The sequence below is a fragment of the Mercenaria mercenaria genome, chromosome 2, assembly GCF_021730395.1.
Source record: "Mercenaria mercenaria strain notata chromosome 2, MADL_Memer_1, whole genome shotgun sequence".
NCBI lineage: Eukaryota > Metazoa > Mollusca > Bivalvia > Venerida > Veneridae > Mercenaria > Mercenaria mercenaria.
Window position 1 is genome coordinate 71,707,501 of NC_069362.1, and position 105,073 is coordinate 71,812,573.

Here is a 105,073-nt window from a genome sequence, read left to right on the forward strand (position 1 = left end):
ATAGTGGCCATCACATTGAAATTTGTCTCTACTTGAGCTTGGGGAAATATCATAAATTATACAAAATTTACAAAAAACGGCACGGTAAAAATTGTCTAAAATTTGCAACACAGTGCGAAACATGGTCAACTTTAAGAATATACCAAGCAAATGCAATTTTTTAAACATTACTATTATGGGTCCAATACCTTAAGTACACAATGGCTGTTATTTTCTGGTTTATTTTTGGCAAACTGTACTCACCTTTTTCTCAAAATACCATCTCAACCCAATGTATTACTCAAATGGTTGATTGGTATAAAATTTAAAAGGCACATTAATATAGAACTGTACACATGATCTGTAGGTAGTTTTTGATCAAGTTTCCCCAAGATTAAATTGTGAAAGATGAATTGCTTGTATCAGTTTCAATGAGAGTCTCAGATGGTGATTAGAAACCACACAGCTATAAACACTTCAAGGAACTGTACAGCAACATGCAATATATCTTGTATATATACATTTTGTTCACTTAATCCCTGCTCTGTATTCATGATAGATAATGCTTTCTGCTTTTAGTATTTTATAATATATTGCTTTGTCTATGTTGAATCTCTTTGAATAATGGGTAGATTCAGGGTTTATTCAATTGACTACTACACTATGATATACAAACGTACCATGAAAGGAAAAGCAATATTGTTTTGGTGTTAATTCCATCTGCCGGAATTTCTTTAATCATTTAAAGAATTGAAAGAATTTTCAAAATCGACTTAAAAATGAAAAAGTTGAGCATTTAAATATTTGATCAAAATTTCGGCCATTTTGATTCCATGGCAACAAAAAACAAAATGGTGGATTTATTTAATTTTTAGACACATATTTGAATTGTATTTACTAATTTCTGATATATAATTTCTCTATTTTTTCCAGCTATAATGAAAGAAATTGTCATGTTTTACATCTTACACTCAAGAAATATGTAAAATTATCAAGAATGCAGCAGTGTGTAAATGACGTCATAAACACACAAAATGGCTGCCTCCATGATAAGCAATTATTTTAAATTTCAAACTGCCATATCTTTTTCAATAGTGGTCCAATTTTAAAATTTCTTTCAGCGGTATTTTTGTCATAATAGGTCACATACTAAAAAACATATAGTATATATTGGATGTCTCTTACTTATATATTTAGAGATATTTGTATATGAAATAGCTTCACTTAAATGTTCTTACCAAGACAGTGTTCTTTTAGTTTTGGGGAATGGTGGTAGAACCCATTGTGAGAGGAAAATCAGGCCATAACAGCTAAAACAGGAAAAAAGTTTGTCATTATGAAACAATATTTTTCATATTAAGTATGTTACACTCTAAAGGAAAAAAACTTTAATTCACATTGTTTTGTAATTTTGTATGGTTTACATAATTGAGCAGATATATTGAGAGTGTTGATTGGAATATGCAAACCAAGTTTTGTTTTGTTTATTTTTGGAGGGGAATATTTGTCATGACTGGATGGACACCTACTTGTTGGAGAGGGGAATGGGATCAAATTTAAGCCCCAGGAACGACACAAAAACGCAGTTACCAAACAGCTGCATTAAAAATGTCTCTAATTAAGTGTTAAAAGGATAATGGACGCTTTATTTTTGTCAAGTATACAAACATCTTAAGTAGAGAAATCCTAGATTTATATGCCCTTCCATTCTTGGTCATGAACATGCATATGGCATGTATTAATTTTTAAAGCTGAACTGTGAGATACAACACGGTCTGTAAATGAGTGTTTACCTTTTATCTGACCACCAAAGAACTTTGTAAATAACTACAGTGAAATTTTAATTTTGCAATGACAAGTCAGAGGAAGGAAACCAATATGAATGACAATTTAAAGGAGTGCTGTCTGTTAATGGATCTATTTTAGATCAATGCACAATTGCCCACATTTATATTTATGACCAAGCATCTACTGTATTATAGAAGTAAAAATAAACAGTTACTCCTTTTGCTATAGATGTTGTATGTGTAGTAATTAATTAAGAAAGAGTATATCAGGTGGCAGCTTGTTTGATGATTTCTCTTGTGTCCTTCAGTACCTGTCACACAAGCGCTAATATATTTCTCACCTTATAATCTGTCTCTCACGTTTCCATATTGTTCCAATACATGATATTGTGTTATCCTCCTCAACACTATTATATTTTTCATTTTATGGATAATTATGCAGTAACGTGTCTACATTATGTTCAAAACTCTGAAAATACAGAAACAGCATTGAGCAGAATTCCATCATTTGCTAAATTGGGTGCAAGTGTTTTGACAAGGTATACCTACCAATAATTTGTGGGAAGGGTTTTGTTCTGTAGTGACCAAGTCATTTTTAATGCTGAATGGGATATTTTCAGGGTCTTGGAAAACACTCCCACATGGGTCCTTTTTGGGAGCGCAGGGATATTTTCTAAGATTTCCTTAGAATTTTTGCTTTGAAATCTCGACAGGGTGGGTAAATTTTCTGTTACATACCAGACAAGGGATATTCTGGTGCTTTCTGCACAAAAATTCCTAAGTTGCATAAAACATTGAATTTATACTCTGACATTAGAAAGTTGTTTTGTTTCCTGGTTATGTTGAGTAGCTGTAAGTGGTGCGGCAATTACTTAATGTGAATCTCAAATTTTCTGTTCAATGTCTTTCAATTAATATTTAATGACTTTATGCATGAAACACTTGGCTAGCTCTCTATTATGTTGAGGAAAATAAAAGATTTCTCTGTATTTTAACTCATCTGTTTTGTTTTGTTTTTGTGAAGATGGTGTAACTATATTACCTAATGTACCTATGTGGTAGTGTATGTCAGTAAATGTTATGCTTGACTATTTGAAGAGCTGTTTGACTCGCCCATACATCAGCATCCCAATTTGGTTAAGTTTTTGTATGTAAGCTGGTATCTCAGTAACCACTTGTGGGGATAGATCTCTTATCCAGTATGATGAACATTCTTGCATTGCACAGGTTCCATAAACCTGTTAAGCATTTTTATAAAATTATGCCCCTTCTCCGACATAGCAGTATCTGGTTAAGTTTTTATATGTGAGCTGCTATCTCGGTACCTACTGATGGGGAATGGATTGAAACCTCACACACCCCTGTGATGAGCTGACATGCATAGTACAGTTTCCATAACTCATTCTTACATTTTTACTAAATTATGCCCCTTTTTCGACTTTTATTAGCTCACCTGTCACGAAGTGACAAGGTGAGCTATTGTGACCACTTGATGTCCGTCGTGCGTAGTGCGTCGTGCGTAATGCATCAACAATTTCTAAAAAAATCTTCTTCTTGAAAGCCACTGGGCAGGATTACACCAAACTTCACAGGAATGATCCTTGGGTGGCCCCCTTTCAAAATTGTTCAAAGAATTGAATTTCATGCAGAACTCTGGTTGCCATGGCAACCGAAAGGAAAAACTTTAAAAATCTTCTTGTACAAAACCACAGGGCCTAGGGCTTTGATATCTGGTGTGTAGCATCATCTAGTGGTCCTCTACCAAGATTGTTAAAATAACCCCCCTAGGGTCAAATGTGGCCCCGCCCCGGGAGTCCCAAGTTTTACATAGACTTATATAGGGAAAAAAGTTTAAAAATCTTCTTGTCTGAAACCACAACATTTAGACCTTTGATATTTGGTTTGTAGCATTGTCTTATGGTCCTCAACCAAAATTGTTCAAATTGTACAACTTGGGTGAAAAGAGGCCCTGCCCTGGGGGTCCCAAGTTTTATATAGACTTATATAGGAAAAAGCTTTAAAAATCATTTTGTCTGAAATCATACGACCTAGGCTTTTGATATTTGGTATGCTGCATTGTCTAGTAGTCCTTTACCAAAATTATTCAAATTATGCCCCTGGGGTTAAAAGAGGCCCGCCCTGGGGTCACTTAGTTATTATGTGAGTTATATAGGAAAAATACTTAAAAATCATCTGGTCCTATTTCCAAGACTGTTTAATTATAATTACCTGATGACCCCAAGTAATATGGTGTCACTTGACTGTGACCTTGACCTACTGACCTACTTTCTTGTTTTTAAGATACAGCCTTGAAATTTTGATGACATACACAGTTTTGCACACAAATCGTCAAACTGAATTTCATTGACCATGAATGTGACCTACTGACTTTCTTAATATTTTATCATCAGTTTGACATTTGAAACATATAGCTCATATTACTCAGGTGAGCGATATAGGGTCATCATGACCCTCTTGTATTCATTCAAATAACTTTCTTTAGTGATAAGGTTGTTTAATAGTCGAGCTTTGCTATCCTGCGACAGCTCTTGCCTTTTGTGTGTTACCTCAATTATTTGCCTTTTGATGCAACAGGTAGGCTAATGCAGGTGAAACTTTAACACATGAGTAATGTCATACTAATGTTGTTTAGTTTTTAGCTCACCTGAGCCAAAGGCTCATGGTGAGCTTTTGTGACCGCTCAATGTCCGTCGTGCGGCGTGTGGCCATCAACAATTTCTAAAAAAATCTTCTTCTTGAAAACCACTGGGCAGAATTACACCAAACTTCACAGAAATGATCCTTGGGTGGCCCCCTATCAAAATTTTTCAAAGAATTGAATTCCATGCAGAACTCTGGTTGCCATGGCAACCAAAAGGAAAAACTTAAAAAAAAGTCTTGTCCAAAACCACAAGGCGTAGAGCCTTGATATTTGGCAGGTGACATCATCTAATGGTCCTCTATGAAGATTGTTCAGATTATGCCCCTGGGGTGAAAAGAGGCCCCTCGCTGGGGTCACAAGTTTAACATAGACTTATATAGAAAAAAAACCTTTAAATATCTTCTTGTCTAAAACCACAAGACCTAGGCCTTTGATATTTGGTATGTAGCATTACCTTGTAGTCCTCTACCAAAATTGTTATGCCCCTGGGGTGAAAAGAGTCCCAGCCCCGGGGGGTCTCAAGTTTTACATAGACTTATATAGGAAAAATCTTTAAAAATCTTCATGCCTTAAACTGCAAGGCCTAGGCTTTTGATATTTGGTATGTTGCATTGCCTTGTGGTCCTCTACCAAAATTGTTCAAATTATGCCCCTGGGATGAAAAGAGGTCCTGCCCTGGGGGTCCCAAATTTAACATAGACATATAGGGGAAAAAATCTTCTTGTCCGAAAGTTCAAGGCCTAGGCCATTGATATTTGGTATGTAGGATTGCCTAGTGGATCTCTAACAAGATTGTTCAAATTATGCCCCTGGGGTGAAAAGAGGCCCTGCCCTGGTGGTCACTTGTTATATGAGTTATATAGGAATACATGCTTAAAAAATTATCAGATCATATTTCCTAGACTGTTTAATTATAATTACCTGATGACCCCAAGCCATTAGGGGTCACTTGACTGTGACCTTGACCTACTGACCTACTGACCTACTTTCTTGTTTTTAGCTCACCTGAGCACAAAGTGCTCAGGGTGAGGTATTGTGATCGCTCACCGTCCGGCGTCTGTCCGTCCGGCGTCCATCCGTCCACACTTTCCTTTAAACAACATCTACTCCTAAACCAACAGGCCAATTTTGATGAAACTTCACAGGGATGTTCCTTGGAAGGTCTTCTTTAAAAATTGTTCAAAGAATTGAATTCTATGCAGAACTCTGGTTGCCATGGAAAAACTTTAAAAATCTTCTTCTCAAAAACCAGGAGCCCCAGAGCTTAGATATTTGGTGTGAAGCATTGCCTAGTAGACCTCTACCAATTTTGTTCAAATCATGACCCCGGGGTCAAAATTGACCCCGCCCGAGGGGTCACTTGATTTTACATAAAAAAATCTTTAAAAATCTTCTTCTCGAAAATCCAGAAGTCCTAGACCTTAGATATTTGACATGTAGCATTGCCTAGCGGACCTCTACTAAATTTGTTCAAATCATGACCATGGGGTCAAAATTGACCCCGCCCCAGGGGTCACTTGATTTTATATAGGAAAATCTTAAAAAATCTTCTTCTCAAAAAGCAGAAGCCCTAGAGCTTAGATATTTGAAATGTAGCATTGCCTAGTGGATTTCTACTAAAATTGTTCAAATCATGACCCCGGGGTCAAAATTGACCCCGCCCTGGGGGTCACTTGATTTTACATATGAAAATCTTCAGAATTTTCTTAAAATAAACCAGAAGGCCTAGAGCTTAGATATTTCACTTGTAGCATTGCCTAGTGGACCTCTACAACATTTTTTCAAATCGTGACCCCCAGGGTCAAAATTGACCCCGCCCCAGGGGTTACTTGATTTTACATCGGAAAATTTTCTAAAAATCATTAGTTTGACATTTGAAACATGTAGCTCATATTACTCTGGTGAGCGATCCAGGGTCATCATGACCCTCTTGTTTAAGATACAGCCTTGAAATTTGGATGACATGTACAGTTTTGCACACCGATCTTAAAACTGACTTCCAGTGACCATGAATTTTACCTACTGACCTACTTTCCAATATTTTAGCATCAGTTTGCCATTTTAAACATGTGGCTCATATTACTCAGGTGAGCGATTCAGGGTCATCATGACCCTCTTGTTTTAGTGTTTTAAGGATTCTCTTTAGAAATGAAAGTATTTTGATGCTACACTTACATAAGGACATATACCAGATAAGTTTACCCTCAAGGTGACTTTGCTTTGTACTATTTTAATATTGTGGTATAGTTAAATGACACTATTCTGTTCCATTTAAGAGTTTATTTTAGTCAGCGGAATATTTTGGCAAGATGGAAAACTAGGAAGTTCCTCAATTCATTAATCTTGTAGGACAGTGTTTTTCTGTATGATAAACATTATGCAAGCTTTGACAATACCAGCTGTTAAATCTATGAATAAATTGCTGTTAGTAACAATGGTTGAAAGTATGTTGTTTGTCTAATATTTCTTGCATAGTCCCTTTAAAGAGACAAAGAACACTTGATATTATGATGAGAACTTTTTTCTTGGGCATAGAAAATCTGACATTATTCATTAGCGCCATGTAGCCATAACAACCAACATAATTGCACAGAAAATACAGATTTTTTTTCTACCTGTCAAACAATTCTTAATCATAGCTGTTATAATAAACACAAGTGAGCCGTGCCATGAGAAAACCAACATAGTGGGTGTGTGACCAGCATGGATCCAGACCAGCCTGCGCATCCGTGCAGTCTGGTCAGGATCCATGCTGTTCGCTAACAGTTTCTCCAATTCCAATAGGCTTTAAAAGCGAACAGCATGGAGCCTGACCAGACTGCGGGGATGCGCAGGCTGGTCTGGATCCATGCTGGTCGCACACCCACTATGTTGGTTCTGTCATGACACGGCTCAAGTCATGTTTTGGATACCTGGTATTGGTGAACATTAACAACACTTAATAACACTTTGTATATTTGTTTTAACCAAGTGAAATTCTTGATACCAATACATGTATTGGAAAAAACCTTGTTTATAATTCATTATTACCATTGATTGGTGATCAAATGAAAGTTACAGTGTCAATATACTACAGTTAGTTTTTGTTCCAACAATGATTTACTCTGTCAATAATTTATCACTCTGGTATTCATTGTAGTTATCACTTTCTTTATTTGGTCATGTACGTCTGCTTGATAAAAGCAGGCGATTGTGATAGGTTCTCGCGTTTGGTTTGCAGGCTTTGTCAGCAATTTCTGTAACATGTAAAATAAGTTTAGAAATCCAGTTGTCTAACAATGTCATGAATTCAGCAGTAAGGAAAATTTTACCTAGGGTTCTGGCTGCTTGTTTTATTTCATCAGTTTCCTGTATATTTGTTCTATTACACATTTCTTACTCAGATACTGTATAATTTCCATATGCTAAACTTTGATCAAACCATGACAGTTCTGTTTTTTTTCTCAGTTCTAAATTTGATTTTTAAGGGAAAAGGATTCTGTCATTTCTCTGATTGAACTATGATACAGGTCTTCATGTTTTACTATAAATTCATCATTATTGTAAGAGACTGTATAGGTAGATGGTATCTTTATTTGGATATTTGTGAATTGATGTTACTTGATGAGTCACACTTAATTGAATTGACTGCTTTTTAACCATTAGACATTGATGACTTATGCTGAAACGTCTTTTAGGTTCGAAAAAGTTTTTTTTTTTTAAATCAGTTACAATATTTTTTTTAATACATAGCCTTACAATAACTTTATTCAATGTATGATATAAGGCAGGCATGAGAAGTATAAAAGAGTATACATAGTTAATTTGAAGTCCCTCGGATGTGGTTACCAGTAGTGTACATTACATGTGTCCTCATTCATTATAATGTTATATAACAGGATGCAGTGTGCAGTTAAATAAAGATCCTTTTAATTGTTTGTGGTGAAGTGTTTATGGTTTTCCTAACAATCATAATGAACTGAAACTAAATTTTTCCCTTTTAGCTCTCCTTGAGCACAATGTGTCTTAAGATGAGCTGTTTTGATACCAGAGTCCTTCTGCTGTCCAACCATTTTACTGTGAACACTCGAGGAGTCACAATTTTTGCCAAGTCTTGAAACTTGTTCAGAATGTTTCCCTCAGAAAAATCACAGACAAATTTGAAACAGAGTTGTCTGGGATAAAAAGCAAGTTCACAAGGTCAGATCATAGAAAAACTTAACATGGTAACTTGTTTTAGGCCACATTTTTCTATTTGATCTTCATAAAACATTTTTCAGTATTTCATGTCTCTTTGAAATCTAGGTGAATTTTATAACTGGGTTAACTGAGGTCAGAAACTAGGTCATAAGGATAGGAAAACTTTGTAAACACTTCAGACTTGATCAGTCAGAATGACTGTTTCTATGAATCTAGGGTGTGTTAAAAACTGGGTTACATGTTGACAAAAACTAGATCACTCTGTATAATAATAGAAAACCTTTAAATACTATTTTCTTCTTAGTCATCGTATGTTTCTAATAGAGTGTTTCTCTCTGTAAAATGTAGGTCAAGATAAAAACTGGCTTACTTGAGGTCTAAAACAAGGTCACAAGGTTTATAATAGAAAAAAACATTGTTATTTATATTCTAGAGCCCATATTTTCTTCTTTGCTTCATAAAACTTATGTCAGAATGTTTACCAGAGTGTTTGACTTTATAAAATGAAGTTTAAAACTGAGTTGCATGAGATCTTAAATTAAAATCATTTTGTTAACACACTAAGCTACATTTTCTTTTAAACCAGGTTATATAAGTAAATAACTGTATCACTATTTCAGATAGTAGAAAACCTTGTTACAACTCACTGGGGGCCACACCTTGCGCATGCTCTTCATCAAACTTAGAATGTTTGTGTCTATGAAATCTAGGTCAGTTTTGAAACTGGATTATCTTAAGGGCAAAAACTTGGTTGCTAAGTCAAATAATAACAAACCTTGTTAACACTCGAGAGGCCACTTTTTCTTTTAATGAAATTTTGTCCGTTTGTCTGTTTAAAATAGAGCTTAATTTATGAAATTTGGTCCAACGCGAAGGTAAGAACTAGTGTAGGTGAGCCATATAAGGCCTTTAGACCCTCTTGTTTTACTAAGTTACGGTATATGCGTTGACATGGAAATTTTTTCTGGCTACTTCTAAATTTTAGACTCCAAAAAGTGCAAAAGATGCTATTAATAATCTTTTTGGTTAGCAAAAGATGTACTTTTAATTGTATTAAGTGTCAAATATATTGACCTACATTTTTGCAGAAATACAGAGATGCAGTGCAGATGTAAATGTTCTAGGAGTATTCACCTGACAACTGTATTGAATAGCTATTATGAATTCATTTTTTCCTTCTTATGTCAATTTTGAATGTTTTATCTGAAGCAATGTATGAGTTGCTAAGCAACATTTGTGCAATACTTGATTTATTTTGTGATGATTTTGTGTAACTGTATCTGTTAGGAATCAGAGTGACCTTTCTGATAAAGGGTGCACACCTGATAATAAAGTGATTATATCTACACAATTCATTGGTGTTCTAACAACCTACATTGTAACAATAGCCACTTCTCCCATTACATTGCAGACTGCACCCATTTTAAGCTTATCTGAACTTTATTCAGGTGACCTACTAGTAAACATGGATGGCCCACCATCAATTGCCCTGCATCTGTTTTTAGCCCAACTACATAGGCAATAGGTAGAGATTGCATTCAGCCATGTGTTGTCACCAGCATCTGCATTTTTTATGGAAGCAGGCATCTCAGTATCCATTGATAGGGATGGATTGAAACTTCTCAGACTTGTTCTCTTTGATGATCTGACATACAGAGCGTAGGTTCCATAACTCTATTTTGCATTTTTCAAAGTTATGGCCCATTTCTGACTTAGCTATTTTTATGTAAGCTGGTTATGAACTGCTTGATGGATCTTCACCAAACTTGGTCTATATCCTCTTTTAAGTTTATTTGCATATTTTAGGGGCCCTTAGAGCTAAAAACTGGAAAAAAATCTATACACATCAAACTTGGCAAGTAGTATGTTTGCGCACACTTTCCTCAGGTTTGTTCTAATGGTTTTGTTTGGTCCCTTTTACGGGCTCTCAGAGCTAAAAATAGAGAAAAAGAGCAATTTAACAGCTTCCTCCCATGAACCACTATATACCATGATCTGCAGCATCCTATTATGGACCTCTTTCTAGCTTTTTTTTTTCAAATGGTTGTGCTTGGTCCTTTTGAGGGAATAGAAAAAGCCTTTTTAACAACTCACAAGCCACATGATGGATTTTAACTTGACTGGGTCTGTTTAGATTACTGTCACCTTTAATCATATGGTTCTGCTTGAATCCTTTTAAGGGTTTAATAAAACAATCAGAACTTTAAACAATTTCTTACCATTAACTGCTTGATGGATCAATAACAAATATGGTCTGTATCATAAATGAATGACCCCTCCCTCTCTGAGAGTCTCTCAGGTTTATACAGATTGTTCTGTTATACCCCTTTTAAATGATTTCTTATGAACCAGTTGTTGGATTTTCACCAAACTTGGTATGTATCATTCTTGTATGAAATTCTCTTAATTTTATTTAAATGGTTCCCCGTTACACCAAAGGGGCTACCCAAGCTGAAAATAGACAGAAAGGATCTGCATCAACTTGGTCATTAGTGCAGACTTCTGTCAGTTTTGTTCATAATATTATTATGGTGTTGTTTGTCCCCTGAAATAGACTACCAGAGCTGAAAATATTGCTGCTGATCAACCGCTTTGAAAAACTTCTCTAAACTTTGTCTGTAGCATCTTTAGATGAGCCTTTCTCAATTTTATTCATGTAATTCTGCTTGACTGAAGGTTGTCTATATTTTGAAGTATAATTTCTATATGTATGTATAGGTATTAGATACTTAAAACTCAGAATAGCCACTTGTCTGTATGGAAAACCCATATTTTTGGTAGGCCATGACTAATACAGTGCTGTTAGAAAATTTCTTAACTTGAATGTATGGGACAATGATGTATGGGGCAATGGTGTATAGTATTGAATGTCCAATGAATTCTTCTTATAAATCAGTCTTTGGGTCATTAGGACAACTTTTGTTGGCACAGATGTTTCTTGGTACAATATTGGGTAAATTCTACAATAAATAATTCATATATGGATGACACTAAAGACTGTATTGATGCACTTAAATACTGTTGTAATGTAAACCTTTGTCATTGACAGCAAGGTTAAAAACACTTAAGTTTTGTCGATACGGCTTTAGATGGGAAAATTGCACTTTCGCTAGTGTTGTTTGATGGGAAAATTGCACTTATGCTACAGTGTTGTTTATTCTGTTTTATTTCTTATGTTGAATAAAAAACAATATGATATACATAAAGAAAATACTGCTTGTTAGCTCACCTGAGCACAAAGTGCTCAAGGTGAGCTTTTGTGATCGCCCAGTGTCCGTCGTCGTCCGTCCGTCGTCAACAATTTGACTGTTAACACTCTAGAGGTCACAATTTTGACCTAATGTTAATGAAATTTGGTCAGAATGTTACCTTCAATAAAATCTTGGACTAGTTCGATATTGGGTCATCTGGGGTCACAAACTAGGTCACCAGGTCAAATCAAAGGTAAAGCTTGTTAACACTCTAGAGGTCACAGAGTATTTGGCCAATCCAATAATAAACTTAGTCAGAATGTTACCTTCAATGAAATCTTGGACGATTTGATATTGGGTCATCTGGGGTCAAAAACTAGGTCACCAGGTCAAATCAAAGGTAAAGCTTGTTAACACTCTAGAGGTCACAATTTGGCCCAATCTTAATGAAACTTGGTCAGAATGTTACTCTCAATAAAATCTTGGACAAATTCGATATTGGGTCATCTGGGGTCAAAAACTAGGTCACCAGGTCGGATCAAAGGAAAAGCTTGTTAACACTCTAGAGGTCACAATTTTGGCCCAATCTTAATGAAACTTGGTCAGAATGTTACCCTCAATAAAGTCTTGGACGAGTTCGATATTGGGTCATCTGGGGTCAAAAACTAGGTCACCAGGTCAAATCAAAGGAAAAGCTTGTTAACACTGTAGAGGTCACATTTTTGACTGTATCTTCATGAAACTTGGTCAGAATGTTAATCTTGATGATCTCAAGGTCCAGTTTGAATCTGTGTGATGTAGGGTCAAAAACTAGGTTACTAAGTCAAATCAAAGGAAAAGCGTGTTAACACTCTAGAGGTCACATTTATGACCACATCTTAATGAAACTTGGTCAGAATGTTAATCTTGATGATCCATAGGTCAAGTTCAAATCAGGGTCAGGTGGGGTCAAAAACTAGGTCACCAGGTTAAATAAAAGGAAAAGCTTGTTAACACTCTAGAGGTCACATTTATGACTGTATCTTCATGAAACTTTATCTGAATGTAAATCTTGATGATCTTTAGGTCAATTTTGAATCTGGGTCATGTTGGGTCAAAAACTAGGTCACCGTGTCAAATCAAAGGAAAAGGTAGTTAACACTTTAGAGGCTACATTTATGACCATATCTTAATGAAACTTGGTCAGAATGTTGATTTTGATGGTCTTTAGGTCATAGGTCAGGTGAGCGATACAGGGACTTCATGGCCCTCTTGTTTTTTCTTAACATGTTTAGTAAATCAAGCATGAGATAGATAGAAAATTAAAAAGCTGAGGGTAGTGCTTCAGACTCCTTTTTAGCTCATCTGATTTTTTGAAAAAAAAAAGATGAGTTATTGTCATCAATTGATCGGCGTTGGCATTGCCTGCTTAAGTTTTATGTTTAGGTCAGGTTTTCTCCTAAAATATCAAAGCTGTTGCTTTGAAACTTGCAACACTTGTTCACCATCAATAGTTGACTTTGTACAGCAAGAAGCATGACTCCGTCCTGCTTTTTGCAAGAATTATGGCCCCTTTTGTACTTAGAAAATATCAGATTTCTTGGATAAGTTTTATGTTTAGGTCAACTTTTCTCCTAAACTATCAAAGAAAATTTTTTAAAAATTAGATTAGCGTCTGCACCCGCAAGGCGGTGCTCTTGTTCAAGTCTGTTTTTAAATGACTTTTGTGTCACTTTATCCAAATATTCTATAAGTTAGAAAAGTGGGTAATTTAAAAAAAAAATTGGAACAGACTTTATTATATATCTAAACATGTTTAAAGGAGACTTTGGATGTTTGTTAAGAAATGGAAAAGAACATTTCAGAAAAGACATTACTTATCACTATGGACATCTTATTCTGTATTAAGCAGTTACTGTAATCAGAATGTTGTTTGTAATAAACAATCTTGTCCAAGGAAATAATTTAAAGGTATTAGTTATATGATAGATGGAGCATTATGCAAGTCAATTGTTCCTTGAACAAGTAGAACTTCATGTTGTGTGTTAACGGTACCCTGCATTCTACGTAAGACCTGTTGCTGATGTATATTCTGTAACAGATAAAACCAAGTATTTCTTTTTATTCTATACCATTTTTTTTTTTCACAGTGATTTGCATTTTCACAATGCCACAATATATTTTCTTTTCAGATACAGTATATTCTGTTTTGGACAATACAACTTTTGTGAACTAAATGATAAAATGCTGTTGACTCATGAAATGAAAACATCAATAAACATTTGGCATTCTTTCAATATCAGTTGTTTCAATCACAATAAAGTTGGAATTGTGCTACCTGCTACCAGTTTTTGCTTTTCATTTTAACAGAAAAAATTTAGAATGAAAAAACAGAATTTAGCATTTTCCTCTATCATTATAGGATATATTTTGACTACCCATCCAAAAACAGTGGGTGCGACACTAACCTAATTTTACAGAACTTTTTTAAACTAAAAATACAGGCAGCTTCAATGTAAGTTTGAATATTAAGATTATTTGAAATGTTTAGTTTTATAAATGTAACAGCTTTGATAAACAAATGTTTGATTATGTACACACATGTGAAATTTGATTTGCTGTCTTTTAGAAGGTATTGATGTGGAATATTTTAATTTCTTTGGATGTTTAGTACTTGGCTAAATGTACATGATTTCATTGTTTTATCATCACTGGATCACTATTAAAAGGTTGATGTAATAAAATTTGAATACTTTGCAATTACTTTGTTTTAGTCAGTACATCCAGTTTGGTTCCAACTTGGTTGTGCTTCTCCCAACCCCACCCCCAAGGGGTGAGGGATGGCAGTTAGATTTGCCTTTGTCTTTGCTAATAATCATTATTATCATAACAGATTTCATGATAAACACATTCAAAGGTGCTTTTCATACAAAGGCAGGCACTCAGTGGTGCAAATTCATCCTCTTCTAGTACAGAACGAGAGATTTATAAAGCCCACCTCGCAGAATAGAGAGTAAAAAAGTGGGAATAGACCATCTGGTTTTTTAACATAACCAATGTTTAGCACCAATACACACAAAGCCATCTTTCCTGGGAAGAACCAGTACTGCCGCCTAGTTAGGTGGGAGACATTCAAGAGCATCTCAGAATTTCCAGTGTCTGGACCGGGATTCAAACAGTCTGGATTGCCAGTTAATGTTACAGCTAGACTACTGGGCCACCTATAATATGATTAATATGATATCCATCAGACATTTGTGTTGTGCATACCTCAAAAAGTAGTTGACCTAGTCATCAAACATTATGGCAGTTATTCAGCACGATTGTGAAGTTGTACACCTGGGGTTTAGTTTCACTCTAGAAGACTAGTTATGGTACTTTACTCAGAGAGAAATATACACAAAGGTGTAATAGTTTGTATCTTGCTTATCTCAAAAATTATGTTGACCTAGACTCCTGAAACCTTACAGGAATGTTGTTCAGCATGTGAAGACGCTGTCTTGTTTGACTCCCCTTACTAAAGGTCGCATTTTCAAGCTAGCCTGAGCTCGCTATACACCAGGTTTAGCGACAACAGATATTCCAAACCCAGAAAATGTTTTCCTATTTTTAGAAACAGTGGCCTTTACCTTCATTCAACTAGCCCCAAATGCAATCTCAACATTTCTGTCCTCATATGCTTACTGAACAAATAGTTTCATTCCAATATCTGATTCTTTACTCAAGTTAATGAAAGAAAATCATTTTTCTATTTACTCTGAATTGAACAAGGGGCTTTAACACTTATCCTGCTGGTGGCAAATGATTATGCCTTTGCGACCAGTGCAGACCAAGATCAGCCTGCACATCCGTGCAGTCTGATCATGGTCTGCACTGTTCGCTATTCAGTCAGTAAATTTTCAGTGTAAACCCCTTTGAATAATAAATGGTACTGTCCAAATTGAAAGATGGACCAGTCCATTATAGAAATATAGCAGGCTAAGGGTTATTAAGAAAGCAAAGTAAAATCTTACAAAACACTTACAGTTAAATAAGAAAACTAACTGCTCTACTGGGTGCAATTTGTCTGAATGCATTCTCAGAACATTGCAATTGTAATACAAGATTACAGTGTTTATAGAAACAATAAAACATTTAATTGATAAATGCTACCACTGACTGGGAACAATCTTCACAAGTTGTAAAATGCAGTCTAGTGCCCAATTGCTTACCAACAGAAGTTATTACTTTTGAAATGCTTTAACATTCCATGAAATTTCCAGGAAAATTATTACTTTGCGGTCAGGACAAAAAATACTGCACATTCCATAGTTAATGGCCTCCTCATTATAATGCCCAGACAAGCAGAAGTACCAATTAAGGGACAAAAGATCAAAATATATATTACACCAGATTTATATAGGGCCCTTTTTAAGATAAACATGTACATTTTGCCTGCTATCCATGGATACATGAAAAAAATACTTCATACTTAAGATATGGCAGAATCCACCATTTGTGACTGATAGAAGGACAAATGGATGGATGGATGAACAAACGGAACAAACAGAGAAAATAATGTGCATATTGATAAGTCTCCACACAATCTTTTATTGGTGTACCAAGTTTCATAAAAGAGTCTCTTGTACCTTTTAGCTCACCTGAGCACGAAGTGCTCAAGGTGAGGTATTGTGACCAGTCATTGTCCGGCGTCCATCAGCGTCCTACGTCCATCAACATTTGCCTTGTGAACACTCTAGAGGCCACAGTTGTGACCCAGTCTTTATGAAACTTGGTCAGAATGTTTGTCTTGATGATCTCAAGGTCATTTGAAACTGGGTCATGTGGGGTCAAAAACTAGGTCAGTAGGCAGGATCATAAGAAAAGCTTGTGAACACTCGAGAAGCTACAGTTGTGACTCAATCTTTATGAAACTTGGTCAGAATGTTTGTCTTGATGATCTCTAGATCAAGTTCGAATCTGGGTCATGCAGGGTCAAAAACTAGGTCACCCTTTCAAATCAAAGGAAAAGCTTGTTAACACTCTAGAGGCCACAGTTGTGACTCAATCTTATGAAACTTGATCAGAATGTTTGTCTTGATGATCTCTAGGTCAAGATCGAGTCTGGGTCATGCAGGGTCAAAAATAAGGTCACCAGGTCAAATCAAAGGAAAAGCTTGTGAACAATCTAGAGGCCACAATTGTAACTCATCTTTATGAAACTTGATCAGAATGTTTGCCTTGATGATCTTTAGGTCAAGTTCAAATCTGGGTCATGTGGGGTCAAAAACTAGGTCATCCAGTGAAACCAAAGGAAAAGCTTGATAACACTCCAGAGGCAAGGTTTATGCGCCTATCTTCATGAAACTTGGTCAAAATGATGATCTTGGTGATCTTAGCCCAAGTTCAAATCTGGATCAACTAGGTCGCCTGTTAAAATCAAAGAAAGACCTTGTGCATGCAATAGGGGCTGCATTTTTCATTTGATGTACATGAAACTTGGTCAGAATGTTTGTCTGCATGAAATCTGTGAAGAATTTTTATCTGGGTCATGTGGGGTCAAAAACTAGGTCACCAGGTCAAATCAAAGAATAAGCTTGTTTACACCCTTGGGGGCACATTTTTGATTCTATCTTCATAAAACTTGGTCAGAATGTTTGTTATCATGAAGTCTTGGATGATTTCAAACTGGGTCACATGGGGTCAGAAACTAGGTTACTAGGTCAAATCAAAAGAAAAGCTTTTATACACTCTAGAGGCCACTTTTTTGCTTCAATCTTCCCAAAACTTTGTCAGAATGTTTGTTTTCATGAAATTTTGGACAGTTCAAATCTTGGTCATGTGGGATAAAAAACTAGGTCACATCAAAGAAAATGCTTGTTTACACTCAAGAGGCCATGTTTTTTGGTCCAATCTTAATGAAAATTTGTCAGAATATTTGTCTCTGAAATCACTAGGTAAAACATGTTTACAGTTATGGTGTGTTACTCAGGTGAGCGACCTAGGGCCCTTGTTGAATTATCGCAGAATCCAATTTTTTGTATTTTGGATTATTTGTTGCCATAGCAACCACATTTCTCACCATAACAACAAAATAAAAGGATGTGTATATTTTCCATATTACCATCCATCTATGGGCCAAGTTTTATGAATAAATATCTTTTACTTTTAAAGTTATAGCAGGAACTCACTCCATCACCTTTTTTTGTCATTATTTTTTTAACTATTTATTGCCATAGCAGCCACTGTTTGGTAAAGCACTAAAGCAAAAAGATGTGTATATTCTCCATATTCCAATTAAGAAGTTTCAAGAAATATTTTGTAGTTTTAGAGTTATCATAGGATCCTACTTCGTGTGACTGACGAATGGACAGACATAGCGTGAAACACCAATTGGGGACTAATAAAAACTTCAAGAATCAAAGGAAAATAACTTTTCAGTCAGGTAATCAAACATTGTATCTAATATAGTTTCATTAGTCAGGAGTGTATAATAAAAACAGTATTGTGCTTTAGTTATAAGAAATGAGTTAACTAGGTCACAAAATAGTTTGCCAACTGCTTGCAAGACTTAGTCAGCCAGTACTTTGCTACTAATATTCTTACAAGGAGGGCTATGACAGCCCTCAAGTCACTTGCTTTATATAACAAGGTGAAGGTCATTAAGACGAAGTATATTACCACCTTCTAACATAACTTAGTCAAAATATCTTCCAAGGTCAGCGCCGTAGCCACACTGAGGCAAACCGAGGCAGTTGCCTCGGTTAAAATTTGAGGAGCAAAAAAAACGAGTAAAAAGTAGGCCTATCACACTGATGAAAAATTCAGTTATTAAAGTTCAAGAAAGTAGAATCTATATTAATAATTTAGAATATATCAGAATATCATTTGCCTCATGACATTAAATAAATGTGGCAAGGTGAGGCAGAAATCCTAGCAGTCTTAATCATAACCTTGCCAGGTCCGGATTCAGGGGCCGGGTCGAGGAGGCCCGTGCCCCCACTCCCCACAAGTTGACCGAGAAGTGACCAATTGCACCAAATTATTTATTATTATCATCATCAAATTTAAGCCCAAAAAAGCACCCGAGGCCACTATTTCATACCGATATTTCAATTTTTTTCAGGGGAAGGGCCCCGTGACCCCACTAAAATGAGGAGAAAACTCCCTCCTATACATCAAAATTTTGACCCAAAAAGAATGCACCAGAGGTCGCCATTTCATACCTGTTTTTCAATTTTCAAATTTTTCCAGGGCGAGAGCCCCCTGACCCACCTAAAATGAGAGGGTCCCCCCTAAACTATCTCAAAATTAAGACCAAACAGTGCACCATAGGCCACCATTTCGTATCTGTATTTCAAAATTTTCCAGGAAGAGAGCCCCTGACTCTACTAAAATGAGTGGAAAAACTACAGTACCTCAAAATTTAGACCAAACAGTACACCATAGCCCCCAACCCCCCATTTCGTATCTGTATTTCAATATTTTCCAGGGCGAGAGCCCCCTGACTCCCCTAAAATGAGAGGATTCCCCCTAAGGTACCTCAAAATTTAGACTAAACCGTGCACCATAGGCCACCATTTCGTACCTATATTTCAAAATTTTAGGAATAGATCCCCCTGACCCCATTAAAATGAGGGGGGAAACCCCTTCCATACTTTAAAATGTAGACCAAGAAATGGACCATTTCATACCTGTATTTCAAGATTTTCCAGGTCGAGAGCCCCTGATCGCACTAAAATGAGGGGTTCCCCCTAAAGTATCTCAAAATTTAGACCAAAAAAATGCACCCTAGGCCACCATTTCGTATCTATATTCTAAAATTGCCGACGAAGAGAGCCCACTGACTACACTAAAATGAGGGGAAACCTCCTTCCATACCTTAAAATTTAGACCAAAACTGCACCAGAGGCCACCATTTCATACCTGTTTTTCATTTTTTTTCAGGAAGATTCCCCCTTCAGTTCCTCAACATTTAGACCAAAAAATGCAATATATGCCATTATTTCGTACCTATATTTCAAAATTTCCTAGGAATAGTGTCCCCTGACCCCTTAAAATGAAGGGTTACGCCCCATTCAGTACCTCAAAATTAAAAAAAAATTTAAAAAAAAAAAAACATATACTTGTAATTCAAAAATTTCTAGGGGAGACCCCCTGACCCCACCCCACACACAACACGGACAGAGCCACTCACCCCACCCCCACCCCACCCCTCCATTACCTATCCCCTCTCGGGCTATAAACTACTAGTAAACTGATTAACAGCATGTTGTTGTATGTCTTACTGATGGCTTTCTGATTAAATTTTAATAAGCCTCAGTTATCCTTACAAGTTATCAATGTATTTTTTATCTTAAATATATAAGTAACTGAGATAACTTTGGTTAAAAGAACGATTTTTACTGTGATGTAACACAACAATTCTGGGGGGAGGGCATGTACCAGCACCCCCGTAAATTGCCTCGGTTAAAATTTGAGCCTGGCTACGGCACTGAAGGCGACGTTTAATCAAAAGTAGTCTACTGTAATTTTATTTCATGTCATAGTCTATTACATCTAACATTATTCTTGACCTTTGAGGTAGGGGTTGCATGCAACACGGCACTGTTGACCTCAAAAACAAACAAAAAGGGTCACCTACTTACTACAGACAACCTTCTTATGAAGATTAAAAGACCGAAGCATTCTCCAGTAATTGATCAGAAATTGTTTTCAATCACAAGGTTACTGTGATGTCCACCTTTGAGGCACTCAGAGCACAGGCAATCATTCTATGAAATGAAAGTTCTTACGTATTATTTGGAAAACATTTCACTTCTCCTGCCCCCCCCCCCCCACCCCACACACACACAAACGGGATCATCTGTCAGTCACAGGCAATCATTCTTTGAAGTTAAAAACGTTAGGCATATTAATGTTCTTCACTTGTTAAGCTGACATTGTTTTTCTTCTCGAGATCAATGTTATTTTGACCTACTGACCCCAAAACAATCGAGATCATCTACTGACTACAGGCAACTATCATATGAAGTTTAAGGGCTGCAGGCCAAAGCGTTAATTATTGAGCAGAAATAGCTTACTGTAACCTTGAAATCTGACCTACTGACCTCAAAACAACAGGGGTCATCTGAAGACCTCAAGCAATCATCCTGAGCAGTAGGCCAAAGCATTCTACAATTCTATATATTAACTGGAAACCATTTCCAGTCTAAAGTTCAATGACTCACAAAACAACAGGGCTCAACTACTGACCACAGGCAATTATCCTATGAAGTTTGATCATAAAGAAATCAAGCATTTCCAGTAACTGATCAGAAACCGAATGGTCTATTGACCAACCTACTGACAAACTGACAGACCAACAATGAGGAAAATAGTATATCTTTTATTCTTCAAAGGGTTACAAAATAAACGAAAATAATTTTTCTATGTTTCATGTTAACTTAGTAAAATATAACCCCTGGAGTGTAAAGAAACAATTCTATGAATTGACCTAGTGCCTTAGTGTGTGTTTTTTTATCTCAATTGACCAGCTTAAGAATTTGACATTAATTCATAATTACAAACAATGCCATCAAGTTTCCTGTTGATCAGGTAAAAATGTAGCCTCTTAAGAGTGTAAACAAGACTTTTCTATGATTCGACCTTGTGATCTAGTGTTTGACCTCAGGTGACCTACTTCCAACCTAGATTTCAGTAAGACCATAAAAACTGAGTTTTCATGCTGACCTTGTAAATATGTGGCATGGTTTCCTGTTGATCTGACCAAGTAGCCTAGTTACTGACCAAGTATAAAACTTTTCTTACAACTTACTGAGACAAACCTTCTGACCAAGTTTCACAAAAATCGGGTCTGAATTGTGACATCTTGTGTCTAATTATTCACAGATATTAACTGCTCACCAAGCCAGCAAGCAAACCCTTGCCTAACTTGTGGTTATAACATACTAAATAGCTGTTCTTCTTTATTCTATATAAAATTGACCCATTTCCAATGACCGCAGCACACATCAGGACCCATTTTAAATGTCTGTAACTTACATTTTCTTGAAGAATATTGTCAGTGCTAAATAAAAATCAAAAGAAAGGAAGGGGTCATGTCTGATGCAAGAAAAATATTTTCAGTCAAACACACAAACTGCAAAATTAGCTAAAAAATGAGACCCAGCATTATAGTGGTGGTGTATGATCTAAGTTTTCATGAAAAATTCTGTCATGTTGTTATTTCATTACGAAAATGCTACCTACATGTCAAGCATAGATCTGTCATGTGATTTTGGCAAAAAAATTGCAAAGAAAATAAGGAAAATAGCTCTACAGAGCAAAAAAACTATTTGTATCCACCATTATGCGACTACCATTTTTTTTGCGCCATTTTTCTATTTAGTGTCTGTACGCATTGTCCAGTAGTTTTCACAATTCCAAGAAAGGGGAATAATTAAAATCAACAAGTTATTGAATGCTTCATAAATGTCTATTGACAATATAACAATAATTATGATACATTCTGTTGAAATTTTAGCATTCAAACATTTACAAAAATTTATGAACAACAAATATACAAATTAACAGAAAATATAACTCAGTATCTGAAAATAAACAGGAAATATATCTAAACAATATTATATTCCTCTTAACAATTGGATTCCCCTAATTGTTTTTAGAACAACAATAGCCACTTGATTTTTTTATAAGTTTCAAGTTTCAATCTATTTTTGTACCAATGTTTCAGTACCACTTGAGAACCCCAAATCACCAGATTTTATCTTCCTTTACGAATATATAAGGCCAGGATCTTACCAACTAAAATATTATTAAAGTTTTATATTTAAAAAAAAAACAACAAAAAAACAAAACAAAAGAAACATGCAACTTTCTTCAACTGATGTTGAATTTATTGCTGTTAACAGAGACCAGGTGAGGCCCCAAAAAGACAGAACATGGTTCCAAGTGCCAGTTCACTTATTCTTAAAAATAATTCAATTTAGATTTAGATGAGTTATTAGAAGCAGATTAACAACAAGATAAACAATTTATTTACAAATACATTCAGAATGTAAAAATAAATATTTGACAAATGTTTTAAATAGCAAAATCCATGTAACATACTTTTCAGTTTTGGCATATTCACTGTCTTACCCTGACCCAATCTCCTATCTCCCTCACATAATATTATCTGACTTTCTAGAAAAATGTCTGACGATATGATACGTAAGTGTAACACTGTAACTGTGTATATTTTTTAAAGTGTAACATTTAACATCAATGTTTGCTGCCATACATGTACAGAACTATCCTCTAGTTTCTATTTCATCTTTAAACTGTATCCAACTACATTCTCTGTCCTTGTTGAATTCATTACCTTTATTGTTTATAATGTAACAAGGCAGTCTGAATGACAGCTATAGCCCCTGCCGCTGTTATGGATAGTGAAAGAGTTGATGGTATTGGGTGGAAGGAATGACGTTGTTAAGTATATTTTATAGTCCTCAAACCTTTGACCTCGAGTTGTGATCTTGACCTTGAGCCAACATGGTTGACTCATGAGTTCTGCATATCGTCCTGATGAGGTGATAATTTGACCAAAGTTTCATAAAAATCCTTCAAGGGGTTTAGGAGATACAGAGTTACGGACGGATGGGAGGACGGAGACCATTCCTATAACCCCCCACCACTCATGGCGGGGGATTAATAAACTGCAACTAAATACTGCAGCAAGTTTGGATGAAATAATAAACTTGTACACTTTTAAATAAGTAAATTCAAGATGGAATCAAAATTAAACACTACCCTTTAAATCCATATACCCTAATTCAAAACAGAAACTTGAAAGCTCCACTAAAAGATATGGAGGAATAAAGTTTAGGTCTAAGAAAAGACGGACTGATTAACAAGATATATTTGGAGTATAATTTATGTACATTGTAATGTATTTTTTTTAAATAAATATATCGTGAATTTGTATATATACAAGACAAGAACTGTTTTCATCTATCATTCAGTAGGTTTTTCTTTTTCACTGATGAACACGCCTGCAGGGTTCACTTTTGCCCCAAAACGGTCTAAAAACTGAAAGTCTCTAAATGGAGTAAATTCAAAGTTTTCTCTCACCAAGAAATACTGTTTTATCAAACTGCATGCCATAGTTTGCCATTTTTTTATTACTGAAATGAGTATCTGATATCAATGAAAACTCTTTTAACATTACAGATATGGGAAACCTTCAATATTTTTATCCATTTTTTTTCAACCAACCTGAAATTTTCAATATGAGTATAGCTGTCAACCACAACCAAAACAAGAGCTGTCTGATGACAGCGCACTCGACTATTCGAAGAATTGATTGAAGAATGGGGTCAAAATATTTCCACGGATATTCAGACAAAAGAAATAAATAGATTAGACAAACAATGTTCCTGTATTACTTTGCTTTCGGTAAGTCTTGCACTAAATGGCAATATATGAGGCAATTTCAAAGTCCAAAAAGGGCCATAATTCAGTCAAAATAGTTATGTACTCTTGCCTACAGATGGAAATCATAATGATAAACAAGTGTTCAAAGTTTAAAAGCCATATGTCAAATAGTTTTGACAAAACATTGGACTTGTATGAAAACAGAACCAAAGTCCAAAAAGGGCCATAATTCAGCCAAAATAGATGACAGAGTTATTTTCTCTTTCCTACAGATAGAGACTATTATACTAAACAAGCGATAAAAGTTTCAAAGCCATATGTCAAACACTTTACAAAAAATATGAACTGGTACGAAAAACTTAACCAAGATTTCTAAGTCAAAAGGGGTCATAATTCAGCCAAAATCCTTGATGGAGTTATGTACTCTTGCCTATAACTGGACATGGTGATGGTAAACAGGTGGTGAAAGTTTCAAAGCTTTATCTCAAAAGACTTTGTCAAAATATGAACTGGTACGAAATATTTACCAAGATTTCTAAGTCGAAAGGGGCCATAATTCAGCCAAAATCCTTGATGGAGTTATGTACTCTTGCCTATAACTGGCCATGGTGATGGTAAACAAGTGTTGAAAGTTTCAAAGCTTTATCTTAAAAGACTTTGTCAAAGTATGAACTGGCATGAAAAACTTAACCATGATTTCTAAGTCAAAAGGGGCCATAATTCAGCCAAAACCCCTTATGGAGTTATGTGCTCTTGCCTATAACTGGTCATGATGATGGTAAACAAGTGTTGAAAGTTTCAAAGTTTTATCTTAAAAGCCTTTGTCAAAATATGAACTGGTACGAAAAACTTAACCATGATTTCTAAGTCAAAAGGGGCCATAATTCAGCCAAAATCCTTGATGCAGTTATGTGCTCTTGCCTATAACTGGCCATGATGATGGTAAACAAGTGTTGAAAGTTTCAAAGCTTTATCTCAAAAGACTTTGTCAAAATGTGGACTGGTACGAAAAACTTAACCAAGGTGTGACGCCGACGCCGTGGTGAGTAGGATAGCTCTACTTATTCTTCGAATAGTCAAGCTAAAAATTACAATCAATTCTTTGAAAGATACTAGGTCTAATGTCAAAATATAACTCTACTTCTTGACTGTACTCACCACTAAAACAGTGTATGACACTGTGTATGTTAGAACAGTGTAGGACACTGTACATATTAGAAATACCCAAAAGTATAACACCCCTTAGTTGTACTGTATCAGTGATATAGTATTAATTTACCCTATTTTTGGCACTTAATTGAATGATCTGTTTCTGAGTATTTAAAAGTGAATACAAACGTAATATATCTAGTGTTAAATACATACAATATACAATGTTGTATATAAGATATACCATTGTACATGTATTCTGTCTAACTTAACCAAAATGTTCTTTTGGATAAAATGTAGCAACTACTCCAAAAACAATAATATCTGTTGCAATAAAGACGAGGAAATACTTATACACTTTACTAAATTTTAAGTGCTCAATTCTTCCTTCTGTGCTTTTGTTTTTAGAAAAGAAAGAAAACTTTTTTGAAAGATATGTGAAGTTTTAAACCACCATATTTTATCCTTGTTTGGCCACAGGAAGATTGTCTAAAACAATATACTGTCACCTAGAAAGAAAAACTTTAACTAACTGATAAAATCATGACAAATTGTTTCCTACTTAATTAATACAAATTCTTCTTCATCAATATTTATCTCTCAGTTGACATGCAATATTTTCATAGCAGCTATAACAGCTAAAATCAGTCTTCACTTTTTATTTGTCATATTAAAGTATGCTAGAAAGTTGTTACTATTTATCCTTTGCAACATTTGAACTTGTACACAACAATTAATGGCCATCATAAATGTATTTACAAATATCACATACTAGTTCTGAAGGCACCATGATGTTTATATAGTTTTTACAACTATTTCAATCCCAAAGTTCATTGTTTCAAATCCAGTTTCACAAAATCACTCCAGCAACTCCATGCTAACTGGTTACCTAAAAACATTTATATTTATTTATATAAATGTTTGCCCCTGCATCCCAGCCATTACAAAACACAAAATGTGACATTGATATGGCTAATGTTAAGGCTAATTAAAAATAAATGAGCCGTGCCATGGGAAAACCAACATAGTGGGTATGCGACCAGCATGGATCCAGACCAGCCTGCGCATCCGCGCAGTCTGGTCAGGATCCATGCTGTTCGCTAACAGTTTCTCCAATTCCAATAGGCTTTAAAAGCGAACAGCATGGAGCCTGACCAGACTGCGCGGATGCGCAGGCTGGTCTGGATCCATGCTGGTCGCAAACCCACTATGTTGGTTTTCTCATGGCACGGCTCAAATTGCTTCAATTTTCCTTCAGCCAGAATGAGAATCATAACCTTGTAATTTTCTACTGTATCTAACAGTCATCAGCACCAAACTGTGGCTATGGTCTGGTAATAGTCAGTGTTCAGACCTAATGTTTTGTTCACAGGAGATAACTCCTGAGGCTATTCAAATTTTGTGTAATTATGTCTCTTTTCTTCTCAAAACAATCGATCAGAATTCATAAGAGAAATGATTTTAAAAGAAATTCTTCTTCTTCTTCTTCGTACGCAATTTTAAAAGAAATGAAAAAGTTAATCTAGTCGGTAGCCAGTCTAGTCAAGTAATAGAACTGTACGTCAAGTCTGTGAAATGGAAGGTAAATCTAGGTCCTTGCCCTTGTTTAGGGATGTCCTCCACTATCAAATCTTGACAGCTCTGGCTACCTCTTGTTTACAAACCTCTCCTCCAGTGACGTTACCAAGTCAAATGACCATTAATAATCACAAATTAGTGGTGAAGAAGATAGTAAAATACTGTTGAAAATAACAAGGTAACAATTCTTGATTTCAGTAACAGAAACAAATATCTTATATTATGAATAACTTCTACATTAATTGACAGGCATATAATAGCATGTTCTTGGTCTCCATTCAAAGTGATAAACTTATAAAAATATTTTTTCATGAGAAGCAAATTCCTTATTAATTTCGAAATGATGAAAAAAAAGTTTCAGATGTCAATTTTCAGCACTTTAAAAGGCTTATTCACAAATCACAACACTGGCAAAGAAGAATAAATAACATACATATTAAGAACAAAATTACACTAATATAATACATGTACTGCATGTAAAAATTACATTTTCTGGTTCAATATTTTATAGATTATCTTATTTGACATTTACCACTGGATTCAAATTTTGTCATTTTTGAAAGACATACTAAATCAACTCCCACATATGATATAGAAACCTCAAGGTTGCCAAAAATGTAGGTTTATTATTTGGAATGGTGACCAAAAACATAATTTGGAAGAGAAATACTAATAGTGTGTGTACCACTTTGGTCAATGGTGCCCTCTTGTATTAGTTTAGCACTTTCTACATGTATTATCACAGATGATACATAATCTACTGATTGCACATAATATATTATACAATACTGCTTCTTATTTTGTATTATGCTCATTATCAACCAACCCTGCACATACAAATACATGACTGAGCCGTGCCATGGGAAAACCAACATAGTGGGTGTGCGACCAGCATGGATCCAGACCAGCCTGCGCATCCACGCAGTCTGGTCAGGCTCCATGCTGTTTGCTTTTAAAGCCTATTGGAATTGGAGAAACTGTTAGCGAACAGCATGGATCCTGACCAGACTGCGCGGATGCGCAGGCTGGTCTGGATCCATGCTGGTCGCACACCCACTATGTTGGTTTTCCCATGGCACGGCTCATGTAATGATGACTTTAATATTTAAGCGGATGACATCACTCACTGACAGTGAATGCAAAAATAAATATAAAATGCAAAACTGGTTAAACAAACACTAGTTACACAATGACAGAACCTCTGAAATGACTGGAAAACATTAATTAAATGCCAGGTACACATGTATAACTATTTTAACAATGTTTTCAATATTAATCCATTACTGCACCTACATCAAGGTTTAAATAAACTTTGGATGAAAAAACTAATACAACAATTTAGTCAGTATTTAATGTACTGATGTTGTGAATTTGACTGAAATGTTTTGACTTACTTTTGAAGTTTTTATCAATAGTTACCAGTAATCAACTATAGAAATAGTTCAACTATGCATTCAAGAACTACTGTTAAATTGATGTTTTGAATGGGAAGTCAAGACTGCCTTAATTTTAATATTTAAAACTGCCTGTAATTATATTTGGCAGTCAAATGTGATGCCTTTTTAAAACAAACAGTACCTTACAGCTGTGCAACTTTTTATGGTCCAGAATATAATGATATAAATGATTTGTTTGTATTTAACAATAACTGACCTATGACCTTCAGTAACCTACAACCTGTACATAACGGTCATCACCTGATAAACTTTTGTTGATAAATGCTCAAAAAAATATAACAATCCTCTGACTAACTCTCGGAAAGCACCTTTTAGAATTTGATAAACCTAACAGATGGTCCTATAAGGGTAGGACCGTCATCACTGTTATCTGGAGTTATTTGCTCTTGTTTTGTCAAGGCAACTCCCGACGTAGATTTGGAGGAAGTAGTCGTGACATCATACTGAGGGTAAGTTGCTCTCGTTGCTTTTTTCTGAACTGTGAGTTTCCACCTGAAAATAAAGTTAAAGAATTCAAATATAATTATTTAAAACAAGACAATTGCTAAGCAATAACTGTCTCCTACTGGAAGGAAGATAATTTTATAGGCTTGAACAACTTCAATGAAATATGTTTACTTTCAAATTTTCAAATGTAGCAAAAATTAAAAAAAATATTTCTATCTATCTATCAGGTTTGATGAAAAGATCTCTTGTACAAGCTATAACAGGAGGTATCTTTTATGACAGGGACAGACAGAGATAGATATAATACAGACAAAATAAAATTACATGCATATTCTCCATATTGTGTACCGGGGTATCCCCTTCTATCTACGTACAAAGTTTCATGAAAATATATCTTGTATTTTTAAAGTTATGGCAAGACCCACCTTTGTGACTGATGAATTGATAGACAGATGATTGGCAGAACAATAGACAGAAGAAAACACATGCTTCTCTACATTGTCTTCAATATATATATCATGTTTCATGAAAAAAACTCTTATAAACTTGTTAAGTTTCAGCAGAATCCCCTCTTCATCATACTTTTCACTAGATTCTACTTGCCAAACAAGCAACCAGATTTTTTGATGCAGCAACAAAATACAAGGAATCGGTAAAACCGAATGATGCTCCCCGATGCATGTGCTTGTCCCAATATGGGGAATAACATATCAGAAACAAACAAAAAATAGTGAAAATAGTAAAAAGAAGAAAATTGAATAAAGGGAGATAATTCAAAAATTAGTTTAGGTAGAGTTATGGTTCTTTGTTTGACACTGCACTTTCAATCAATGGCCTCTATCATTTTGTGAAGTTCCAATGAAATACCATTAATACTTTTCAAGTAATGCTCCGGACAAGCCTTATTTTGTATAATAAAGGGAGATAATTAAAAAAACTAGGTAAGGCAGAGTCATGGTTCTTTGACACTGCACTTCCTGTCTATGACCTCTTTCATTTTGTGAAGTTTAAATGAAATGCCATTAATACTTTTCAAGTAATGCTCCTAAATGAAATGCCATTAATACTTTTCAAGTAATGCTCCGGACAAGCCTTATTTTGTATAATAAAGGAAGATAATTAAAAAACAAGGTAAGGTAGAGTTATGATTCTTTAACAATACACTTTGTCTCAAAGGCCTCTATGATTATGTGAAATTTCAATCAAATGTCATAAATACTTTTCAAGTTATTCTCCAGACAAGCCTTATTTTGTATAATAAAGGGAGATAATTCAAAAACTAGGTAAGGTAGAGTTATGATTCTTTGACATTGCACTTTGTCTCAATGGCCTCTATCATTATGTCAAGTTTCAATCAAATGCCATTATTACTTTTCAAGTTATACTCCGGACAGAAGTGTGATGGACGGACGGACGGACAAAGTGGCAACTATATGCTCGCCCTTCGGGGAGCATAAAAATAACATATCATTTCATAATTATATTCATCACATTGCCCTTCTTCTTTTTACCAAGTTTCATGTAGCTTAAAAGTTACTGCTGCATCCAGGGGAGCCTCTTTTTGTGACTGACTAACAGACAAACTGCCTAACAGGCCTATCATTATACCCTTCTAATGATACTCTGGATGGGGTCTAAAATGGTGGCATCTGAAGACATTTCTTAATAAAATATTATCTTGCTGAGTACAATATACCAGAAACCTGGCACTATAAATCTATTACTGATCTGATATTAAATTTAGATCGACATAATATTGACGAAATCAAGCAACACATATACAAATTCAACAGTACTGGAAATAATTTACAAGAATAATGTATATTCTACATACACAACAACCAGGTTTTGTGCAAGTCCATCAGTGGTTTATGAAAAGAAATGCAATAGTAGCTTTAGAAAAAACAAGAGCTGTCCGTAAGACAGCGCGCTTGACTTTTCTCAGTGCTTGACTCTGAATAAGAGCTTTGCCAGTAAAAAAAAATCCAAGTTAAAAAGGGACATAACTCTGTCAAAATTCAATCAGAGTTATGGTATTTGTGTCTCCTGGTGTAGACTTTGATAGCAAATAACTACTTTGAGTTTCAAGTCAAAAGCTTTAATAGTAACAGAGATATTTGACTTTATAAAACATTTTAACAAAAATTCTAAGTTAAAAAGTGGAATAATTCTGTCAAAATTCAAATCAGAGTTATGGGAATTGTTTCTCCTGGTGTAGACTTTGGTGGTAAATAAGTATTTTAAGTTTCAAGTCAAAAGCTTTGATAGTAACAGAGATATTTGACTTTATCAAAAACTTTAAACAAAAATTCTAAGTTAAAAAGGGGCATAATTCTGTCAAAATTCAAATCAGAGTTATGGGAATTGTGTCTCCTAGTGTAGACTTTGATAGTAAATACCTATTTTGAGTTTCAAGTCAAAAGCTTTAACAGTAACAGAGATAATTGACTTTATCAAAAATGTTAACAAAAAATTCTAAGTTAAAAAGGGGCATAATTCTGTCAAAATTCAAATCAGAGTTATGGGGATTGTTTCTCCTGGTGTAGACTTCGATGATAAATAAGTATTTGAAGTTTCAAGTCAAAGGCTTTGATAGTTACAGAGAAAATTGACTTTATCAAAAACTTTAACCAAAAATTCTAAGTTAACAAGAGGGCCAAGATGGCCCTAGGTCGCTCACCTAAGAAACACCCCATAACAGTGTAAAACATGTTTGACCTTGTGATTTCATGGAAACAAATATTCTGACCAATTTTCATTAAGATTGAACCAAAAAATTGGTCTCTTGCGATAAAACAAGCATTTTCTTAGTTATGACCTAGTTTTTGATCCTAGATAACCCATGTTCAAACTCGACCTAGATTTCATCAAGGCAATCATTCTGACAAAAATTCATGAAGATCAATTGAAAAATACAGCCTCTATCACATACACAAGTTTTTTCTTTGATTTGACCAAGTGACCTGATTTTGACCTCAGATGACCCATATTCAAATTTGACCTAGAATTCATTAAGGCAATCATCCTGACCAAATTTCATAAAAATCAATTGAAAAAAAAACAGTCTCTATCGCATACACAAGATTTTTCTTTAATTTGACCTAGTGACCTAGTTTTTGACCTCAGATAACCCATATTCAAACTCGACCTAGATTTCATCAAGGCAATCACTCTGACCAAATTTCATGAAGATCAATTGAAAAATACATCCTCTATTGCATACACAATGTTTTTCTTCGATTTGACCTAGTGACCTAGTTTTTTAACCCAGATGACCCATTTTCGAACTCGGCCTAGATTTTATCAAGGTGATCATTCTGGCTAAATTTCATGAAGATCAGTTGAAAAATACAGCCTCTATTGCATACACAAGGTTTTTCTTTGATTTGACCTAGTGACCTAGTTTTTAACCCCATATGACCCATTTTCAAACTTGGTCTAAATTTCATCAAGCTAATCATTCTGACCAAAATTCATGAAGATCAATTGAAAAATACAGCCTCTATCGCATACACAAGGTTTTTCCTTGATTTGACCTAGTGACCTAGTTTTTGACCCCAGATGACCCATTTTTGAACTTGGCCTAGATTTCATCAAGGTTATCATTCTGACCAAAATTCATGAAGATCAATTGAAAAATACAGCCTCTATCGCATACACAAGGTTTTTCTTTGATTTGACCTAGTGACCTAGTTTATGACCCGAGATGACCCATTTTCGAACTCGGCCTAGACTTCATCAAGGCAATCATTCTGACCAATATTCATGAAGATCAATTGAAAAGTACAGCCTCTATCGCATACACAAGGTTTTTCTTTGATTTGACCTAGTGACCTAGTTTATGACCCGAGATGACCCATTTTCGAACTCGGCCTAGACTTCATCAAGGCAATCATTCTGACCAATATTCATGAAGATCAATTGAAAAGTACAGCCTCTATCGCATACACAAGGTTTTTCTTTGATTTGACCTAGTGACCTAGTTTTTGACACGAGATGACCCATTTTCGAACTCGGCCTAAATTTCATCTAGGCTATCATTCTGACCAATATTCATGAAGATTAATTGAAAAATACCGCCTCTATCGCATACACAAGGTTTTTCTTTGATTTGACCTAGTGACCTAGTTTTTGATCCGAGATGACCCATTTTCGAACTCGGCTTAGATTTCATCAAGGCAATCATTCTGACCAATATTCATGAAGATCAATTGAAAAATACAGCCTCTATCGCATACACAAGATTTGTCTTTGATTTGACCTAGTGACCTAGTTTTTGACCCGAGATGACCCATTTTCGAACTCGGCCTAGAATTCATCAAGGTCATCATTCTGACCAAGTTTCATGCAGATCAGTTGAAAAATACAGCCTCTATCGCATACACAAGCTAAATGTTGACAGACAGACAGACGACAGACTACAGACAGACGACGGACGCCGGACATCGAGCGATCAGAAAAACTCACCTGAGCATTGCTCAGGTGAGCTAAAAAGGGGCATAAATTCAAATCAGGGTTATGGTGATTGTTTCTGCTGGTGTAGACTTTGATAGTAAATAACTATTTTAAGTTTCAAGTCAATAGCTTGGATAGTAATAGAGATATTTGACTTTATCAAAAACTTAAACCTACAGCGACGCCGGGGCGAGTGCAATAGCTCTACTTTTTCTTCGAAAAGTCGAGCTAAAAAATGCTTATTACTTATTGTCACAATTATCTTTCAGTTGTTACTATTGAAAAGGAAAAAGTAATATGAATGTTTATGTTTACAAATGTTACGTTTTAAATGTTAAGATATTATTTTAGCACGTAGTTAAATTAATACTCTTCTACAATTACGCCATGCTGTTTTCTGAATTAAAGAAACAATAATACAGAAACACTTTTAGTCTGTTATTGTGCCAGATGTTTTATAAAACTATATATAGTAACTTCATGCCATCTTGGATGTTTATTCCCTGAAAAATGCTGTAACAGACAGTGGGGTATATAATAGGGTTATTATAACAGTAGCTCGATCTGGGACGCAGTATTCGGCTCGAGTGGATTTTGCTAGATCGGATCTCACGAGGCGCGCAAGCGCCGAGTGTGATCCGATCTTGCAAAATCCCCGAGAGCCGAATACAAAGTCCCAGATCGAGCTACTGTTATATTGACCCTTTTATTATATACCTTTACCATTTTGATTCTTGTTTTGTTCTTGAAGGAAATCTTCAATGTTTATCGATATTAAATGGCACTTAGTGAAGTTTTAATGTGCGCTATTTATAGAAATGTTTTGGGTCATGCATATTAATGAAAATAGTCCGGCAGCATACAATACGGAAGGTACAATACGGAATTTAAAAGGTACAATACGGAATTTTTGTCTGTCTGTTCATATTTTATTGTGAAATACAAGCCGATTTTCTTACAGAATTTATATAGGTATATAATAAAAACAGATACTTGTGGACAATTTTCAGGTATCAATACTAAAGCTCAGCAGTTCACTAAAATGGAGAAAAAACATGAAAATTTCTCATCTGAAAAGGTATTATGTTTAAAGTTTTCTCTACTCTCCTAAAACGTTGGTTTTAACCAACTGACACCAAAATGTACATGCAAGTATAAGAAAAAAATCCTTAGGGTATTTATTTTAGTCACCTGGATATAGTTGAACTTATAATATATATACCAGTAAGACATTATTCCAGTCAAACCAGATTACTTTGTTCTGCCAGTTCAAAGTAGAAAAATATCTATATTTTTTATGTTATTTATTTCTTCAAAATAAACTCTGGCAGGTACAACATACCTAGGACCTACTGCAGGCCCATGATGAAAATAACTATTTATTAATATCATTATTGTATTACACCGATATAAATATAACTGCAAGCACATTTTCTATCTGACTACTAACTTCTCAAAATGAAGATATTGTTTGAGTACTGAAGCGACCATGCATCTAGGCAACATGCTGTCATTTACGAATGTTTCTTGAGAAAAAGTTAGTGAGTAGGGTTACCAACACCTGAGTGTTTTGGCGTGCAGGGCATGTGTATCGTTGCCTTTTGCGAATTGGTTGATGATGCTTGTACCAGGAGCGAGACCGTACATCAACGTATCTGTAAACCATAGGACCTGAACTTGACCTTGAACTATGACAACGAGGCTGAAACTATGTCAACAACCTCAGATTTATGTACAATCTACTAGTAATTTGAAAAAAGGCCTTTGCTGACTTTACAACCTCAACAACTGGTTGAGAATTGCCTCAAATACTGTCATACTCCCTGTTAGTTTGGCAAAGATATGATTGGTCACCATACACAGACATCAGTTGTTTAATGTTAGACAAGATACATTAATTTTTCTTCCTGTGGGTTAAAGTATGACTGCCATACTGAGCTCACATACCTGGAGGAGGTTTTCTGCGGGTCACCTGAACACCTACAGCAAGATTAAAATCTTTGGGTGACAATTATCAAACTTGAAATATAACCTAACTTACAACCAATGTTTAAGTTTGACCTAATAAGGCTGATAATTCTGTATTGTATCTTTTTAAGTCATGTTTTGTTAAAATAATCCTTAAAGATGTTTGAGTTATGAATGGTCTTTTGACCCAGATATTGAAGTTTGACCTTGACCCAGAACTGTATCTATATGTTCAAGGTCACTACCATGCTAAGATGTTAAGAAATCCCTCAAAAGCTTCAAAAGTAAAAATACTGACAAAAGGAGCATTTTTTCCTTACATATCAACTTCAGTTTTAAAGTAAATCTAAATGTGAGCTTGACCTTTCAACATGATCCTCCATACTAAAGAGAATGATTTGTGAATATAACACCAATTAAAGGGTTACGTACAAAGAACGCACACAAATTGTGCAGCATAAGGACTGATGATAAAGATCACTCCTCATTCCGCTTTTCTACCTTCCTTACTGGATGGACAATAATGAATGGGAAAATGACTCCATATTTCGAAACTAAGTGCCGACAACATTTCTTGACTATATGAATAATAAACACAACAACAACAATGATCAAATAAATAAGCTGACATGTATGAACACCATGTGAGCACATAATGTCCAGAGAACACGCTGTGAATCTGCACTTATATAGAACACTTACATTTACTTCTTTGCTTTTATACAGCAATAAAGGAAGTGTAGGAATAAAAATATGTGCATAAATCATCTGCAAGTTGAGCAAATAAAGTTCATATTAGTGGTTTTATTTAGCTAAATGTCTGCATTTGTGTCAACTGCATTATTTCAACAGAATTATAAAAATTATGTATAATTTCACCACAAAACAAGAGCTGTTTATAAAACACATATGGCCCCCATGATGGCTTGTTCCATTTCAGTCCTGTGAACACAATGACTACTTCATAAGCCCAATCATGCTACCAGATTTGAAGGTTCTGGGTCAACTGGTTCTTCAGTTACAGTGTAGGAAACTGTTTACAAGGTTTCTGCCTGTGACCTTGACCTTAGACCTATTGACACAAAATACTAAAGGGGTCATTTACTTGATAAGCCCAATCATATTGCAAAGTTTAACGATTCTGGGTAAAGTGGTTCTTAAGTTATTGAGCAGAAACCATTTTCAGGGTTCAAGCCTCTGTGACCTTGACCTTTGACCAATTGACCCAAAAAACTATAGGGTCATCTACTTGATAAGCTCAAGCATTCTTTCAGGTTTGAAGGTTCTGGGTCAAGTGGTTCTCAAGTTATTGGACGCAAACTTGTTTTCAATGTTCAGGTCACTGTGACTTTGACCTTTGACCTACTAAGCCCAAAAGCTATATAGAGGTCTTCTACTTCATAAGCCCTATCATGCTACAAAGTTTGAAGGTTCTTGGTCAATTGATCCTCAAGTTCTTGGGCTCTACGTATAGACATAAGGACGGATAGACCGAGTGAGATATTGACGCAACGGACAGGTGCAAAGCAATGTACCCCCAATTCTTCAAAGGGAGGCATACTGAAAAAGCAGATAGACAAATATAATGACTGGGATGTACACACATATACATAAGGTCAGAGCTATAATTTCTTTTCTCCCTTATACAGGGAGCACAAAATTTACTTCACAAAGGTCCATGCCAATATGGTACAGATTAAGTAAGGTGAAAATTAATGTAGTTTATAGCCTCCTTATGCAGTCAAGCAGAACCATTTGAACAACAAACTTAGGAGGTTATTCTAAGACTGATTCTGACCAGGTTTGGAGAACATCTATCAAGTAGATCATGAGAATTGTTTTTTTTAAGAATTTTCTATTTTGTAGCTGCAGAGATCTATTCCAGAAAGCTACAGACCAAGTTTGGTGTAAATCAGAGCAGAAGGTACAGAGGAGACACTGTGTAAGCACAACTGTTAACAATGGGTGATGGGCACCGAACCATTCACTTATACTAACAACTCACTCTGAACCTTTGGTTCAGGTGTGAGCAAAAGAGTACTAGATTTTTTTTTGCAAGCTGTCTTGTCAAAGCACTTGATACAGACAGACAACAGCTCCTGGAAGTTGTAAAGCCTTCGACAATAATGTGTCATACTTACATTACACATAATGTGTATACTTACTGCAACAAAACCAGGAGATTTTTGAAGTGATGGGAAAATTGGAGACTAATAAGGATACAAAATATGGATGTATACGAGTAAGAATGTATTACAGTGCAAGCAGGAAGATTCAACATGGGAAAGGGGTCCTTGGTTGAATTTAATGAAATCACAGATTAAGCAGAATGTGTTAAAAAACTGCAAATTGTAATGACAATCTGCTAATTTTCACAAAAAAGGATTTATTATCCATAAGGAAATATTAAGTAACATTGGAGAAGCCATATGGTCAAAAGTAGGTTCAAAATTATGAATCAATATAGTTTAACAAATTCAGTTCTAGAAATCACTGCAGCAAGCATTAACCCTAGTCAGGCTAGTGGTCTATTTTTGCTAAATGAGTAAATTATCATGGTTGTTCTGTAACAAGAAAGTTTTATATCAAACACTTTTGACTAAGTTTGAATAAAATCTGAACACTATTAAACCTGAGTGAAATACCTCAGGCATTCCTGATCTTGTTCGGGTAAGCAGTCAATGAGATACACACTGTTGTAAACTTAAATATGTACAGCATTTCATATGAACTAGACTTTTTTCAAATTAACTTAGCAGCATTTATCGAAAGCAAGAAAGCTGTAACTGAAATTGTGTCATTTTACACAGTTTTAACAAATCTGGCTGATACAAGACTTCTTCTAAAACCTACCTTGATGATAACTATTACCATATACTACAAAGATTGTCATCATAAGAAGTTCAAGTTATGGAAGCTTTATCAAAATCAGTCTAAAATAAAATTTGCTAAACAGAAAAAGTTCGGCTGATGACCTGTTTATAGGAATCAAACTTGCCTTGTGTAATATCTGACAAAAAATATTTATGCTGACAAAAGAAACTATTTGAATAATTTACACAGTTAATGATGAAAAATGTGAGATTTAATAAATTCCAATTTGTATAGACATTTTACAGTGAAGGGTAACATCTGCTGAAAACCAACTCTACAAGAAAAGAAACACAGCGGCAGAAAGGTGTTAGAAGACCTACCTGGCTACTACTGGGAAAAGGGTCTATGTTTGTTATATGTGGTATGGTAGCAACATTGGACCTCTGGTTCGACTGTAACTTTGTCTTTGATTTCTGGGGAGCTGCTGTAAACAATGGATTAGTGGAAATAGTAATGTTAGCTTCTCTAGTATTATAGTTTTCTACAATGGTTTCCATAGATTTGAAACACAAACTATTTAATGGTGCTACTTAAGAATATTATCCATATGGAAGAAACTAATATTAGCTGCTGTGAAATCATCTAATTTTGTAGGCATAAAACTTTCTGGTGTTGACAAAATAAACCATTTCATAAAGACATGAATTCATTGATTTCAAGTAAAAACAAGGAGCTGCGTTCAATAAACGCTTGATGCACCCAGTGGCATCCTTGTCAATACAAAGCAACCTAAGTCCAAACGAGGTCAAGGTCAAGGTCAAACTGAGGTCAGGTGATGTTTGAAGATGAGGAATGGTCACAGGTTACATCTGCATTAGTATCAAGTCATTCTAATTAGGGGTATTGATGCTAGACGAAACAGTCCCATTTGGTTAACCTCCAACGGACAGACGGACAAACGGACGGATGGACAGGACAATCACTATTTGCCTCCCGCATCAGTAGATGCCGGGGGCATAAAAAATGAGTCGAAAATTTGCTAATTTGTCAACATTGATTTTTCTGATTGTTGCAACCATGAAATCCATGACAAGGAGTCTGCTGCCAATATTAATGACAATTCAATTCAATTAAACAATTTTATTTTTGTTATTAAAGGCCACTGGCCCAAAATGATTTCACAGTGTACATGATAGCAAGAAAAGTATATTACCATAGAATATAATAGTGCAGGAATCCCACTGAACTTTGATACACAGCTTTACAATATTTCAAATATAATTATTTTTGCCAGTATCATCATTTTTCATGACATAAGTATTACTTAGAATACTGGCTTGTCAGATGCTCCCAAGCAGGGTTTCAAAAACTGCTACTTTCTCATCTTTATACAAATTTCTAACTTTTCAGAATGGCTGACCCAAGCAAAAGTACAAAATTGGTCAGAAATTTCAATACACGAGCACCAGTCTGCAAGGAACTGTTGATAGAACCTTAAATCTCCAACAAACATGATGTCAAACCCTGGTAATCGATCTGTGCTTGCAACTAGTCAACTGCTTCTGACTGGGACCCTGTATGTCCTTCAATGCTTGAAGCTAGCTTACTTCAACATTTTGATTGCTTCTGATTGAGCAATGTTTTAGTTGCTTTTGATTGGGACTGACTGCTTTTGGGCTAATAAATGTTTGATCTGACTTTGACCAGGACCAACTGAGCCACGCCATGAGAAAACCGACATAGTGGCTTTGCGACCAGCATGGATCCAGACCAGCCTGCGCATCTGCGCAGTCTGGTCAGGATCCATGCTGTTCGCTAATAGGTTCTCTAATTGCAATAGGCTTGGAAAGTGAACAGCATGGATCCTGACCAGACTGCACGGATGCGCAGGCTGGTCTGGATCCATGCTGGTCGCAAACCCACTGTGTCGGTTTTCACATGGCGTGGCTCAACTGTTTTTAATATGCAACTAAAAGTACTAGCTATGTTTAATATGCAACTACAAGTTTGTATATTTTAAAAAATTTGAAAGGTCAGTAATTAGAGAAACTATTTGTATAAACTTTTTTATACTAAAACTTGCTAAATGGGGACAATGTTTGAATATAAAAGATTATTGCTAAATATTTAGTTAAGAATGAGTTTGTATACATCATTTGTTTTATTTTATTGGGTTTAACGTTGCACTGACATAATTATACGTCACATGGTGAGTTTTCCAGCTTTGATGGTGAAGGAATTCATCATTCTAGTGAGGCTCGAACCCACATGGGTGAGGGGCAAGTGATTAGGGCGGTCATTTTAACTTTTGGAGTTGAACTAATTCCAACATAAACTTTTTGGTATGGAATAAGTAGTATGTAAGGAAATGAAACAAAGAAAAAAAATCCTCAAAAACAGCATGGCACATTTCTGAGATATTGCATCTGGAATTCTGAAGTAAGGTCTACATCTAATACTTACTGTCACCTTACTGTGGACCATAATGCTGTATAGTTCTTCTACCGGTAAACTACAGCAAAAATGTGTTCTTCGGATATCAGTAAATAAGATATTTTAACATCTCTAGCACTTACTGGTAGCCTACTTTTAGTATTTTAGAAACACTGGGGTGTCAAAATTCATAACATAGGTGTCAAAATTCAAAACAAAATTTCTAAACAAATCTACAGACACATATTTCTAAAACAGACTCGTCAACATTGGAGTAAAAGGTTTAAACACAAAACGTGTATATCTCAAAGTCAGAAACAAGAAAAAAAAACATCAATACGGGTTTCGTGGAACAAAATTTATTCACAATGTTACTGCAGATAGATGGGGTACTTGATAATATTAATATATGCTAAGGGTGTAACGATATATCGAAATTCACTGTATTTTACAATACATTAGTCTGGCGATATGCGTAATCATAGGCCTGTTTCATGATACAGATATGATACAGTGAAAAGTAGACATTGCATGAAAATCAAAATTCATAAACAGCTATAGCAATTATGCTTCTTGGACTGCTTTATTATGCAATGTATGCATGTGAATAAAGAAATGATACTAATATTTTGTTTAATTGATTTTATTGCAGATAAATTTGCAATACTTTGTGAAATTAAAATCTAAAGGAAGGCAAGCTGCCCATAAATATCACCTAATTTTCAGAGTTTGGCTTGGATTTCTTTTGCGGACTTTTTTCCTGTATTGTATACTTAAATAAAGATTATAAATCAGCAATAAAACTTCATGTTGGAATTAGTTTGAGTCTAGTAATATAACCGGCCTGGATTTGAACACTTGGCCATGTAGGACCCTTTGTATACATTAACCCAAGGATCTGACATAAGCTTGTACTAAATTTAATGCTTTATAAAATGTAAACAATGAAATTAGTTCAATATGTTATGAGATAGATTTTTGTTTTTACATGTGGCCTTGGGTATGGTGCTAAAAATACCCACCCTCGGCAATATTGTTTTTGTTAGTATTTCTCTGAAAAGCATTGAAATTTGAACCAAAAGAAAAAAGATCAGATAATTAACTAAGATTGACCTTCAATATTGTATGATTACTTCTAATGACATGTAAATTATTTTTAATGCATGACACATTAACTTCTTTACCCAATTGCATCACAAATAAAGTACTATGTGTAAGTAGGGTGGGTGGGGTAGGCAGGATTTTGTTTTAAACCAAATGAGTTTTTAACAATTTTTGAAGCCCTACTCCATAGGTATATTTTTTACAAATAAAATAAAAATCTCATGTAATATCTCAACTGTACTTAAAAACATAATGCATAGCAAAATGTCAGTCTAAATCATTGCCAAATAGCAGAAAAGTAGCTTGGGATTCCAACACTGAATATAAACCTCTATAGAAACTAAACCCAGAAATTACAAGATTGCTTGAGTATCTGATTAATATAGGTTTCTAAAAATGATGAGACTCGGTATGAAAACTAAATGTAGTACGAGACTCAGTACGACAACTAGATGCAGTATGAGACTCAGTATGACTAACAGATGCAGTATAGGACTCAGTATGACCAACAGATGCAGAATGAGATTCTATATAACAACTAAATGCTGTACGAGACCCAGAATAACCAATAGATGCAGTATGAGACTCAGTATGACCAACAGATGCAGTATGAGACTCTATATAACAACTAAATGAAGTATGAGACTCAGTATAACAAATAGATCCCGTATGAGACTAAATAACAACTAAATGCTGTATGAGACTCAGTATGACCACTAGATGCAGGATGAGACTCAGTATGACATCAAAATGGAGTATGAGACTCAGTATAACAACTAAATTCAGTATGAGACTCAGTATGACATCAAGATGCAGTATGAGACTCGGTATGACAACTAGATGAAGTATCGAGACTCAGTATGACCAACAGATGCAGTATGAGACTCAGTATGACATCAATATGCAATATGAGACTCTAAATAATAACTAAATGAAGTATGAGACTCAGTATAACCAACAGATACAGTATGAGACTCAGTATGACCAACAGATGCAGTATGAGACTCTATATAACAACTAAATTAAGTATGAGACTCAGTATAACCAATAGATGCAGAACGAGACTCAGTATGACATCAAGATGCAGTATGAGACTCAATATAATAACTAAATACTGTATGAGACTCTCAGTATGACCACTAGATGCAGTATGAGACTCTATATAACAACTAAATTAAGTATTAGACTCAGTATAACCAATAGATGCAGTATGAGACTCAGTATGACATCAAGATGCAGTATGAGACTCGGTATGACAACTAGATGCAGTATGAGACTCAGTATGACATCAAGATGCAGTATGAGACTCAGTATGACATTAAGATGGAGTATGAGACTCAGTATGACATCAAGATACAGTATGAGACTCAGTATGACAACTAGATGCAGTATGAGACTATGTATGACAACTAGATGCAGTATGGGACTCAATATGACAAAAAGATGCAGTATGAGATTTTATATGACAAATAGATACAGCATGAGACTACGTATGACAACTAGATGCAGTATGAGACTATGTATGACAACTAGATGCAGTATGAGGCTCAAAATGACAACTAGATATAGTATGAAACTCTGTATGACAAATATATACAGCACGAGACTAAGTGTGACAACCAGATGCAGTATGAGACTCTTATATTACAACTAGATGCAACATGGGACTCTACATGACAACCAGATGCAATACAAGACTCAACATGACAACTGGACAAACCTAGTACTACCTCAATATTATTTGAAAAGTTAAGAATATATAAACTGGATCATTTATACCTTCAGCTCCTCTCACTTCAGGGAAGCTAATCATTTCCTTGTCTCGTCTCATTGTTTCAAACATAGTTGTCTCCCTTTTCTGTGTGCGTAATTTCTCAAGTGATTTGTCATGTAGATGACTCTTTTCTGACTGCAGGGGTTGTGGACTGATCAAAACACTGTGGTGGTTGGGAGGATTCTTTGACTTGAAGTTTGACTTCTTAGACATTTTATCATTAACCCTGTAACAGATTATCATGTTAATTACAAAATTATTTGCTCATTTCAATTAGCATAAATTTCCTAAACTCTTACATTGTCCTTACAAATTATAATATGAAGAAATATAGATCTGAAGGGCAGATATATTTCAAAATGGAAAAATCTCAAACATTTAAAATATGAAAGATCTGATAATTAAGAAAATATAAGAATGGGTAGAGCTGGCCAAAGCTGATCAAGTTTTAAATTGGACCAGCTTCACAGAATTTTGAGCTCTGCTAATAAAAAAGATTAAGTTGTGGATATATTACAATTTCAAATAATTTAAAGAAAGAACGCACAGGAACTTAAATCAATAACCCTTTACATTAACCATGCATGCACGTATTTCAATAATATGAATATGAGAAGTGACAAAGAGATATAATGTACTTTACAAATTCAGATAATAAAACATTCTATACATTGTAAAAATAGAACTGCAGTTTAATAAAATTTGTTTGCATCAATTCAAAAATAAAAAATATGATATACCACCACCTACAATACAAACACATGAACCAAACAAGAAAACTGTGATTTTGTTCAAGTTTGATATAAATACCCAATCTCAAAGTCCAAAGGCAACATTATTTCATTTTCTTAAGTTGGGGACACTTTCACTGGGACTATAGTGTGTTCTACGGTGGCTAAATTTTTAAAGGTTACTATTTGTTTGAACTATACTGTAAGACCCACAATGCTGCATGGATCAAACAATGGTTCTGAGTAACTGAAATCCATTAAGGTTAAGAAATCAATGGGCACCAGTAAATATGTATCAGTGGATCTGATTGGAAAGCTCACTTATTTTCCAGCTATGTGATCAGACCACATTGTAGTCCTAAGTGAATGTGGCCTGTAATGTTCTTATAGCACAATTCTTATCACCACAAGCATCTAATTGTAGTACCTATCAATATACTAGAATGTTGAAGCCCAAAGGGCAACAATGTTGAGCCCATTATTGGTTGACACACCGCCTAAATGTTTCAAACATTTCAGCCAATTAAAACAAGTTTCATTTTAATATCTTGACCCAAACTAATGTCATTTAACAGAAACAATCATCCACATACAAAAAAATCTAAGTCCACAAAAAAAAACATAACCAGGTACATATAATGTCAAAATACACCTAAAAATTTGAGGTACCATCAGAAAAGTGGTCTCGGTTTTTCACTACAGCCAATAAAAAAAGAGTTACAAAATAAGCTATTTATAGTAATAACAAAGGAAAGTTATTCTATAAAAAACTGTAAGTCCACAAAAAAGGTTTGCCAAATAAAAAAAAAGATTGATCCATGCATGTCAAAGTTATGGCCTAATATCTTATATGACCTTTAACCCCTAAGTGTGACCTTAACCTCTGAGATAGTGGCCTGGAGTTAGCGCATGCCACCTCGTCTGACTGAGGCAAAATAAAAATAAGATTGTTCCATGCATGTCAAAGTTAGGGCACGTACAAGCTCTAAACTGATTTTTGACCCCTAAGTGTGACCTTGACATTTGAGGTAGGGGTCCGGGAGTTGCGTGCAACACTCCATCTCATATAGCCAAATATTTATGCCAAATAAAAAAAGATTGCTTTATGCATGGCAAAATTACAGCCTGGACAAGCTCTAAAATGACCTTTGACCCCTAAGTGTCACCTTAACCTTTAAGATAGTGGCCTGGAGTTAGCGCATGCCACTCAATCTGACTGAGGCAAAATAAAAATAAGATTGTTCCATGCATGTCAAAGTTAGGGCACATACAAGCTCTAAAATGATTTTTGACCCCTAAGTGTGACCTTGACTTTTGAGGTAGGGGTCTTGGAGTTGGCGTGACACTCCATCTCATTCAGGCAAATATTTATGCTAAATAAAAAGACTGCTTTATGCATGGCAAAATTACAGCCTGGGCAAGCTCTAAAATGACCTTTGACTCCTAAGTGTGACCTTGACCTTTGAGATAGATCCCTGGGGTTTGCGTGCGACACACCTTCTAACTGAAGTAAACATTCATGCCAAATATAAACAAGATTTCTCCATGCATGTCAAAGTTATTGTCCGGACAAAAAATGCAGATGGATGAACAAACTAATGCACATACACCGAACAGCCATTCGGACGACTATGTCTTTGATTCTGCAAGCCGGCTCATTAACAAGTCAGTTAAACTGTAATAAATAATAACAGAATTTTCATGTCCTAATTTCATTGATGGATTATATTTTGCCATGCACTGTATTTTGTTAAATAATGTAGAGTTCCAGTAACATATTTTACATAATAATAATGCAATTATGTTGTAAATAGATTACTAATCTGGTTATTCAATTAATCCAATTAACATATTATGACAAAAAAACACAATACATGCCACCTTAAATTTTTACACAAACCCTAACTTATCGAAGCTAATATTTTGTTTCAAGAAGAGCATGAAAAAGCCAAATGCACACTGGTTAAACAAGCACTCAAAATGCACGAGTTGACAGATATCAATCACATTAAGTGTGATTAGTACTTAGAAAAATTCCAGTATGCTTGCCAGGAATGGGGTTTTCCATCGGGAGATCGGAATGATGAGGTCCTACAAACATGAGAAAATTATCTGTATGTGCTAACATTATAAATCTCTAACAAATTTTTCATAATGAGCCGCGCCATGAGAAAACCAACATAGTGGGTTTGCGACCAACATGGATCCAGACCAGCCTGCGCATCCACGCAGTCTGGTCAGGATCCATGCTGTTCGCTTTTAAAGCCTATTGGAAATGGAGAAACTGTTTGCGAACAGCATGGATCCTGACCAGATTGCGCAGGCTAGTCTGGATCCATGCTGGTCGCAATCCCACTATGTTGGTTTTCTCATGGCACGGCTCATTTTTTATTATAATATCTAATCATATTTCAATGTCACAGAAAAGGTGTATTTTGAAACATATAACTTATGCAGGTTTTTTGCACCAGTGGATATTCAGAAAGCTTAATCTTTTTAGCTCACCATCAGAAACTATTTTCTGAACATATATATTTTGATGATTTACAAAGGTGCCACATTAAATTAGTGAAGTTACTGGTTTAGGGGCAACGAAACAAAATGGAAAATATTCTTTTCCGATTACTATCCTACAGATGTCAAAGCTCTATCAAACTTGTTCTTCTTATGTATAAGAATCACCTGAGACAATGACCTTTTAGCTAGGGACTGTTACATATAACATGTTTCTTGTTAAGATGAATATTTTTGCCAAGTTACTTTGAAATCATTTAATTTAATGTGTTCATGGTTTGGGTTAAATGGCATGAACTCATGAATTTCTGTTGGTAGACATAAAATGAAAAGGAATTTTATCTGTATTTCTGTTTGTAGACATAAAATGAAAAGGAATTTTATCTGTTAATTGGGATTTAACTTCTTCCCATAAATTAGTCCCCTACAAATATTAATGATTTAACATATTAATATTATATGAAAATCCATCCATATACGGCAGTTATTGCCTTACGAAAATGGGATGGACTGACTCAGAGGGGCTGATGGATGTAGTGAAAACATGATTTATAATTAAGAAATAATAATCTGCAGAGATACTGATGAGAAGCTATGTGAAAATAAATCATTTTTGGCAATAATGCGACATACATAAAGTAATTATGCAAGTATTACATATTTCTATACAATATTCTACCAATGCAGGCATACATAAAGCTCTTGTTGAGAGAGTGAAAGAAACCCTGCAAGATAAAGCCACCACCAAGTTCATCAACTATCCCCTGTACATATTTATTCACATTTTTGAATCAAACAAGAAATAAAGCTGAAATATACCCTATTCTCTATGCATTTTACTAACTATATGTTTACCAATAGGCATACATTTCTTGCAAACATGCAGGAGAAAAGGCTGATGATGTTCATTTCTGCTCACCTTAGGTTGCTTTGCCATAGCACATGTTTAGGTGAACAGTTTTGTGCAAAGGGTATAAAATTATCAAGAAATTTCATTTTTCTAAGAGGTGTGTCTTTAGAAATTGTAAAGTTGATAAAAATGTCTTTAAATATCAAATACCAATAATAATGATAAACAAGAGGGCCATGATGGCCCTATATCGCTCACCTGTTATCATTGCACTGGAGGACAAGAAGGTCCTCAGAAAAAATATCTAAGTCCAAAGGACAGGAACAACAAAGGGAAGAAATTTAACCAAAAAGAAAAAAAAAATTCTTACAAGGTAAAGATATGTCAAAATACACTTAAAAATTGGAGGTACCATCCATGTTGTACCACAGAAAAGTGGTCTCGGTTTTTCCCTACAGCCAATAATAAAAAAGTTACTAAAAATAAGCTATTAATAGTAACGTAAAAGAGAAGTTATTAAAAAAAAAAATATTGTAGGTGAACAAAAGAAGGATCCGCCAAATAAATCTGTTTACATAAATGAAATTTCATATCAGTATCTTCATTAGTTATGGAGATATACCCATTTTAATTTGAAATAAAGGAAGGTGATTTGACATAAAATCAGTCCATAGTTATCTATCCCGATTGTCTCAGTCCAACTAATAACAATAATGAAATTTCAAGTAAGTCCTATAAGTACTTACTGATATAAATCCATTTTGATTACAATCAGGGGAGGTAATCAGATATAAAATAACTCTGCACCATATGATTGGATCTGATTTGTCATGGAATCCAAGATTTATTGTTGTTGAAGATATTTTGGAAGTTTGTATCAAATCAAACAATAAATGAAGTCTCTATATGGCTGCAAAAGCCAAAATAGCCAATTTTGGACCTTTAAGGGGGCATAACTCTGGAACCCATGAAGGAATCTGGCCAGTTGAAAAAAGGAAGCAAGATCTTGTGGTGATACAAGTTGTGTGCAAGTTTGGTTAAAATCAAATCATAAATGAAGCTGCTATTGTGCAGACAAGGTCAAAATAGATAATTTTGGCCCTTTCAGGGGACATAACTCTGGAACCCATTATGGGATCTGGCCGGTTCAAGAAAGGAACTGAGATCTTATGGTGACACAAGTTTTTTGCAAGTCTGATCAAATTCAAATCATAAATGAAGCTGCTATTGTGCAGACAAGGTCAAAATAGCTAATTCTGGCCCTTTCAGGGGCCATCACTCTGGAACCCATAATGGAATCTCGCCAGTTCAGAAAAGAAACCAAGATCTTATGGTGATACAAGTTGTGTGCAAGTTTGGTTAAAATAAAATCATACATGAAGCTGCTATTGTGCAAACAAGGTCAAAATAGCTAATTCTGGCTCTTTCAGGGGCCATAACTCTGGAACCCATAACGGAATCTGGCCAGTTCAAGAAAGGAACCAAGATCTTATGGTGATACAAGTTGTGTGCCAGTTTGGTAAAAATCAAATCATAAATAAAGCTGCTATTGTGCATACAAGGTCAAAATAGCTAATTTTGGCCCTTTCAGGGGCCATAACTCTGGAACCCATAATGGGATCTGGCCAGTTCAATAAAGGAACTGTGATCTTATGGTGATACAAGTTGTGTGCAAGTTTGGTTAAAATAAAATCATAAATGAAACCACTATCGTGCAGACAAGAAATTGTTGACGGACGCACGGACGGACGACAGACGAAGGGTGATTACAAAAGCTCAACTTGTCACTATGTGACAGGTGAGCTAAAAAATTGCTATCGTATTCATACAATAAGATGACACTAATGTACTGCATTTCATTAAAAAATTTGTTTATTTATTTTGTTGGGTTTAAAGGTGGATAATCAGATTTTGGCCATGTAACGGATTTGTTCGAAACTTTAGCATCTGAGCATTTACACTCATTTATGTTCACTTAACACTTAATACAAATTAGATTTTCACTGGAGGTATTTTTAAAATTTTATTTTCCTATCCTGGTTGCCCAACCAAGATAGAGTTATTTTATCATAAGTATAAATTTGATAAACATACTTTGCCTAAGGAAATGTTTAAATATTAGACATATTGTACTATATTTGTTAAATACTTGCATTAAAAATTATGTATTTAGATGGAATTCATTAGAAACGCAAGTTTGAAAAATTATTATTACCTCCCTTTGCCTATCTTGGTTGCGCAACCAAGATAGATTGGAAATAAATGAATTCAGAAGCTACACACAGCTTTTAAACTTGCATTTTGGTTCAGATTGTTCAATAGTTGATACGTCTATCAAATGCAAATGTAAAACTAGACATTGTATCGAATAAAATAGAAATACCCAGCTTTTTATATACTTTCATATTAAAGGGGAGTAATTACAAAATTTTTTAAAAATAATAAAATATACATTTCAAATAGTAATCTAACTCTATGTAATCGGTCTTTTTGTTCCTTAAATAATTCTCTACCAGAATATACAAAAAGTAAAAAATGTCATTAAATGTTGTTTAAATGTGACTGACCACCTTTAACATCGCACCGCTATAATTATAGGTCATATGGCAACTTTCCAGCTTTGATGGTGGAGGAAGACCCCAGGTGCCCCTCCATGTATTATTATATCATAAGCTGGCACCTGGGTAGAACAACCAACCTTCCATAAGCCACCTGGATGGCTTCCTCACATGAAGAATGCAACACCCCGAGTAAGGCTGGAACCCACATCAATGAGGGGCAAGTGATTTGAAGTCAGGGACCTTAACCACTCGGCCACGGAGGCCCCTTTTCATTAAACAAGAGGGCCAAGATGGCCCTAAGTCGCTCACCTGAGAAACATACCATAACAGTGTAAACATGTTTGACCTAGTGATTTCATGGAAACAAATATTCTGGCAAATTTTCATAAGGATTGGACCAAAAATGTGGTCTCTTGAGTTTAAACAAGTATTTTCTTTGATATGAACTAGTGAACTAGTTTTTGACCCCAGATGACCCATATTCAAACAAGGCCTAGATTTCACCAAGGTAATCATTCTGACCAAATTTTATGAAGATCAATTGCCAAATACAGCCTCTATTGCATACACATTTTCCTTTGATTTGACCTAGTGACCTACTTTTTAACCCAAGATGACCCATATTCGAACTCGACCTAGATTTCATCAAGGCAATCAAAATCTAAGGCAATCATTCTGACCAAATTTCATGAAGATCAATTGAACAAGAGCTGTCTCCATAGGATGACACATGCCCCCGATGGCACTTTAAATGAATAGTTATGGCCGATGTTCGAGTTTAGGACCTTTGACCTACGGAGCTGGGTCTTGCGCGCGACACGTCATCTTACTGTGTCACGCATTTATGCGTAGTTATTTTAAAATCCATGCATGAATGACAAAGATATGGACCGGACACGCCCATCAATGCACTATCATGAAAAAAGACCTTTAACATCTAAGTGTGACCTTGACCTTTGAGCTACGGACCTGGGTCTTGCGCATGACACGTCGTCTTACTGTGGTACATTCATGCCAAGTTATTTGAAAATCCATCCATCGATGACAAAGATATGGACCGGACACGCCCATCAATGCACTATCCCTTAATGTCTAAGTGTGACCTTGACCTTTGAGATACGGACCTGGGTCTTGCGCGCGACACGTCATCTTACTGTGGTACACATTCATGCCAAGTTATTTGAAAATCCATCCATTGATGACAAAGATATGGACCGTACACACCCATCAATGCACTATCCCTTAATGTCTAAGTGTGACCTTGACCTTTGAGGTACGGACCTGGGTCTTGCGCGCAACACGTCGTCTTACTGTGGTACACATTCATGCCAAGTTATTTGAAAATCCATCCATCGATGACAAAGATATGGACCGGACACGCCCATCAATGCAATAACCTTTAATGTCTAAGTGTGACCTTGACCTTTGAGCTACGGACCTGGGTCTTGCACGCGACACGTCGTCTTACTGTGGTACACATTCATGCCAAGTTATTTGAAAATCCATCCATCGATGACAAAGATATAGACCGGACATGAAAAATGCGGACAGACCGACAGACAGTTCAAAAACTATATGCCTCCCTTCGGGGGCATAAAAATACAGCCTCTATCGCATACACAAGGTTTTTTTTTTATTTGATCTAGTGACCTAGTTTTTGACCCCAGATGACCCATATTCCAATTCCACCTAGATTTCATCAAGGCAATCATTCTGACCAAATTTCATAAAGACCAATTGAAAAATACAGCCTCTATCGCATACACAAGGTTTTTCTTTGATTTAACCTCATGACCTAGTTTTTGACCCCTAGATGACCCATATTCAAACTCTACCTAGAATTCATCAAGGCAATCATTCTGACCAAATTTCATGAAGATCAATTGAAAAATACAGCCTCTCAGGGATCATCCTAGGTCAAAATTTTAGGGAGAAGTGACTTCTCCCTCCGCAGAATTTAGGGAGAAATCAAGGAATTTAAGAAGAATCGGCATATTATTCAGTTTCCAGCCTATAATTATATATTTCCACTTTCTGTGGGTCTTGCTATAACTTACAAAACAGTAATTATTTAAGGAAATTGATTATTGCATTATTATTTTCATGAATGTGTAAATAAAGTATTAACTTAGTTATGAAAAAGTCGCCTTAAAATTTTTATCCACAGCGCCCGGGTAATTAATTTATAGAAACCAGCCGTATTTGAAATATTTTTTGAAGTAAGTTTTAATAAAATCAATAAATAATATACTGTTGATGCATAAGATCATGCACTCGCTAAGTTTACCGGCTTTTTACACGCTGATTGAAATTTTTCAAAATGGCGGCGGCTAACAACATTATTGATTAACACTGTAGGATATTAATGATACGATTGGCTGAAGTTTGACAGGCGAGTAGGCGGGGTTGACTATGGATTTATCGGTAATTTAATCTAGAATATGCATCAAGTTTTACAACTTTAAGTAAACAGATTACAACATTCAGAAAAACTCGGCGATTCGGATTTCGCCTGGAGGCGATAATTAGGCGAAGTGGCCGACTTTACAGCGACGATATCGCTCAAATCGCCTTGTAGGATGATCCCTGCCTCTATCGCATACACGAGCTAAATGTTGACAGACGACGACAGACAACGACAGACAACGGACATTGAGTGATCACAATAACTCACCTGAAATTGCTCAGGTGAGCTAAAAAGCTTCAGAAAGTGAGGTCCTACTCTAGACATTAAACTAGGAATGAAAAATAAACTATCAAAGATGAAACATGATAAAAGTAGCAGCTCATCTAAGCTTTAGCTTATGTGAGCTTAAAATAACCACTGGCAAGATGAAACTTACTACCACCTAAAATAATATGACTTTATACCCTAGAACCATTATCTACTTTAATAACAACTATGCATATATATGAAAAACTTCCAAGCAGAGACAAGCATTATATACCTGCCACTCGAAAACACTGGAATAATCACAGAAAATAGAATTACTTTTCATTTACTAGAAATTCATAAAAGTGCCACAAACATAAAATTCATGCTGCAAATTAAACAGTTCTGCTGAAAAAGAGCTCTTTAAAGGAACACTCTGATAAAAGCATATACATAATAATTTCCATCTTTTATGATTGAAATATTTCCATATTAAATGTTTAAACGTGAAAAAAGGAATTCTTAATGCAAGTACATCTTACTGAATGCCCTGAACATAAGTAAAGAGCTTACTTGCAAAACAGTAGTTTGGAATTAGATCTTACCAGAACAAAAAGCTTATATACAGATTCCTTTTTTCACAACAACATATTCAGTCATAAAAGAACAAGGAAAATGGAAGGATATGTTAGCCTGTAAATGAGCAAGGGCAGATAGGTCAAGACTGAATAAACTGTGCAAATCACACCAGGTCAAGGTCATTGTAGTGTCACAGACTGGTTGCCATGGTTACTTCCAGTCTCACAACAGACTGTGCTCCAGTTTGTTCAACACTTACCAAGCTTGAGGTCTAGCTGTATCTTTCTGGCTTTAATGGTAATAGTTAATTAATTAACACTGTTCCAGATTATAAGGAATATTATTATATTCTCTTAACATCATCCAAAAAAGTAAATTTTAGTCTTTTCTCTAACACTAAATAACACTGCAGTTAACAGAAACAAATGAAATACAAATGGTAAAAAAAAATAAGTGTTTTAGAAATCACCTCTCTGGATAACAGTCCCAACCACCATAAAAAAATAAACATTATGGAAAGACACTGCAGAGCATACTCTTCCTGACTTCCTGATTATCAGTTTTAGATCAATTTCAAGAGATTATTTTAAATCTAAACTTTTAAAAGCCAAAAAATACAAACTGAACATACCAAGCAAATACATTCCTTGTTGATTTTTTTCCAAATCTTTAAGTTCATTAAATTTTAAAACATCTTGCAGCTGCACTTCATCTCAGTCCTGGAAGCAACTATTTCTCATCTTAACAATGCATTAAATTGCTGCTCTTTCTCATATATGTGAATCAGAATTATCAGCACATTTAAGGCATGTTTTTGCTTGGTTTATTTTAACTCTTATCATGCTGGACACGAATGATTCTGCCTTTGCGACCAGTGTAGATCATGATCTGCACTATTCGCCATTCAGTCAGTATTTTTTTTGGTAAGCACCCCTTTTAACAGTTAATGGTATTGTCCAAACTGAAAGATGGACAAGTTCATTATAGAAATTGAGCAGGGTAAAGGTTAATAGTCTGACAAGTCAGGAAATGGTTGTATGTATGAACTCTGCAGGCTATGTTGTCGACATTCTGTTAAGTCCAAGGCACCCAATACACATGTTTTACAACAATTAGTCTATATACTGAGGAGGTCAGTGATCACAGCATGAGAAACTTGAACTGCCAGCTTACTGATTATTCTTGAATGGTGATATCTTTCCAATGTCGAAGCTACTTTGATGTTTTCTAGAACTGTTTGAAAATGATACAAATATGGGTATAATTACAGAGATAGGAAGACTACAAATAACAAATATTTTATATTATATTGTCAAAATTAATAGGCTAGGCCTTCAACAAATCTTTTATAAAGAAAAGTGTTTCTATCAATCGAAACCTTTACAAGTGAGACTTACCTTGGTAGCTTTATGCACTAATCTTTGTAATTATTTACTGTTTTGTAATTTATATCATGTAACAATGTTGTTGTACATATTACATAAGAATGTTACAAAATTATTTCTGATAGTGTGTATGTTATCTAGGGAAATCCACATTCATGTAAATAATCTGGGATTCCACATAATATAGTCTATGAAATGGAACTGCTGGCTGGAACAAAATCTTGAAATTTCTTCAGATTAATTATTCATTTCCTTTCTTCTTTTTTATAGGGACTTTTTTCTTAGGAAACTTTCCATATAAGCCGTGCCATGGGAAAACCAACATAGTGGCTTTGCGACCAGCATGGATCCAGACCAGCCTGCGCATCCGCGCAGTCTGGTCAGGATCCATGCTGTTCGCTAACGGTTTCTCTTATTGCAGTAGGCTTTAAAAGCGAACAGCATGGATCCTGACCAGACTGCGCGAATGCGCAGGCTGGTCTGGATCCATGCTGGTCGCAAACCCATTATGTTGGTTTTCTCATAGCACGGCTCATATATTTAATTAACTGAAGAAAAACAGTTTTTTTTTGCTCTGCATAATAAATACACAGAGCCTGTTAGTAGAAAGGTGAATGTGCATGATATATAAGAACACAAGATACGATGTACTAAATTACTTACATAAACAATGTGACAAAATTATCATACAATACTATACGACTTAGTATACAGGAAGTTAAGGAAGCATGATTACATTTATATGGATTAAAAGTGGGCATTGTACAGTTTTAGTTGGAAAATATAAATACAGGATGAGAGAATATAAAAACAGGACAATAACTACCGCAGACCACAATTCTACATATCCTGACCTTGCATTTTAATAGATGCCACATATGGCCATGATAGGGAGATTTTGTCATAATATTTCCATACAATGATTTTAAGCTAAGCAAAAATAACTGAAACTAATTAAAAGAAATTAATAGTCTCTCACTACACTGAGGCAATAAAATCTGGATATGGAATATATAAAGCAAATTTGTGTTGACCACCATGTATGATCTAAAACTGTGTTTGAGATCTGGAACTGCAATTCACCTATCATTACAGTTTTGTCTTCTCTTTTATTTTCAACATTTTATCTACAGATACAGACATTGCTGTAAAAACATCTTAAACCAGTCATAAGTCCATCCAATTTAGCAATGAACTTGAAAATGTGTGTGTTCATTAAAAAAACATATCTGGACTGCAGACAGAAACATATGAGAAGTAAAAATCTGTAACACCGGGAGTGCCCTGACAAAATATTTTAGTATTTAATGTCTTTGAAAGAAACAAATCTCACTATTTCAATGTTAAATCAAAAGCAGTTGTGAATGTTCCAGTTACTCTATGTTGTCATAACAATTCGTCAGTCTTGTGTGTTACTCTAAAGACCATACTGCTAATATGAATTTGAATAGACCTCCCTACTATTTACAATACTATATCTCTTATTTCTTTCCTTTTCATTATAACTTCAAATGAATTACTGTTTTTGAACTCCATTTCTTTCCTCCATTGTTACAGAACTTCTTCTCTTTTTACAATTCTACCATCTTACAATGCAAATTCCCCTTGCCTTTTGAAGACAATTCTCTAAGGCTTATTTATGTCTTTACAATCTACCCTTTAAGTGTCTGCAGCCGCCTACGGTATATCAATATATAATATCTAAGACTCATATATAGAATTGCAGTCAGGAAGACAAGAGACGAGACATTGTGGTTACATTTTGCACATGATCTTACCTCAAGGGCATTGCCCCTGTATAAGGCATATTTCCCCGTGGACTCTGCACGGCCATATTGTTGTTTACAGGAGGAGCAAAAATATGGGGGGAATGGTTCGCTACCATATTAGGACTGGAAAAATAATCAGCATGCATTCACTCAAATATACATATACTTTGTTTATCATGCATAAAATTCTAAATTAAATCATAACTGTATTACATAAAGGAATTGGCAAATAGTATCAATTTCACATTGATTTAATGAATACGGTTTCTTCATTTGACATCTGAGATTTAACAATTAAAAAAATATCTTTATCAAATGTTTGAATAAATAAGAGGGTCATGATGACCATAGACCATTCACCTGAGTTTCATAACTCAAAAGGTATGAAAATACATAGGAAATTCTGTCCACTTAGTACAGGCTACATTGTAATGGAAACAACCTTAATAATGAGAGTGTAACAAATTTTTTTGATCTGTTGCCATACCGACCAATACTTCATAGAGGCTAACATTTTGACCTAATTTCGGTATATCAATTACACAATATGGCCTTTAGGGCGTTAACAGCCTATTTCTATGATCTGACCCAGTGACCTAGTTTTTAACCCAAGTGTTAATAAGGGTTGTTGTTTTTTTATAAGATTTGACTCAGTGATCTCCTTTTCAAAAACGATATTCAACTTTGTGACCTTATTTGGATCCAAGAGGACTTACTCAATATTTCATAGAAACAAGCATTCTGACCAGGTTTCATGACAATCAGGTAGGAGATGTGGTCCCTACATTGCTAACAAGACTTTTCTATGATCTGACCTAATAACATATTATTTTGACCCCAAATGACCTAGAATGACACTCATCTGAGATTTTATTCAGGCAAATAATCTTAGTTTCATTAAGATCATGACTTGCCAAAATAGTGACCTCTACACTGTTTACAGCAAAACTGTGGACAACAGAGATGGACCATGACAGACACAGGGAGATCACAATAGCTCACCATGAGCTCCTTACTCAGGTGAGCTAAAAAAGAATAAGCCTAAACTAAAATATGTTAAATTTGAAAATAAAGGATTAAATACAATTAATAAAGATACATGAATTTACATGATAACTGCTAAGTACAAATGTATTAAATATTTTCTGATTAATGCATTTTGTTTTAATGTTTGCAAAATGTTCTGTAACTAAAACATGTGAATATGTTTATACTAAACTAAACTAAAACATTTCTAAAGTTCAGCGACTGTAACAGGGTTTTCCTTGACACACATGTTTGTGCATTTTAGCACTACATATTCTCAAACGACCCAGACAATAAATATGAACTCGTCATTGATGACACAAATGAATTTGTAACCAAATTCCCCCTGATGCAAATCTTTGTACCAAATCTAGTTAAGTATACTGGTTCTCACATCAGTATAAGTAAGTTACATGGACTGCAGCCAAAGTTTGATTATTTGATAAACTTCAGGGTCTGTATATATTTTGAACTGGTCTATGCTACATTTATAACAAAGTAGACTGTGAAGAAAGTTTTACAATCTCATATACCCAAAGTTCACTTGATAAGGTAAACCATTCAACAAAATGACTGCAAAATGATATATTTTCTATCAATTGCTATGTGCACGAAGAAAGGGCTGTGTGGTCTTAAGCAGTCACAAGGATCCTGCTTGAAGTCCTGCTTTTAGTAACATAACTGACTTTTTTGAAAACTGGCCATATTAGCATATTAACATTTGTCACAGTAAACCAACAAAGGCCTGTTTATTTACATCTATATTTCTTTCCTCTATTTTAAACAGTAATAATAATCATAAAAACTGACCCCTGAATTTGAAAATGACACCAAAAGTTAATCAAAGCCTTGAGATGTCTGGCAGTTGCGGGTTTTGCTAGAGTTATTTTCATTTTAAATGCCAATCTATAAATATACATGTATAAGAAACAAATACTAATGTGCCTCATATCTAAGATAAACTCTGCCTGACCTTACATGAACAGCTGGAAGTCAGTGATGTTACCATGGGCTGGAATACCTAATCATTGACAGATCTTATATAATCTAAATGGCCAGTGTGAATGGATAGAGGATGAATAAGAACTGCTTGATCATTGATAATTCATCCGCAGTGTTCATGAATGGGACTACTTTTTGTAGCACATGAACAAATTCCTTTGGATGTGATTTGGAATCAAATAAAGATGCTACATGATTGACAGAAATACACTTAACTTTGGTAGCGGGATAAACCCGCAACCAAAAACAAGAGCACCGCCTTGCGGGTGCTGACGCTCATCTGATTTTTTTTTTATAATAGAAATATTGTCCTACCCATGATTTTCTAAGTCTATAAAGGGCCATCACTCTTGCAAAAAGCAGGATAGAGTTATGTTTCTTGATGTACAGTGTCCACTTATGATGGTGAAAAACTGTTGCAAGTTTTAAAGCAATAGCTTTGATAGTTTATGAGAAAAGTTGACTTAAACATAATATTCAACCAAGAAAATGATTTTTCTAAGTCCAAAAGGGGCAATAATTATTGCAAAAAGCAGGATGGAGTTATGTTGCTTGCTGTACAGGGTCAGCTTATGATGGTCAACAAGAGTTGCAAGTTTTAAAGCAATAGCTTTGATAGTTTAAGAGAAAAAGTTGACCTAAACATAAAACTTAACCAAGAAATCTGATATTTTCTAAGTCCAAAAGGGGCCATAAATCTTGCAAAAAGCAGGATGGAGTTATGTTTCTTGCTGTACAGGGTCAGCTTATGATGGTGAACAAGTGTTGCAAGTTTTAAGGAATAGCTTTGATAGTTTAGGATAAAAGCTGACCTAAACATAAAACTTAACCAAGAAAACTGATTTTCTAAGTCCAAAAGGGGCAATAATTCTTGCAAAAAGCAAGATGGAGTTATGTTTCTTGACGTACAGGGTCTGCTTATGATGGTGAACAAGTATTCCAAGTTTCAAAGCAAAAGCTTTGATAGTTTAGGAGAAAAGTTGACCTAAACATAAAACTTAACCAAGAAATCTGATATTTTCTAAGTACAAAAGGGGCCATAAATCTTGCAAAAAGCAAGATGGAGTTATGTTTCTTGCTATACAGGGTCAGCTTATGATGGTGAACAAGTATTCCAAGTTTCAAAGCAATAGCTTTGATAGTTTAGGAGAAAAGCTGACCTAAACATAAAACTTAACCAGGCAACGCCGACGCAGACGTAGACGCCGACGCCGACAACCGCTCAAGTGATGACAATAACTCATCATTTTTTTTCAAAAAATCAGATGAGCTAACAATGGTCATTATGACACTCTATAAAAATTTCTGTGGGAGAACCCACATTGTTTTACACTAGACACCTTATATAAGCAGGGAAGCTTCGGGAATTGGACTGTTTTCTATTTTGAACAGTCCATACTAGCATTCTTCTAGACAGGTTGCCCAACTGGGTAACTGGAGGTGACCATAAATAAACTTAGATATGCATTTAATACAAGGAAACTGTTGTTTTTGTGTGTCTTCAAGAATGAAGTGTAAAGTATGTAATATTTTAGTCACAGATTACACTTTGCAAACAACAGAAAGCATAGTAATTATACTATAGGAAATAATATTCATAATATAATAAAGAAATAAAGTTTTAACATTATCTTCAGTTTTAGTATCATGCTGATTACCTTGTTACATATAAAACTTAACTTATACTGAAATTATTAATAGCATATTGCTAACATTACAGGATGAATTGTTAATAAAATAAAGACCCCTTCCTCAATTAATAATTACATACATTGTTGCTCTGATATTTGTAGGAAATCCACTTTTTGCGACAAATTAATAATTTAAGAAATGTCTGTCTAAAGAGCAACAACATATCTCAATAGAAAGATAAAATAACTCTAGTCTAGTAGTATTCACCTGATGTTGCTTAAAATGATTGATACTCTGAGAACATAAAGGAGAAATAAATGAATGATTAATGTAAAAACTACATCTTACAGTTTTTGAAGATATTTGGCAGCTGAAACCTGTTTTATAATACATAAACATTACATTCAATAATTATGTAAAACACTGGGAACATTTTCTTTGAAAATGGGTATACTTCAATGCAGAATTCAGAATTAAACCTTTATTCCATGATCAAACAAGAGCACCGCCTTGCGGGTGCTGACGCTCATCTGATTTTTTTTGTGTAATAGAAATATTGTCCTACCCATGATTTTCTAAGTCTAAAAAGGGCCATCATTCTTGCAAAAAGCAGGATAGAGTTATGTTTCTTGATGTACAGTGTCCACTTATGATGGTGAAAAACTGTTGCAAGTTTTAAAGCAATAGCTTTAATAGTTTATGAGAAAAGTTGACTTAAACATAATACTCAACCAAGAAAATGATTTTCTAAGTCAAAAAGGGGCAATAATTATTGCAAAAAGCAGGATGGAGTTATGTTGCTTGCTGTACAGGGTCAGCTTATGATGGTGAACAAGTGTTGCAAGTTTCAAAGCAATAGCTTTGATAGTTTAAGAGAAAAAGTTGACCTAAACATAAAACTTAACCAAGAAATCTGATATTTTCTAAGTCAAAAAGGGGCCATAAATCTTGCAAAAAGCAGGACGGAGTTATGTTTCTTGCTATACAGGGTCAACTTATGATGGTAAACAAGTGTTGCAAGTTTTAAAGCAATAGCTTTGATAGTTTAGGATAAAAGCTGACCTAAACATAAAACTTAACCAAGAAAACTGATTTTCTAAGTCCAAAAGGGGCAATAAATCTTGCAAAAAGCAAGATGGAGTTATGATTCTTGACGTACAGGGTCTGCTTATGATGGTGAACAAGTATTCCAAGTTTCAAAGCAATAGCTTTGATAGTTTAGGAGAAAAGTTGACCTAAACATAAAACTTAACCAAGAAATCTGATATTTTCTAAGTACAAAAGGGGCCATAAATCTTGCAAAAAGCAAGATGGAGTTATGTTTCTTGCTATACAGGGTCAGCTTATGATGGTGAACAAGTATTCCAAGTTTCAAAGCAATAGCTTTGATAGTTTAGGAGAAAAGCTGACCTAAACATAAAACTTAACCAGGCAACGCCGACGCAGACGCCGACGCCGACGCCGACAACCGCTCAAGTGATGACAATAACTCATCATTTTTTTTCAAAAAATCAGATGAGCTAAAAAGTAAGAAACGACAATGTAATATGTGGAACAAGTCACCTATTTGCAGTTTAAATATGGTTATTTTCGAGAGAAAGAAAGAAATAATGTTTGTATATGTCAGGCTTGAGTATGTTTCAAATTATGGTATAGCAACACCACTTTAACTGAAAACAAGGAAAAACTAGATGCCCACAGGCCACATGTCGAGCCCGCCCGGGTCTGGGAGTTGCATGTGACACTCTGTCGCATTGAGGCAAACATTTATGCCAAAAAAAGATTGCTTTATGCATGGCAAAGTTACAGCCTGGACAAGCTCTAAAATGACCTCTGACCCCTAAGTGTGACCTTGACTTTTGAGATAGGGACCCAAGGTTTGCACAAGTCTCATAGCGGTAAACAATTACGCCAAAGAAAAAAAGATTGCTTCATACTTACCAAAGTAATGGCATGGACAAGCTCTATAGTATAATGACTTTTGACCCCTAACTGTGACCTTGACCTTTGAGATAGGAATCTGGGGTTTGCACATGACACTCTGTCTCATTGAGTCAAACAGTCATGCCAAAAATAAACAAGATTCCTCAATGCATGTCAGTTATGGGATGGACAAGATCTGACATGGCCTTTGACCTCCAACTGTGACCTTGACCTTTGATATAGGAACCTGGGGTTTGCGCAGCATGACACTCCGTCTCACTGAGGTTAACATTCATGGCAAATATAAACAAGATTGCTCCATGCATGCCAAAGTTAGCGTCCGGACAAACAAAGCCAGATGCACACATGCATGCAGCCATTTGGACAACTATGTCTTCCCTTCTGCAAGCCGGCTCGACAAAAACTGTCTTAGGCTGGCATTTGTTTCTTCTATCATAGTTTGACAAACTTCAGGCCAGGCATATACACACACAAAAGAAAAGAATGCATTTTTAAATAAAGGACTAGTCAATAAACTAGTGGAAACTCTATAATCTATTCTGAAATGAATGAATAAAAAAAAGCTTAAATTTTTTAAAGAAGAGAAAAAGCATTAGACTTCTGTGTCGTATTTTTGGCTGGTTTTACTTGGGTTTAAAATCACACAGACACTTCTATATGTCCTTATTTTTTCAAAGAAAGTGTTCCTGCTTACTGAATATATCCTAACATAACTGATAACACTTGTCATAGAATTATGAAATCATAATTAAATGGCAAAGTGTAATTACATGACTTAATTAGAACATGCAACAACACACACACACTCACACATACACAGACATGTGCTGCATACCTGATACAAAAAAGACCAAAACATCACAACATGTATAAACAAAACAAAAATCAAGCACACATCACAACATAATATCAGATTCTATGGATGGACCCTTTTAACTTTATCAGTGCCAAATATTACAAGGTTTAAAGACGACTCTGTCACACAGTGCAATAACCCTCACCTAATTCCTTTACATGGACTGTATAAATGAAACCTTACATCTGAATGAAATTGCACGAATGTGAAAGCCTTTGAAAACCAGACGTTTTAAAGCAGTTGCTTAAAACTGAATTTCAACAAAGAACTAAATCTCTGAACGTCGTGCTAACTTGTGTCTAAATATAATGAAAGATAAAAGGACTAACTGAATGCACAAAACAAAAAACTCATAATACTTTGACACTGAATAAACTGTAACATTTTTTTCTGGAGTCAACCTTAGTATTAAGAGTATAGACAAATACCTGCTTAACGATGGGATTGTTGGTGTAGTGGTGGTAGAGTTTTGTAGGTTGAATCCTGACTGATGTATCGGTGGTATAGATGACGAATCCTTGTATGACACAGTATTATCCTGATCACGATTATCTTCCTTCTCCAGCTCAGATTTTTCTGACTTTTCACGTTTCTCTTTCTCATATTTAATATCCCCCTTTTCTTTACTATGCTCAGTTTTAGACTCTGTACCCTTAGCTCTTTCTACCCGATCAATACTGTTTTCTAATTTACTGTCACAGCGAGATTCTGTGTCTTTTTCTCTATCCCTCTCTAGTTTTTCAGTTTTAATTTTTTCCTTTTCCACTTTGTGGTCTTTGTCAGTCTTTTCCCCAGAGTCTCTGTCCTGCTTATTTTTTTGTTCTGTCTTTTCATGTTTCTCTTGTTTTAAATCTGCCTTATGTGCTTTGAAAACTTTAACATCTACTTTTTCCTGTTTATCACTTTTTTCTGATTTTTCCTGAGTTTTGTGACCTTTATCATGTGAATTATCAAGCAGCGTGTTATTAGTCTGTGTTTTATTTTTAGCATCAGAATGTGACTGATTGTCTTTATTTGGAGTGACAGTTGTTGTGGGTGGAGTCTTCTTGCTTCCACCTTTATCTGGTGGATCTGCCAACTTCCGCTTTGATTTGTCTTCTGAACTATTCTTTGACTCCTGAAGAGAAACCAATTTATTTTGATGACTGTAAGAATATGACAGCATACAAGGCTGAAAATATCAAAGACATACAGTTTTTATTACTTAAACATAAAAAATCTGGAATGGAATGTTTGACAGATTGTTTATTTACATTTTCTCATGAAAGCAGTCCTTCAACTAAGTTAACCTGACAATATATTCAATCACATTTATCTGTTACTCTTAAACATCCAGACAATTATTGGTAAGGTTTTCAGGTAGATAAATTTGTTTCAAAATGGGTGAGATTACATTTATTTTATTTAAGATTTAAAGTAAGAAGATTTATGTCTGTTGGTGTAATGCTAACTGAAGATCATTTGAGCCACGCCGTGAGAAAACCAACATAGTGGGTTTGCGACCAGCATGGATCCAGACCAGCCTGCGCATCCGCGCAGTCTGGTCAGGATCCATGCTGTTCGCTAACAGTTTCTCTAATTGCAATAGACTTTGAAAGCGAACAGCATGGATCCTGACCAGACTGCGCGGATGCGCAGGCTGGTCTGGATCCATGCTGGTCGCAAACCCACTATGTTGGTTTTCTCATGGCGCGGCTCATTTTTCATTTTTATTAATGCATCCCAACTGTATCTACTGGGGTTATATGGGCAACATTTGTTTCATTCAGTTAACAAATCAAAATATCTATCACAGATGCATTATTTTAACAAGAGGCATAGCTATCAAGGGGGCCAGATTATTTTCATATGTAAAACAAATAAACTTCATTCCATTTCAACTAGGGATGGGAACGAATACTGAAATCAGTATTCGAATATTCGGTTTGCCATATTCGAATATATTCGAATATTCGGTTTGTTTTAATGGAAGCTTTAAATTCTTATTAAGTGATTGGTATATACACAATGTATTCATTTGTTTTAAGCGTGGATCATCGTACGTAACAATGTCAAAAACTGTTTGTTTCGGGTAACCTGATCCTAACTAGCAAAACCTGCCGATCCTAGCGTTTTATTTCACGATTCTGTCAGTATAATCATGAACATATTTAACTAGTTCAGTGTTTTAGCTTCAAAATGATATAAAAACTCAAAACGATTATAATTTAGACCGTCGCAATTTTATCTAGGTCGTCCAATTCAAACACGTGACGCGCTGTTGTATTACCGCCGCCATTTGAAAATTTTCAATCGGCGTGTAAAAATCGTCGTGTAAAAGCAAGTAAACCTCCTTCAACATGAACTTATACATCAATCATATGTTATTTCTTGATTTTATTATAAAGTACTTCGAATTTAATTCGAATACGACCGATTGCCGATGAAAACCGATTCTGTGGATGGTCTGAAACGTCGTACAAAATATTGTGAAAAGATCGACAATGTCTACAAGTTTGGTATATTGTTTTCGAAAAAAAAATCTACAACTTGTTGCATAAAACAGGCGCCAATAAAAATGAACAAAAGATAAAAAGATATCACATTTACGCCTGATACAAACTGTTAATCCGTAGCGATGACCCCAGGTAATTATGCATTGCAATTTTCTTGTTAATTGGACATCTTTTGACATGCATCTGACACATTGACGCCTGTTGCAAACTGTTAAACCTTAACGATGGCCCCTGCCAAATATGCATTGCTATTTTCTTGTTAATTGGACATCTTTTGATACACGATAAACCAACATGAAATGGTTTTATTCTGTAGAATTAGCATGCTCATATTGCCCAAAACCAATGATACTTATTTTGAAATTTTTTTACGAATATTCGAATTTGATTTTCATATTCGAATATTCGACCGATTTTCGAATATTTGAATATTCGAATATTCGTTCCCATCCCTAATTTCAACAAAATTACTCATGTTACTATACAATGTCATGTGCATCTGCCGACATCATTTAAGTAATTTAAGTATGACAGTTCTAAGATCATTATAAATTTGATATGTTTTAGGTACACATGTTCATTTTAAAAAATATTGGATATTATATCTTAAGTGAAGATTACTTCTGATTAAGGAAAAAAAATAAAGTTTGTATACTTCTTAACATGAATATATTAACCCTTAGCCTGCTGCAGGCGAATTTAACAGCCTTTGCAATCAGCTTGGAACCAGATCAGACGCCGATTAAATCGGCGTCTGATCAGGTTCCAAGCTGTTTGCTACTCTGACAATATTTCTTAAAATTTTGGAGCAAACTGAATGAACTTTACAATTTTAGCAGACCACATTTCCAGCAGACGACAGTTTATCTGGCATGCTAAAGGTTAAGGTATAAACTACATCAATATTTCAATTAACCACACAAAAGCATAAAAATAAAAATATAACTTTAACAATCAGGTTGGGCTTTGGGTCATAAAACACCGCACTTATTTACCAAAGTTCTTATAACATCAGAAATAAATGTTCATATTTTTTTCCTTCAAGTTTTGACTTTCGCTCAGCAAAATTAAGGTCAACAGCACAAACTATGGACTGGTGATTTATATACATATAAAAAGTAATGTATTAAAAATGATTATGTAACAGGAACTTCTTGTCTGCCATATCTGAATTAATAAATAGTATATAGCAGAACCATGTTTTAATATATCGAAACAATACAATGAGGTTATATGCTTGCAGAATAATTTCAAGAGGAATGAATTATACATGTGGCATATTACAAATTCATATTGTTGAGATATGTGTTAAATGTTGTTCTACTATATATAATTTCAATTCTAATAGGTCTTTCATGTAAAAAAAGAAGATGAAATTGGGAAACACTTTGTATGTAAGGGACATGCACGTCTCTATTTCCTATGCCTATACAGTGTGTGTGAATCAAGTGTAACAACATTCTGTTCAATCATTTCTTTTCTTAAATGTCTTTTATATAAAATGGCAGATCATATGCAGTGGCACTAATTTTAGGCACATGTATGGCACCAAATAATATGTTGATGTGACGTCAAATTTCCGTGTTATGACAGAAATGTGCAGGGATTTTCATATTAGAAATTCATTGTAGAAGAGTTAAAATAACAGGGAATGTTTCACTTACATCTTTACTGTTAGGTTTATTGCCATCCTTACTAAGACTCTTATTATGGTCTGTATCTGCTTTAGAATCCTTTTTCACTAAGGGAAGTTTTTTCTTTTTCTTTGTTGTAGTTTTATTACTGTCAGCCCCTTCCTTATCATCATCATGAACTATAGAGTTTAACAATGCATTTTTCTCTTGCTCTTTGGTCAATCTAGCTTTCAAGTCATGTGCAAACTTTTGAGCAAATCCGTCCCTTGTGAAAAACTCATGTTTAAGAAGTTGTGAACATGTAGGACGATCATCTGGATCTAATTTCAAACAATCCTGAAAACAAGACAAGATTAACTGTTTTCTTGTAGTTCACCTGAAGTTCAATTTACAGTGTAAAACAGAGTGGAATATCAAATTTATCAGTCAGCATGTGTTTTCTTTGATGGTAACATATGCAGAAATTGCATTCCAGCTCAAATGATATCTACTGATGCCAAAGGCTGAGTACAAGCACTAACAAGGCTCACTTGTTTGTTTAAACATGTCACCATGTCATCTGAAAGTCATGAATTTTTACAGCAGTGCCAAATAGGGAGGGTGTATTGTGATGTTAGTTATTCAAAAACTCACTGTTAGACATTTCTAACTTCAAAATGATGCATCACTGAACCAACTAAAACAAGGTGATGAAAGCTAAAACTGTTACTATATGAATTGAGGTTTGTACAATTTCTATCAGAGTATGAAAGACATTTTTTGTGTAACCCATGAACTTCATACCCGAATGAAAGCTACTAAAGTGCCATTCAGTTCTTAAATTCGATATAAGATAAAACATTGACTATTGTGTACATGCAGTATTAACATTCTAATTACTGAATTCATCAGAAGATCAGGGTTGTTACTTTTTTTTCCATGCAAGGTTTAATAATTTATTTTGATATAATTATTTATCTGACAGAGTGGAGATTGTAATAACATACCTTTATAAGAGCTAAAGAAAAGTTTGACATTCTGGTAAATTTCTTTTCAATGGGAGTGACTTCTCTTACTTCAGGTAGACGCATACCAACAAATAATGGATTTCTCATGAACACTTCTTTGTGGCGAGCCGTTAAATTACCTGTTGAAGATAATTAATTCATTGATTCTCAATACACAATTAGACTGAAATTAAAAGAATGATTAAGTAGGTATATAAGATATGGTCAATACAAAATAAATTCTACACTAATTTACTTAGAAACCTATGAATGTTTAATTTCCCCCACAGTAAGAAAAGTCTATTTATGTATTTTTAGAGCCAGTTACTTTAAGGAAATTCGATACTTAAATGGCAGACAATTGTTTTTCGCTATCAGGACCTTTAACTTTTTCACCACCTATTTAGAGGGGCATGACTTACAGTTTCAAATTTTTGAAAACGGAATTAATATCATTCTGTAATTTTTTTTCAAAAAATCAAACCAAGTGTTTTTTTATGAGTATGATGCACAATGGATTAAATTCTCTCTTTTTTTGTGAGATGTTTACTAGATGTGTAACACTTTATGGTGTTTGAATGCTTTTCTTCATACTTCACAAACTACATCGGTGTTTTTACTCAATTTCTAAACAGCAGGCAAATCTTTTATATAGGGAAATAATGAAGCATCCTTACTGCTAATTTATTTTTGTTTCCATTTTGGAAAATATTTTTTCAGTCTCCATCAAACATGTAAACTGACCTTTGTCTGCATATTGCATGTTACTACACCTAACTAAATTCAAAGCATCTCAACTAGTATGAAAACAAAACCCCTGTCCTAGGTACCCCAATATCAGGACAATAACTTTATCAATAAGTCTTACATTTTTCCTGTCAGTTATATGTAAGTCTTGCATATTCAGTTTTTAAGTTGCAAAGCATATTCATTAAAAAAAAAAGGCATTCTGAACCGGACATCATATTAATTATATTAATACTTTGAGAAAAATAGAATATCTTACCAAATACTTTGACAATATGGTAAAGCTGATCAATGTCTGAGTCCCCGGGAAACAATGGTTCCCCTGTCAACATCTCCACCAACAGACAGCCTACTGCCCATATATCTACAGCCCTGAAAACACATGTTATTTAAAACACTGCCAGTTATACTGGATATCACACGTCCTACTGCAATATTGTACAAATTTTCAAATCAGCCAAAAAATTCCATGCTAAAAATTCTTACTTTTTCTTATATAGATTAACACTTTTATGAAATCAGTACATTAGAAATGCTCATTCAAAAACACCCTTCCATACATAAAATATGGTGCTTGTTTTCTTGCGTTTTCTTTCACATCCACAACAAAGGTCATATGGTGACTTCTTTGTTTTACTGGTTGAAGAACTCTCCAGGATCCCCATATACTAAAGATGACACAGAAAAATAACTGAAAGGCCATAATGTCATAATGCTTAAAACTCTTTTGATAATCTAGTACAACTGATCATTAAGTGTTACCTGGGTATTAGTTTTAACCCTATAACCTTCATATACTTCAAGAAAACGGATTTATTTCCTCTTACTTTCCATATTTAGTATCTCCAACAAGTAATTCTGGAGCTCTATACCAACGTGTTGCTACGTAGTCTGTGTAAATCTCTCCAGGCTGTGCCAGAGTGCGAGCAAAACCAAAGTCACACAGTTTCACAACACCATTCTTACTGACCAAAATATTCTCTGGCTTGATGTCTCTGTGAATTATCTAGGAATAAATGTAAAGATATTACAATTATTGCTGACTACCACTACAAATTTTCCATTGCATTTTAATGATTTAAGGGCAGGGGATAGTAAAACTTTTTCCATTCATGAATAAAAGAGGGTTTCACAGGTTCTAAACCTTTCTACAACTTTTTCAAATTAAAGCATATTAAAAGAATTTCCAAAGCATAAAAAGAGGAGTCTGTTTATAAGCATGTAAAATTGGCCATCCCTTGCATTAAAACAAAATTTATACAATTATACACATTTACAATTTGCCGCTACATGACACAAAATGTAAAATACTGCTGCTTTTGTTCTTCCAACAAGTTCATAGTTACAATTTTTCAGTCATTTGGAGTGATATAATGGCAAGTTTGCATTATTTCAAACCCTTATTTGCCAATTTCATGCAGCACCCACCTTTCCACAATACAAAACTGGCCCCTGCCAATTTCTGCAAAATTCTTGGTGGATGGAGGTTTTTCTTGTCTATCTTTTTAAGTGACTGAGTATCTATGCTGACTTTTTTTTAAACATGTTGATTAGCTGAACAGGCAATAGTTTATGTTTTAAAATGATTTTTTGTGTGTGGACTATTACCTTTTACAGTGAACGATTATTATGAATGAATCCTCAGGGGAAAATGGGTTATCACTCAGCATGAAATACTAATTCACAGAATATTGTATACAATGATTGTATTTATCCATTTTGGGAGTCTACATTTTGAACAATGCTAATCATTAATTATGTTGACTTTTAGATCATATCTTGGCATTATGTATTGCCCTATTATACCAGAGCAGATCCGAGTCAATGTATAAATATAGTCAGACAATAGAGAACAGGTATTCCCATTGTCCCCTGTCCAATAACGTCACCCACTCTATGCAGTCTGTTTGATTATTATATATTCAGTAGTTAAAACTATTCAATACCCTCATTTTTAACCAAGAAAACATTTTAATTTCAGTTTAAAGAATTTAAACGTTCTTGAAGGAAAAGCCCAATTGAATTCTATGCACTTCTATAAAAAACATTTTTTTTGGAAAATATATGTTGGCGCTAATGAAAAGCCCTTTCAAAGTGCAAAAATGGCAAAAATCATTTTATTAAAACCAATTGATGTACAACTCTGCCGACAGATCCCAGCATTTCAACTTTATCAATGCTGTCTGTGGAATAATGTTCAGCAACTGTCATATGCATATTTAAGACAACAAAGCCTACAAAAGATCCCTTTCATGACATAAACATCAATTCCTATAGAAACTATGTAAGATCACTAAAACCGATCATCAATTCATGCAATTTTTCTCCTTTTAATGACAATATAATACTGCAGGATTGGCAAGGAGATTTATCAATAACCATTCTCAATTGAAAAAAAACACCTATAATTTCTATACTTTTATGGATTTAAATGGAGAAATTACATTGTTAACTAGCAGATACCAAACAAGAAATAATAACTGGGCACAAACACTGGTTATTTTACATTTAAAACTGCCAATTATTATTCTATCAGTATTACCAACAGTTTTAAATGAAAGTAATTGGCACTGGTATATCATGCTGAACTGTAATATAAATCCAAATACCTATAAATCTGGTTATTGACAAATATAAGAAAAGGTCAGATAAACTGGTGAATTTAACTTTGATTTTTTAAATAAATAATTACCCCATTCAATGTCATGTTTGACAGAGTAAGTCAGTTTTCAGTAAACATATCTACTATTCTATGCTGCAGAGCTATTCATTGCTTCTTCCTGCAGACAACATTGTCACTCAACAGGGATTAGTATGTAGTCAGCTTCAGACAAGTTAACATACATGCAATAACTGCACTAAGCCAAGTATCGGGTATACTGACTCTTTTAATTTTTCAGTTTAAAGCACTACAGAACTTGTCTTTAATATTAGCACAATGACTTAACAAAACTAAAGCAACACTAGTCACCAGGGCTTCGGAAATTTGCCGGTTTGTCGGTTTTGGACCGATTATTGACTTTTCAGACCGATTCGTGAAGTGAAAAAACTAAAAAAATCGGTCCCGTAAAAATGGAGAAAAGTATAAATTTTGGTCTGATATCTCAATATACGACCACCTGCCAAGCAGGAAATTGTAGGTCGCACCCTCAGATAATCAATAAAGGTGTCAATCGGTCTGATTGTCACTTTGATAATCGGTCCGTAATTAGCGTGTGACGCAATCAGCGCTTGCGCGGCACATCCTTTAATGTTTGCAGACAGCCGACTGCAATGTATTAAACATTTTTGACTGGTTTCCAAATGTTTCTGACTGGATCCAAACCATTTCGACGGGGATCCACTTCTTTTATTTAGAATCCAACGGATGTTTTATTTCAAAAGGTTATGTCTGATCACGGGTAAAACAAGAGCACCGCCTTGCGGGTGCTGACGCTCGTCTGATTTTTTTTAGTGTAATAGAAATATTGTCCTACCCATGATTTTCTAAGTCTAAAAAGGGCCATCATTCTTGCAAAAAGCAGGACAGAGTTATGTTTCTTGATGTACAGTGTCCACTTATGATGGTGAAAAACTGTTGCAAGTTTTAAAGCAATAGCTTTGATAGTTTAGGAGAAAAGTTGACTTAAACATAATACTCAACCAAGAAAATGATTTTCTAAGTCCAAAAGGGGCAATAATTATTGCAAAAAGCAGGATGTAGTTATGTTGCTTGCTGTACAGGGTCAGCTTATGATGGTGAACAAGTGTTGCAAGTTTCAAAGCAATAGCTTTGATAGTTTAATTAAGAGAAAAAGTTGACCTAAACATAAAACTTAACCAAGAAATCTGATATTTTCTAAGTCCAAAAGGGGCCATAAATCTTGCAAAAAGCAGGACGGAGTTATGTTTCTTGCTGTACAGGGTCAACTTATGATGGTGAACAAGTGTTGCAAGTTTTAAAGCAATAGCTTTGATAGTTTAGGATAAAAGCTGACCTAAACATAAAACTTAACCGAGAAAACTGATTTTCTAAGTCCAAAAGGGGCAATAAATCTTGCAAAAAGCAAGATGGAGTTATGTTTCTTGATGTACAGGGTCAGCTTATGATGGTGAACAAGTATTCCAAGTTTCAAAGCAATAGCTTTGATAGTTTAGGAGAAAAGTTGACCTAAACATAAAACTTAACCAAGAAATCTGATATTTTCTAAGTACAAAAGGGGCCATAAATCTTGCAAAAAGCAAGATGGAGTTATGTTTCTTGCTATACAGGGTCAGCTTATGATGGTGAACAAGTATTCCAAGTTTCAAAGCAATAGCTTTGATAGTTTAGGAGAAAAGCTGACCTAAACATAAAACTTAACCAGGCAACGCCGACGCAGACGCCGACGCCGACGCCGACAACCGCTCAAGTGATGACAATAACTCATCATTTTTTTTCAAAAAATCAGATGAGCTAAAAACAAATGGTCACTGCATTTAATCATGTACATTATAGGTCTTTGAGTTAAAGAGACATTACACGAAAAACCGATAAAAATATTTTTCTATAACTACTTGATTTGAAAAAATTACATGATTCATTTGATGGGGCTCCAATTAAAACAAGTGCAGAAAATCGTCTTTGAAACCCGACTGTACAAAAAAGAAAAAGGAAAAAAATAATGGACCGGCAAACATGAATGATAAAGAAAACCGGAGTGGCGCTGTTTATCAAATTGGTCTTTTAAAAAAATGTTTCAAATTGAAATTTTGTTTACATCAGAAGAGAACTTATAACTTTATAAAATGTAATTGCTTTTTGAAGTACAACGAAAGTGAAATGAAATATCCGTGGCCAACCCGCGTGACCTTTTGGTACTATACATGCGGGAAATTCGATCTCAGTGTTCCCATAACGTACACATTCGGTACGCGGCAGACTATTCTTAAAATACTGAGGCTGTTTAGCAGAGAATGTGTCGTGTAATTCACGTTGACGCATTGTATTTTATAGAATTCCGTCGAAGAATGAGGAAACATCACAAAGTATCGGCCATGTATACGGTACCGAAGTCACGTGCGTTGGCTTTTAGACGAGTTACGTACACGGTGTCAATGCCGGCAATTTTATCCTTACAGGAAAAACATCGAAATTTAAACAAAGTAACGATCACACATAACACTGAATAACTGTCTTCATTGTATGGTAACTCGCGATGACCGGTAACTCAGTTTTAATGCATGACATGCTTATTTCTTTACTCTATCATGTTTTACAAAATATGTAATATTGGGAATGCGGTGGGTGGGGTAGCGCCGATGTCAGGATTTTCGTTTCGGACCGATTGAGTTATCAAAATTTCCGGAGCCCTGCTAGTCACTCAGTACAACAAACTTCTCTAATGACCTAAAACACCTTGAATTAAGAGTCAAGTTGCAGGAAATTGTAGCAGAATACAAATGATCTTCAAATCTTTCCAGTAATAACATGCCTATGGTAAGAATATCAATGCATGGAATGTCTGATAATCATTTCATTAAGAATTCAACTGATAATCCTCAAGAGTATTTGGACTAGTATATTCACCAGTATAACAATACTAGTTTATAGTCTGAAGTTTCACCAAACACTAAAATCAAATACTTCCATCCAGCTCCATACATGTCAAACACCAAAATATCTGGGACATTTGCTTAAAAATTAGCAAATGTCACTAGGATACCTCAAGAAACATATTATACAAGAGGGCCATGATGGCCCTATATCGCTCACCTGATATCATTGTACTTGAGGACAAGAAGGTCCTCAGAAAAAATATCTAAGTCCAAAAGACAGGAACAACAACGGGAAGAAATTTAACCAAAAAGAAAAAAAAATCTTTCAAGGTATAGATATGTTAAAATACACCTAAAAATTGGAGGTACCATCCATGTTGTACCACAGAAAACTGGTCTCTTGTTTTCCCTACGGCCAATAATAAAAAAGTTACTAAAAATAAGCTGATTATAGTAACGTAAAAAGGAAATAATAAAAAAACAAGAGGTCCATGATGGCCCTATATCGCTCACCTGTTATCATTGCACTGGAGGACAAGAAGGTCCTCAGAAAAAATATCTAAGTCCAAAAGACAGGAACAACAATGGGAAGAAATTTAACCAAAAAGAAAAAAAAAATCTTACAAGGTATAGATATGTTAAAATAGACCTAAAAATTGGAGGTACCATCCATGTTGTACCACAGAAAACTGGTCTCTTGTTTTCCCTACGGCCAATAATAAAAAAGTTACTAAAAATAAGCTATTTATAGTAACGTAAAAAGGAAGTAATTAAAAAAAATATTGTAAGTGGACAAAAGAAGGATCTGCCAAATAAATCTTTTGACATAAATGAAATTTCAGATCAGTATCTTCAGTAGTTATGGAGATATAACAATTTTAATCAAGGGAGGTAATCAGATATAAAATAACTTTGGAACCTATGATTGGATCTGATTTGTCATGGAATCCAAGATTTATTGTTGTTGATATTTTGGAAGTTTGTATCAAGCAAAACCATAAATGAAGTCTCTATATGGCTGCAAAAGCCAAAATAGCCAATTTTGGACCTTTAAGGGGTCATAACTCAGGAACCCATGAAGGAATCTGGCCAGTTGAAGAAAGGAAGCAAGATCTTGTGGTGATACAAGTTGTGTGCAAGTTTGGTTAAAATCAAATCATAAATGAAGCTGCTATTGTGCAGACAAGGTCAAAATAGCTAATTTTGGCCCTTTCAGGGGCCATAACTCTGGAACCCATTAAGGGATCTGGCCAGTTCAAGAAAGGAACCGAGATCTTATGGTGACACAAGTTTTGTGCAAGTTTGATTAAATTCAAATCATAAATGAAGCTGCTACTGTGCAGACAAGGTCAAAATAGCTAATTCTGGCCCTTTCAGGGGCCATCACTCTGGAACCCATAAAGGAATCTCACCAGTTCAAGAAAGGAACCGAGATCTTATGGTGATACAAGTTGTGTGCAAGTTTGGTTAAAATCAAATCATAAATGAAGCTGCAATGGTGCAGACAATGACAAAATAGCTAATTCTGGCCCTTTCAGGGGCCATAACTCTGGGACCCATAGTGGGATCTGGCCAGTTCAAGAAAAGATCTGTGATCTTATGGTGATACAAGTTGTATGCAAGTTTGGTTAAAATAAAATCATAAATGAAACCACTATCGTGCAGACAAGAAATTGTTCACGGACGGACGGACGGACGGACGAAGGGTGATCACAAAAGCTCACCTTGTCACTATGTGACAGGTGAGCTAAAAATATTGTAAGTGGACAAAAGAAGGATCTGCCAAATAAATCTGTTGACATAAATGAAATTTCAGATCAGTATCTTCAGTAGTTATGGAGATATAACAATTTTAATTTGAAATAAATGGAGGTAATTTGACATAAAATCAGTCCATAGTTATCTACCCTGATTGTCTCAGTCCAACTAATAACAATAATGAAATTTCAAATAAGTCCTGTAAGTACTTACTGATATAAATCCATGTTGATTCCAATCAGGGGAGGTAATCAGATATAAAATAACTCTGGAACCTATGATTGGATGTGATTTGTCATGGAATCCAAGATTTATTGTTGTTGAAGATATTTTGGATGTTTGTATCAAATAAAACCATAAATGAAGTCTCTTTATGGCTGCAAAAGCCAAAATAGCCAATTTCGGACCTTTAAGGGGTCATAACTCTGGAACCCATGATGGAATCTGGCCAGTTGAAGAAAAGAACCAAGATCTTGTGGTGATACAAGTTGTGTGCAAGTTTAGTTAAAATCAAATCATAAATGAAGCTGCTATTGTGCAGACAAGGTCAAAATAGCTAATTCTGGCCTTTTCAGGGGCCATAACTCTGGAACCAATTAAGGGATCTGGCCGGTTCAAGAAAGGGACCGAGATCTTATGGTGACACAAGTTTTATGCAAGTTTGATTAAATTCAAATCATAAATGAAGCTGCTATTGTGCAGACAAGGTCAAAATAGCTAATTCTGGCCCTTTCAGGGGCCATCACTCTTGAACCCATAATGGAATCTCACCAGTTCAAGAAAAGAACCGAGATCTTATGGTGATACAAGTTGTGTGCAAGTTTGGTTAAAATAAAATCATAAATGAAGCTGCTATTGTGCAGACAAGGTCAAAATAGCTAATTCTGGCCCTTTCAGGGGCCATTACTCTGGAACCCATAATGGAATCTGGCCAGTTCAAGAAAGGAATCAATATCTCATGGTGATACAAGTTGTGTGCAAGTTTGGTAAAAATCAAATCATAAATAAAGCTGCTATTGTGCAGACAAGGTCAAAATAGCTAATTTTGGCCCTTTCAGGGGCCATAACTCTGGGACCCATAGTGGGATCTGGCCAGTTCAAGAAAGGAACCGTGATCTTATGGTGATACAAGTTGTATGCAAGTTTGGTTAAAATAAAATCATAAATGAAACCACTATCGTGCAGACAAGAAATTGTTCACGGACGCACGGACGGACTGACGACGGACGAAGGGTGATCACAAAAGCTCACCTTGTCACTATGTGACAGGTGAGCTAATAAAAAGGCATTTGTATGGTCAGACCACAGACTCAAGAATTGTCAGACTGGTATTATATAAATGCACATTTACCAATGACTGGTAAACTGGTTTTATGACATTGAACCTTACTGATTTCATAGGACTATAGTACTTCATGCATTAGCACTTTTGGTCAGACATAACCAGCATGTTTGGACCATGCTTCAAGCCTACTTATCATTGTTCAAATGTTGTAGATGATTTTTCATTAACTTCATTATGCTACTCCCAGCTTGTGACTGTCATTTTTTTCTGAGACTGATATGTGTTGTTTGAAATACTTACATGGTTTGCGTGACAGAACTCTATTCCTTTGAGTACCTGCCAGAGTATCTTTCTACATGTTGTTTCATCAAGACCATTAGGACATTTCTCTAGCTCATCCAGTACAGTGTGGTCAACAAACTCAAATACCAGATATAGTCTCTTCTTTCTCCGAAACACTTCCAACAAGTTCACCAGATTATCATGCCGTAGTTGCTGCAAGTAACAGTATTACTCAAAATTATATACAACTTACTATTGTAAGTTCTTATGTATTATACAGCATTATTCATCAAGATTCTTATGAACTAAGGTAGAAATTTAATATAAAACTTTGATAACATCATCTTATGTGTAGCTTCTTACTCTTGAGTTCTATACCATAGTTCTGAGTGACTATCTAGATATAATACTGGTGGAAGACCCAAGCTGCCCATCTCAGCATTGTAACAGGCACTTGCCAACACCTTGGTAGAACCACAGGCCGACAGTAAAGATGCTTCCACATATGAAAGAACTCTATAAGTGGCGAGACTCAAACCAGCACTGGTTAGATAGTGACTGAAGTAGTAAAAGACTAGAGTATATAAACCTGAAGATAGGCAACATTTTATACAAACACAGTGAAAATCTGAAATTCAAGAGTCACCCTATATTTTTTTAATTTTCAATCAGTGCTACTTGATATAAATTCAGTCGTATATAATTCGTGTGTAATGTGAACTTCAGGCTGTTCATTTTGTTATATCAATAGTAAATAAATGTGACACTTAACCAGTCCTTTAAGAAGGATTACAATTATAAACCACTTCTACTGCTTCAATTACAAAATGTCTATAGAAAATATATAACAACATTGTTTACAGCTAATCCCAGATTAGAGAAAGCCCTTCACAAGTTACACTGTAAAGAATGACTTAAATCAGAGCTATTAATTTATTCAAATTAAAAATAGGTATGAACCTACTAAACCAATTATAATAGTTGAATAGCTGAAAAATAGTGAATACCAGGTGTCTGAGTACAGCTGTGGAACCACTTTACCAATAATCTGTGTTGTCAGAAACACAGAGTTGGGCTGCTAGCAGTGTGATTTTTTTCCAAGTAAATATCATACAGTAACCCACCACCCTCACATCAAAAAGGGCAGCACTCAATCATTCAACAATTTCTAAGCCAAACTGAGACCTTAAAGGTCCAAGACTAAGGAAAGTGAACATTTTAATTTCTTTTAAAAAGCACAGAAACTATTTCATTTTATTGGAAAATGAAAGTTGGTATGTAGAAATTCGAAATAAATCGTAGTTTATGTACAATTATTTTTCTACTAAGTATGAAGAAAGTTAAAAAGACCTGGGGGGGTCATTCTGTCGATTCATTGAAATTTCAACATAATACACATACATTTCTTTGAGTTCCAAAGACCTTCTGTAAATTTTGACCTGCCAATCTTCATTATTTAGTGCCTTGCAGAAGTCTATGCACTGGCTATGAAAAAAATTGCCAACTCACTTTCCCTTAGTAATCACAGTGTATAGACTCTCTGTACGCCCAACCGGAAGTCGCCAAAAACTAGGCGTTCAGAAATCAAAACACAATTTTTTGCTGTCGCGGATGGCTTGGATTTTCATTGTTTATTTCGTTAATATAGCACGAAGTAAGTGTATTTTTTTTTATTTTACGTATCGATATGGAATTACTGTTTACGTGGATACCAAACACGCCTGTTAAAACTCTTAATATACTTAATTTCAAGTCAAATCACGTGTGGGTATTTGTTCGATTTTGTAATGAAGCTATCAATTCTTTGAAATACATGTATCTCAAGCTTTTGCAAAGAATTGAAACCTTCGCTAATTCATAGATAAATATCTTACGCGTCGATAAATACCAGCATGACTCTATGGTAACGAATACGCTTTTAGGAAAATGTGTTTTTCAGAGACATATGTGCCGATTACACTGTCCCACTATTCGATATATTACTGGCCCACTAATCGCAATTTTTAAAATCCGGACTGAACGCTTAGTCGAAAAACTGTACGCCTATTCAAAACTTCTTTTCATTCTTATATTTCAATGTTTTGACTTTGTTTTATGATAACCAAAAGTTAAAATATAATAGTTATAACTTCTTTCGTTTTCGTAACAGTCATGGACCAGTTTAAATGCTATTACTGCAGTGTCGATTCCACTTTTCGTTTGTGTTTATTAGTAAGCATTTATCAAAATAAATTGGTCTAGCACGGCGCAGCTGTGCGCCTAACTCATTTTGGTAAGTGCGTACTAATAAATTCTAACCTGCATAGTGTTTGAAACTGATTTTTGCAATAATGACTAGATTCGTTACACATAAATCACTAGCGCATAATTCATTTAATCGTTACGTGGCACAACTCAGTGTTTGATCAATTTTCGGCATCTCAGAGACTTGTTCGGACTTTACGACGGGAACTTTATCATCTCTCACAGAAAAGAAAACAGTTGCCGTCGGCGCGGTAACTGGTAATTTCTGCTTATTTTAATATTCGGCTCTAAAGCATCGCTGATATCATTCAAAATCAAGCAGATCGAAGCTAACACCCGGTTCTTTTTCGTTTCGTTTTCATTCATAATTATTGAGTATTCGCTACAGAACAAACTGAAAATGACCTGGCTCCTAGTGATTACATCAGTTGATCTACATGTATAAATAATATGAATAAAGCTACCACCGTCTTGAAAGATAGATGAGCGGGACTCATTTTCATTGCACACTTTGACTGTACAAAGCAACCAGGCAGACAGTGCGTGTGTCTGTAGGCGGAGCTTAAATTCAAAAAGTAATTTCAAACACTAAGTACAATACCTTGAGTTACATTGACCTTGGGTATAATGGACACAGGGACCCTGCAGAAAAGGCTTTGTTTCTATGCTGTACAATGTTTATGCGAAGTTACAGTAAGGAATAAGCAAAAGTAAAAAAGATGTGACGAAAAAAAGGTTGCCTTAAGACTTTTAACCAAGAAAGCCAACGGCGAAGCCGGGGCGAGAAGAATTGCACCCCTATTCCCGAATAGTCGAGCTAAAAATACAAAGAAAAAAATAAAGTGTCCTGTCACACTGAGCGAAATAAATACATACATGTATTTTTTCTCGTATGTGAGCGGAAACACGTATAAACATTCATAGCGTGTGTGTCTGTAGGCGTAGCTTAAATTAAAAAAACAAGAGCCATGTCAGACATGGCTAATCCCCCCACTGGGCATATCATAATTGAAGGATGTGGTCCGCATCAGGGGTTTTAAGATGTGGAAGAAAGAATAAGTCAGTAGTGAGGTGGTTTACTGCTAAATTTTATTAATTTTCATGAAGAGTATAGCTATGATGTTTTTCTATATGGCTACTGTAAAAAGAAGGAATGGAAAGCTAACAGGGAACAAGAGTGCCAGAATGTCACAATATATGCCCGTCAAAGCAAATTTCTTTACTCTAGCAGCTGTATTTGCAAATGGAATGTTAATTTTGTGGTTGTTTAGTAATCATTGTAAGTCTTTTGTTTTTTAAAGTCCACAAAAAAACTCCTTACTAGGTAGAGATACCTTATATATAATAAAATTAATAAAATACACCTAAAACTGGAGAGTAACATCTATGCTGTACCACAGAAAAGTGGTCTTGTTTTTTCCCTAGGGTCAATTATAAAAATGTTACAATATAAGTTATTTATAGTAACAACTAAGGGAAGTTAATCTATAAAAAAAAAAAAAAAAAAAAAAAAAAAAAAATTACAAGTCCACACAAAAATCTTTATCATGAAGAGACTGGTCAAAATACACCTCAAAATTGGATTTAGCATGTTTGTTGTACTACAGAAAAGTGGTCTCGATTTTTCCCTACGACTAGTAATGAAAAAGTTACAATAAAAGCTATTTAAAGTAACAACAAAGGGAAGTAATTCTAAAGAAGGGAACTGCGCATGACACTTCGTCTCATGATGGTGTATAATTGTGCCAAGTTACATCAAAATCCCTCCATGCATGAAGAAGAAATGCTTCGGACAAAGTCATTCTTGTATCTGACCTTTGGCCTCTAAGTGTGACCTTGACCTTAGGCCTAGTGACCTGGATCTTGCGCATGACACTCCGCATTGTGGTGGTAAACATTTGTGCCAAGATATATCAAAATCCCTCCATGCATGAAGAAGATATGCTCCGGACAAATTTCTTTAAGAAAATATGATAAAGGGGAATAACTCAAAAAATAGGCAAGGTAGAGTTATTGTTCTTGCACACTGCACTTCCTCCCAATGTGTTCTATCAGTGTATGAAGTTTGAAGAAAATCCCTCCAGTACTTTTCGGGTTATGCTCCGGACAAAATGTTTTAAGAAAATATGATAAAGGGGAATAACTCAAAAAATAGGCAAGGTAGAGTTATTGTTCTTGCACACTGCACTTCCTCCCAATGTGTTCTATCAGTGTATGAAGTTAGAAGAAAATCCCTCCAGTACTTTTCGGGTTATGCTCCGGACAAAATGTTTTAAGAAAATATGATAAAGGGGAATAACTCAAAAAATAGGCAAGGTAGAGTTATTGTTCTTGCACACTGCACTTCCTCCCAATGTGTTCTATCAGTGTATGAAGTTTGAAGAAAATCCCTCCAGTACTTTTGGAGTTATGCTCCGGACAAATTTTTTTAAGAAAATAAGATAAAGGGGAATAACTCAAAAAATAGGCAAGGTAGAGTTATTGTTCTTGCACACTGCACTTCCTCCCAATGTGTTCTATCAGTGTATGAAGTTTGAAGAAAATCCCTCAAGTACTTTTGGAGTTATGCTCCGGACAAATATCGTTGCGGACGCACGGACGGACGGACGGACAGACGGACGCACGGACGGAGAGCATTTCTAATATCCCCTTCACCTTTGGTGGGGGGATAAAAAAATGTCAAACACTAAGTGCAATACCTTGAGTGACATTGACCTTGGGTATAATGGACACAGGGACCCTGCATAAAAAGGCTTCGTTTGTATGCTGCACAATGTTTATGCAATGATTACAGTAAGGTTTAAGCAAAAGTAAAAAAGATGTGACAAAAAAGGTTGCCGAAAAAATTTAACCAAGAAAGCCAGCGCGGAAGCCGAGGCGAGTAGAATAGCACCCCTATTCCCGAACAGTCGAGCTAAAAAAAAAAAAGAAAAAAAGAAATACAAACAAAGTGTCCGTCAAACTGAGCGAAATAAATATATATTTTTCTCGAATGTTAGCGGAAACACGTATAAAGATTTTATTTCTTGTCCAAGACAAGGACATCGTTGGTGAAACAGACTAATAAATACTGTTTCACAGTCGCAAGTGAAATACAATACAAAATTTATATTTCTTAATTCAAGGAGTACAGAGTACAGAGCCTGCAAGTCCAAACACTTCGTTATTTCTTTATTGAATAGGCGTACAGTGTTTTGGCGAATAGTGGAACAGTTTTTATATAAAGTTTTGCGACTAGGCGGCCAGTGCATAATTCAGATGCATGTTGAATTAAACAATATTTCAACTATTTAGGATTGTAAATTCATATTTGTAAGTATAAACTCATGTGCATGAATTGATAATGTAACATTCAGAAGCGGTTCTGACACGTATTTCCTTCGCACTTCCTAAATAACGGGCATTTTAGCCTGAATGCATCGTCTTTTGCTATGACCAGTTGCGTTTTTGGTGAAAATACGTTTTATTTTCATGTGTTAGTGTCTATTTAACGGCAGTTTGTTGCAGAGACATTTATCATACATTGAAAAATATATACAAGAAGAATATTTATTTTAAATAGACACAGAAAAACATAAAAATAATTACTACCGACAGCTTCCAACAATTTGAAAAACGAAAGTGAACGCCTAGTTATTGGCGACTTCCGTTTGGGCATAAAGAGAGTCTATACACTGTGGTAATGGACCTTTAACTTGGCAAAAATTACATTATGCTCCGGTAACTCCGTTATTTCATTACAATTTATTACAATCAAATATGTATAAAAATTAAAATTTCATTATGACCACAACAACTTGCCAACAAATTTCAAATAAAATTTCCATATAAGGGCTATAACTTGAATTCATTTTAACAATGAGTTATGTAAGTACGTTTGATGACTAGGATGTCTTGATGAGGCATTTGCCATTAGGAAGGACTTTCAATAGCCTCGTCAGTAAGCTATCTGCAAAACTTCACCCGAATTTTGCAAGTTGAAAAAGGCTACCATTTACAAAAACGTAACCAAGAGTTATCTATGTTGATTACTTTAGTAGGTCTGTTGACTGGAAGCATGAGTGAATTTTCCATCCAATCTATTTAGTTGTTTCTAAGATACAGCTGGATATTTAGTTGCAAACAAACCATACTGAATTTTCTACGATGGAAAGGGCCATCATTTACATCAAATTTTACAAACAGTTATCTAACTTGGTTATTTCAGTAAGTCTGATGACTGGGAACATTGTGTGCTGTTTCAATTCAATATAAGTAGTTGTTATTTAGATAAAATTTGATAGCTCGTTGCATGCACAGGTTCAACCAAACTTTACAAGTCGAAAAAGGTCAATAAATTAAATTAAACCAAAAATTATGTAACTTGATGATTTTGAGAAGGTTTAATGACTGGAAAGCCTTGATTGAAGTTTCCATCCACTACACACGAAGAGTCAAGCTAAAAACACCAAAACAGCTTGAAGTAGAATGTTGAGTACTAACCTTGAGCATCCGGACTTCTCTAAGAGCGATTTTTTTCACCATCTTATCATCCTCACTCTCCAGGAACTTTTTTATGGCAACAAGTTGTCCAGTATCTTTGTGGCGACATTTGAGCACCATACCATAGCTGCCCTCCCCGACCAGCCCCTGGTTCTCATACTTCTCCATCCTGAACCTCACACTCTCTCACACCACTCTATCTACAATACACAAACATTAACATATTAAAGTTTCAGGTACACAGGTATCAGATTGCAGAATACACAAATATTAGTCAAAACTTTAGGTGTTAACATCTTGAAATTTTGAACAATAATTACAGATACACAGCAAATTTCAAGATCATGTCATATTTTCTTTGATTTTGTATTGATATGGAAGTCTGATGCTAAACAACCCTAACAATAGTTTTTCATAGTGACTTTATCTCCCAAAAATCAAGTGTACTGTGAAAGTGACCAGCGTTACTAACATTCTTCTTGCCTTTTTTACAAAATATCTAAAACTTATTTAAACTCAGTTCATAACTTTTCAGTCCCATATATACATTCTATACCACATTTGGCAGAAATGAACATGCTGAAGATTTTCACACAACTGTGAGGGGCTAGCTTTAAAGATATCCAGTGTCCATCCTTCACTTCAGTATTTTATCTTTAGATATTTACTTTAAAATGAAGAAAATCACCATCAAGTGTATTTAACTGTAATACATACTGTGAAATCATTTGAATTCGCTGGCATGAAATTTCGCGCAAAGGTGAAAAAAGGACTGTTTCGCGCGGGCTTTAATTCGTGCATTTTCAATTTATAAATGAAAAAATAAAATTAAAAAATGATATTAGCGCGGTCTTAAATTCGCGCATCGGTTCTTGCGCAAAATACGCGAAAATTCGCCCTACGCGAATAAAAACGATTTCACAGTATATAAATCAATTGTGTAAGGGCTACATTCATACTATGTAATTAAGCCATGCAGTTAATTGCTAAAAAGAAATTCCAGTTTTTAGTGACAGTATTCATTTATACTGTGTTTAGCCAACATGTATTAAGTGCATACTATTTCAAATCAGTTGCATATTATTGTTAATACACATAAACTTGTTCATTTTATGGAATCAAAAATGTTCATATTTTCAAATTTGAAATTTGGATCTAGTATACCTTTAAAGTTGTCAAATCCCAATATGTAATTACGTACCGTACATTCAAATGTGTAATTATGTAAATATGGGAAAACAATTAGCATTTTAATAAAATGGAAAGTTACTACACCAGCAAGCCTGGAACAAAATGTTCAAAATAAATTTGTATCTAATGTACAAATCGGTCCTATTTCAAATGTCATTTCTGAAATAAAATACAGCAACAATGGAAAACATCTCTGAAATATCATTAAGACTCTTATAAACATGTCTATAAATACTGACCTCTATGTTCTTCATATCATTCTATGATACAAATTGTCTTTTGAGAACAAGGAACCAATCAAAGTCAATATAAAACACTGAAACAGTCTTCCTGGACTGTATTTAATCATGTAAATACACACTGACAAAAAGAATATTCAAATTCTTGAAAAACAAGCAAATCTCCCACGTATTCTTAAAATCCACATGCCAAATTCTACAATACGAGAGCCAGAAATATGAAAAAGAAATTCATAAGACCAGAAATTAATATATACAATACTCTGAATTGGTATTTTAATCTCGTCTTTTTTCTCAGTATTTTACTTTCAAACTAAAATACCAGTTGTTATTTAAGTAAAGTAATTAACTATACACACACCTGATCCTTTGGAATATCCTTCCACAATATCTATGGAATTACTAAAGTAATAATAACCATCCAAATTGATTTTTTAAAACATATTCTAATCATCTCCTTTTAAACGAAAGTTGATTTTTTTCCCATGAAACACCATAAAAAGCTCTAAAACTGTAAACAGAAGTAATTAGGTTCAAACTGACATGTACTTGAGAAGCTTAATTAAAAATTTAAACATGTACCAAACATTTATAGATGATTATCCAAGTAACCATTGAGTTTACAAGTTCATTGCACAGAGATTAAGGCTATTTACCTATCACTTTAATCCAACCAATCTTTTGTCAAATTTGCGATTCAATATGTTCAATTGTGCCAACATTTATCTTCGATTAATCTATTTTGAAATATAAATATAGCATTGATCATTATAGAGTGAATCTTGAGACACTTGTACAATCAAACTAGGACATGTTACAGCAGTGTATAGGTTTTATAGCAAACCGTTAATGAACTGGGTAATGAACTGACAGTGAAGTCACTCCAGTCTTTGAATCTCTATGGCTACCTCTGTAAAATTTCTCTAACACTCATTAATAAAATATCTGAACTTCCCTCAAATAAATTGTTGATGAAGTAAGTTGAGAAAAAAATCTACTCAAGATCTTCGAACATCAAACATGTGGTTCAAATACTTACAAAGCAGAGATAGCAAAACAATGCTCAATACCGTACAAGACATTGACTGGAAATATAAGGTATCTGTGATCTTGACCTTACTTATACTGATCTCTAATGACCAAAGACAGTCATCAAATAAAACTTTGTAGCCCTAGACCAAAAGTTCTCCAGTCAAGGGCTGGAAACCATTTGACCTACTGCTGACCCCACTCCCCCCCCCCCCCCCCCCCCCCACACAAAACAAGGATTAGCAACTGGCATCTTATGAGTCTGACGGCAGTATGTGTATGACTGTGTTCTTTAGTAAATGATGTCTAACCTTGACCTAATAGCCTACTGCCCCTTAAAGCAATATGCTAAGCAGTACCGTTGGTCTGTTAATTCAAGTGTGTAAAGTAATATCAAACAATGCTTACATTACCATTCTAAGGTATTCTTAAAGCATTCTAAAGGGCTTTAAATCAGTGCTTTTTTATGGTACCCATTTTAAATGCTGGTAGATCAAACACTTAAAGAAGTTATTGCTGGTATTCAGTCCAACATTTGCTACATTGGAACCTCACTAGGGCTGCCTATTAAATATTTTAAGGCTACTGTGTGGTAGTTACCACAATGTAAGCTTTATCAAGTGTTTCACATAGCCAATGTCAATATTTGAGATAAATCATAACATGTCGAAAATGTTCTCTTTCTTAATCCATTTAAAACTTTAATGGGGTAGTAAATATCCGGAATACTGTCAGCACTGCCACTGATGTATTCAGGATTAATTTGACAACAAGTATTTGATTAACTGTTTAACATTTTACACAGACACAAAAAAATTTGGAATTCTAAACAATAACTTAAAGGTGGTCATTCAGATCTTTTGGAACGTCATGGAATTGTTCAAGGAGAGACTGATCATGTAAAAAAGTTTGGTTTTGGTAATCTGGTTGCCCAAAGGAGATAATTACAGCTGTCAACATTAGTATAAATGCGCAGGACATCTTATCTCGTGAGCTCAACATATTATTTCAAGCGCCCGATATCTTATCTCGTGCACATGACATCTTATCTCAAGTGCTCGATATATTTTCTCGTGCGCAGGACATCTTATCTTGTGAGCACGACATCTTATCTCGAGCGCACAACATCCTTATCTCATGCGCAAGACATCTTATCTCAAGCACTTGACATCTTATCTCGATCGCTCCGCATCTTATCTCATGCGCTCTACATCTCATCTCAAGTGCATGACATCATATTTCAAGCGCACAACGTCTCATTTCTTATCTATATATTAAGGCCCTTTGTGGGTATTCAGGTCTTCAGTATGACTACCACCGTTTTTGCTTTTATTTCGTTTATACTTTTGTTTGCAGGGTATAAATTTAAATTCACAAACTGAACAAAAAATGACAAAATAAAGATTTAATATGTAGGCTTCGCCCATATATCAAAGAATTTCCCTGTGTCCCCTTAATTCATGCATGTAATTTTATAACTTTTCTGACAATGTGCGATTTGATGCTATCAGTCAAACTGTGATTAGTAGCTACTCTAACATGTAGTAAGCATCATCAATTATGTTCTTTTAATTTTGAAGATAGGATGACCAATTTTGTGTACTCCTCTCCCAAATGATGTGATCAACTTGTACTTGTGGGAAGTTTAAATATGATTTAAACAGGCAGGACCCTAATTATCTACTTGTCCTTATGTTTTTACTAATGACCTAAATTCACACAAAGGGCCCTAATATATAAAGAAAATTAAGATGTCAAGCGCTCGAGATAAGAAGTTGATGTCGAGCGCATGAGATAAGATGTCAAGCGCACGAGATACAATGTCATGTGCTCGAGAAAAGATGTTGTGCTCTCGAGATAAGATGTTGTGCGCATGAAATAAGATGTCGTGGGCTTGAGATAAGATGCCATGCGCTCGAGATAAGATGTTGAGCGCTCAATATAAGATGTGGTGCGCACAAAATAAGATGTCGTGTGCACGAGATAAGATGTCGTGCGCTCGAGAGATAAGATGTCGTGCTCTCGATTTAATATGTTGTGAGCACGAAATAAGATGTCGTGAGCACGAGATAAGATGCCGCGCGCTCAAGATAAGATGTTGAGCGCACGAGATAAGATGTGGAGCCCACAAAATAAGATGTCGTACGCACAAGAAAAGATGTCGAGCGATCTAGATAAGATGTCTTTCGATCGAGATAAGATGTCCTGCGCACAAGAAAAGATGTCGAGCGCTCGAGATAAAATGTTGTGTGCACGAGATAAGATGTAGTGCCCTCAAGATAAGATGTGGCTGATAAGATGGAACAACAATTTTAAGTTTGAATCAAATTCATATAGTAATAACTAAGCTAGAGTGACAGCTCTCCATAGTCTGTATAGTCGAGCTAAAAAAAGCCAAGGATAACTTGTTGAACAGACTTGAGAGAGATTCATTCAATGGTTGTTACAGACCAAGTTTGGTGAAGATCCATCTACAGTTTCATTAGAAAACGTTGTTTTATTGTTTTTCTGCTTTCAGCTCTAGTAGACCCCTACATGCAATCAAGTGCAGCAAATGTTTAAATGATTAATGTTGAGAGAACTGGAATCAAAATTAGCTGATCTTGTGATTAAGCAAGTGGCAACTGACTCTGATTATGCCTGATCAGGAATAATTAGATACTTAATGAAACCAAAAAGAGGAAATTATAGTCAAAACGTATCCAAAACAAAATATATTCACAAGAGCTGTCGGATGACAGCGTGCTCGACTATTCGAAGAACTGATTGAAGGATGGGGTCAAAATATGACCACAAATTGATTAGACAAACAATGTTCCTGTATTTGTGGATTTCGGTAAGTCTTGCACTAAATGGCAATGTGTGAACCAATTTCAAAGTCCAAAAAGGGCCTTATTTCAGCCAAAATAGTTGTCAGAGTTACTCTTGCCTACAGATGGCAATCATGACGATAAACAAGTTTAAAAGGAATATGTCAAATAGTTTGACAAAACGTGGACTTGTATGAAAACAGAATAAATTTCCAAGTCTAAAAAGGGCTATAATTCAGCCAAAATAGATGACAGAGTTATGTACTCTTTCCTACAGACAGAGACTATTATACTGAACAAGTGATAAAAGTTTCAAAGCCATATGTCAAACACTTTACACAAAATATGAAATGGTACGAAAAACTTAACCAAGATTTTTAAGTCAAAAGGGGCCATAATTCAGCCAAACTCCTTAACTGAGTTATGTACTCTTGCCTATAACTGGACATGGTGATGGTAAACAGGTGTTGAAAGTTTCAAAGCTTTATCTCAAAAGGCCTTGTCAAAATATGAACTGGTACGAAAAACTTAACCAAGATTTCTAAGTCAAAAAGGGCCATAACTCAGCCAAAATCCTTGATGGAGTTATATGCTCTTGCCTTTAACTGGCCATGGTGATTGTAAACAAGTGTTGAAAGTTTCAAAGCTTTATCTCGAAAGACTTTGTCAAAATATGAACTGGTACGAAAAACTTAACCAAGATTTCTAAGTCGAAAAGGGGCCATAATTCAGCCAAAATCCATGATGGAGTTATGTGCTCTTGCCTATAACTGGCCATGGTGATGGTAAACAAGTGTTGAAAGTTTCCAAGCTTTATCTCAAAAGACTCATTTGGCATAGTTTGGGGCCGAATATCGGCCCCATTCCCCCTTCAAAATAGTTACAAAAGTATGTTCCCCCCAAGTTCAAAAAAATCTCCCTCAAAAAAAACAAGAGGGCCAAGATGGCCCTAGGCCGCTCACCTGATAAACACATCATAACAGTGTAAACATGTTTGACATAGTGATTTCATGGAAACAAATATTCTGACCAATTTTCATTAAGATTGGATCAAAAATGTGGTCTCTTAAGTGTAAAAAGCATTTACTTCAATTTGACCTAGAGACCTAGCTTTTGAGCTAAGATGACCTACATTCGAATTTGACCTAGATTTGATCAAGGCAATCATTCTGACTAAATTTCATCAACCTCGATTAAAAAATACAGCCTCTATCGCATACAAAACGTTTTTCTTTGATATATCCTAGCGACCTAGTTTTTGACCCCAGATGATCCATATTCAAACTTGACCTTTATTTCATCAAGGCTAGCATTCTGACCAAATTTCATGAAGATCAATTGAAAAATACAGTCTCTAATGCATATACAAAGTTTTTTCTTTTATTTGACTTAAAGACCTAGTTTTTGACCACAGATGACCCATATTCTAACTTGACCTAGATTTCGTCAAGGCAATCATTCTGACTAAATTTTATGAGAATCCAGTGTAAAATGCAGCCCCTATTGCATACACAAGGTTTTTCTTTAATTTGACTGGTGACCCAGTTTTTTATCCCATACGACCAATATTCAAAATCCACTTAGATTTCATATAGACAAACATTCTGATTAAATTTCATGAAGATCCGGTGTAAAATGCAGCCCCTATTGCATACACAAGGTTTTTATTTGATTTGACCTAGTGACCTAGTTTTTGATCCCCGATGAACCATATTCATACTTGGCCTAGATACTATCAAGGCAATCATTCTGACTAAAATTCACGAAGATCAATTGAAAAATACAGCTTCTATCGCATACACAAGGTTTTTCTTTGATTTGACCTAGTGACCTAGTTTTTGACCCCAGATGACCCATTTTCAAAACAGGCCTAGATTTCATCAAGGTTATTATTCTGACAAAATTTCATGAAGATCAGTTGAAAAATACAGCCTCTATCGCATACACAAGGTTTTTATTTGATTTGACCTAGTGACCTACTTTTTAACCCCAGATAACCCATTTTCAATCTCAGCCTAAATTTCATCAAGGTAATCATTCTGATCAAAATTCATGAAGATAAAATGAAAAATACAGCCTCTATCGCATACACAAGGTTTTTCTTTGATTTGACCTAGTAACCTAGTTTTTGACCCCAGATGACCCATTTTCAAAATTGGCCTAGATTTCATCAAGGTTATAACTCTGACAAAATTTCATGAAGATCAGTTGAAAAATACAGCCTCTATCGCATACACAAGGTTTTTATTTGATTTAACCTAGTGACCTACTTTTTAACCCCAGATAACCCATTTTCAAACTCAGCCTAAATTTCATCAAGGTAATCATTCTGACCAAAATTCATGAAGATAAAATGAAAAATACAGCCTCTATTGCATACACAAGGTTTTTCCTTGATATGACCTAGTGACCTAGTTTTTGACCCCGGGTGACCCATTTTCAAACTTGGCCTAGATTTCATCAAGGTTATCATTCTTACAAAATTTTATGAAGATCAATTGAAAAATACAGCCTCTATCGCATACACAAGGTTTTTATTTGATTTAACCTAGTGACCTACTTTTTAACCCCAGATAACCCATTTTCAAACTCAGCCTAAATTTCATCAAGGTAATCATTCTGACCAAAATTCATGAAGATAAAATGAAAAATACAGCCTCTATCGCATACACAAGGTTTTTCCTTGATTTGACCTAGTGACCTAGTTTTTGACTCCGGGTGACCCATTTTCGAACTCAGCCTAGATTTTATCATGGTAATCATTCTGACAAAATTTCATGAAGATCAATTGAAAAATACAGCCTCTATCGCATACACAAGGTTTTTCTTTGATTTGACCTACCTAGTTTTTGATGACCGGATGACCCATTTTCAAACTCGGCCTAGATTTCATCAAGGTAATCATTCTGACCAAAATTCATGAAGACAAAATGAAAAATACAGGCTCTATCGCATACACAAGGTTTTTCCTTGATTTGACCTAGTGACCTAGTTTTTGATTCCGGGTGACCCATTTTCGATCTCGGCCTAGATTTTATCATGGTAATCATTCTGACAAAATTTCATGAAGATCAATTGAAAAAATACAGCCTCTATCGCATACACAAGATTTTTCTTCGATTTGACCTAGTGACCTAGTTTTTGAACCCAGATGACCCATTTTCAAACTCGGCCTAGATTTCATCAAGGTTATCCTTCTGACCAAAATTCATGAAGATCAGTTGAAAAATACAGCCTCTATCGCATACACAAGCTAAATGTTGACGGACGACAGACAACAGACGACAGACAGACGCCGTACATCGAGCGATCAGAAAAACTAACAAGAAATGGCAAGCCTCCATGTACTGTATACAGCACTTTATACTTACCGCAGTCCAATCCGGACAAATTTTAACACAAGCATAGTTTCTGTTTTTGGTTCCGTAAAAATAATGTTGCATAATTCGAGTCAGCAGAGTCAGATTTGGTCCAGTAAAGTTGAAAAGAATGTTTGTATTTGTTTGCATTTTTCTAGCGTTTGGCATTACCGAAATCCCCCCTCCAAAGAAATTTTTTCTAAAAATCATGCGAAAATTCCTCCCTTGCATGGACTCTGGCCATAGTCCCAAAAAGCAAATGACAGCCCTCCCTAGTTCTTACCCAAGATAACCTAGTACCTAATTTTGCTTATCTATCTCAAATTCTAATAGACAAACATTTTGACCATGTTTTATGTAAATCAGGTAGATAATTAACCAAGTTTTTCAATGATCTGATATAGTTTTTTACCTCATGAACAAAGATTTAATATGATGAAGTAGAATCAAAGCGCTGACAGCATAGAAAGGTTGAAACCCACATTTGATGTGAAATATTATTGCACCACTCCGCTGTAATAGTTCAAGTCACTTCCATGAAACAGTATAACATTCAAACCATTTGCATCCAAGTAACATTAAATATACTAGAAATTCTGCTCTGACTAAAACCGTCAAGTGTCTTGAAACACACTGACAAGTTGGGTAAGGCAACCCTATATCGGCTTAATTAAAATTTACTATAATGATACCAATGAGAAATACAGTGTCTGTTTCATTAAAAACACAAGTATTCAAAGAGAATACAGATAATAGAAATATTAGATATTCTAACACGACATGGTTTGTTTTCCTATTAAACAAAGAAGGCTGAAAACTGTGTGTTATTAGTCAACAATTCATTTTTCTGACATCATAATTATTACGTCAGAGCATTAGACGACATAGCGGCACACTGGGGAAGATATCAACACAAATCAGGCACATATTTGATGGATATCATCAAGGACATACATCATAATTCTTGGTAATGTGTTAGAATCGAAACAATACATCTCAAACATGTGTGTCATTTAGATACGCCCACATGATATAATTCCTTCGCAACTTAACTCCAAACAATTATTTTAATCAATGACAAATCACTGTTTGGGATATATTATTTCTTAATTCAAATTTAACAGTTAAAGGCACTGGCCTCCACTGGTAATGACAGCTAGAAAACTTCTTTATTGCCAAGGTGGTCCGGATTTGATTCCCGACGTGGTCATCTTTTTTTTCTTGATTTGGAATTTTAAAAATAGTTTAGAAACAAAAACTCATATTCTAATGTTCATAATATGACAAAACTTCAATTTGAAAGAAAGATAATTTTTAGCCAAAATCTGGAGGTCAGTGCCTTTAACAGTTCGAAAGATATAAACGTTACTCTACGCTAAAAATCTTTAGATAATGCTATTTTTAAACTGCCAGTGTGTCATAGTTTCTCTTTCAATTTTCCGAAGTTATACACCATAAGAAAGCTTTTGACCGGAGCTTTTCAAAGATGTATAATTTGATATACTTTCTTTTATCATGTGCATTGAAATGATTGTTAAACCTGACCAGGAACTTTTACATAGAAATTATGTAGAGAGATAAGCAGTCGGTATACTCGTAAATAATCAATAAAAGTAGTGCGAAAATAGAACGGCGGATTAATCTACTTCAGTGAAAACTGTCATTATTGAATTCTTGCAGTATCCAGAATACGGTTATAATAGGTTTCAACCACTTTGCGGTTTCAACCTAAAAAGGGCCCATAAGTGTTAATAAAGTTTTTCTCTGATTTTACCTAATGACCTAGATTATAACTCAAGTGACCCAGTTACAAATTTATCCTAGATTTTAAAAAGACAAACATTCTGACTAAGTTGTATAAGGATAAAAGCAGAAAACATGGCCATTTGAATGTTAATAATACATCTTTCTTTGATTTAACCTAATGACCAAGATTTTAACCTAGAGGTTAAAGGTCAGTAATTCAAATCCTTCTTTGTTTCATATAAAAAACGACAACTTCATGTCGTCTTTACGTATCTTTAGAGAACATCACTTTTTCGTACACCAATTTTTCATGAAAGTTCTATCACAAATTTATGAAAAAATGAAAAGAAAATAGGGGGTTGAATAGTTCCTAGTGAAATGCCAGTCAGTTGTGGTCTGCTACCCTAAAAATGGCGCATATTTGCTCTCCTCCGCGCAATAAACACCTACTTCCGGTTTCGATCTGCAAAACTTGCCATGTGGGTTGTATGAACATGAAAACTGTCTCATTTCATGCAGAATGTATTCTAGTAGCGAAAAAGTGTGATTAAAGCACTCGTTCTACACGAATTTGCGCAGAAAATGGGAAAATTAGGATCTATTTATTATGGACTTCTTTCGACTACACCACGGAAGCACATTTTCGACCGAATTACTGACCTTATTCCTAGATAATATAGTTCCGAACTTGACCTTGATCTCATAGACACACAAGCTGATTAAGTTTTATGAAGATCCAGTAGAAAATGTGGCCTCTAGACTGTTAACAAGGATTTTTTTATGATTCAACCTAGTGACCTAGTTTAAGATCTCAGGTGACCCAGTTTTAAATCCGACTTTCAAAGAGACAAACACTCTGATATCAAGTAGTAAACGTGGCCTCTAGAGTGTGAGCAATGCTTTTCTATGATCTAACCTAGTGGCCTAGTTTAATACCTTTGGTAACTAAGTTTCGATCTAGACCTAGATTTCACAGACACAAATCTTCTGACAACATTTATGATGATCAAGTAGAAAATGTGGCCTCTGAAAGGGTTAACAAGTTCTTTCCATGAATTGACATAGTGACCTAGTTTCTGACCTCATGTAACCAAGTTTGAAATTTATTCTAGATTTCACTGAGAAAAATATTCTAAGAAGTTTTAAGATCACCTCTAGAGTGTTAAAAAGGTTTTTGTACGATTTGACTTAGCGACCTTGTTTTTGACCTAAGGTAATCCAGTTTTGAACTTGACCTACATATTGTAGAGACAAACATTCTGACAACATTTTAAGAAGATCAAACATAAAATGTGACCTCCAGAGTGTCTTAACCTTGTGTTATCCAGTTTTTAAACTTAACTTGTCCTAGATTTAATACAGACAAATCTTCTGACAAAGTTTCATAATGATCAGGTACAAAATGTGACCTCTAGAGTGTTAACAAGGTTTTCCTTTCATTTAAATGACCTAGTGACCTAGCTTTTGAACCCAGATGACCCAGTAAAGAACTCATTAATAACTGCGATAGAGAATAAGTGCATAATAACTTTAACCTAAACTTGTAAGTAAAAATAGGGATAATTCATGTAATATTGGTAGAGTTATAGTTCTAGTGCCACAGTTACGGACCTTGTGTCATATGATCTGGACAATGTGGAACAATCAGTTTAAGTTTGTACCAAATTCATTCATGAATAACAGAGATATGTTGGAAAAGCACAAAGGTTTAACTAAAATTCTAAGTGATGAGGATGATATTGAATGAGGAAGAACTAGTTTAAATTTGAATCAAACCCATTCTGTAATGAAAGAAATATAGCGAAAATGCAGCAAAAATTATCTGAAATTCCAAGTAAAAGGCAGGCATAGTTCATAAAAAGATTAGTGTCAGATATATGGACTTTGTGTCATATAATGTGACTGATTATGTGGAACAGTTATTTTAAGTGTGAATCAAATCCATTTAATAACAGATTTAGAGTGAAAGTACACCAAAGCTTTAACCTGAAATTCTAAGTGAAAAGTGGAGGGTGTAATTCATGAAATATTGGTGTGTAAGTGCTGGCTGTTGCGTTATATGATGAGAGTAATGATGTGGAATAACTATTGTAAGTCTGAATCAAATCCCTACAGTGATAACAGAAATATAGTGGAAACAGCTTGTGATCTGAATTTCAAAATAAAGTAAAATTCTAACTTATAAAGGGAGTATAAGTCATAAAAAGATTGGTGTCAGAGTTCTGGCTCTTGGGCCATTTAATGTGAGTGATTATGTGGAACACCTATTTTAAGTTTGAATCAAGTCCATTTAGTAATAACAGAAGTAGAGTGAAAAAGCAGCAAAACTTTAATCTGAAATTCTATTTAAAGTAAAAAGGGAGTTCATAAAATATTTGAGCAAGAGTTATAGCCCTTCTGTCATATGAAGAAGGGGATAAAGAGAAAAAACTTTTCTAAGTTTGAAGCAAGCCCATCAAGTAATATCGGAGATAAAGTGAAAAGCGCATTGAAACTTTAACCAAATTGTGGACAAGGATGCCAACAGCAGTAGTAGGACAGCTCTCCATATACTTCATAATTATAGTCCAGCTAGAAATTTAAAATATATGTAAATATCCTCCCAAGTCAGGAGTCTTGACACAAGAAATGGTAGGGTGTATGTTTTGATGCACCATTTATGACTGCTTATGCAAATTTACTGCATATTCAGCTCTGCAACCTTCTACACATGTTCAAAGGGATGTTTCCGACTAGTTAATTAGGAAATATTCATAAGTTAATGTGCATAAACAATGGAAACCTAAGAAATGTGCATAGATACCCTAATTTTGGGTTTACTTTCTGAGCCAGTTTGCCTTTACTTCTACACTTTTCCAAACGTGACTGAAACAAACAGTTTTTAGCAGAGAATAATTCTCTGAGATACACATGTAAGCTTTTATGTCACATGTATTAAATTTAATGAAATTTAAACATTGTAACATTTTTTCATCATAATTGTATATTCTGACATAGACACTTATCAAATGATTACAGAATCCTGTTAAGACCATGTCATATGTCATTTGTCTCGCATTTGAGGTTGACACACGACAATGTGACACAACATCGAGACAATGAGACATGACATCAGGACAATGTGACACGACAATGCGATGCCACATCGCGACACGACAATAATATCATAGTGTCGTGCCACATTGTTGCCTTTCAAAATCGCGATATTTTGCATTGTCAAGTTGCAGTGTTGTGTCGCATGATCGTGATGCATCGCATTGTAACGATGTTGTGTCGCATTGTCAAATCTTTTTGCTGCTCGCGACGTGCGCCACACAACGCTCGACAATGCGAAGCGATATTTTGCATTGTCATCTTGTAATGTCCTGTGTTGTGACTGTGCTGGAACTGCGACACACGACAATTCCAAACAACACATGACAATGTGTCGCAACAATGCGAAGCGAAGTTTGAAAATACTAAGCGACAACATTTTGACAATACCGTTTCAAATTGTCATACTTTTTTTTTGGTGATGTATATGGGAGGAAGAACTTGTTTGGCACTGCCTCTTTAAAGTCTGTGAGTGTTCCTGAAAATGTTGCAGACTAGTGCAAATGAATATTTACTTGTAAGGGATGTCTATGAGAGGAAGAATTTGTTTGGCATCACTCCTGAAAGTCTGCCAGTGCTCCTTAAAGTATCGCAAACAAGTGCAAATGGATTGGAACTTGTTGTGGATGTCTTTAGGAGAAAGAACTCATTTGACATTGCCTCCTGAAAGCCTACGAGTGTTCCTGAAAATGTTGCAAATGAATATGAACCTGTAAAGGATGTCTATGAGAGGAAGAATTTGTTTGGCATTGCCTCCTGAAAGTCTGCAAGTGTTCCTGCAAGTGTCGCAGACCAGTGCCAATGGATTCTAACCTTTTGGCAATGGCTACGGGAGGTAGAACTTGTTTGGCACTGCCTCCTGTAAGTCAATGTGTCACAGACCAGTGCCAATGGATTCTAACCTTTTGGTGATGAATACGGGAGGAAAAAATCGTTTGGCTTTGCCTCCTGGAAATTTGCGAGTGTTCTTGAAAGTGTAGCAGACCAGTGCCAATGGATTCTAACCTTTTGGTGATGGATATGGGTGGAAGAACTTGTTTGGCACTGCCTCCTGGAGATCTGCCGCAGTGCGAGTGTTCCTAAAAGTGTCGTAGAACAGTGCAGACTTTCAGAAGGAGATACCAAATGAGTTCTTCCTACTAAAGACATCAGAAACAGGTTCCAATCCATTTGCACTGTTCAGCAAAAAAGGCAGCCGGCGACGCACAACAATGCGACACAACATTGCGACTCAACACATGACAATGTGACACGACATCACAACACGACACACAACAATGCGAAATACCTCGCTTTTGAAAGGCGACAATGTGACACAACACTACGATATAATTGTCATGTCGCATCGCATTGTCGTGTGTCACGTCGCATTGTCGTGATGTTGTGTCACATTGTTGCAATGTTGTGTCGCATTGTTGTGTGTTGACCTCAAAGTGAAATGGATGGCATACGACATGGTCCTAACAAGACTCTGTATACAACAGAGGATAAACAGTTGTCTAAGCTAGTTTTTAAAATAAGTCGTCTGTGGAACAACTGCCTCCCCCCACGCTCCCAACTACTATGCGCCTGTGTAACATTTTTTCATCATCATTGTATATTCCATCACAGACACTTATCATATGACACTTTTTGAAATATTGTAAGTCATCTCTGAATGGCTTAAATACACATTAGACAACTTTTAGGGAAGGGGGCAGGTGTTCCATACCCCATGTGTCTGTGGGTTATGCCTAAATTTCAGCCAAGAGGAAGATGTCATGCTAGTCAAAATAATTCGAAGTTAAATAGATTGTTTTATATTTGTGATGGGGCATTATCTAAATGTCAAAACTTTGAAGGACCAAAATAATGAAGATAAATCACAGTACGATACACGGTCATGTAAAGTTATTGGTTTTATCGTTTGCACATATTGGCTTGTAGACGCAGTAAACATTAATCGTGTACAGTATATACGTAGGTTTAAATCACCAGAAAATTCGTAATTTTGGAAACTATTTGATAATTTTTACATAAATCAATGAGGAAATGAATCCCCTTTTGATAATATGTAAGTTTTATTAGAATTCAAGGCAAATTTGTGATATGCCCGTTTCTATCTATCTATCTTCCATAACCGTCCAACACCTTGCGGGGACGTAGACGTTTTGCGCATCAAAATCATAAAAAGAAAGAATATAGTGATAAAAATTTAGAGTGGAAGAAACTAAAAAAAATAACTTTGGTGAAATAAAAGGTTAAAACTTGAGTTAGCAGGATAACTAGGGCGAGACATGTTCAAGGCTGCAAACTGCGGCACTGAACAGCTCTAGGGTAGGGAGGTGGGCGACACAGGGGGGAAGTTGGTTCCAATTGGTTCTCGTAATTCCGAGCCTTCTCATTGATCTGAGCCTTTAGAAAATTTGTACTTGTAGCTATTTCCCCGTTTCTAAATTTTATGCATGTCGTGGCAAACCATATGACTGTTAAAGATAATAAAAACGAAAACAGTTTTATTCACATTAAAATAGAAATATACATAACAGAAATTTTTGGCATAAATTTTGCTTATCTAAAATCACGTATTTAAAAACAGTAACCACTTATTGTTAAACATTTTTGTCTGCAAACACATTATATATCTATTCTTAAACTTAAAAAAGAACTTTTTCAAAAAAAAGCCTTTGTTTTCTGCAAGCTAGTACAAATGATCACAAGTCTCGATTCAACGAGAAAGCACCTGGCTGTTTCAGAGGGTGAGGGTCATCACATGAAAGCCTGGATTATTTGGTTGACCATCAATCCTTAGAATTTTTCTTCATGGCAATTTTTTAAGTTTAAATGTTGGAGTATCAAACTATAGCAAAAACTCTTGAAACTTAATCTATTACTGACAATAACTGAAATACCAGCTAAGGTGCTCGGAATAAAGAGAGAAGGGCATAATAGGCATTTAAACATATAGCATGTAAAGTGTCACCAGCTCTGAAAATTTCATTGGAAATTTCCTCCACTATTTTGGTCTTTCGAGTGTTTGACCAAAGTGGAGATACTTATGTATAACTCAGATATTTGTAAAAAATGTGTTGAATGCTCTCGAAAGTTGAAGGGCGTGTGCCTTACTCATGGAAGAGCAAGATGGCTGACTTCTTGTCAGTAATAGATTAAGTTTCAAAAGAGTTTTTGCTATAGTTTGATACTCCAACATTTAAACTTAAAAAATGCATCCCCACTCCTATACTCAGATCCTCACTCCCTGTAATTACTATAAGTACTCTTTCTTCCCAGCCACCATAGTACTTTGGAATGCCCTTCCAGTACAACTTGTGCAAGCCCCCACCCTGAATCAGTTTAAACAGGGTGTGACCAAACTTGTACACAATGCTTAACATGATAGACCTGTTTTTAAACTGCTTTTATCTGTAAATCCTTCTTGTTTTTAACACTATCAACTGTATTTATACTGCAATACACACCGTGTATTACTTTTATCCTTCTATCCAATCTACTTTTAACTTCTTGTACAGGTCCACAGCTGCACATAATACTCGCAGAGAGGAGCGCTGCAGTATATAAATAGATAGATAGATACGGAAACAGGCTGATTCGGACCGTGGCTGATTCGGACCATGGCTGATTCGGACCAAATATTTTGGCTGATTCGGACCACATACTTCGAATAAAAGTACATAATGACCATATATTTTGGCTGATTCAGACCACAAACTTATATTTAACAGTCAATAATGACCATAAATTTTGGATGATTCAGCAATTTCAGAAAATAATGTTGATTATAGCTTATATAGAGGTTTAACTTGAAGTAAAGACATAAAATATACACCGTACAAGCAGGTAAGAAGTTTTGACAAACTAAAATGCATCTAAATAAGGACTTTAATTATTCTTTGCATCAGACATTAAACTTAATACTCATAAATTTTATTTTTACTCATGACATTAGTGTCAGGAAAACTTAAACAATTTGGGCCGAATAAGCCAAGTAAATTTGGTCTGAATCAGCCATTGTCCGAGTCAGCCTGTATTCGATAGATACTGCCCATATGAAAAAATTTTCACAATATTTCCAAGGGTCGCGTCAAATTTGTTAGACTAATGTCACGCTTACCAAATACCGGAAAGAACAACTATAAGGAAGGACCTCAAATGCCATACATGATTCTCTGTCCAATTGGCAGCTGCTTATTTCTTATTACCAATATCATAGCCTACCTCTGAAATATTCAGTTTCACTTTCAAGAAAAGATAGAATTTTAGCAAATATCCAGCAACGCTGTTAATAAACACATCTTGCAAGAAATGTCAACTGATGAAAAGATGGAGAGTTAAAAAGTTGTGATTTTGTATTTCAAGCATTTCAAGCATTAAATACATCTTTTACCTTAGTATCTATTTCGTGTATCTAGTGACAACAAAGTTAGTCGACCATCTTGCTCTTCCATGAGTAAGGCACACGCCCTTCAACTTTCGAGAGCATTCAACACATTTTTTACAAATATCTGAGTTATACATAAGTGAAACGCGTATTTCAAATAAATTTAAAAATCACACTTACATAAATATATCATATATAAAGGTTGAAAAGAATCATCATTTTAGATCTATACGAAAAATCTTTCATTGTTAGAACAGCTTGAACAGGTGCGCGTTTTTACTACAAATCGTTATCATCTTCAAATGTCGTTGTCGTCAATCAGGCGATGCTGCTGTGTTGGTAATGGATCTATTTAGGGTCATACATTTTGTGATAGAAAAATATACCCTGATTTTATAAATAAAAATACATATTAAACACCTCAATAGCTCCATTGGTTTGTCTGAAATTCGGGAGTGTGTGACGATTCTAGTTCAAATCTGTGTCTATAGTTACTTGAATATCCTAGAAAAAAGGAGTTGGATTCGGACATGAACATTTCAAGTTATCTATGTCATTAGAAGAAAACCTCCTATACAAAAAAGTACGCACTTTTCATGGTACAATACTTGAATCGGTAGATTGTGTATGCTGGACCATGGACGGTAAAAGCTATATACTACAGCTAATTCTGACCCTGTGGTTCAGGACAAGCTCAATTTAACTTAAAGCCCGTCAAGTTTTAGCTCATCTGAGCCTTCTGGTCAGGTGAGTTGTGTCCATTGTCTGTCTGTAACTTAAACATCTTCTCTGAAACTACTTGCCAGAATTACACCAAACTTGATCTATAGCATCATTGCAAATCCTCTCTCCAATTTGTTCAAATGGTTTCACTTGATTGATTTTAGGGTGCACCAGAGCTAAAAATAGAAAAAAAAAACACCTTTAAACGCTTTCTTCCCATGAACTGCTTGAAGGATCATCACCAAACTTGGTCTTTAAAAGCCTTGTAAGGTCCTCTCTCAATGTTGTTCAAATTGTTCAGGTTGACTGATTTTAGTGGACAGCAGAGATAAAAATAGAAAATCCTTTAAACAACTTCTTCTATTGAAACAACTGAAGGATTATAAAAAAAAACTTGTAAGGTCATCTCTCATATTTGTTTAAGTGATTCTGCTTGACTTACTTTAGGGGCTGCTAGAGCTAAAAATAGAGAAAAACAAAAAACTTCTGATGAACCACCAAAAGGATTTTCATTAAACTTTGTTTGTAGCATCCTAGTAGCTAGGGTCCTCTCTTAGTTTTGTTCAAGTGGTTCTGCTTGACTCTAGGGGCCACCAGAGCTAAAAGTAGGAAAGAGAAACATTTAAACAACTTCTCATTATGAACCACTTAATGGATCATCATCAAACTTCATCTGTATCTTCCTCATAATTATGATCCTGTCTCAATCTTGTTCTGCTTGACTGATTTTAGGGGCTACCAGAGCTGAAAATATAAAGTAACTTTCAAACAACTTCTCCCCATGAACCACTTGATGGATCATCTCCAAACTTGGCCTGTAGCATCCTTGTAAGGTCCTTTCTCATATTTTTTTTCAAATGGTTCTGCTTGACTGTCTTTTGTTGTTGTTTTTTTGCAAGAGCTAAAAGTAGAAAAAAACATTTAAACAACTTTTCCTAATGAACCACTTGATGGGCCTTCACCAAACATGGTCTATAGCATCCTTGTAAGGTCCTCTCTAAAATTCATTCAATGGATCTGCTTGACTGATCTTCAAGGTTGCCAGAAGTAAAAACCTTTAATCAACTTCTTCACATGAACCACTTGACCACTTGAAGGATCATCATCAAGCTTGGTCTGTTGCATCCCAGAAAGGTCCTCTCTCAATTTTGTTAAAATAAAGTAATGAAATAATTTATGTTACATTATGATTATAAATTGATATCTAATTTAAACAAGAGCTATCCGTAAGACATCATGCTCAACTTTTCTCAGTGCTTGACTCTGAATTAGAGCTTTGCCAGTAAAGGACTATATAATCAGAGTTATGGGAATTGTTTCTTCTGGTGTAGCCTTTGATATTTGATATTATTCTAAGTCAATAGCTTTGAAAGTAACAGAGAGATTGGAAGTTATATAAAAATTTAACCAAAAAATTCTAAGTTAAAAAGGGACATAACTCTGTCAAAATTCAATCAGAGTTATGGGGATTGTTTCTCCTGGGGTAGACTTTAATAGTAAAGGGCAATTTTAAGTTTCAAGTCAAAAGCTTTGATAGTAAGAGATACTTGACTTTATCAAAACTTTAACCAAAAAATTCTAAGTTAGAAAGGGGCATAACTATGTCAAAATTCAAAACAGATTAAGGGCATCATTTCTCCTGGTGTAGACTTTGATAGGTAATAACTGTTTTATGTTTCAAGTCAAAACCTTTGATAGTAACAGAGATATTCGACTTTATAAAAAACTTTAACCAAAAAAAAATCTAAGTTAAAAAGGGGCATAACTCTGTCAAAATTCAAATCAGAGTTATGGGGATTGTTTCTCCTAGTGTAGACTTTAATAGTAAATAACTATTTTAAGTTTCAAGTCAAAAGCTTTAATAGTAACAGAGATATTTTGATTTTATCAAAACCTCTAACCAACGGTGAAGCCGACGCTGGGGCGAGTGCAATAGCTCTACTTTTTTTTCGAAAAGTCGAGCTAAAAAACGATTAATTGATATCTGATTGATAAAAAATAGCCTCCATAAATTAGTTTTTTTATATGATTCTCCTTTTTGCCTAATTTTATGTTCGTTTTAATCTCTTTCCATTCAAATGTCTTGATTCTTCTTTGGATGGTTTTCATGAATTATTCTAGTCTTTAAGCTAGACTAGCCAGTAGACTGGTAATAAAGATATTCTTGCATTTTTTTCCTTTTTCTGTCTTATTCCATTTCATAGAGACAAAAGCTGGTCTG

At 35.1% G+C, this 105,073-nt stretch overlaps 2 protein-coding genes and 1 long non-coding RNA gene across 35 annotated transcripts in view; 2 read left to right on the top strand and 1 right to left on the bottom strand.

Moving 5' to 3' along the window:
* The window catches only part of LOC123564277 (DCN1-like protein 3), a 12,574-nt gene extending 10,618 nt beyond the window's left edge, over positions 1-1,956 (top strand). For all 5 annotated transcript variants that reach the window (XM_045357698.2, XM_053536923.1, XM_045357700.2 and 2 more), the window contains one exon: positions 1-1,956. This exon is cut by the window's left edge and continues 5,218 nt beyond it. The gene's annotated coding sequence lies outside the window, so the exon portion shown is untranslated.
* Positions 1,957-6,278: 4,322 nt separating this feature from the next.
* On the top strand, positions 6,279-14,537 carry LOC128555216 (uncharacterized). The gene is made up of 2 exons (XR_008369881.1): positions 6,279-12,031; positions 12,179-14,537. It is a non-coding gene; the product is annotated as an uncharacterized LOC128555216 (long non-coding RNA).
* Positions 14,538-22,211: 7,674 nt separating this feature from the next.
* On the bottom strand, positions 22,212-102,428 carry LOC123564278 (cyclin-dependent kinase-like 2). 29 transcript variants are annotated; one of them, XM_053536898.1, is made up of 16 exons: positions 102,136-102,248; positions 84,285-84,484; positions 77,577-77,771; positions 69,544-69,722; positions 68,976-69,088; positions 67,970-68,109; positions 67,014-67,319; positions 63,283-63,971; positions 60,322-60,348; positions 56,404-56,517; positions 54,414-54,473; positions 46,109-46,174; positions 43,358-43,578; positions 38,422-38,525; positions 35,207-35,239; positions 22,212-28,849 (listed from the first exon to the last, which is right to left on the bottom strand). In XM_053536898.1, the coding sequence occupies exons 2-15, from the start codon at positions 84,450-84,452 to the stop codon at positions 35,228-35,230; spliced, it is 2,394 nt and encodes a 797-aa protein (XP_053392873.1). In that variant the 5' UTR covers positions 84,453-84,484; positions 102,136-102,248; the 3' UTR covers positions 22,212-28,849; positions 35,207-35,227. The 29 variants fall into 29 exon arrangements, with proteins under 29 accessions (XP_053392873.1, XP_045213639.1, XP_053392874.1 ...); XM_045357704.2 differs by lacking the exons at positions 35,207-35,239; positions 102,136-102,248 and adding an exon at positions 102,310-102,428; XM_053536899.1 differs by lacking the exons at positions 35,207-35,239; positions 54,414-54,473 and adding an exon at positions 53,500-53,529 and having other exon boundaries at positions 46,133-46,174.
* Positions 102,429-105,073: the final 2,645 nt, after the last annotated feature.

Coding starts and splice junctions, on each gene's coding strand:
- LOC123564278 (XM_045357704.2), bottom strand. CDS start 84,452: ATGGAGAAGTATGAGAACCAGGGGCTGGTCGGGGAGGGCAGCTATGGT. Junction 67,320..67,969: donor TTTCTTTAGCTCTTATAAAG/GTATGTTATTAC, acceptor TCTTGTTTTCAG/GATTGTTTGAAATTAGATCC. Junction 38,526..43,357: donor TGAAGTGAGAGGAGCTGAAG/GTATAAATGATC, acceptor CATTGTTTACAG/CAGCTCCCCAGAAATCAAAG.